A 144,179-nucleotide genomic window follows, 5' to 3' on the forward strand; every position below is an offset into this window, starting at 1 on the left:
AGTGGGAGAGGAACACAAAGATATAGTCAATGATTGAATTAGCCACTGCTGTGTGGAATGTAGGCTGTGCAGGGACGTCGATCTCAGCCCCAGGTGCTCCAAGTTACCAGCAGAAGTCCGACCCCTATTGTACCTCCTATGTGGCCATGGTTGAAACAAAGGGATTTGCCAGATCTGATCTTGGATTTCCAAGATGTAGTCATGCACTGCAACCTGCAGCATGTTCATGTTAAAATTGCTTGTTATAGGAATAAGTGGTGTGGGATTTGAAGATATTTGGTCGGTAATGAATGTCGATAAGATATTGATTGTTTTCTTTCTCTTGGCAGATGTAGGGTGGATGTAAACATTTATGATCAACAGAGAGTGTTTACTGTCAATTAAGCATTCTGAAAGTGTCATGGCTTGTAGGTTAGGGTGGTCTACATGAATCTCTTTTATTTTAGTGCTGATTTCAAATTAGATGGCAAGGCCCACAGCAGGGCAACCTAGCATGTGAGATTTTATGGCCAGTGTTCTGATTCCAAGAAAGGCCAGGAGATCCAAAGAGGCTAGGGCCCAGGTTTCCTTAAATATTGCCAGGTGAAAGGACTTTGTGTAGTCTAGAAAGCATACATCTTTGATTTTACTTGACAGGCTGTTTGTTTTGTCAAAGTTTCCCGTGCCAGTTTGTGTTTGGCTGCTGCATGCACGGAAGCCATGCCAAGTCAATTGTTGCTTGGCTTAGTCCAGTGGTTCCCAAACTTTTGACTTCAGTGGACCCCCACTTTATCATTACTGAAACCCAGGGAGTCCCACTGAACATTATTGGACTCCAGGGACCACCTCCTGAGTCATTACTGAAAGCTGGGGAGCTAATTTGTTATTATTATTTAATTTTCTAAGCAGTCGTGGACCCCCTGAGCAGGTTTCGCGGACCCCCAGGGGTTCCCGGACCACAGTATGGGAACCACTGACTTAGTCTGGTGAGCTCTCCAAAGGGATTAGTATCAGCACTGAGTGGCTCCTTGCCCGTCTAAGAACTGATATAGATGAGAGTGAATCATGCAAAAGAGCTGATGTTTCTTGTTTGCTCCCTACTCTCAATGAAATTGAAGGAGGAGGCCTTTGGTAAGAGCTGTTAGGTGTTAAGAATTGTGCGTATGCTTCGTCCTCATGGCGTGAGACCTTGATGGTCCACTTTGCAAAGGACAATTTCTCCATCCACACCCTCTCAACAAGCAAAGGGCTTTCCCAGGTCATTATGTTAAATCTTCCTTGGTGGAATTCAGGGGTCTGTATGTCTGTTCATTTATTATGCTGTACAGCTGGTATTTCCTGAGCCATACGGAGCATAACGCTTCTGTTAGTTATGTCACATTGCCCACGACATTTGAATTTTGGAGTGACGGTTAGTTTACGTAGCCTCTCAGGGATGTCGCTAGCCGTCAGATCAATTTGCTTACCAAAGGGCATGCTGGGCTGCAAACTGGGTTGAAACTTTATAGTTACCAAGGGGTCCTATCTTATGGAGGCAGGACGCTCTATCAAATCCATTGAACAGGGGAGGGGTCCCTTTAGCAGCAAGTTAGACGGGTGGCCTTCTCTTTCTTTTGATTGGGGCAGATAGATGGACCCATTTGCATGATTTGATGAGACCCTACGGCTACTTGCAGAAGTCCGACCCCTATTGTACCTCCTATGTGGCCATGGTTGAAACAAAGAGATTTACCAGATCTGATCTTGGATTTCCAAGATGTAATAATGCACTGCAACCTGCAGCATGTTCATGTTAAAAATGCTTGTAATAGGAATAAGTGGTGTGTGATTTGAAGATATGTGGTCGATAATGAATGTAGATAGTGATTGTTTTCTTTTTCTTGGCAGATGTAGGGTGGGTGTAAACGTTTGTGATCAACAGAGAGTGTTCACTGTCAATGAAGCATTTTGAAAATGTCATTGCTTATAGGTTAGAGTCGTCTACATGAATCTCTTTTATTTTAGCACTGATTTTGAATGCTAAATAGGTGGCAAGGTGTTCTGCTTTCCTTCTCTTATCTCAGGAAGGCAAGCCTTTGCAGACTGGCCAGATCTCCTAGACCCCTCCTCTTCCCAAGGCTGAGCAGAAAGGAAAACACCAAATGTACTCTCTCTTATCAGCTAGACTCTGGTGTGAAAAACACAGCTTGGTCTATCATGTGGAAAAACACAGCTCATCTGCAATGTCTCAACTGCAATGTCTAACTCCATGTTAAAGCCAATAGGCAGCTAACCTAAATGCCAAATGTAATGTCTAATGCCATGTCAAAGCCAATAGGCAGCTAAACCCAAATACAGGATGTAATGGCTAATGCCATGTTAAAGCCAATAGGCAGCTAACCTAAATACCAAATGTAATGTCTAATGCCATGTTAAAGCCAATAGGCAGCTGACCTGAATACAGAATGTAATGGCTAACTCCATGTTAAAGCCAATAGGCAGCTAAACTGAACACAACATGTAATGTGCTACTGGTGAACATTGAGCAACTAATATGCGCAGTGGTGAAACACAAATCATTGGTCAAACACAATTAATAGCATCACACAAGGCCCCTAGCAGGGCAACCTAGCATGTGAGATTTTACGGCCAGTGTTCTGATTTCCTGAGCCATACGGAGCATAAAGCCTCTGTTAGTTATGTCAAATTGCCCATGAGATTTGAATTTTGGAGTGAAGGTTACATTATGTAGCCTCTCAGGGATGTTGCTAGCTGTCAGATCAATTTGCTTATCAAAGGGCATGCAGGGCTTCAAACTGGGTTGAAACTTTATAGTTACCAAGGGGTCAAATCTTATGGAGACAGGCCGCTCTATCAAATCCATTGGACAGGTGAGGGGTCCCTTTAGCAGCAAGTTAGTGAGCTGACCTTCTCTTTATTTTGATTGGGGCAGATAGATAGACCCATTTGCATCAATTTGATGTGACTCTAAGGCTACTTGCAGAAGTCCGACCCCTATTGTACCTCCTATGTGGCCATGGTTAAAACAAAGGGATTTGCCAGATCTGATCTTGGATTTCCAAGATGTAATCAGGCACTGCAACCTGCAGCATGTTCATGTTAAAATTGCTTGTTATAGGAATAAGTGGTGTGGTATTTGAAGGTATTTGGTCGATAATGAATGTAGATAAGATATTGATTGTTTTCTTTCTCTTGGCAGATGTAGGGTGGATGTAAACGTTTATGATCAACAGAGAGTGTTCACTGTCAATGAAGCATTCCTAAAGTGTCATGGCTTGTAGGTTCGGGTGGTCTACATGAATCTCTTTTATTTTAGAGCTGATTTCACATGCTACATAGATGGCAAGGCCACCTGCAGGGCAACCTAGCGTGTGAGATTTTACAGCCAGTGTTCTGATTCCAAGAAAGGCCAGGAGATCCAAAGAGGCTAGGGCCCAGGTTTCCTGAAATATTGCCAGGTGAAAGGACTTTGTGTAGTGTAGAAAGCACACATCTTTGATTTTACTTGCCAGGCTGTTTTGTCAAAGTTTCCTGTGCCAGTTTGTGTTTGGCTGCTGCTTGCCCGGAAGTCATGCCAAGTCAATTGATGCTTGGCTTAGTCCAGTGGTTCCCAAACATTTGACTTCTGTGTACCCCAACTTGATCATTACTGGAACCCGAGGCCCGCTTCTGAACATTATTGGTCTCCAGGGACCCCAAGCTAAGTCATTACTGAAAGCTGGGGAGCGAATTTGTTGTTATTATTTAATTTTCTAAGCAGTCGTGGACCCCCTGAGAAGATTTCACAGACCCCCAGGGGTTACCAGACCACAGTATGGGAACCACTGGCTTAGTCTATATAGCTGTCCAGAGGGCTTAGTATCAGCACTGAGTGGCTCCTTGCCCCTCTAATAACTGATGTAGACTAGAGTTGATCATGCAATAGAGCTGATGTTTCTTATTTGCTCCTTACTCTCGATGAAATTGAAGGAGGAAGCCTTTGGTAAGAGCTGTTAGGTGTTAAGAATTGTGGGTATGATTTGTCCTTATGGCGTGAGATCTTGATGGCCCACTTTGCAAAGGACAATTTCTCCATCCACACCCTCTCAGCAAGAAAAGGGCTTTCCCAGGTCATTATGTTAAATCTTCCTTGGTGGATTTCAGGGGTCGGAGAAAGGTGACTGTGTGTATGTCTGTTCATTTATTATGCTGTACGGCTGGTATTTCCTGAGCCATCCGGAGCATAATGCCTCTGTTAGTTATGTCAAATTGCCCACGAGATTTGAATTCTGGAGTGAAGGTTTGATTACGTAGCCTTTCATGGATATTGCTAGCCGTCAGATCAATTTGCTTACCAAAGGGCATGCTGGGCTCCAAACTGAGTTGATACTTTATAGTTACCAAGGGGTCATATCTTATGGAGACAGGCCGCTCTATCAAATCCATTGGGCAGGTGAGGGGTCCCTTTAGTAGCAAGTAAGATGGCTGGCCTTCTCTTTATTTTGTTTGGGACAGGGAGGTGGACCCATTTGCATCAATGTGATGTGACCCTACGGCTACTTGTACCACTTGAGTACCAGGAGGTTTATCGTCATGTACAAAGGGGCAAGAACCCTAGTCTGTGCTCAGTACTCTGGTTTAGTTGGGGGCCTCCTGGAGTACCTGCGTTACATGTTGGTTGTTACATGTTATTTAAAGTTTTTTTTGCACTTAAGGTTCTTTGATAGTCTTCATGGTGCAATTATAAGCATGTGCATCATTTATTCCGCTAGGCAGGATACCCTTGAGCCTATATGCAGCCTCCTCCACTGGCAGATCGTTGTCTAAAACTGCAAGCTTAAGGCTGGTCTGAAAATGGAGTATATTTGCTCATGTTGTGAAGTTGTAGCTCCTTTAGTGTGCTGCAAGCCTCTTCCACTGTTTTATGTTGGTAACATTTTTCCAGAGGGGTAATCGGTGACTAGCCCAGGACTGTGAACATCAGTCCTGAAGGGATGCTGTATATTTGTGTTGCCGGCGTTGTTTGGTACCTCTATTTCTTGCGCCCTATGAGGTGAGCTTTCGTTAACTCTTGGTGCAGTTGAGTTGCAGACTGCCAAAGGGCCTGGATTTAGTTCAAGCTTGAGGCTAAGGTGACAGGGAGGCATACAAGTTTGTAAAACACCGAGCCACGAGACCAGGTTGGAGCAAATTGGGCTGCTTCAGACTATGCATGTTGTACTAGTGAGTTCAATGCACCTATTTTTAAGTCAATTGTTGTGACATAAATTGCCATGATGTTCATAAGATTCTCCTGTAGTTCCAGCTTATTTGACTTGTATGTTAGAGCATTGACAACTGATTGGAACAAGTGTAACAGGGCGTCCCAAGTTTTACTTGACCTCTCTTTTTGTTGTGTTGCTGAGCTTCAAGGGTCATCCAAATTAATTCTGAGCTGGTCAAAGTGAAAACGAGAAGAACAATGAAGGCCCACTGAGTTCCCATTTAGATCACATGCTGTCCGATTTTTAGCCTGCACTAGTGGAGAAGCCTCTGTTGACAGGAGTGTTTACCCTTGAGAGAAGGGAAGTCTACTCCTTTGCTGGGTGTAGGCTGTGTTTCTTTTGTAGGGTACTGAGCTGTGAGCCAGGTCATTTTTGCAGGGGAACATCCTTCTTTACTCTCGTTATATGGTGGAAACTTTGAGGGCTTTCCAGATAGTACATTTTGATTTGAAGCAAGGTGCATCCCAACAATGACTTGAAGCCTCTTTCCTTTGTCAGAGCACTTGGCTTGGACAGATATGGCATTGTGCGTTTTTGTGGCAGTGCTGCCAAGAGCGAGTACCTCCATAGGATTTGTCACTAATGCCTGCATGGAATGGGAGCCCAGGCATTCCACTGCTACTTCTTTGTCACCCACATTGAGGTTGTCTGTGGCCAGGGTTAGCCTCTTCCGTTATTTCCATGATTTTTTTGTCCCAATCCTCCCACTTGAAAGGAGCATTTTTCTTTAACTCTGTTGATTTTTGTGACCGTTGGGCAACTTGGGTGCTATGAGTTGTAGGGCAGTTGTAGTAGAGGAGTGCAGCAAAATGGGAGCTTGTAGGTCTCTTGAGTCATTGTTGTGTGAAAATAATGCATCCATTGAGTTTAAAAAAAAAATAATTGTTCAGAATGTTTGTCTGTAGTTCTTGCTGCTCGGTGGCCATCCTTGAGGGTAGGAGGGGATAGTCCTGCTGGGTATGGCAAATCGTTTCCAAGGTGAACTAAATTATTCCATTGTTTTTATGCACATTTGTATGCCTCAGTTTATGCCTCAGACTTGTCGCGCCACCCTAATCTTTCCTGAATGCATAACCTGTTCTAGTTCCCCCACCAGAAGCCTACTCGCTGCTGGAGAAAATGTTTGGTAGTTAGTTGTATAATGGAGTATGGCAGCTCTTGGATCAGTTTTCTTTGGACTTATTTGGATTTGTTATGCCATACCTCCTAAACTTTATGTTAGCTGTTGGTATATCTTTTTATTGGAGACCAGCCTTGAAAGCCTCCACCATGTTGGCTATGCAGGGAGAAATAATCCATCTTGTGCTTCCGAGGGCCATCGCAGGGAAGCACGGAGTGTAGAGTATGCTGTGCCACAGGCCCAGCCAGGCTGCTTCTGCTTGCCAGTGGCTTATCCCTCAGGAGGTGCACTACACACCAACCCCAGTTCGGACTTAGGTTTGCACTGGAGTGAGTTTTATTTGCACCACTCTCCCTTCTTGGGTGATCCCAGCAGAGCAGTCCCTGACCCCCAGCCCACCTATTCTCTCCTTTCACCTCTCACGTGATCTCACTTGTGGGCTTGAATCGGCGGAGCAAGCAGGGGACCTCAGCTACTCCCTCTGCACCTGGCTATTGCCACTGGTTGTCAGAGGCTTTGGAGGCCTTGGAGGCCTTGGAAGCCTTGGGGGCTGAGGTTCAGTTTCACCGGGGTGCTGATGCCCTGCCACACTCACTGAGCCGTCGAACCGACAAGCTAGGCCAGGTCAAGCTGACCCACCCACTTAGAAGGCCCATGGGCAGACAGAATGTGGCTTTTGGTGGCTGCTGATATTATGATGCTGTGTCAGTGTTTGCAGTCTTGCAGTGGCGGGGGCCTGGAGCTGATGGGAATATCCGCATCTGCAACCTTGCAGACAGTGTTTTGTGTGGCTGGAGGCAACTCGGCTGATGGTGGCAGCGGAGAAGTGAACAGAGGGTGGACTAATGCAGCAGCACATACAATGCATACAGGATTCAGGTGTTTGTCATCTCAACGTCTTTGAAGCCAGCTAATATTCTCTGAAAGAAGTCATTTGATGGATCTTCATGGAGGCAAATACCGAGGAATTATAGAATGCCACCAGGAACATCCACAAGACCAGTTTCTTATATAGAAATGTCTCAAGGCTGGCTGAATGTAACAGTAGCGAAAGAGACTGATGATTAGCCTACCTTTCCAAATTTTAATATACTAAATATTTTAATGCACCCTAACAGGAGATATATGGTGCATTATTATAGCAAAGGTGGGCATAGATGATGTGATCTTCTGCCTGAGGCGGAAATATATGTTGCAGTTCTTGACAGTTTCGGTAATGACAGTAGCTTTCTTGTCAACCTGAACTTAAAACTTACTTCAGATTTGTAGGGGATGCTGAAGCCTTCAAATTAAAAGCCTGAATAAAGGGCAGTTGAGATGTAGCAGAGTAACCCACAGAAATTCATTTTGTCTACAATTAAGGCCAACTAGCTGAGTTTAGTCCATGTTTGAATGATCTTAATGCATTTATGAATGAAGGTCCAGGATGAAGATACAATCTAACAAATAATGGTCTAAAAATTCTAGTTTCAATTTTGCTTGTGAGAAATTTACACGTAATTACACAAAATGCAAGACAGGAATTTAATACTATATTTTAATGCAAAATGCATCCTTGCGTTCATTGTGGACGTGAGGACACATTTAGGGCCTCAATACAAGTTTTGTGGGTGATGGAGGCTCAGAAGATTGCCAGTTCGATTATCTGCCCACTGGCCCTATTAAGATTTTCCTGCTGGGCCAGTGGACGGAAACAGAGATTCCACCCGCTGGCCCAGTGGGAAACTAACCACAGCATTGATGCTGGCTTGTAATCGGTGCGTCGGCTGCGATAACAACCATCACGCTTTTCACTGTCTGTAATTCAGGCAGTGAAAAGTGCCATGGGGTTTCCCATGGTGGCCCCTGCACTGCTCATGCCCAAGGCATGGGCAGGCCAGGTGGCCACATGGTGCCCCCAGCACCCGTCTCCGCCAGCCTTTGCATAGTGGTGGAACTGCCATGCAAAAGTTGGTGGACACAGGAGTCATAATCCCAAGGGAAGCTGGCGGATTAAGACCGCTGGCACCGCCAGGCTGTCGGCCAGCGAGAAAGTGGCAGTGCCGGCGATCGGACAGTGGCCCTTTCGCCACAGTCATAATGTGGCTGTCGGACTGCCGCATTGACGGTGTTCTGACCGCCAATGCGAGTCTGGCAGTCCTAGGACCACCAGAATTGTAATGAGGGCCTTGGTGCTTAAAAAATAGCACAAAATCCAAAAGTGCCACAAACTGCAGCTGTTCATGTTCTGGTCATTGGTGTGGTTTCCACATGCTCTGCTTTTTTTTGTCACAGTCGGTGCATGATTATGCAATGTGGCATAATAGTATAACTTTATTTTATAAGCATGACACAAAATTATGCAAGATTACATAATGGAAATTGAAACAGGCCTGACGCAATTGGTGGCCATTATTTTTGTGAACAGTAAATATTACAATGAACCTATGTACCAGTAGGTTGGGTTTTCAAATTTTGAACTGGAGTGGGCCGCAATCCGATCTACCTCAGGAGTCACAAATTGCGGAGGACTGCATGGATTATATATTGTGGCACTTCTGGTAATGATGACTTCATTGTTTGGCAGGAGACTGAGAGTATTTGTGATCTCTGTCAAACAAGCAATCCGAGAGGAGGTAGAGCTATCAGTATTCATGATGATGAATGGGAATGGGCCCACTAGTGTTCATTATATTGCAAAATATTTGTCCCTTATTCTTTTGAACCCTCTGCCCAAGATAGGCTTATCCTTGACTTTGGTACAAAAGAATGGGCAGTAAATGCCGTTTTAGAGGTGGAGAGTGATTAACAAATTGTCCAACTAAATCTGTGGCTAGTCATGAATATTGAATGTTCTTGTGGTATGTGGAAATCAAGGTGGAGTATGTGAACTGCTGTGTGCAATGGGGCACCAATCCTATCCCAATGCCTTCATATTTCTAATGAAATCAACTGCACTACTTTTATCAATGGTTCGAATTTCCAAGATTTCTGTCATTAAAGTTTGTAAGAATTAGGAGCCTGGTTTGCAACATCATTTTGCTATTGCAAAGTCTGCAATTCACAAAATCACAAGCTCTGCAACCAGGAAAGGCTTTGACAAAGATAAAAAGATACTTTCTGAATCTGAAATGTATTTTTTGACTCACAACTCACTATTTGTGACTCATTCCTAATAAAAAAAAAGGAGGGACATGAAAAGGATAGTCCCTCAGGGGTCGCAAAGGAAATGTATCAATGGTTTGAAACTGCAGTTGCGGTCACAAATTATCGATCATTTACTGACACCCAACTAGGGTTGATAACAAAAAAGGGGAAGCTTTCCCTTTGAGACAGTTTTCACTTTGACATGTAGGTTGAGGGGATATACAGCGGCCTTGGAGACCAGGACTTGCTCAGCATTGTGCCCTTCTTTCAAGCAAATAGTATTTTTTTAGTTAATCAGCACACGTCCTATTAACAGACACAAGCTGATTTTAATCAAAATATTATCTTGGAAGGAATTCAAATGTCGAGCTAGAGGAATATTGTCCCTATCAGGCCTAAATGCCTTTGTTAGAAAGCATTCACAGGAGGTCACAATATTCCTCATGTCTCATTAATATTTATGAGGCACCTGTGAATGATTAGTTCCTAATGAATCCACGGTCGCAGATCAGTAGGTGTGCAATTACAAGATACTGGTTTGTGAGCAGGGCTTCGAACATTGGGCACATCCGGTCATGGTATGTCGGTGCATGTATTTTTTCATTCATTTTGAACAAAGGGAGCTCCTTGAGGGACGAACCTCACTTGCACCCTCTCATGGACATTTATTTTAGGATTATTTCATATTTTCTTTGTCTTCAATGAAGCATGCATGTGTTGATAAAATTGTTGTAACCCACAGCATTCACCCTCAAACAATTCCTACTGTTCCAGAGCAAGGTTATCCACTCTTCAAAAGACTCCCCTCATAGGACGGTAAGCGGTACTATTTTGAGTCCCCTCAAAGGTCCAGAAATAGACCCAGGTACGTTCAGCTGCATCTCTCTGTAGTACCTGACTGAAATGAGGCTAGCCACGCGTATGAAAAACAATCTGCGGAAGTCAGATACACATATCTGCACATTACTTCCAGTCCTCTAACTACAAATACCAAAAGCCACCGAACCATTAGTAACACAGCTCAACTCTTTTAACAAGCAATTATAACACGGAGGTGCGCAAACACCCACCCCTTTCTAGGAGCCATTCTCCCGATCTCTGATTGGCTGACCGAGAAGAGTGCATCCAAGTGCAATAATGACACCCAGATGCTTTCGCGGAATATTGAACATACTTTAGCTGCTGCCAAAAGATTGCCGCGGCTGTATTGTATAAAAAACAACTTTTAGTTGCATAAACACTGTCAGTACTCATTCAGTGGGATGGAAAGTGGCCTCTGTCGCTTCGTTAATTACCTAATACATATATTGAACATTATAACTCATTCTTTTGCCTAGAAGCACGTAATTTTACCAGTTCAGTGAGTCCCGCAGCCTGCACAGTATAGTAGGGTGACCACCCGTCCGTAAATTTCACGGACTGCCCGTAATATTGCCATGCTGTCGGTTGTCCCTGATGAAAGTATTCACGGACAGCATTTGTCCGTAATTTCAGCCTTTCACCTAAAGGACAACGGAGGCAGGGCAAAATTACCTGCAGATCAGTTTCCCCAGCTGGAACGAAGGGCAGGGAGTCTCCTGTGCTCTGAGGGAGGGGCAGACAGATAAGAAAAGGCCTTCTTGCCAGGGTGTCTCCTTCCCTAAAGAAATGCAAATGTGGCTAACTGGTAAATCTGCAAATGTAAAGGGGCTTGAAAACCTGCATTGACTTTAATCAAAGGAGTCACTTGAAGCTTTCTAATGGCAAAGATATTTTCTTTTAGAGAGGTACTGTAATGGTGAGCTGTAGAGTGTGTGGTTTTAATGGACTGTTATACATTTTATACCTAATACTAAAAATTGTTATACTATTCAAATCTGTATTTGAGAAGCACTTTTTTTATTTAACGGAACTGTATTTGCGCATTTTGTAGCAGCCTATATTATGATGTAATTGTATTTACATAGCGCTTACTACCCCGGATGAGGCATCAAATACATATTTAAAAGAAGGACTTACACATTCACAGTCCTTTCAGGAACCTCAGTACCTCATAGTACTAACAAACATTGGCAAAGCCAATAGGTCTTGTTTACGTAAGAGTTTTTGGCTTTGCCAATGTGTTTTATCCATGTTATGCACCAGAGTGGCTGCTGTTCAACATGGCTAAAAGTTAGTGGCATAGTGGTGTGGAGTAGAGTGGCATAGGAGCAGTGGCGTAGAGCCCAGTGGTGCAGAGTACAATACAGTGGGGTACAGTGCAGTTGTTTAGAGTGCATTGGCATACAGTGCAGTGGTTTAGAGTGCAGTAGCATGGAGTGGCGTGGGACACAGAGTGGCATAGAGTGCAGTGGAGTAGAGTGGCAGAGAGTGCAGTAGTGCAGAGTGGTGCAGAGGCATAGAGTGCAGAGTAGACTCGCGTGGCAGAGAGTGCAGTAGCATAGTGTAGAGTGGTGCAGTGCAGAGTACAGTGTTGTAGAGTGCAGTTGCGTAGAGTGGAGTGATGCAGAGTGTAGTGGCATAGAGTGTAGTGGCATAGATTGCAGTGGCGTAGAATGCAGTAGTACAGAGTAGATTGGTGTACAGTACAGTGTCGGAGAGTGCAATATTGCAGAGTAGAGTGTCAGTGCAGTGATGTAAAGTGGCACAGAGAGCAGTGACAGAGTACAGTGGTGCAGAGTGGAGGGCAGTGACATACAGTGCAGCTGTTTAGGGTGCACTGACAGAGTGCAGTGGCATAGAGTGGCATGGGGCAGAGTAGAGTAGCATAGAGTGCAGTGGAATAGAGTGTATTGGTGCAGAATGTAGTAGTACAGATTAGAGTGGTGTATGGTCAGTGCAGTGTTGCAGAGTAAAGTGTCAGTGTGCAGTGGTGTAGAGTGCATTGAACTAGAGTGCACTGGTCAGAGTGGCGTAGAGTGCAGTGGTGTAGAATAGATTGTTTCAGAGTAGAGTGCAGTTGCATAGAGTGGAGAGGTTCAGGGAAGAGTGCAGTGGCATAAAATGCAGTGGCACAGTGCAGTGTGGCATGAAGTAGATTGTTTCACAGTAGAGTGAAGTTGTTTGGAGTGGAGAGGTGCAAGGTAGAATGGAGTTGCACAGAGTGGCATAGAGTGTGATGGCATAGAGTAAAGTGGTGTAGAGTGCCGTGGCATAGAGTGCAGATATGCAGAGTAGATTAAAGTGACGTACAGTGTATTGATGTAGAGTGCAGGGGCATAGAGTTGAGTGTTACTGAGTAAAGTGCACTGGCATAGCGTGTATTAGCTTAGAGTGCAGTGGCATATAGTGCAGTGTTGCAGAGTGACAGAGTGGAGTTGTGCGAACTAGATTGGTGTTTCCTAGACTGGAGTGGTATAGCGTACAGAGGAGCAGAGCGCAGTGGTGTAGAGAGGCGGAAAGTGCATTGGCATAGAGTAGAGTGCTACAGAATAGAGTAGAGAAGCATAGTGTGAAGTAGCAGAGTGCAGTGGCAAAATGTGGAGTGGTTCAAAATGGAGATGAGTGCAGTGCAGTGGCATGGAGTGGTGTAAAGTGGAGTCATACAGAATAGTGTGGTGTGGAGAGGTGCAGAGCAGCAATCTATTCCTCCCCACACCAATCCAATTCACCCACTCCAGTCCACCCACTTCACTCCAAATCAAGTCCTTTCCACTCACATCCACCCAGTCCAATTCCATCCCAATCAAATCCACCCCACTCCAATCCATCCCACTCCAATCCATCCCACTCCAAAACATCTACCCCAAGAAAACCATTCCACTCCAAAAAAAAACACCCTACTCCAATCCACTCCACTCACATCACTCTAATACACCTCAGTCCAATGCACCTCACCCCAGTCCAGTCCACCCCACACCGATCAAATTAATCCAATCCACCCCGCTCCAGTCCACCCCACTGCAATCCAGTCCACCCCACGGAAATCCAGTCCACCCCACTGCAGTCCACTCCACTCCAGTCCAATCCACTCCACTCCAGTCCACAAAATCCATCCCACCCAAATCCAGTCCACACCACTCAAACCAATTCAGCTCACTCCAATTCACCCCACTGCAATCCAGGCTACTACACTCCTGTCTACCCCACTGCAGTCCAGTCCAGTCCACCCCACTTCACCTCACCCACTCCCCCACTTCACTTCACCTCACCCACTCCACCCTACTCCAGTCCACACTAACCCAATCCACCGCACTGCAGTCCAATCCACCACCACCGTGGACAGTGGACCGTGATGCTCTGCCGAGATTTCCATCCTGCAAATCAGTGGGAGAATGGTAGATATTAATCACTAGGTATCAAAAGGTAACTGGTTCCCAGTTCAATCTGTGATCTAATTGTATATAAAGGGGAAAACAGTGCCATACGTTAAAGAAACACTAATTATATTTTAAATTTTTTACAGTTTGTTTGTGCAATTTACGTCCCAAATATTTTCAAGATTCTATGTGTACTTGACACTTAGGGATAACCCAGATCACTAGTTTGGCTTTTGCTCAATTTCAAAACCATTTAAAGACATGGACAAAGCGGGCAATTGCCTTGCACAACCTTGCAAGGGGTCTGGACCCTGCTCACACTTCACAACACGAACAGCACAGCGGACCATTGCACCAGAAGAGTTTGCCAAGGTGGATGGGTGTTGCTTCTTCAACCACTTGACAGTGCCTCTTCTGTTTCTCACCTGTGTGCAGAGACAACTCCCTAGGTACCCAATACCTTCCGATAGTCTTGGTGAACCCATCTTGTCTGATTGCAGGAATTGTCCCACCTTGCTCTTCTCTTCCTTATTTATCCAGTTCTGAGCAACAACCCTTTGAATCATTTGCCGTGGATCTCCCATTTGATCCCAATTTCATCCTCCTCTTTGATTATCTTTGATTGGTAGTCCGAGCTCTCATTTCTGAGATAAATGTAGTCCCAGATATACAGTCTAGTGCTGTGAGATTACAGACAAGTTGTGGGTACCTCACATCCTGACATTAGGTGTGAGACTGTCGCACACACCATCTGCCCTGACTCTTTGAAAACAAATTAGGTTGAAAGTCCATGGGCAGTTGGGGTTAGATGTTTTTGTTAAATTTGTTTAAACTAGCATAAGGTTTATTACCTTAATGTTTCCCAAACTGTTTACCAGGGGTTTTAAAATGTTCAGAAACATAATCAAAATGTTGCTGTTACTTTCTCTTCAAGAACGAATCAGTAGATTTGGGTAGGGGTGATGGCCTTGGTGATTGGCCTACGCTACTGATCAAGGACATAATGTGACACCTGAATGTAGCACACCAGGAGGCAATCACAAAAGGTCCACAGTGAATAAATAGTGCTTTGTTAAAAAACAGTAAATAAATGCACTGACAACATAGTGAGGCATGGCCTCTCTTGTGTGTGTCTGTAAAACTAACGGTTGTTCTTGAATTTCTGTCCTGAATTTTGACCCTTTGTCCTGAATTTTTGTCCTGAATTTTGACCCTTTGTCCTGGATTTTTTACAGTCCTGTCCAGAATTTGCTTCAATGCCAGGTGGTCACCCTAATACCGTGCCGGGGAAGAGATCAGCGTAACGGCCAGCGATGTCACCTTTCAAGAAACCAGGGGCCTTATTTATCACTATTTCATGCAACGCAATGCACAAAGACACCTTGCTGTGCTGCGTGATAGGGACAGGGAAGGAATGTGCATGCTATGTCTGTCAAGATATAACACAATCCTGCCCTCTGCCTGTGCTGGCGCATAAACTGCTGCCTAGCCACCTGGTGCATGGGTGTCTGCATTACAGGCAGGATTGTTTTTGTGCATGAAGGGACACTTTCCTGCACCTAAACAATCCTCTGAGGCTTTTTTCCTCTTTCTAAGTGTGTTGCATAATGCAGCAGGCGGGGAAAGAGGAAAATCAAGGAAAAATAAAGATATTTCTCATTGTTACGACTCCTCTGAGAATGCATAGCATTCTGACTCATTCCCAGGTCTACCAGTATTGGTAAATCTGAGAATGCTTCGGAATCCGTGGGTGGATGCATGGAACACCTCCCTGGTGCAGAATAACGCAAGGCAGCGACTTGCACTGCCTTGCATTACTCCAGATTTACCAAGGCACACAGGGCCATGCAATGTGACCTTGCGTGGCTTCGGTAATCTCATTATTCATTTTATGTCATCCTACACTATCTTACGTGGCCTAGGGCAACACAAAACCCTTGACAAATATGCCCTCAGGTTCTAGTAATGGCATCTGTTCTACATTCTGAAGAAATCACTTACCCTCCAGTGCCTGAAAAAAATATCCTTTTGTAATGTAATCGGTTTCATAATAAAACTGCAAAAAAGTTTCAAGCGGAATCTGGTATGCAAGAACTGAGGCCCATATTTATACTTTTTTATCACCGCATTTGTGTCACTTTTTGATTAAAAGTGGCGCAAACTCACAAAATACATTAGTATTTTGTAAATTTGTGCCGCTTTTGCTTCAAAAAGTGACGTAAATGTGGCGTTAAAAAAAGTATAAATGTGGGCCTGAATGTCTAACTGTCAGGCACTGTGTGAAGCACGGAAAGGAAAAACTATCAGCATTCAGACACAGACTTTTGTTGCAGGGTAGCCCCACAATAATAACTGGCATGTTCCTTGCATGAAATTTTTTATAGATACTGACGATCATGTAAGCACAAAACACATTTAAACCTTGTGCAAGGGGTGCTGTTATGATGCACATAACAGAATGCCGACACCCAGCATGGAAACAGGGTGATGGGTGACGTAGTAGCTGCAGTGGGACAATTTGGCAACTGGGTACGGCTGTAACTATCAACAGTGCAGCAGGCACATTTGCAACAGGGCCCTTGGCTCTGAGGGACTCACTATTATCCAATTTATATGTGTATTTTACTATCAAAGCAGGGGTGGGGGCACAATTTACATTCATGTATTAAACCACTTGGTACTCTTGCTATGCCTCCTAGCTAGGCAGGCAATGTATTTGGGAGCTAAACTCCTTGGAGAAAAGCAGCCAGATATTACCTACTGAATTGACTACTCAAGATACACTTTCCAAAGTTCTCTGGAGACCACCATGCCACAGCCCAGTATTTGTGTACGGGCGAAAGCGCAGCAAAATTCTGAAGTGAGGCAATTCTTTTGCTGAAAGAACTGAAAAAAGATCCTTGATTGGCTTGATTGGCATTCACGAAATGACTCGCTACTTCTCCAGTTAGCAATTAAGATACAATGGTTATGCCATGCAGATTTGCATAGCACGCTTGACCTGGGTGGGCATCAAGGTACTGAGCAAGTGTGAGTTCCACCTTGTCTAGAGTACTAGGGGACTAAGATCCGGGTCTTCTGCTCAAGAGGTGAAGAAAGGGCTCGGATGCCTAAAAGCAGGTCGTTCCACTCTTTAGGAGCAATGTTGGAAAATTATCAGTCGCCAGCACTATATTTCCATATGCATGGGATATGTGAAAGTAGGAGTCTTGCTGCCCAGACATATAAGTGTTCAACTTTCATGTGAATTGTTAATGAAAATATGGACCAAGACCTTTGTTACATTGATATTATATGTTTTGTATATAAGCATTATTTAAACAATAAAGAATTGACCTCGTCAGTACTAGAACTTATGAAATTCCTTCTGAGTAGCTTTAACGAATAGAGATAACCTTTAGGTAATAAGATATGGTCAGTCACAGTTTGGACTAGCTCATTTAAAAATAATATTGTATTGTTCCCCTATTAAGAATGCATAAGTTTAAAAAGATGTGCCCCCAATCTCATGGATTTATTGGGACCTCCTTATGTATATTAAATACTCCACAGAAAGGCAGTGCTGAGAGAGGATGAAAGTAAGGGCCCCTATCGGTTGTGTGTTGTGGTATAACCGTTGCAAAAGGGCGCAAGGCCTGCTGATCCTTTTCTGTAAGCCTTAATATTGATTTTGGGTATTTATGGACACATGGCAGCTATAGGGGTGTCAGATGTTCTTTTAACGCCTTTCAAGGCAGGTCCTTCTTGTTACAAGAATCCACATTTGTGATTCAGCCCAAGCACATATGTCTAGCTCATCTATGCAGAGGGCAGTGGATAAGAGCAATAGTAACAACTTTATTTTCATGACTCAACTTATTTTTCAGAAGTCTTCCACCAGCACTGTGGAATGTCGGAGTTTCCAAATATCAGCGCGGTGTACTCTTGCTTCCACCTCTTCCCTATTTCATACACCATCAATTCTGCCTTTTACAACATTTAAGTGTTTTTTCAGTCCTTGCTTTCTTACTTTGGGCCTGATTTACAGTTAGACAGATGGGGTTACTTCATCACAAACGTTAGGGATCTACTGTCCCCCGTATTGGGATCCCACTATATCCTATAGGAATATTAATCAAATGTTATGGATATCCCATCCGCCATATTAGAATCCCACTATATCTTATAAGACTTGTACGGCAGACAGGATATCCGTTGTGTTTGTGACAGAGTAACCCTTCCGCCAAACTCTAAATCAGGCCCTTTTTCATTGTTTTCTGCCTCTATCTTCCTCCTTCTTTTTCCCTTTTCTGTCTCTCTCTCGCTCTGGGTCATTGTCTGATGGTGAAAAATAAGTAAGGGTCCCGAAAAATTAGTGTCGTCCACACCATTAACCACAAACTTAGCACTCGACATGGGGGAGAAAGGAGACCGCCTAAAAAGATTAGGCACTATGGACTGACAGAAAGTGCACTGCCTCATCTATATTGTACTTCATGAACAAGAAGGCGAGCATCAAAATATTCTTGTTCCACTTGCAACACCCACCCCGTGCCAATGTAGTGCTGCGGCAGATCTCCGCCCTCCTGCACACAGACCACGGAGCTGTCTAAATTCGGGGTCTCTGGATGAATTTACCTTCGAATTTCTTCAGTTCTAATTAATTCCGTATATGTTCCTTTGATATTTTGCTCTGTTGTTTAATTAATTTAATTCCTCCTAGTATCATAATTTGTCAGCTTTTAAACATTCCCTGTTGTCTCTTAACCTTTCCCGTCGTCGCTTGCTGAATGGATCACCACTTGCGGCTTTTCGTCCCTCCCTCCGGTCTGCAGGCAAGGAAAGGCAGTGATAGAAGGCAGATTAGTATCGCCCTATACAGCACACAACATAATTGAGATATCACCCTGGAAGCATTTAATAAAACAGTCAGCTTCAGGAAGAGCAGGCAATCTCGGCTATCCAACAAAGGGTAATCCCTGACTGATAGGAAAATATTGGTATAACTGATTACAGGACAAATTAAATTCCACCCAAACTTCATTAAGCTTTTCTTTCTGCTGCTATTTTCATCCAATGAATTCCGCGCAACGCTTTACAGAACGGCTAATACGTGGAGAAAGTTGATATGTATGTCTTATGCTGCAGTGCCACCGTGTGGTGTCCTTTTTTAATGTTATTTGTTGAAAATGTCTATTTCTCAACCGAAAGGTTTAGGTATGATAGTTAAGGATGACAGGGTACGTGTTTTTAATTTTTGTGTGAATTTAACCAGTATGCTTGCTTTGAGAGCTGATCAATTCGTAAATCCGGGGTTGTGTAAATCCCTGTAGTGGACAGGAAACGATTCACTTCAACAATATTTCCTTCAAGTAATCTGAAAACTTGAAACTCTCTTGTGACTGTCTGCTTTAGACCTTACTAGTTCAGAAGAAAGCACTTTGCACTCCTGCCCAGAAGGTGTCTACACTAACTTAATCCACAACACCCAGCCTTTACTTAGCTGCCAAGTTTTCATTGGCCTTAAGTTTGAAAATTCCATGCAATCCTTCTGTTTATGTATGAGATTTCAATGCCTCATGTATGTTATTGTCAGTGACACTTTGGGACTCATTTACAGTCAAAAGAGAGCGTTTTTCACTTTTGGGGAGTGGGACTAATTCTTCTTCACCAGACTGTGAGCCAGAGCAAGAGAAAGAAAGGCAGAAAATTGGGGAAGAATGAGAAAGGGGAAAATAGGGAAAACATGACAAAAGGGGAAAGGAGAGGTGAAACAGAACTTGTGAGAGTCAGGTAAAGAGACAGACAGTGGAGCTGGAGGAATGAAACACACAAGATGGAATCAAGGCTAGGCAACCTTGGCATTTAGCAGTGCTGATAGTGGGCTCCTAAGAACATCTTTGCACCACTCCTCATATTTTTTTAGGTCGAGCGTAAGAGTTTGACCTCGTGTATACTTTTAATATATTTCTTATGGCTTAGAGTGATTTCATTTGTTGGTTGCAATGCAATTTAAAAATTCTTGCGTGCTAGTGGTCAGTTCTGCCTTTTTCTCGCTGTTTGCTTGCAAGACTTTTCATTCTGGTAAAATAAAAATAAAATACTTTTCCAGCCTTATTTTTCAATTTCTGTTCAGATGTTTCCATAACACGAGGTAGTGCAGTCATCTCGTTTCTCCTCAAGGGCTTGTGATTTCTGATGCTGAATCGGCCTTTTACAGCACCGCTTGTTGCAAATTTAGCAAAATGTTACATACATTTAATATGATTGATTCTGCATCAGTATGTTCCAAATTATTATTATGGTTTCTTGCGGCTAGCTGGCACTCTGTGTAGATGTCATGCTCTGTTCTTTATTCCTAAACCCAGATTGATTTTACTATTGAACACACACTTGCACCTATAGCATTGTTTTTACATGGGATTTACATGATTTATGTGCTGTAAAATGTATGTGCCTTACTGGCCATTCAGTAATAGCAGATTCTTATGAATAACTGGCAGAAGTACTATTCCTGCTTACATTTCACTCATTTTGACTTGATTTACTGGCCCTTGTCAAACACAACACCACACAATTCCACACCACTTAACATAATTCCAGTCCACACAATCCCACTCCTCACCATACATTTCCACACCAAACCACATAATTTCACTCAACGACCCACAATTCCACTACACATCACATACATCCAACACAAACCACATTTTCCACATCATGCTATATAATTCAATGCCACGCCACATAAATCCCCTTCACGCCACTCCACAACACATACCAGTCCACATAATTCCACACCATGACACACAATACCACACAACATAATTCCACTACACACAATACCACATAATTCCTATCCACATAATTCCAATACACACAGCTCCACTCAATGTCACACAATTCCATGCTACACAATTCTACTCAAACCCTCATAATTCCACTGCACATCACATAATTGCAATCCACACAATATAATGCAACATCATTACATATAGTTCCAATCCAAGCCAATCCACATAAATCCATACCATACAACATAATTACACTCCGGCACTATTAAATGTCAATGTTCAGAATAGAAAGGATGAATCCACCCCTGGTGTCTTTAATCCACTGCCAGACACCCTGTGCCCCTTTAGCTCTCTTTTTCAGGTTCCTGCATTCTTCCTTTGTGAGGTTTCCATCTTTCACTTCTTTCATCTTTCCCCTTTCTGTGTTTTTCCCTCTCTCGATTGCAGAAATTGTCTGACCACTGGCAACCACCAGATCAAATTAAGCATTGGATGCTGCCCCTCGTTCACCAGGTCTGTGCATCTCCAGTGTCTTAAGGTCTCATTCTGATGAGTTGCTTAATGTGTGTGTGTGTGTGTGTGTGTGTGTGTTTTTTTTTTTTAAGCTCTCTCATGGCTGGGTATTTTGTATTACTGCTGAGAATAGTTTGTGTGTTAAGGACCTTGTTTCTATTTGTATTGCAGTAGGCCTGCCAGGCCTGAACATGTGTGAAGCACTATGCCCTCCTTGGGCTGCATAAATGGTTAGGCATTACTTTCTGCCATTCTGTTTTCATGTTGTTATGCCCTCTAGGGGCTGACTATATGTCACATGACCATGTTTCTTACAAATGCTATTTTCATTATGGTGTCCTCCAGAGCATGTTCTGAGCATTACAATCAAGATACTACAATCTATGCTGCACTCGGAAACTTGCCATAATGTATTGTGGGGAATTCCTTTTACAAAACATTTTTGCTCATAACTCACCGCGTGGTGGTCCTAGGACAATGTCCCGACCATACACATTTTTAGCATGACACACTCTGTCAAGGGCATCTCAGAGTCCCCCAACTAGGTTGGGGGACTGCAAAATAATAGCCCCCCCAACAGTCGGTGTCTTTTTAAGTTGTCTCATGGCTGGAACTTTTGTTTCAGAGCTGGGCATAGTTTGTGTTTTAAGGGTCTTGTTTGTAATATTATTTCAGTAGGCCTGCTAGGCCTGAAAATGTGTAATGCACTTTGCCCTCGAGGAACTAAATATATAGTTACACTGCATTATGTTCTGCCATTCTGTTTTCATATGGTTACATGACCATGCTTACTTACAAATGGTGTTTTTATAGTGGTGCCCTCAAGTGGCTGTTCTGAGCATTACAGTCAAGATACTACAATAGTCACTGCACTTGGAAACTCACCCATAATGCTTTGTGCGGCATTCCTTTTACAAAACATTATTGCCCATAACTCACCGCACAATGTGCTCTTTCTGTATGGGTCATCTCTGGGTCCCCACGCTAGATTGGGGGAACCCAAATAATAATATAAAAATGTAATAAATAATGGCAATATTTTTGTTTTTTGCTGAAGATAGAGGAGGACGGTAATTAGAAGTGCTCTAGTTATATGCAGGGCCACTGGTATTATGCGGCAGAGAGGACCAATTTATGCAACAGGGTTATTTTTCATTTCTTATTTCTGATCTTCCATAAGTTAACCCACCACTTTTCTTTTTCAATAAGTAGAATTATGATTCAGGATGAAAGGCTCAGTGAAAGTGCCTGATTTTGTTTTGATAAGCAATAATTTTTTTGACAATAACTTTGGTGCCACTTCACAAACCTTCACAACATGTTCAAAACTTATACTGTGGCCAGTTTAGTTGCTTTCTTGGAAGTTTTGCGTTGGTCCTTTAAGTGGAGGCCGAGAAAAGGGGGATCCCCAAATGCATTTTCCCTATTCATTTTTCCATAAGGTCGTTAGACATGCCTACAGCCCAAAATGCTGAACATAATTACACCAAATTTACCACAGGGCTAGATCCTGTTCACCAGATTATGCTTTTTGTGGTTTGGTGCAAATATGTCCAGTTGTTTTGGAGTAATTTATGGGCCAAAACATATAGATATATAGGGACGCAGATCCTCTGCGGATCCATGCATAACAAGGTAGAATCTGATTGGCTTGCCGAAACCTGACAGAAATGTTGTATCCGTCAGTTTATTTTGTCAGGAAACAGTCCCCAGGGCTGAAAAGTGGGGAGAATTGGAGCTGATGGCATCAGGGTAGAAGTTCCATGACCCAATGGGGGGGGGGGGTGATAAAGTTGTAATGAAGCAGCAAGTAATGGTCTTGAAATGCCCCAAAACATTTTATGGACGTTTTGCAAGATCTGCAGATTCACCCACAGGGCTGAGCATGGCCCCCAGTGTTAATCCATGGGTGGATCCGCAGATCTCATGAGACATAAAAAAAAATCTAAATTCATACACCTATTCACACACCCACAGAAACACCCTCACACTCACTGTCACACCCGGAGAGACACTGTCACATTCACTCTCACAACCACACAGACACTCTCATGCTCACACTCACACTCAAAGAGACTCTCACACCCACACTCAAATCCAGGCAGACATTGTCACACTCCTTCTCACACTCAGAGAGATGCTCTCACACATAGTCTCACACCCAGAAACACACTCACTCTCACACACAGACACTCTAAGACCCACTCTCACAGCAAGATAGACACTGTCACACCCACTCTCCCACTCTCACACCTAGAGGTGCTGTCACATCCACTCTCACACCCACACAGACACTCTCATGCTCATTCTTACATTCAGAGAGACACTCTCACACCCACTCTCATATCCAGACAGACTCTGTCACACTCCTTCTCACACCCAGACAGAGAATCTCACACTCATTCTCACCCCCAGAGAGACAATCTCACATGTAGTCTCACACCCAGAGACACACTCTGACACACACTCTCACGCCAAGACAGGTCAGTGAGCAATCTCATTGATCTGGTCAGCGAACTGCTCTGCCTCCACATAGCTCCACCAGTAAGTGGAAGCCCGTTCTGACTTGAACTCTGACCTCAGTCAGAAGTTCGAGGCCCTCCTTCACCCGCAGGCTCCTGCATGCACCTCATCCCTGGTGTCTAGTGGGAGAGTTCTGCTCTTCTGCTGGGCTGCTCTCTAACTCTTTTCTCTTTTCTCATCGCTTTTTTCTTTTGTGTGCTATTTTTGTGCCTTTCCCTTTCTGTGCTTTCTTCTATCTTTTCCCTGATTTTCTCCTCACTCCTCTCATTCTTGCATCTCTCTCCTCTCTCTCATTCTCCCAGCCGCTGCTGCACCAGCGTCCCTGCCCCCCTTTTTTGTGCTGTACCGCTACCACCTCCCAGCTGTCCTCTCCTCCCCTCTCCCTACTTAAAGGTGGCTGCCGCGCTGTAGGAAGAGCAACCTCACTGACCTGGTCAGTGAACTGCTCTGCCTCCGCATAGCTCCACCAGTAAGTGGAAGCCCGTTCTGACTTGAACTCTGAACTTGGTCAGAAGTTTGAGGCCCTCCTGCACCCGCAGCCTCATCCCTGGTGTCTAGTACGAGAGCTCTGCTCTTCTGCTGGGATGCCCTCTGCCTCTTTTCTCCTTTCTCCTCATTTTTTTCTTTTGTGCGCTGTTTTTGTGCCTTTCATTTCTGTGCTTACCTCTATCTTTTCCTTGTTTTTCTCCACACTCCTCTCATTCTCGCATCTCTCTCTCTCTCCTCTCTCTCACCTTACCTGCCACTGCTGCCCCTGTGGCCCGCCCCATCCTCTCTCTCATTCTCCCCACCGCTGATGCCCCTGCGGCCCAACCCCCTTTTTTCGTGCTGTTCCCGTCCCGCCTCCCAGCTGTCCTCTCCTTCCCCTTCCCTACTTAATGTTGGCCGCTGCACAGTAGGAAGAGTAACCTCACTGACCTGGTCAGTGAACTGCTTTGCCTCTGCTTAGCTCCACCAGTAAGTAGAAGCCAGTTCTGACTTGAACTCTGACTTCGGTCAGAGGTTCGAGGCCCTTCTCCACCCACAGGCTCCTGCCAGCGCCTCATCCCTGGTGTCTAGTGCAAGAGCTCTGCTCTTCTGCTTGGCTGCCCTCTGCCTCTTTTCTTCTAGTTTTTTTCTTTGGTATGCTGCTTTTGTGCCTTTTTCTTTCTGCACTTTCCTCTCATTCTCGCATCTCTCTCTCCTCTTTCACTCTCCCCACTGCTGCTGCCTCTGCGGCCTCACCCCCTCCTCTCTCTCATTCTTCCTGCCGCTGCTGCTCCCGCGGCCCTGCCCCATTTTTCACGCTGTTCCCACTCCCGCCTCCCAGATGTCCTCTCCTTCCTCCCTCCATACTTAATGGCAGCTGCACCTAAAGCAAGCCCATCTTCGCCCGTCCTCGACCAGCGCTAGGACCCATGGACCTCTCGCCCACCACCGCTACACGCCAGAGGCACTCATCGCTCTCAACCCGGGACACAACAACTATAAGTAGTCATCACCTAGCAACACCAAGGGACCATTCCCTTGTCGCCAATGCAAATTCACCAGCCTCCGTCTCTCAAGCCCACTCCCGAGGACCCACAAAGCAGAAGACAACAAAAGATGTATTCTGATCAACACTCGCTCCATCCACAGGCACGCCATCGAACTCTGGAACCTCATCAACATCACATCCCCAGACGTCACCTTCCTCACAGAGACCTGGCTTTACCTCTCCTCCTCTCCAGACATCGCCATCCCAGAAGATCATCCACAAAGACTGCACAAACCGCCCCAGGGGAGGCATCGCAATCGTCCACAATGAGTCCCTACGCCTCTTCACCAGCACCGACGACTCCATAACCAACATGGAACTCCTCCACTTCCAGATTGGAACCAACCCTAACCCCACTCTGTGGGGCACCCTCATCTACTGGCTGCTGGGCCCCCACCCCCATTCTGCGACACCATCGCTGACCTCGCCACCACCCACGCACTCACTTCCAAAGACTACATCCTCCTTCCGGCCCTCAACTTCTACCTGGAGAACTACAATCACAACAACTCCATGATGCTGCTCAAAAACCTCACCAACCTTGGACTCAAGCAACTCATCGCCTTGCCCACACAGTCCACCAGACACACCTCGACCCCATCTTCACCGCCAGCAACCACATCTCCATTAGCCACATCACCGAACTGCAATGGACTGACCACTACTGTATCTACTTTACCTTCAGCAAAACCCCAGACTGACACCTCACTCAACTACCCCCCTGCAGGAGCTGGAACAAGTTCACCAAGGACCATCTACTCACCAGCCTCAACAACTCACCCCCCAGATGTCCCTCACACTAACACAGCTGCCTAGGACCTCATCAACTTGATCACAGACTGCGCCAACACCTTAGCCCCATCAACAAACCCTCCAACAGGTGCACATCAACAAAACCCAATTGGTTTACCCCTGCCCTCAAGGAGTCCAAACAAAACTGCAGATGCCTCGAAAGAAAATGGCACACCGACAAGACCCCCACCAACCACGAAGCCTTCAAAAAGGCCATAAGCACACACCACCAACTCATCAGGACCACCAAGAGAAATGCCTTCCAGAAACACATCGATAACAACGCACACAACAGCAAGGAACTCTTCGCAATCATCAGCGAACTGGCCAACCCTAGAGCAAACTCCACGGATATCCTCTCCTCACAAGAACTCTACAATAACCTCTCGACCTACTTCCACCACAAGATAGCAAACATCCACAACAGCTTCCTGACTCAGGACCTTCCCATGCCAACCACCGGCATATCCACCACCGAAGCTCCTCCAAACCCCCACCACCTACTCTGTTGAGCCAACATCTCCAACAAAGAAACCTTCAACCTCATGAACTCCATCCACTCCAACTCTCCCTCCGATCCCTGCCCCCACCACATCTTCAACAAAGCAAGCACCACCATCAGTCAAGAGACAACAAGAGACAACTCACCAGACACATCAAACTCAACAACATCCTGGACCCCTCACAGTCAGGCTTCCAGAGCAACCACAGCACCTAGACCGCCCTCCTCACCGCCACAGACAACATCTGCATCCTCCTAGACAGGGGTGAGACCGTAGCTCTCATCCTCCTTGACCTGTCCGCCGCCTTCAACACCATCTCCCACCGCACGCTACAGAATCTTCGACACGACGCCGGTAACCAAGACAAAGCAATAGAATGGATCACCTCCTTCCTCTCTGACAAGACCCAAATAGTCTGAATCCCCCCTTCTACTCAGATGCCACCAAGATCATCTTTGGTGTCCCGCAAGGCTCCTTTCTGAGCCCCACTCTCTTCAACCTCTACATGGCCCCCCCTGGCCACCATCACCAGACACCACGCACTCAACATCATCTCATAAGCCGACAACATTGACGACCCGCACACAGCCAATACCAACTTCCACAACCGAATCAGCTGCCTGGATGAAGGAGAGCTGCCCCAAGCTTAATACCGATGTTAGACCTGACATCATTGGCACAGTCTCCCCTAACCTTTTGACTCTACTTCCCAGGTTGATTCTGTTTGCTGGACTCTGTTTTTGCTGTTTTGTTTGCTCTAGACAATTTACCACTGCTGACCAGTGCTAAAGTGTAAGTGTTCCCTGTATAAATTATATGTGTACATTGGCTTATCTATGATTGGTATATTTGATTTACTTTTAAGTCCCTAGTAAAGTGCACTAGAAGTGCCCAGGGCCTGTAAATTAAATGCTACTAATGGGCCTGCAGCACTGATTGTGCCACCCACACAAGTAACCCCTTAACCATGTCTCAGGCCTGGCATTGCAAGGCCTGTGTGTGCAGTTTCACTGCCACTTCGACTTGCCATTTAAAAATACTTGTCAAGCCTTAAACTCCCCTTTTTTTACATATAATTCACCCGTAAGGTAGGCCCTAGGTAACCCATAGGGTAGGGTGCTGTGTAAGTAAAAGCAGGACATGTACCTATGTGGTTTGCATGTCCTGATAGTGAAAAACTCACAAATGTGTTTTCCAGTACTGTGAGGCCTGCTCCTCTCATAGACTAGCGTTAGAACTGCCCTCATATACTTTTAAGTGGTAGATTCTGATCTTGAAGGAGTAGCCCTGCCATGTTTAGTATTGCCAGAATGGTAATAGAAAATCCTTCTTACTGGTAAAGTTGGATTTCATATTACTATTTTAGAAATGCCACTTTGAGAAAGTGGGCATTTCTCCTCACTTACTGTTATCTGTGCCTTACAGCCCTGTCTTCCACCCACAGCTGGTCTGTGCTGGTTGACAGCTCCCCTTATGCATTCCAGCCAGAGAGCCATCAGCACAGGACACTCAGGGCCTCATTATGACCCTGGCGGGCGGCGGAGGCCGCCCGCCAGGATCCCGCCCTCCAAATTACCGCGCCGCGGTCAAAAGACCGCGGCGGGTATTACGAGTTTTCCCCTGGGCTGGCGGGCGGTTCCAGTAAAACCGCCCGCCAGCCCAGGTGAAAACGACCTTCCCACGAGGATGCCGGCTCGTAATCGAGCCGGCGGAGTGGGAAGGTGCGACGGGTGCAGTGGCACCCGTCGCGTATTTCAGTGTCTGCAAGGCAGACACTGAAATACTTTTCGGGGCCCTCTTACGGGGGCCCCTGCCGTGCCCATGCCATTGGCATGGGCACGGCAGGGGCCCCCAGGGGCCCCGCGACCCCCGCTACCGCCATCCTGTTCATGGCGGCTTTCCCGCCATGAACTGGATGGCGGTAGGGGGAGTCAGAATCCTCATGGCTGCGGAGCGCGCTCCGCAGCCATGGAGGATTCCAAAGAGCAGCAGAAAGTCAGCGGGAGACCGCTGACTTTCCGCTTCTGACCGCGGCTGAACCGCCGCGGTCAGAATGCTCATTGGAGCACCGCCAGCCTGTTGGCGGTGCTCCCGTGGTCGGTGGCCCTGGCGGCCGGTCACATCTGCATTAATCTGCATACTGAATGGGTCTCCCTGGACAAGAAGGGTGGAGGGGCTCTGTGTTACATTTCAAAAGCTAGTGGCCTGCCCTCACACAAAGGCACTATGACCGATGCAGGGATCCTGGCAGTCAGGACTGGGCTGAAAGGGGAAATTGTGCACTTCAAAACAGTTTTTTGAAGTTTCCCCCACTTCAAAGGCATTTTTGGGTATATAAACTGGGGCCCATATTTATACTTTTTTAGCGCCGCATTTGCGCAGCTTTTTGACGCAAAAGCAGCGCAAACTTACAAAACACAATTGTATTTTGTAAGTTTGCCCCGCTTTTGCGTCAAAAAGTGGCGCAAATGCGGCGCTAAAAAAGTATAAATATGGGCCTGGGTCTCTGAACCCACCAAATCAGACACTTCTGGATCTACACCTGAACGCTATCAGAGGAACTGCCTGGCTGCCCAAAGGACTAATCTGAAGTCCTTTGCTGAGAAGGACTGCTGCCCTGATTGTTGCCCTGCTGCCTGCTGGTTTTTTACTTTGCTGGAAGGATTCTGACTTCTCCAAGGGCTTGGATGGAGCTTGCCCCCTGATCTGAAGACCAGGGCCAACAAAGACTTCACCTACTAGCTTCTAGCTAGTCTTCTGACTTCAGCGTCTCCTGGACTAACTTCAGCGACTCCAGCACATATGCCTCTTCCTAACACCACACCGCTCCCAGGTCCAGCTGCATGGTCCTCGCTACAACATTGCTTGATTGAGACACTGTGAAATCAAAACATTGCGTCTTGACCGATTGGATCTTTTGACCCTGCTGGGTCACAAGGAACTGACGCCTCGCCACTGATGCCACACCAGCTCTCCCTGCAACTTGACAGAACCAATGCCTCACCTCCCACTGCCTTGCAGTGCGGAACTGATGCCTCACCTTCACAGACACCGTAAAGGACTGACACTGCACCAGCTCTCATGACGCATCACCTCCATGACTCCGAGCAACATCTTTGTTTCTTTGTTTTCCAAAGGTACTGTGCCTCGGAGTCTGTGAGTCTCATTATTGGGAACGACTCCTTTTACAATGCTATGATAGCCCCAGTTGGAGCTATTATGTTTGTAAGCGCTTTAGTTAGATTTAATCTTTAAAAATTCATAACTTTGCCTGTGTACATTAAAATTGCATCATTTGGACCTTATTTTATTCAGATAAATATTATCTATTGTTCTAAACCTGTGTGTTGTATTGGTGTGGTGTTTTCACTGTGTTACTGGATGAGTTATTGCACAAATACTTTCCACATTGCCTTCTAAGTTAAACATGTCTGCTCTATGCCAAGCTGCCAGAGAGTGAGCACAGGATAATTTGGGTTGTGTTGTGACTTACCCTGACTAGGATTGTGGTCCCTACTTATACCTCTGACAACTAGAGACTCAGGTGGTCATTATGAACATGGCGAGAAAGACCGCCGACCGCCCTGTCGGCGGTGAACAGAATCCCGCCATTGGCGGTGAATGGAAACCTGCCATATAATGATTGAAAAATCCAACCCCGCCAAAAATTCCCAGACCACCACTCCCCACCAGGATCCTGACGGCGAGAATCCCGGCCCACTACACCCTGCCACCACCAAGCACACCCACATCCCGCCCTTCAAATAATGATGCACAAATCACCTCGGCAGACAGTGGAGGCCGGACGACCATTGGTGGGTGCGACCGCCACGGGCGGCAAGTGGACACAACAGCAACAAGTGCACAAATTGGTTAGGCGTATCACCCACACACCTGACACACATCCAGAACCCCACAATCCCTTGCAATGAAACCAGGACCATAAGATGGACAGCACCAGAGCCAGACAGCGAACACCAGCATACAGGACACGCATATCGACCCACACAGGAGCACCCATACCCCGTCCCCAGTTCCGATGCCATCTACCACACTTACCATGTCCCCCTCCAAAAATCCACGGTTCACCGAAAGGGAGCAAAGGACCATGGTGGACGAGATCCTGAAAGTGGAACCACAAATATTCGGGTCCGAGGTGCAGCACACACCCATCGCGTGGAAATTGGAGCTGTGGCAGACCATTGTGAACAGGGTGAATGCAGTGGGACACCATCCATGCACCAGGGACAACATCCGGAAGAGATGGAACGAGCTGTGGGAGAATGTCAGGGCCATGGCATCTAGGCACCACAACACAGTGCAGAAGACTGGGGGAGGACCGCCACTAACACCACCCGACCACACCGACTGGGAGGAGAAGGTACTCGCCATCCTGCACCCAGAGGGACTCACTGGACTCACTGGAGGAATGGACTCGGGTAAGTCATCTACAATTACCCCATATACAACACATCTGCAATGCATGCACCACCCCACCCACCCACACCCACCTTGACCTACACCTCAACCAGCCATTACCCACCACATCCACCACCCGCCATCACCTACAACCCACTAACAGTCCCACATCACTCCTGCTGTGCACAGCACCCCACCCCTGTACGTACCCACAATGGAATAATACCCCCCCCACCACAATGCAACCCCACCACTGCCACTAGATGCAATGTCCACCTCACAAAAGCACCCTGGAAGGTCACTGAAGGTAACAACAGCCCAGGATAGCCCAGTTCTGTACACCTCAAACCTTCAGAAATATGTAACAGACATGTCTATGTCCCCCAAAAGGCACCACCACCCATGCAACCCTAACGGAGGGGACAAGGAGTGCCACAGCACTCCAGGGAGACAGAGGTACATCACAAGACCTTGCCAAAGGATCCCTGGACACTGATGAGCAGGCAGGCCCCTCACACTGTCCTGGATTCCCACCATGCAGCAGCCCCACCCAGGAAACCACTGTCACCCCTAACACCCAGTCAAGACCAGCAGGCCAGGTGAGGCATACCCACACCAATGTACCCAGGGCACAGACTGGTGGAACACAGCCACAGAGGCCACAGTCTCCCACTCCCAACATGCAGGAAGGTGAGGGCCCCAGTAAAAGTGGCACGTCAAGACCTGCGCAGGGGACACAGGCACAGGGGGCTAGGGCACGTTCAAGTGTCCCAGTGGGTCAGGGGGTAGGGCACCGGATGGATACAGCAGCCCAGAATGTTATTGCAGAGTTATTGGGGGCCTACCAACATGCCCAAGACAGGTTGGCACAGATTATGTCCACCCTGGAGCAAAGTCAGAGGATGCAGTTGGAACAGCACCAACAGGCAATGGAGCAGTGGAAAGAGCACAATGCCACAATGGCCACCATTGATGGAGCACCTCTGCAGTTGGTAAACAAACAGTCTGACACCCACACTGGACAAGAGGCCCCCACAACAGCCCTGGACAACCAGCAACAGATGACCCAAGCAGCAGAAACAGCACAGGAAATACCCTCCCAGGAATCACAAGTGCCAACCATGCCACCTCAAGAAGCTCCACAGCAGGTGCCTAAACGTAATCTTAGGCCAACATATGGCACTGGAAACCCAGCTAAGAACAAGCCCCCCTCCAACAATTGACACTGCTACTAATGCAAAGCAACCAACCCACCCATTCACCAACAACACTTAGCTAAGGGCAAATTGAAGTACTATTCTACAAAATGGACCCATCTAAGACATCCAACAGGGCTGCCACCAAGTAGGGGACACCCAACCCTTAGGACTCCCATCACTGTATATAGCAGAATTCACTCTATTCTACCAATAAAACACATTTCACACCTGTGGCACTGTCCCCTGTCTTAAATGTTGAACAAAGTGGAGTATGGATGCAACTGGCAGAGAACAACTTTATTGTCAATTTGTGCTTGATGGTGGTACTGTGTGTTTTTAATTAGGCAAGGAGGGAATGCATATATTGTCTGTCAGTACCATGTAGAAGTAGTTCATGTATCGCCTATCATGACCAATCCCCCCTATATGACATAGCACACTGACAGTATCAGTCACTAACCCCAATGACAGGCTTAAGTCCCACACAGTTATTGGAAGTAGAGTTGTATCAGTTGATTCCTGGAACTGACATCTTCCCCTTCCTCATCCTCACCATTACTCTTCTCACCTCTCTGAGGTCGCTGATCAGGACCTATAGCACCATCCACTTCCAAAAGTGGGATAGAATGTCTCACTGCCACGTTGTGCAGCATGCAGCAGGCCACCACTATTCTATACACCTTATCAGGCCCATAGTCCAGGGAACCCCAAAGATATGTAGACACCAGAATCTAGCCTTCAGGAGACCTATAGTACGCTTTATCACCCTCCTAGTACGTCCATGAGCCTCATTGTATTTCCTCTCTGCATCCGTCCTGGGATTCCTCACTGGTGTCAGGAACCAAAGCGAGTTTGGATATCCAGAATCACCTAGAAAATGGTTCAATACAGAGTCGTCATTGTAATGTCCCTTAGTCAGACAGGTTGGTTTTCTGCAATGTGTCAGTTAGTGACAGGCAAACTTACCTATGATCCACCCTCTGTCCTCTTGTAGTTGTTCCATCTTCTGTGGCACACTACTGTTCCTCAACACAAATGAATCATGGACTGAACCTGGAAACATGGCATTCACATGGGAAATGTATTGGTCTGCATTACACACCAATTGGATGTTCATGGAGTGAAAGTTCTTCCTGTTTCTGTACACCTGTTCACTCACTCTTGGGGGGATGATGGGTATGTGTGTGCCATCGATGGCACCTATGACATGGGGAATGTTTGCAAAGGCATAGAAGTCAGACTTGATGTCAGGGAGCTCAGCACTTTGGGGGAATCGCACATAGGATTGCAGATGTTTTACAAATGCATTCAGAAATCTTGTCAGTACCTGGCTGATCATTGGCTGTGAGAAACCAGCACCCATGCCCACTGTCACTTGAAAAGAGCCTGTGGCCAGGAAATGGAGTGCGGAGAACACCTGCACCTCAATTGGAATGGCATGCTGATTACGATTTCCGGGAGTTAGCGCACGATCCAGTAATGCGCATAGGTCCTGAATAGTTACACGTATGAGTCTGTAAGTGATAATGATCTGACACACCACCATGGTCCCCATATCCACAAGTGGTCTGTACACCGATAGTGCCCTTCCTCACCACAAGGCTCGGTACCTACAAGGGGTTACAAAAAGGAGTGATGTGCACACATACATAGGCAAAATTTGCTAAATACATGCACTGCATTGTTCATAGTAGTGTCTGTACAATAACTGCTACCTGACAGATGTACATGTACATTACTAGTAGGGAACAGAGTAATTCATGTGTGCTACTATACGGAATGGGTAGAGGCCTGGGTGCTTCATGTGGCTAGTAGGCCCTGCATTGTGAGTAGTAGGAATTTCAAGATGCGTAGGTGATGGCAAAATATCTACTCACTGTAGTTCTGCCCCTTCGTTGTGGAAGTGACCTAATACCGCTAGCGGTTGACGTCACGGTGTACGGCGGTGTTGACCACTGTTCGCACCCTCAATGGCTATCATGGATGCCAATGGGGAATCCTGACGTATCATGATCGCCGCCGGCGGTGACGGTGCATACTGCCGCAGAACGTACGCGAGTTCGTCATCGTTTGATCACTTGACTCCCTGATCTCGTGCGGACAGGTACTCCACTCTGTGTACTGCTCTGGCCTGCCCTGGCTATGGATGTTCCACATGGTCCAGGGGAAAGGGCCCCGGCCTTCACCTAGGAAGAACTGGAGAAGCTGGTGGAAGGGGTCTGGGCCCTGTACAGCAGACTCTATGGACGGCCAGAGGTACAGGTGAGTCTGGGTTGGGGGGGCACTGTGTGAGTAATGTATGGTGTGGATTGCACCTATATGTGCTCCTCTGAGCCTGGATGGGCCATGGTGCATGGAATGCTGCGTGCCACTGTCCTGTATGTCTGAGAGTACTGTCTGTCCTGTGTTGGACAATCTGCCAGCTGTTCCTATCGTGCAAGTGCCTGACCTCTGTGTTCCATTTCTGTGTCACCCTTCTAGGTCAGCACCCACCAGAAGAGGGCACACTGGTATGGCATCATCAAGGAGGTACGGACCCTGGGGGTCTACAACCGGCAGAGCACCCACTGTCGAAAGAGGTGGGAGGACCTGCGGCGCTGGGTGTGAAAGATCACTGAGGCCCAGCTGGGTTAGTCCTCCCAACATGGAAGGGGCGCCCGTCGGGCACTGACCCCCCTCATGCGACAGATCCTGGTGGTGGTGTACCCAGATCTGGATGGGTGCTTGAAGGCTGCACAGCAGTCACAAGGGGTGAGTACTCACTGACCATACTTCAGTCTGGAAGGATGACTGTGTGTGTGATAGGGCTCATGCTGCTTAGAGCAGGGAATTTGACTGGTGTCCATCTAATGTTGTTCCCCAAAGGGTGTAGGGGTGTCCCTGTCAGGTTTCGCCTACCTCAGCTCCAAAAGTATTTCAGGGGATGGTCGCAGATCAGTATTCTGGTCAGTAGTCAGGGGCATGGCCATGGGCATAGTTCACGGTGCTGCCTGTTGGGTGTCTTTGCTGGGTGGGTGTATGTCTGGCAGTTGTGTATCAGCATTCAGCTATTTACAAGTGTCTCTCCTGTTTTGTCTCCCCATCCCTGTTCTCTTGTGTTGGTTTGATACAGCATCAACATCAGGGAAGGGAGCTGAAGCATCGGCAAATGGGGAGGCAGCAGCCCACGGATCCTCCGAGGTTGACAACGGACGCCCAGGGGACCAGTGGGTGGGAGGGTGAGGGGACTTCCACAGTGGAGGTTACTACCACAGGAGGTAGTGACTCTGAGACCTCCTCCGATGGGGGTCCTCCGGCGGTGGTGGACCCTAGTGCACACAGCACTACCGTGAGATCTTCCGCCACCACCCATACCATCACCGCCCTCCCTTCTGCTCCCCACCGAGTGCCCGTGCCCGCCCACCCAGAAAGGTGGGCTTCTCCTTCGCCCCAGGCACCTCCTCCCCTGCCCCAGTCAGCACTCACAGAGGAGGCTATTGACCTCCTGAGAACCATCTCTGTAGGGCAGACAACCATTGTCAATGCCATCCAGGGTCTGGCATCAGAGATGCAGCAGACCAATGCCTATATGGATGGCATTCATGGTGCTGTGTCTGCCCTACATAGATCTTTTCAGGCTCTGGCCTCCTTTTGGAACGGCAGCCAGTTTCCCTGGCCATTCCGTCCCCCCCTCCAACCTCCTCTACCGCTTCCTGCACCCCACTCCCCTCACCTGTCCAAAGCACACAATCAGACCTGCTTAAAGGCACATCAGCACACAAGAAGCACACTTCAAAACACAAGCACCACACCTCCCACCACAAGCATTCACACAGCCAACAGACACCTGCACACACAACAATGTCCACTTCCCCCAGTGTGCCCACCTCTTCCGCCTCCCTGTCTGTCCCCTCTACATCCACACACTCATGCACTGCACCTTAACTCACTGTTACTGCTCCTCTTCCTGCACTCACCACAATAGCAGACAGCCATACATGCACCCCATACACCACACCTGCACTCACCAGTTCTACTGTAGTTGACACATGCAGCACACTCACCAGACTTGCAGACACCCACCCAACATACATCCACACTAGCTGTCTGTCTTCTCCCACTGTGCCCACCCCCCACCTCCCAAAACACACAAACAAACCAAGACACCCACCCATCAGACATCCACCACACCACAGCATACTGAGCAGTCACCTGCACCCACCAAACGCACACCAACACCCCATACATCAACTCCCTCTGCCTCCACTCCCACTCCCACGCCCTCATCCACATCCACCCCAATTGCTCCCAAGAAACTTTTCCTCTCCTGTGCTGACCTCTTCCAACCCACTTGCCCACCCCGTCTTGTCCCCAAACGTGCCCACCTCCTTGCCCTTTCCGCTCCTTCCACATCACAGCCCACCCCGGTCCAGCCTTCCCATTCCTGTGCACCTTCTTCAGTGAAGAAGTAGGCCCGGTCAGAGCCTATGCCATCCAGCTCCACCCGAGCCAAACAGCCCCCACCCCCTTCAAAAAAGAAGCCCACTCCCCCAACCTCCACAAACAAGGCAAAGTCACACCCCTGTCGAAAATCCCCACCCCTGCCCCCCAACCCCCCTTCCGTGAGGTGCCTGGATCCCCATATGGTGCCCTGTTCTGTGGAGTACCCAGCACTTGTGGGAGTCAGGTGTGGCCATTTGTGGCCCAGGACAATGTACATTTTATGGACTGGCCATTGGCCCTGTTAGCACTGTTTGGCTCAGTGAGCTAATAGTTAAAGTTTCTGTGTGGCCTGTGTTTGGGCTGCACGCAGTTACACCCTGGTTTTTGTTTTACTTCCTTTTTATGCATGTGGGGCTATTGTATGCACTATGGTCAAGTTGTAGTGGCCTTCGGTCTGGTACGTACCTCTTGGTGTGGGGTGTCTGACTTGTGCTGCTGGGAAGGGCTGGGGGGTGTTGCAGTGTGGGTGAGGTGGGTGGGTATGTAACTGAGCCCTTTCCTCCCTTGTGTCGTAGGTTGCGGTACTTACTGTTGTCGTCATCGTCAGCGGTCTCGGTTGTGTAGGTATATGGCAAGGAGCAGGGCTGGCATGATCAGCAGCTCTCTTTTTCCATGGCTGCAGCTGCACGTTCTGTGGAACTCCGGTGAGTGTTTCCTTATATTTGGTTAATTTCCACCTGGCATTGTGTGGCGGTGGTTCTCGCCCCGGAACTGGAGGCGGAATGGTGGTTCATAATTTGATGGGCAGGTTGGGCCTTTCTGACGGCCTGTTGGCGGACTCTGCTGTCGTCGGTGGGACTCCTTTCCTGGCGGTGGGTGGTTCGCGGGAAGCGTGTGTTTCGTTTGGATCATTATTTGGCGGTCCGGACCACTCCTGCCACCGCTGGCGTAGTGGAACGGACCGCCATGTTTATAATGAGGGCCTCAATTTCTAACAGTACCTGTGATATGTTTACTGTGAAAGGTTCAACCACACCTGCCAAAGATGGTTTAAAAGTAAGCATGAACTTGTGACCTGCTGCAGCAGAATGAAGCAGAGTGTGCTACCATGGTTACACAGCTACAGGAGCATGAGTGAGAAGGGAATACAAAAGGACTAGACTGCAAATGTAGAGGCAATAATAATTTAAAATGATTATTTGGTGTTGAGAGTTGCTTTTGTATGAAAAAAGGCATACATATGGATGTGTGTTTTTCAATATGTTAAAAAAATCATTTTTGAAATTCTCCATAAATCCAGGCACACACTGATGCATACACAAACACACCCTGACACACACTTATGCATACACTGGCACAACGATACACATATTAATGAATACACTGACACACCCAGTCAGACACTAATGCACATGCTGATACACCTAGGAACACACTGATGCATTCACTGACACACACAAGCACTTACTAATCCACACACTAAGACATCCAGGCAGACACTGATGCATACACTGACACACCCAGGCACACACTGACAAAAACACTGACACACACAGGCACACACTAAAGTATGCACTAGCACACTCAGGCATGCTGTCATAATACATTAAAACACAGGTACACACTGGTATATACACTAACACACCCAGACATGTGCTGATACACACAATGATACACCCAGGCACACACTAATGCATACACTGACACGCCCACACACACTCTCATAAATACACTAATATACCTTGGCACACACTGTCACATACACTGAGACACCCAAACACACTCATGCATATACTAACATACCCAGCTATACACCTATACATATACTGACACACACCCAGGCACACACTGATACATACACTAACACCCAAGCACAAACTGACACGCACACTGACACACCCTAGCACTAACACATGCATACACTGACACACCCAGGCACACACTGATACATACACTAACACACCCAGGCACACACTGACACATAAACTGACACACCTTGGCATACATTCATGCATACCCCGACACATGCAGGCACACACTGAGACATACACTGACATACCCCGTCACACACTCTTGCATACACTGAGACACCCAGGCACACACTGATACATATACTGACACACCTAGGTATGCTCTGATGCATTCACTGACACTCATTCACACATTGATGAATACACTGACACATCTAGGCACACACTGATGCATACACTGACACACCCAGGAACATAATAATGAATGCACCCAGGTACACACCAATCCACATGGTCAGACATCCAAGGACACACTAATGCATATGTTTACATACTTATCATTTAAAAGAAAACACAGACACAGATCTTCTTTGACTAAAGGGAGTGGTTCTAACAAGAACCTTTTGTTTTTTTTAAAGCTTTTGTAAACACTTTTTTTCAAACTAGCTCTAAAACAAGCAAGCTATAGAGCTAACAAATAAGGGACATGTTTCAGTGCTGAAACGCTAACATGCTCTGAAACATATAAATAAACACAAAAATAGAAATGATGGTTGTGAATGGCTGCAAAAAGTTGTGCAAAGTTGAACTTTTTACAGAGATGAGCGCATGACATTTTGCACAGTAAGTGACTGTGCCTCCCAGTCCTTGACTCACTGATGGAATTGTAATGGTTCCTCTAGTCTGCCTCCACACCAGTGGATGTTGAAGCACCTTCTTCAGTTTTCCCCTCCCTCATCGTCCTGGTGTGGACTTGCTCCCGGATTGTTCTAAGGTGCTTCAACATTGAGCTAGTACAATGAGAGTGTTTTTTTATGTTCCATGAGAAAGCTACTTATTACAAATGTTGCAGGTAACAAACTTTGCTGTTACTTTCTTCTCACTGGGAGCTATAGGAAAATACTTCCAGATGTCACTCTGCTTTGTTGAACGAGATGTCCCTGGTTCCTCTTCCATTGCAGGACCTTGCTGCTCTGGCTCTTGTGAACCACTTGCCATTTTTTTTAAGAAACAAAAAAGCCAACCAAACAAGCAATAGACCACAAACAGTAGACATGACTGCTGTCTCCACAGTGTTCTATGTAGAAATGAGTAGTCTAGGGTGTGGCTGCAATGCCTATAGGATGTGGTCCAAATGCAGCCAATGAAATGGAAAGGTTTACTTTTTACATCTGGTGGATCTGCAGATCCCCTTGTGGATCCGTGAAATTAGTTACATTGCAAAATCACTTCTTAAAAGTAATACAACCATAGAATAACATATATATACCCACATATAGGTACACCATAATATCAATATTAAAAACAGAGGTTCATATACAGTGAAAACAATCTCATGAAAAAAATATTGGGATTTACATCTCTGGTTTGGATCCACGGATCCCTCCCATTCATGTGATCATAGCAAAAACTGTACTGACTTTCCTATTTTTTGGCTCCACAGTGGATCCGTGGATCCCCTAAAAAATGTTTTTTTAAATATTGCAGCAAATATATGTATGCTCAAATTATTATTACTTTTTAACTGTTTTAACTACCTTATTCTATTTTTCATTTTCTTAATCTTACCCTGATTCTCTCTAGTACTTTCATCCTTTTGGTGTACACCACTGAAGCACTCAATCAATCAGTGATACACTAATGAAGCAATCATACACTCACTCACACACCTATACACTCAGTCACTGCTTAGATTAACATAATTAAAATAACTTTACCTTGAAAAACATAGAAATCCACTGAAAAATCAAAGGTTACAGGAATGCTACAGCTAGGAAATAGAATTAAAAAAATCTTTGAAATTGACTGAAAGAAAAAAAGGGTACATGGACATTATAGTTAGGTTCTGAATTTAGTTGTAGAAATCATAGAAATTCAGCAGTTATAGTTACCTGAGCTAACTATAACCTGCGCCCTGTAATACACTGCTTATGACATCACATATTACATCACTCATTGTGGAAAAACTGGGCTGATTGCAGAAGCCCCCTCACTTTTTGTCCCCATTTTTCACTTATACTTGTGTTTTCCTGACTCTGATGGTTCTCTGGGCACTGCTAAACAGACCCAGGGACTGCGCTCTGATTAAACACATATATGAAAATTGGTCTAATTATAATTGGCTGTGCCAACCTACATATAAGTCCCTAGTGTATATGAGTTGGAAAGTGGATTACTGGAAAGGGCAGGTAAGTACCTACACTTAGCAATAGGCCACAAACCCCCTCAGGCCCAGTCAGGTCTCAATAAATGAATCCCCGCTCAACCTTGGGTAGCTTGGCAATGTGAGATAAGGCTCGACAGGTAAGTAAAGCATTTAAAAACCACAAAACAGTAAATAAGTAAAACATGCCCTACCATAGACTAGGGACTTATAGGTAGGTTGACATAGCCAATTATAATTATCCTAATTTGCATACTCATTTCACTCAGTGCTCATGCCCTGGGACTTGTTAGCAGTACCCAGGACACCATCAGAGTCAGGAAAACACCAGCAAAAAGTGAAGAAATGGGGCAAAAAGATAGGGGGCTTCTGCCAGCAGCCCAGTTTTCTAACAAAAGTCCCCCGCAGCCCACATACCCAGGAGACTAAGGGCAACCTTGGGAGAGTCTTCCTGGCTTGTGAGGCAAGGAAGACAACGAGGAAAACTGACTGTCCCTTTGCAGGGCCTACTCTGCCTTGAATCCTCCTGTCATGGTCACTCCTTCTGAGTAGTGAACCCATCCTAACAGTAAGAGGAACCATTTTAACTGTAACTTCCCTCTAGGGGGGTCTTCTTCCTCTCTCTCTGCCAACTCAGGTAGTGAGGTGCCCACCTCCTCTATCCCTAACTTTGCTAGAGCAACACATAGTTTATCCAAAGAGGTCACCAAACACTTGAGCAACCCCACTACGATGAACAGGGCCCTACTTTGCTTTTGGCCTTGGGGTCTGACTCTCAGGCCAAGTATTGTGCTGCCATGAAGGCCAGCATACAGCAGAGGCTACTGACAGCTGTCATTGCCCAGGATGCAATCAAAGGGGAGGTCAGCACTGACCACCATCCTAAAGCAGTCAAGGATACCCTCCCTCTTTAGGGGCACTATGGCTACAGGTTTGGTGGTGACTTCACCTGTGGCTAGCCTTACTCTCCTGGTCTCCCCTGGGGCATACATGTCTGGGGTCACCAACCGGTCACTCACTATAGTGTGACTAGCACAGATGTCTCTCAGGGCAGTGATAGGGATTCTATTCACCTGCATGGGGTGAAAGTGCCTACTCACACACTCAGGGATCACTAGTTTACCATCTGGACCTGTCTAACAGCACAATGCTATGAGGACCTCATTATCTGAGGATTCCTTCTCTGTGGCTACACTGGACAGCCCAGTGATAACCAACCTCTTGGGACAGACTGCATCCCCTCTGAAATGACCTATGTGCTGACAGTCAAAGCAGGCCTTATTGCCAAAGAGCTTCTTTAACACTGGTCTCCCTGACTCTGCTTGTCAGAGTGGGAGTGGGATTTACTCCCCTCCTTTGTATGGTTCTGGGGTACAGAGGGGGTCTCTCTGGTGGGCAACTACATCCCTCTTTAGGTTTTTGAGGACCTCACCCCCCCTTCTTGGAGTCTCCCCCTGGGACCTGACAGCCCCCTTGATTCTCAGCCACTCATCAGCTGCCTTCCCCAGCTCTCTGGGGTTGGTTAGTTTAAAGTCCACTTGATGCTGGGGTAACCTCTCTTGGATACAATTGGTCAAGATGTGCTCCCTCATGATCAAATTGTGTAACCCCTCATAAGTATTCACTTTCTTACCATGCACCAAGCCCCATAGTGCCTTAAGTGATGTGTCTACAAAGTCAACCCAAGACTGGGTATTAACCTTCTGGTTGTCCCTGAACTTCATTCTGTACTGCTCTGTTGCCAGACCAAATTTCTTGGTTAAACACCAATTCAAACTGGGATAGGAATCTGCTTCCTCCCTCCCACAGGGTCAGGAGCCTATCCTTCCCAGATATTGGGCCCAACTCCCATTGGAGTAAACCCCAATATTGGGGCTCAACCCTTCTCATTTGGAGAGTGCTCTCAAAGGCCTCCAACCACTTGTCTATATCATCTCCCTCTACATATGCAGGAACAACTGACTTGAGTAACCTGGGGCAGAACCCACCACCCATGGACACCTCAACTTCTCTGTCACTGCCACCATCTCCCAGTTCAATCTTTGCCCCTTATTCATATTTAGGGCCAACTCCTCTGCCTCGAAAGCTATGAGGGCTACCTGGGACTCAAGTTTCCTTTTGCTGAGGTCCGGGTCCCTTCTTCTTGGGCTGATGCCACAGACCCTCCCCTCCCACTAGCTCTGGATAGAGCCCTAACTACTGATGTCACCAACAGGTGATCATCCTCCTCTTTTTGGAGGTTGGAGAGGACATCTTTCCTCTCCCTTCCTAACTTTGAAGCTTTCACTGCCTCTATCTGCACTACCCAGGCTTCAAAGGACCTGATCATCACAGCCTTCCTAAGGTTGTTAGCAGCAGGTAATCCCCTCATTCTGCACTACACCCTAAGCTCAGCTGCAGTGTCTGTGGGTAGGCTAGCCAGATCAAGCTCCATGGTCTCCCTTAAGTTTTGTCTCATTTACAAAAAACGTTAGCACCAATTGATCAGAACAATTTAGAAAAATCTAAAATGAAGTAATGAAAGAAAATTAGTAGAAATTTGAAAAATCAAAAATACTTTTGCTCTAGGTCAATTTAGAGGATTTTAAACTTATTTCACATAAAACTGTAGTGTGATATTAAACCTAAGTACTGGATTGGTAAGGGCAGGTAAGTAGCTACACCTAGCAATAGGCCACTAACCCCAACTTAAGTCCAGTTAGTTTTCAATAAATTAAACCTAGCTCAACCCTTTGTAGGCTGGCAATGAGTGACAAGCCTTAACTTAGGAGACAAGTGTGTAAAGCATTAACAATTCACAAAACAGTAAATAAGTAAAACACAAAACACAATAATAATCCAACACCAATTTACAAAAATTATGTATATTTTTATCTTTAAAATCACCCCAAAATAACTATAATCAGAGAAGGTGATCCAGAGATATGGATTTTTAAAGAATTTATGTTTTCTGGTGCATAGAAGCTAAAAGCGTCAATCTGGTCATCTGGTCACGCTAGACCGGGGCAAAGTCAAAGTTTGAGGCTGACCGTGATGGAGCCCTGCTTGGCTACAACAAGTGTGAGGCCTCGGTCAAAACTATTTCTAGAAGATTTTCTTCAGTGGGACGAAGTCACCAATCCGATCCAACCTCCCTGGAGCCATCTTCGGATAGGTGTCACAGGACACATGGGTGAAGAATTCTACCTTCAGACTTAGATGATTTTTCAGGATGGAAGTCTTCATTTTGGCCAAAGCTGAAACTTGATCTGACGTCCCTTGAGCCCTCCTCGTATACACTGCACAGGAAGTCCCCGTCAACTTTTTACATTCTGACTTGTCACTTTTTATTTAGCTTTTTCCTTCCGACCGGGGTCAACCCTCCACAGTAAGCCGATTTTGATGCAAGATCGTGGGATCACCTTTACAGCAGCCCCGATGAAATCCTGAAAGTATGGGGCTCGAAGCTTTTCCGCAGGATGAATCTGCAAGTCAGGCCAGGTCGCTGTTGAGGTAAGCCAGCTTGACTTACCACGGCGGGTCGCCCCTTTATGGAGTATGGCTGCTCTCCTCTGTCCTCTTTCACCATCAGCTGAGGCAGATCTCCTCCCCCAAGCACTTCCTTTGTGTTCAGCCCAGGCCACTTCACAGCTCATCAAGACAGCCTGGCCAGACTGCCAGAGGCTGGCCAATCAGAAAAGGGCATTACAGAGCTGAACCTACTAACTTTTAGGAAGGGTTCTAAAATTCCTTCTCTAAACTAGTTATATTAAATCTAATGATGGCAAGTTGTTTTTATTTATTATTACACTCAGTTTGAGACCAAACTTGCCATATCTACCTCCTTTGGAGACTTTATTAATTTTTATTAATTAAAACAAAGTCTCACCATTTTAGCCTATGGAGCCCATTCACTAAAATTATGGGACAACACATTTGGCTGTTTTAACTCACCAAAACATATTTTATAAGGTCCCTGCTTAAAGTTATCCCACACCCAAACTTTGGGGCACTTAGAGCACACCTTAGGGGTGACATGTATACAAATGAGGTAGTTTAAGACTTTGGAAGTACTTTTAATTTTAAAGTTAAATTTGCATATAACTTTAGTTTAAAAGCAGCCAGCAAGACGGGCCTGCCTTTAAAATGACACTAGGCACGTCGGCACCTATGGGGGCACTACCTATGCAGGCGTCCCCAAACCTACATGCCCTACCATTTAATAGGGACTTATAGGTAGGTTGATACTGCAATTATAATTAGACTCATTTGCATACAGAAATAGCTTAGCTGACCAGCGGTCGTTTAAGATTTTGGACCAGGTATATTCTGGGAGTTGACGTCTTAACCGCCCAGGAGCAACTCAGAGCTTTTGCAACTTTGGGGTGTGCTGTGGACACTTGAAGGACATTAAAAGTACTTCTGGAAGAAGAAGAAGTTTGGAGATATTTGGAGCAGCTTTGGAAAAAAGCTCCATAAGTGGACCGACCCGACGTCGATAGTCAAGTGGGCCAACGTTGACCGCAACCCAGCCTGACTTGTAGGTTTATTCTGCTGAAAAGCTCTGGAGTCCCAGACTTCCAGGATTTAACCGGGGGCTCACGGAAAAGTAAGCAGACGACATTGTATCGAAATCGGCTTGCTGAGGAGGACCGCCCAATGTAATTGAAGAAAAGTTTCCAAGTCCGAAGATAAAAGTTTGACTGAGGCCTCCCGCTCAGTGTATCCAAAGAGGGGTCCAGCGAGGCCAGCCTTAACTTTTGACTTTGTCCTGGTCGGAGAGTTCCCAACCCCTCTATAATAAATGCTAAACCTGGAATCCACATTCCCAAGCCACAATCAGGAAGGTGATCATAAATCTTATAAATTAGGTAAACTCATTACCCATCTCAGGAGAGCATATGAAAATAAAATGTCATTTGCTATATAAAGTACCCTTCTTGAGAGAGTGAAAGTGCTTATTTGTAGCAATGGCTAGGAAGTGTTTTATATCCACTCTTATTCAATGGCATGTGCTTTTGAGGTACATCTTAAACTTCCCCATAGAGGTCTCAGTTGTCAAGAATTGGTAGTTCAGAGAGTTTAATTGTGAAGGGGTCTTTTAACCAATGTGAAATAATTGCTAAATTAAGAATCCACATTCTCAGGACAATAAACAAAGTGCAATACGTGCTCAACTAAAAGTCCACGTTTAATAAAAAAAAACACTGATCATAAATGGCAGTAGACGGGGCGGGGGGTCGAAAACTTGTAAACATGATAACCATGTGTTCCATCTCACCCATTTTCCTTAACATCACATATGTATATCAAAAATCAGATCCTCAGAGCAATATTCACTCGGTTTTTAGCGCAATCCATAACAAACAGAGGCCCATATTAATACTTTTTTAGCGCCGCATTTGCGTCATTTTCTGATGCAAAAGCGGTGCAAACTTACAAAATACAATTGTATTTTGTAAGTTTGCGACATTTTTGCATCAAAAAGCAGCTTAAATGTGGCGCTAAAAAAAGTATAAATATGAGCCAGAGTGAGGGGGCAAAGTAAGTTCTTTAGTGATCCCCTATTGACCATAATGATTTTACAAGTGAACATGGAGTTCAGCATCATAAATACGTCACCATGGCGTTTGCGTACCCAATATGATGGATTAACATATGGTCATTAAATATATAATTTATGTTAAAAAAACCTTAGTAATTCACTAAAAAACAAACATTACAGAGACATTATAATTAGGAAATAGAATTCAAAACACCTTTGAAATTCACTAAAATGCCAAAGGTTACAGGGATGCTATAGTTAGCTTCAGATTTTACACACACAAAACCATTGAAATTCAGCACTTATAGTGTTAGACTTGGCATCCTTGGCATGGTCTCCCCTAACTTCTTGCCTCTGTTTCCTAGGTTGTTGATGTGTTCTGGACTCAGTTCTTGCTGTTTTTGATACTCTGTGCACTTGACCACTTGTAACCAGGGCAAACATGCAGGTGCGCCTGTGTAAAATGTATGTGTAATTGGTTTTCCATGATTGACATATTTATTTACTAGTAAGTCCCTACTAAAGTGCACTAGAGGTGCCCAGGGCCTGTAAATCAAATGCTACTAGTGGGCCTGCAGCACTGGTTGTGCCACCCACATAAGTAGCCCTGTAAACATGTCTCAGACCTGCCACTGTAGTGTCTGTGTGTGCAGTTTGAACATGCCAATTCAACTTTGCAAGTGTACCCACTTGCCAAGTCTGAACCTTCCATTTTTATACATGTAAGGTACCCCTAAGGTAGGGCCTTGGTAGCCCCCTGGGCAGAGTACAGTGTATGTTAAAGGTGGGACATGTACTGATGTGTTTTACATGTCCTAACAGTGAAATACTGCTAAATTGTGTTTTCACTGTTGCAAGGCCTATCTCTCTCATAGGTTAACATGGGGGCTGCCTTTAAATATTATTTTAAGTGCAAATTCCCTTTGGGCACGGATAGAAATATGGAGTTTGGGGTCTCTGCACTCACAATTTAAAATACATCTTTTAGTGAAGTTTGTTTTTAGATTGTTAGTTTGAAAATGCCACTTTTAGAAAGTAGGCATTTTCTTGCTTAAACCATTCTGTTACTCTGCCTGTTTGTGGCTTCTCTGTCTGGGTTTGCCCTCTAGACAGTGAGACAAAAGGAGCTGGGGTGTAGCATGCATATCCTGATGAGCCATCTGTGCTAGAGTGTAGGTAGGAGTGGTCACTTACACCTGAATGGGCTGTGTCAGCCCTCTCCAACCCCCGGGTATGTGTCTCTTGTTTGCAATGACCATGCAAACAATAGAGACTCCCCTTTGAAGTTTGCCAGCTTCAAAGGCAGAAAGGGGAGTAAATATTGGACCCATAATCCCTGAAGAGTAGATTACTTCTGGATTCATGAAGAACCTCTGTCAAGGAGAAGAGCTGAAGAGCTGAGGAGAAGTGCTGCCCCTGCCCGTGACTGTGCTTTGTTGGGCTATCCTGCAGTTGCTGCTTCTGCCTGTGAAAGGGTGACAAAGACAGGACTTTGTGAAATATTCCTGCCTGTGAACAATCTCCAAGGGCTTGGACTGAGCTTGTCTCCTGTTTTGAAGTCTCAGGGCCATCAAAGACTTCCTCTGCCAGCACCAGGACTCTTGGCTGAGACTTCTGCCTTGCCAAGTGGTGCCTTGAGAGGGAGAAAACTGACGCATTGCCGACCTGACCGGAGAAGAAATGACACACGGACTCCTTTGCGAGGAAGGATTCGATGTAATGCTGACTTTTCCGATGCACTATCGCCTGTGTGGCTTTATTTTCAACAAAAAACAGGTACTGTGTGCAAAATCATAATTTCCATTGTAAATCTACATTCGGGTAACATTTTGGCAAGCCAGATAGGAGAGATTGGTCATCCGAGCTTAAACTACAGCTGAAGGAAGTGGACCACACCCACGTGGATTCACATCAGCACAACAACGGGAGGTGAGCAGATGCTGTGAAAGTTCTGCTGAGTCCGCGGGGCGCAAGTCCACCCTGAAGCTACCATCAGTGGGTAAGAGACTGTATATGATCCTTAGTCTCAGCATTTGGCATATGGCAAACTAAGGGTGAGACATAGATTGTACACCTGACTCTAGGTGTTATATAGGGTTCTGCTTGGACCACTGGGCATGACACACTCGGTATGTTTGATCCCTGAGTGTGACATAGGGATGAGGCCTCAACGCTTGGACTGGTGGGCATGACACAGATGGTATGCATAGGCTCTGGGTGTGATATAGAGCCACCACCTCAAACCTATTTTTTAGTCTAAAGGGGTTTCTCAGCACTACCATTCTCTCAAACAATGGTGGTGTCTGAAAGAAGTGAGAAGTGTTATTTGATTGGACTGCTGGGAATGACATAGACGGTACACTAAGCCCCTGGGTGTGAAACAGGGTGCAGTTCAGACAATAGGGAAATTTGGACCTTGGAGATTGGGTATAGCTTGTGTTTGTCCAAGGACAGCCTGTAGTTGTTGAGTTGTTCTTTCTTCTCCATGTAATTTGCTTCTATTTTTGCCCATGTCGATATTGATGACTATCGGCTCACTTGGTTCCAGTACCATGCAGAGCCTCCGCACAACATTGGGCAGCATGTGTTAGGAATAGGATAAGGTTTCATTTACAAAATCATAAATTTTTATCTGTCATTTTTCATCTCTTTTCTCTTCATTTCCACTGTGGTTTTCAACTAATGCATTTTTTTGGTGCTGATAAACTGTTGCAACTATATTTAATATTGAAATGCTATGTCTCGTTAAGTGTTCTTATGTGCATATAAGGAAGTTACTATCTTGCTCTCACAAAGATTTATTCCATGCCAGGCAATCCGCTGCTAAAATGGCACTATCTTACAGGTTGTGATTATTCATAAGTGTTGTTTTCTTTATTGTGAAAAGTCTGTGTGAGGCATTTCTGTTGGACGTTGAGCTCATAGTTAGTAGTTATTGCTGATATAACCCTGTGTACATATCGCCCCACAATTAGAATAGGATTGAGGACCCTTTAAAACTCAAATAAGTTAGAACTGTACCAGTCCATTAAAAAAGTTCCCAGAGAATCATGGAGTTGCCTTTAAGTCACATGCAAACTAGGTACTCCACACAGGCTAAAAAGCTTGATAAATACTGCTGTGAATGACACACACACACTAAGGCACATGCATTCCCCTGGTTAGAGGGGGGAACCTTCGACACCAACACAATGGAACACACAAGGACACACATTCAGACAAAATTTGTAGAGCGTAAAAAGGCTGAAAGACTAGCACTGTTAGAACTATGGCCATATTTGAGGTGGCCCTAACCTGCAACCACCCACAAGCAAGGTTTCTGCACCTCCCACACCACACATAGGTGTGGAGATTCTCTCTCTGATGCCTGCCATCCCAGCCGTTCCTGCCCTAGGTTACACCAATCCACCGGTTATGTGGCTTGGGGGGCCCCCCACCAGGTGGCCAATCTAGGACTTGAGGGATGCCAGCTCCAGTCCAGGTTGGGGCTGGGGTTTCTCCAGGCTTGACCCCTCATCTGCCAAACTCCCATCATTCAAACACCAGCAATGCATTCCAACTAGTCCAGTAGTGTACTCTCAGGAGACTGGAAGGTTCATAGCAGTCCTGGATAGTGACACTACCAATTTTGGGGAGGAAAAGGTTACCAGCCTTCCAGGGTCCAACATTGGAGAGTAAGCCACAGGATACACTCCCCCAAAGTATAACCAGGCGGCAGAAGAGATGACAGAGAGTGAGCTTGAGGGTATTTATCCCACCAAGGAGAAGCCCACAGCACAGATAAAAGGGGGCAGTCCAGGTAGGAGTTAAAAGAAAGGTGCGGCTTGAGAGACAGAACTCTCACCTGGGAAGCAAAAAGGGGGAATAGAGCAGCGCACCTTCCTCTGGAGGAAAGCAGAGCTAGGCCCTGGGCTCAACACGAAGAGGAATCTGAAGTAGAACCAGAAGGGAGAACCCTATCAGAATATCAAACCCCACCAGACCATCAGATTAGGAGAGCCCATCTAAGGCACTGGAGAAGCAAAATGTCACCTTTCCACACACACAAAGAAAGCAGTGACAAAGACATCCACCGCTCCCTCCGAATGTGCTGATCAGACGGCTGACCCCTAAAAATATATTTTGTATAGAAGAAGGCGAGGTCTTTGTGCTACCATTTTGCTACCTGCCTGCCTGCTGGACCAAAAGCGAGGGAAAGTATCTTAATCACTGGTCAGTGGAAGGATCCTTCAAACTTAGGGACATGGTCATTGCAGAAGACTGCATCCGGCAATGGAGGAGGAGATTCCAAATGGAACTTCCCCTACATGCAGGAATGCCTGATAAGATGGGAGCGCTACATTGAGGAAAAACTCATAAAGCTTTCCGAGCCAAATTAGACCCGTTGTTACAGAAGGGCATGTGAGGGATCATCTATGTGCCATTGGTACAGATGGACAAAGAAGGACTCAGGAACTAACTACCCCCATTGATTGACAGGGTAGGAAAATGGATATCATGTTTTGAGAAAAACACTTCGGGAATAAACCTTGCAATACATGATGGCAAGAATCTGCTCATCAACATCATCAGAGAGCAGACCAATATGATGTTTTCCCAAGCCCACATCCCAACTGTCACGCTGACTAGCATTGAGCATGATGGGGTCACATTAATTTCATTTAGACACCAGATATGGATGGCCTGAGGTAAATGTACCCTGGCTGCCACGATATAGGAGGATTGATAGCAGGGAGTATGAAGCCTGGGGAATCTATGACTGACTTTCTAGACAGAATGAGGGAACAATGGCGACCAGAGACAGGACAGCTGTAGGAAAGTATCCTCTTTCTTGGCATGTTTACCCCCATTTTCTTCCTGATGTCAGTGTGCTTGACTGTGTCTACTGGGGTACTGCTAATCAGACTCCAGTAGTGATGCTCTCTCCTTTTAAAGTTGGTTGTTGGTTACTGTTAATACAGTATTTCACCCACAATTGGCATACTAGTGCCCCCTTATAAGCCCCTAGTATAGGATACCGAGGTACCGAGGGCATTGGGGTTCCAGGTGATCCCTATAGGCTGCAGCATATATTTTGCCACCAATAGGGAACCCATGCAAAGGCTTCTGCAGGACTACTATTGCTGCCTGTGTGGAAAGGTGCAAACACTCTTTCACTGCCGTTTACACTGCACCAGGTAACATACAATATAGCAAGCCCCTCCAGCCCTGAGGGCAGGGTGCAAAGTACCTGTGTGTGAGGTCACCCCTTCGCTAGCAGAGGTGCCCCCATGACCTCCAGGATCATTTTCACAGACTTCATGAGTACGGGGATGCACCTCGCCGCCAAGACGTGGAACACTCTTCCCGCCCACCTGCGTCACATCAAGGACCCCCTTACCCTCAGGAGACATCTCAAGACATGGCTGTTCGAGCAGTAGCAGCCCCCAATCAGCACCTTGAGACCCTCACCGTTGAGTAGTTTTCTCTACAAATTCCCTGATTGGTTAATTGATTTTACGCGTGTACTGGACATAGGACACCACCTATGCCCAGCTACATAATGGTAACTCCAAATATAGGCATGTTTGGTATCAAACATGTAGAAATCATATCCCCATGCTTTTGAAAGCATACAGTGTGGGGGCTCCTTAGAGGTCCTCCAGTACTGCCATTACAGCCTTCTGAGGTTTTCCAGGCAGCCCCAGCTACTGTCACCTCACAGACAGGTTTGTGCCCTCCTGTTGGTTGAAAGGTTCAAGCCCAGGAAGGCAGAACAAAGGATTTCCTTTGGGAGAGGGGTGTTATACCCCCTCCCTTTGGAAATAGGTGTTACAGGTTTGGGAGGGTAGCATCCCCAAGGCACTGGAAATGATTTGAAGGGCACATTTGGGGCCAGATGTAGTAACTTTGCAAATTGCGAGTTGCAATTTGCGAGTCCGAGCCACTCGCAAATTGCAACTCGCAATTTGCAATGCAGAACGGTGTCTCAGACAGCGTCTGCGAGTCGCTGTGAGGTCGCAAAGACCCACCTCATTAATATTAATGAGGTGGGTCGCAAATTGCGGCCCCATGGCGACTATGGGCACTCACGGGTATGGAGGCCTGCTGGGACCAGCAGACCTCCATGTCCGTGACTGCTTTGAAATAAAGCAGTTTTTTTTTCCTTAAAGGAAAACGAGGTGCACTTTAAAAAAAAAAACGAAACCTTTAGTTTCGGATTTTTTCAGGGCAGGTAGTGGTCCCTTGGACCACTGCCTATTCTGAAAAAATATTGGTGGGTCCACTCACAAAGGAGAAGGGGTCCCATGGGGACCCCTTCCAATTTGCGAGTGGGTTACCATCCACTTCAAGTGGATGGTAACTGCGACTCGGGTCGCAAATGGAATTGCATACCACTGCGAGTCGCAAATAGGAAGGGAACACCCCTTCCTATTTGCGACTCTGAAATGCATTTTGCGAGTCGGTCCCGACTCGCAAAATGCATTTCTGCATAGCAAACTCCGGTTTGCGACTCACAAACGGCGATTTTTGCCATTTGAGTCGCAAACTGGTTGCTACATCTGGCCCTAGGTGCCCTCCTTGCATAATCCAGTCTACAGCGGTTCAGGGACCCCCAGTCCCTGCTCTGACGTGGAACCAGACAAAGGAAAGGGGAGTGAACACTCCCCTGTCCATCTTGCATCATGGGTGGTGGACTGAAGTGGTCCTGACAGTCCTCACATCCAACTGTCCAACTTTGGTAGAGGTAAGAGCCTGCCTTCCCATGCAAGACAGTACCCCTGTGCACCGTATGTTTTGCAGCTGCCAAGGCTTGTGGGCACATTTCCAACAAAGTTCTTCATGCATCTTGTAGCTCCAGCCCCCAGCACACTTTCCTGCAAAGCAGAGCTTCCTGAGTGGTTCTCCGGTGGCGTGGGAGCATTTGTCGTCGTGCTGCATGGGCCTCTTTTGCACCTTCCTTGTCCCCATGCTGTAGGACTCCTGTGCGTGCTGCCTGGTTTTCTTTAGGCTCTCTGAGTTGCTGTTAGCCTCCTTTGACTCCCCCTTCTGGGTAGAGTCTACCTGGTCTTTCCTGGTCCCGGGCAGCGCCATTTTCTGCTAACCTCGACCTTTGTGTGTGCCAAGACTTGTTGGCGGACTCCAGCGACACAAACCAAACTGCAATCCTCCATCTGGCCTGGGACGTAACTTGCACCAACCAGGAGCGCAACTCCCTCTTCTTGGGTGCAATACTGACCGTTCTTCTTCACCGGTGGTTTATTTTTTGCACCTTCATCCGGGTTAGCTGGGGCTCTTGTTCTCCCTGGACTCTTCTGTGCTTCTTGGACTTGGTCCCCTTCTTCCTCAGGTCCAGGAATCCACTGTTGGTGCCTTGTAGTCTCTTCTGGTTCTTGCATAATTCTTCTCGTTTATGTGTGTGTTCAGGGAAAGTTAATGTGTTTTACTCCAGCTTTCCTGGGCACTGGGGTGGGTTCTAGTACTTACCTTTGGGGTTTTCTAGTACTCCCAGCTCCCCTCTACATACTACACTTGCCTGGGTAGGAGACCGACTTTCACATTCCATTTCTTAGAATATGGTTTGTGCACCCCATGCCCATTTCAAAATTTTTTGATTTTCATTAATTGCACTGTTTTTAATCCTATTTCTGCTTACTAGTGCAATGTATATAATGTGTGCATTACTTACCTCCTAAGGTAGTATAGTCTCTATGGTATTTTTGGTGTTTGTGTCACCAAAATTAAGTACCTTTATTTTTGTCACACTGACTATTTTCTTTTGTGTGTGTGAGTACTGTGTGACTACAGTAGTATTGTATGAGCTTTGCATGCCTCCCAGATAAGCCTTGGCTGCTCATCCACAGCTACCTCTAGAGAGCCTGGTTGTTAGACACTGGCTACCCTACACTAATAAGAGATAACTGGACCTGGTATAAGGTGTAAGTACCATAGGTACCCACTACAAACCAGTCTAGCATTCTACAACAGACATGAACCGACACAGACCTCCAGGTTGCATTCTTTTATAACATCCTCAGAAAGGGCTGCCCACCAAAATACAGAGTGGACTGGAACAGCGTAGTAGGCTTAGACACCAAACCTTGGTGGGAAATTCAGGCCCCCATATGACATTTCTTTCAAAAGAAACAAGAAAAGGACAGGAAAAAGTAGGAGCAAACCCAGAGAGGTTCAGCGAAGCTGGTCCAACATAAATTGAAAAAAATGCCCTTGAGGGGGCTGCGTTTGCTGCAAGCAGGCAAATGGCACCAGTCTTGAAGGGAGCTCCACCTCAGAACTCTAAAGGGTTTCCACTCAGTCCTGACGGTAGAGGTCAGGGAGACTGACAATTGCCAGACCGGATAGAGTGCTACTATTGCCACATAATGGGCCACAGGGCTGACCAATGCAGTTTAAAGCTGCATCATGAACAGAGAGGGATAAGCCTAGGTCAGCCCCAGCAAAATCCCCATCTGCAAAACCAAGCCCAGGTCAACACAACTGCATCTTGCAGACAGGGAACCCATGCCAGCAAGGACCGGGCCCACATCCACGGCAGGGAGGGGAGACTGTCTGGGAAGGCAGTACATTTGCCCAATCACAAAACACAAATATGCAGTCAAACTCCCAGTGAGTTTACATTCATCTCATACCCACTCCAAAACGAATTTCAACAATAAAATTCAGTGACACAACATAAAAAAAGAAAACAAGCTTTCATTTGCAATCGGGAACAACTCGGGACTGTATGCTTTGTCAATTGGGATGATAATGTCCACACAATTCCAAAGTCCATGCAAATCAGTGTTCCAGATCATTACCCATATTGGTCAAATCATGATGAATCCTGGTGAAGGTACCTGAATCCCATCATAGCAAACGCTCTGCCTCACCCTCTCCCCAAAAGGCTTCCAAAAGTTCAAATGTCTGCTCCTCCGATCATGCCCCTCCTAAACAGCGATAGTAGCATGCCACTGGTCACAGCCCTGGAGTGGCAGGCCTAAAACATCTTTGATCTGAGGAGAGGGGTATGGACTCTGTAAGTGACCATCACAGCCACATGCAAGGCACACAGATATGCTCACCGATGCATCTGGCCTGTCGGGCAGATTACATGGGACATCCCACACACACCGCCAGGGGAGGCAATAGGCCTGATCACACTTGCAGCTACAGCCAAATCATTCGGGGGTCATGGAGCACCTCTCCGACCTCCTCCGGCACTCCAATAAAACACCACTTCATGGAGATCTAGGGAAGCACCACAAAAAGAAGCCAACAATGAAGTTTCAAAAAAAGGGGCAGAGACAAAAACCCCTAACTTCATTAGAGAGAACCTCATTGCACGCCACATGCAAGGACTAGAGGGGCGCACATGTGTCCTCAGAGCACATTGCAAACATCTGTAACCCCCAAATTGTGACACACACCCTTCCTTTTACTTTGTTTCACAAGTGTGGGTCAACAATTTCCAAAAGAATAACCCCACAAAAATCTCCCCATAGAGGCACTCTCTCGTGCCATGGTGAGGGGAGAGAACCAGATGGCCCACAAAATAAAACTCAGATGATCCATGACTAAAAAACTCACCACTCCAGAAAAGAGTTGCCCTAACAAGAGCCACCTTTGAAATAAATGCATAAGACATAAGTAAAGAAGAAAGGTGCTGGAACGTTCGAGAAGACAATGTATGCTTTTCTAAGCTAACCTACAACCCACAGCTCTTATCAATCAGGTCTCCAAAAAAACCACAAGTGCATGACCTTTTCAGCGGCCTGCCACCTCCTCAGCAACAACGTCCAGAACTCTGACAAGGCCCAAGCTGGCAAAGACAGTGACCACAGGTAATTTTTTGGGACTGTTTTCACAGACATTCTACTACAAACTCTCTTACACAAGCAAGACACACCCAGTACCACAACACTTTACCAGAGCAAAAGGATCCCCAATCACCAGAAGACTGCAGATGTCTCCCCAGAAAACCATCCCAAGACCTGCAAAATTAAAAAAATCATGTACTATTATACCGTTGTACACACTTTGGATGTTGTGGGCATGGCCACATCCATCCATATCCAGAAATCCTCCCAGTCACACAAAGCCTACCTCAACATTGTTGACCTTCTTTTTCAAACCACTTACAATTACACTGGACCTAATGTTGGTATTCCACATGCAGTACACAGCGTACTTTTGCTCAACACATGGTATCATCAATGACTGCTGTGGACTCTCAGGCATAGGCCAGACAGTGCTACATCTGTTTGCTGATATGACACACCGTAGGTGCTAATAGGCTTTATCTATCGCAGGAGGTAGCTACTGAGAAAGCAAAATGTCTCATCCACCTGTATCTTTGTAGAATCAGGGCCAAAATACAACCCAGTAGGATTGGAAAATGCTAAAAATGATCAACAGAACTGAGCTCAGCCTGAACGCTATCAAGGAGGGAATAAGAGCCATCAGCCTCATGGAGATGCAACTTTGGTATGTGTTGGACTTGATGACCGCGATGGAGGGTGGGGTATACACCAAGATCTGTGTGTTCTGTTGTACATTTACACCTGGTAAATGGGACACTGACTTTCGCCATCCAAGAACTGCATTGTTTACAAGCTGACAGGAAGAAGGTGGGAGGTGCCCCTAAGCAGGACTGGTTGTTTGAATTGTTTTCTGCCGATGACACCCAGCTGATACTCTCCCTCACCAAGGACTCCGGCAAGACCTACCTCCATGTAGGAATGAAGGCCATCGCCGAATGGAGGAAGAGCAGCTGCCTCAAACTTAATTCTGACAAGACGGAAGTCCTCATGTTTGGCTACACCCCCTCCACATGGGATGATGCCTGGTGGTCTGCCACTCTCGGAACCGCTCTGACTTCCACCGACCACGCATGCAACCTAAGATTCATCTTGGACCCCTCACTATCCATGACCCAGCAAGTCAACGCCATCTCCTCTTCCTGCTTCAACACCCTCCGCATGCTCCGAAATATCTACAAATGGATACCCACCGAAACCAAGCCCTCGTAAGCAGCAAACTGGACTACGGCAATGCCCTCTACGCAGGAACCACGGCCAAACTCCAGAAGAGGCTGCAATGCATCCAGAACGCCTCCGTACACCTCATCCTGGACATCCCCCGCCACTGCCACATCACAGACTACCTGAAAAACCTGCACTGGCTCAAAGTCAACAAGAGAATCACCTCCAAACTCCCCACGCATGCTCACAAAGCTCTGCACAACTCCGGACCAGAATAGCTCAACAAATGACTCTCCTGCTACACCTCGACCCAGCATCTCCGCCAACCTCGCCCTCGCAACCTTCCCATGCATCTGCAGAACTACAACCGGCGGTAGATCATTCTCACACCTCGCCTCCAAAACATGGAACACTCTTCCCACCCACCTGCCCCAGACCAAAGGCCTCCTTACCTTCAGCAAACTTCTCAAGACCTAGCTGTTCGAGCAGTAGCAGCGCATCCCCCCTTACCTTCTCCCACCTCCCCTTCTTGAGACCCTCACAGGTGAATTTTGCACTTTACAAATCCCTGACTGATTGATTGATTTTCCTGGCTCTCCCAGTGGGTGGTCAGACTGTGCATTTCATTGCTACCAATTCTCAATTTTGTGCATGTTTGGGTCATTCCTGCTATTAATATGCATAAAAACAAGGTCAATGTACGCCATGATATGTGCCAGCATAACAACAAAATCTCTTTGCTGGTGTTGAATCCTCCCCACATGACTTCCCTGTCAACCTTGAGCCAGAAGCACATGGTCAAGTAGGCCTTGCAACCCATGTCTGAAGCAACTGATTGACAGATAACAGGTGGGGAGACACGTAAAGCATTTCTGTCTTTTCACTCAGTAAATATTGTAACAAATTATACAGTTCAGAACACAACCTCTTATGTGTTTTTGTTTAATTCTATTTACAAAATATGTTAAATGAAAGAGTACATTGAGAACAACTTTTGCATAGCAGTAGTTGACACCTGAACTATTTTCCAACTGGTAACCTACAATATTTCTTTGATTTTCCAATTTCCTCTTCCTAAGACTTTTCAGATCATCCTTTTTTTCTTACTGTCTTTAACATCTGTTGACTCTTTTGTAAGTTTCCACTTTGGATGGATCATGTGTTTTTCATAAATAAAGTATAGACCTAAATGAGGAGCATATAGATTTCTGAAATGATTGTACTCTCTTACACAGCTTACATCAGCGCTAACTTTCTTATCATTAAAATCACCTAAAAACTGGAAAACGTTCTAACACTCCATAATGCAACATATACCATGCCTTCTTTGAATAATGTCCTTCGAATTTTAATAAATGTTGTATCTACATTTAAACCCTGTGATTTATGGATAGTGACAGCATATGCTAGAAAGAAAGGAAACTGTTGTTGACGGACATATAAATCCTCTGCAAGCAAAATCTGTACAATACATTGGTCAATTGGCTTCACACCATTAATCTGATCAAATTTAAAGCCAAATGTTCAACCTCATCTCTATTTGGAAAATTAATGAAATCAATAACTTTACCTATTGCACTGTTTACTAGCCCTTCCGCAACACCTAAATTACCTCGCAAAATTATTCAACAGTTTTTGCACATCCATAAAGACTTTTCTAATTCTGCAGTCTTTGATACAGGCTTCTCCAAAGAATCCACTTTTACTTGTAGATTTTCTGTTAGTAGTATAGTGACTCCTTGACGTTCCATTTTATCAATACCTGTGATTTCCAAAATTACTTCTTTCTCCAGTTTTAATAATTGTTCATTGAAGTTGGAACACCCATTAAATGGAGTACAGTTTCTTCTTCTTCTTGAATGAATGTGTACATTAGTTGTGCTGCTGAACTGTTTGTTGAAAATAATTTGCAGATAAAACAACTTTGTAAAGCATGTATAACATCCTTTGTCAAAACTCAAAATCGGATGTCCTTATGAATATTTCCATATTTTATATCAGATGCTGGATGCATATTCTTCGCTAGTTCCTTGTATTGAAAATGTAACCAAATATTTACATTGCCAATACTTACTAAATAATTTTTTGTTTTATTGTGAAGAAGTATTTTAAAACAGGTTGTCCTTTCACAGGAGTTAGTTGGAGTTGGTCAATGAAGACAAATAAATGCTTCCATCTAAAGAGTACGTCATACTCTGTTCGTAGCATTTGCTGCATTATTAAGTGTATAAAGGCAAGCATTAAGTATGACATCATATTTACCTCGTCGATTATTAAACATTTCAGTTTTTTCAAAACTCTGGACACCTTGTGACAAGCTTCATCAGATAATTTCTGGTATTCCCATGTATTCTCATGTTCAACATAAGTAGACAATGTAAATAAATTCCTTTAATGTTGTGTGCAGCTTATCTTGTTGGTGCTGTTACTACCCATGATAAATTTGAATCTGTAGTTTTCTGTAGCTAAGCAGTGAGGACTTTAATTAGAAAACATATTCTGGTACCAACTTGACTACTAATATATTGTAGTAGTGCTCTAAATGGTGAGCACGAATTTTTTTTCGTTTCATGTAAAAGTTTCTCCTCTGTTTTACCTTTTACTTTGTCATTAATTTCCTTCTGTTCATGGTATAGCTGTTGTGCTAACTGTTCCAAATCGAGAAGTTCCTCTTTTATTTGCTGCATTGCAGTCTTCGCTTCATTCATTGCTATAGCTGCTTTAATTTGAATAATTGGTTCTTCAAGAGAATCTTGACTCACTGGTCAAGAACTTTGGCTGTTTTGTGAACTGTACTTCGCCATCTCAGCAGCAATCATCTCTTCCAGTTCAATTTCATTGTTCAACATTTGCAAATAGTTAGGAATGACAGAACACTCATTGTTGTCTTTTACAGCATTGAAAGAGTCTTTGTAGAAGTTGATGGGCCTGATTCACAAAGGTAGGCTTAAACTTTTGGGCTAAGTTTAAAACCAAAGTCTATGTTCATGGGTTTTCAGTATTCACAAAGATTCCGCCTGAGTGCGACGTAAAGGTGCTACTCGTAACTTACCTTTGTAAATTCCGAAAAGTTGTGAACTTAGACTTTTGGTCCACCAACAGACAGGCGGAAGACAATGTACCGCCCACCCTATCACAACCGGGCAATCCGCCACCTTTTCCAGGGCGGAACCAAAACGAATAAAAACACGGCGGAAACAGTACACAGAAGGGAAAATCACTCACCTCTCCACACCCCACGAGGAACCAGGATGCCATGGAGCCAGAACTGCAGATCCTTCCAGCGATGGTCTTCCTGCTCCTCTATCAGGAGCTCCAACGACAGCGGCGACGACCACGGTGATTACTGCTCCTACAACACAGGGGAGGGGGGAGGGAAAAGAAAGTGACACACACACGCAACACGCAACACCCCCACCCTCACCCACAACACCATACACACAAATACATGCTGCAACATTACATTTACATCCCCCTACCCTCTCTTGAATAACGCAAGGACAAAAGGAAATGGTTTGAACAATTGTAACCAATAAAAATCCAGTAGTCAAAACTCTAAATCCAGTATATACAATTATGTACACCAACTACACAAGTCTGGATAGTGGACCAACCATTGTCCCTGGACCACTAGGCCCAAAATGCATGGGCGAGGCCCACACTAGATACCTGACTGGAAACGCAGAGAACACTGCAGGGGCATCAAATCAAAATGAAACGGGCACCTCAGGGGGAGGAGGAAAGGGGCACCTCAGCCTGATGAACGCACAACGCCACTTCTCCACGAGGGGGCTCCTTTCCCATTGCTGTATTCTGGGGAGTGCTAAGCCACAGTCTCACAAGTCTTTTCAGTGGGTGGGTTGCCCACTGCTTTATCCTGGGGAGTACAAAGCCACAGTCTCACAAGTCTTTTCAGTGGGTGGTTTGGCCACTGCTTTACCCTGGGGAGTGCATAGCCACAGTCTCTCAAGTGGATAACAGTCTCCACTGGTTCTGGAAGGGGCTTTGTGCCCAGAGTGCTTCATCCTGCCAAGGACTGAGGTAGTGGATGTGATACTCCTCTGGTTCTGGAGGGGGCTTTGTGCCCAGAGTGCTTCATCCTGCCAAGGACTGAGGTAGTGGATGCCTTTCTCCACTGGTTCTGGAGGGGGCTTTGTGCCAAGAGTGCTTCATCCTGCCAAGGACTGAGGTAGTGGATGCCTTTCTCCACTGGCTCTGGAGGGGGCTTTGTGCCCAGAGTGCTTCGTCCTGTCAGGGACTGAGGTAGTAGATGCCTTTCTCCACTGAAAGAGATGCTTCATGGAAGCTACCCAGGCTCCTGGAGCTCACCACCAGCCTCGGACGACTGACCACTGGGGATGGCAGCCATGGCAGGATGTCGCAGGGCCGCTGGCAGTGCTTGCGGTGGTGTCAGTCGCAGCGGTGCTTGCGGCGGGCTCTGTGGCGGCAGTGCTGGGGGCAGGCTCTGTGGCAGCAGTGCTGGTGGCAGGCTCTGTGGCATCGGTGCTGGTTGCGGGCTCTGTGGCGGCGGTGCTAGTTGCGGGCTCTGTGGCGCCATTGCTGGTTGCGGGCTCTGTGGCGGCGGGCTCTGTGGCAGAGGTGCTTGCGGCGGGCTCTGTGGCGGCGGTGCTGGCGGCGGTGCAGGTGGCAGTGCAGGTGGTGGTCATCTCCGCCGTACAGGTTGGCGTCGACGTGGAAAGAAGGTGTGACACTGGTACCTCAGTCGGTGCCACCATGCTATCTCCTGACCTGCCCTTCAGTTTCTGGCCCTTCCCCACCTTTGATGATGGCGCAGCTGACTTGCCACTATTCCCTTGGTGGCAGGTGTTTTCTCCTTCTCTCTCCGGGATGTGGGCAACCTTTTTAGCTTAGCAGGTGGCGGAATGTCGTTGCCCTCGCTCCATGGCACACTGGCAACCCTGATGGTTGGAGCACTCCAATAGCCCGAGGAAGCTGGCACCACTGTGCCTGGGGATGTGGTCGCTGACGTGCTGGGTTTGGACCTGGAAAGCCTGGCCCAAGGGGACGGACGGGGGGGAGGTGTAGGGAAGAGGTCAATATTAGCCAGGAAAAGTTTTTTAGACACACTGGGACAGGTAGATGGAGGGGGTTTGGGAGTGGAGGAAGAGGTAGTGGTTGTAGGAGGTGTACGTCTGCTGAATTTGGGTGAAGGTGCATGGCCTGGAGGCTGCTGTGAGGTGGATGGCTGTTGGGTGGGTGTGTGCCTGCGTTTATGTACTTTGGGAGGAGGGCTCACTGACACACTGGGAGAGGACACAGGGGATGTGTGAATGGTAGTGGGGGTGGTGAGTGCACGTGAGTGGTGTGTGGTGATGGGCGTGCTGTGATGGAGGTAGTGGCTGAAGTGAGTGGAGACGAGACAGGGAGGGAGGATGGAGATGTGGAGGAGGGGGTCACAGTGGAGGCAGTGGATGTTGTTATGTCTGCATGGGTATGATGCTTGTGAAAGTTCCTGTGGGATGTGTGGTGCTTATGTTTGCCTGGGCCACTTTTGTGTGTTGAGGTGTTTGCATGCTGGTCTGATGGTGTGCTTGGGATAGGCTGAGGTACAGGGGATTGGGTCTGGGTGGAGGAAGTTGGAGGGGGGAGGCTAGACACAGGGACAATGGCTGCCATCAGTGCTGAGGCCAGAGTCTGAAATGCTCTCTGTTGGGCCGCCGGGCCAGAATGAATGCCCTCCAGGTATGCATTTGTTTGTTGCAAATGCCTCCCAAAACCCTGGATGGCATTCAGAATGGTAGACTTCCCAACAGTGATTGATCTCAGGAGGTCAATAGCCTCCTCACTGAGGGCAGCAGGGCTGACTGGGGCAGGGCCTGAGGTGCCTGGGGTGAAGGAGATGCCCACCCTCCTGGGTGAGCGGGCACGTGACACATGCTGAGGGGCTGCTGGGAGGGTGGTGCTGGTAGGGAGGGTGTCGGTTGTACCTGTTGATGGAAGGGGCACAGAGGGGCCCACCACCGCAAGGGAGCTCCCATCGGAGGAGGAGTTGCTGTCATTGCTGTCACCTCGTGTCCCTGCCATGGAGCTCCACTCGCCCTCTGTCCCACTGGTGGCTTCTGACTCCATTGTTTCGCCCTCCAGGGCCAAGTGGGATGCAGCTCCCTCCTGCTCCGATGCCACTGCTCCTCCACCTGATGATGCTATTGCAGACAAGAACAGGGAGACCACAAAAAGAGTGGGGGGAAGACAGAAGAAAGACATGTTCAGTGCATGCAACACCACTACCGTTGGCGGACACTACAGACACAGCAGCCCTCTGCGCTACGCCATGCACTTATTGTTCCTAGATTATTCACATGCCCATGGGGTACAAGGCCTAAGCCCGATTGCTGCACACATGGAAATCACAGGAGCCTGACTAGGTGTAGATTGCTCTAACCACTAGTGGGGTTGGGGTTCCACTGAACCTTCCTCTCAAGGGACCATGGCTAGCAAGCTTGCCCTGGCCTAGGGGAACTCACTGCCCACCTCCCCCACCCAGACACCTCGTAATGCACGCAGAGTCATATGAATGTGACTGTACTCACCCCCTTGTAGCTGCTGTGATGCCCTCAAGTGCCCATCCAACTCCGGACACGCCACCACCAGGATCCGGATCATCAGGGGGGTCATGGTGTGACGGGCACCCCTCCCACGTTGGGAGGCCATCCCCAGTTGGTCCTACTCCGTCTTCTTGCTCCAACGGCAAATGTCCTCCCATCTTTTTTGGCAGTGGGTGCTGTGTCTATGGTGGACCCCAAGGGTCTGCACGTCCTTGGCGATGGCACGCCAAATATCCTTCTTATGGTGGGCGCTGACCAAGAGGAATAGTACAGGGGAAAAGGAAGATCTTTACCCGTCCGGACCTTCATATTCATTGGCCCACGTTCCCACCCTTGCCCTGAAGCACATACACTCACCATTCGCTCATGCAGGCTTAAGTCCCCCCCCCAATGTATCTTCAATCCACACCTTTCCAAACAGGCATTGCCCATGCAGCATGGTCACAGTGTACTCACCTGTTTGTCTGGAGGACCTTACAGTTGTGTGTTCTGGGGGAGGACCCATCAACTAATTTCTCCAACTCCTCCGAAGTGAAGGCAGGGGCCCTTTCCCCAGACACATGAGCCATCGTCGCTTCCAGACTGAGGTCACAGCGGCACTTGCAGTGTAGGTCCTCTCCTGTTGAAGGTCAGGTATCAAGTGAATGAACAGACAGAAAAAGGTTGTCACGTCCACTGCGGTGCGTACCGTCACCACCGGCGTACATCGTCATTGGCTCCTCGGACCCATAGGGTCCAATGTTAACCAATGCAGGATTGTGCCGCGGTCTTCGACCGCCTACCGCAACGGTATAGAATGCCAGCGCAGTTACTTCATATCCCCTTGTCCCACCTTACAGGTCAGGCAGCTGCCATTTCAGGGGGCCACATGGCATTAATAATAACTGCGGCACACCTATCTAGGCCTTGCATACACACAGTAACAGGCACATTGCGGATTAATAAATGTGTGAAAATGACATTTTGTGACACCTCAGTGTAGGCTGACTCTTTGCTCGCTGTTCTCCTCCATAGGGCACGTCTACTGGGGCAGGTGATGAGATGGCGGCATCCTCCACTGTAGAGACCGCTGGTGGACCTGTTGACAATGGAAGAGAGCCATGTACTAGTCACCTACAGACTTGATCGTGCAACAATCCATGAACTGTGTGCCTGTAGGAGGCTGGACTGGCTTGTAGTGAGTACCAAGGGGTACTTGCACCTTGCACCAGGCGCAGTTATCCCTTATTAGTGTATAGAGTGTCTAGCAGCTTAGGCTGATAGATAATGGTAGCTTAGCAGAGCAGCTTAGGCTGAACTAGGAGACGTGTGAAGCTACTACAGTACCACCTAGTGTCATATGCACAATATCATAAGAAAACACAATACACAGTTATACTAAAAATAAAGGTACTTTATTTTTATGACAATATGCCAAAGTATCTTAGAGTGTACCCTCAGTGAGAGGATAGGAAATATACACAAGATATATATACACAATAGCAAAAATATGCAGTATAGTCTTAGAAAACAGTGCAAACAATGTATAGTTACAATAGGATGCAATGGGGAAACATAGGGATAGGGGCAACCCAAACCATATACTCCAAAAGTGGAATGCGAACCACGAATGGACCCCAAACCTATGTGACCTTGTAGAGGGTCGCTGGGACTATTAGAAAATAGTGAGAGTTAGCAAAATAACCCTCCCCAAGACCCTGAAAAGTGAGTGCAAAGTGCACTAAAGTTCCCCTAAGGACAAAGAAGTCGTGTTAGAGGAATAATGCAGGAAAGACACAAACCAGCAATGCAACAACTGTGGATTTCCAATCTAGGGTACCTGTGGAACAAGGGGACCAAGTCCAAAAGTCACAAGCAAGTCGGAGATGGGCAGATGCCCAGGAAATGCCAGCTGCGGGTGCAAAGAAGCTTCGACTGGACAGAAGAAGCTGAGGTTTCTGCAGGAACGAAAAGGGCTAGAGACTTCCCCTTTGGTGGACGGATCCCACTCGCAGTGGAAAGTCGTGCAGAAGTGTTTTCCCGCCGAAAGAACGCCAACAAGCCTTGCTAGCTGCAAATCGTGCGTTTGGCGTTTTTGGACGCTGCTGGGGCCCAGGAGGGACCAGGAGGTCGCAAATTGGACCTGAAGAGAGAAGGGACGTCGAGCAAGACAAAGAGCCCTCACTAAAGCAGGTAGCACCCAGAGAAATGCCAGAAACAGGCACTACGAGGATGCGTGAAATGGTGCTCGCCGAAGTTGCACAAAGGAGTCCCACGTCGCCGGAGACCAACTTAGAAAGTCGTGCAATGCAGGTTAGAGTGCCGTGGACCCAGGCTTGAATGTGCACAAAGGATTTCCGCCGGAAGTGCACAGGGGCCGGAGTAGCTGCAAAGTCGCGGTTCCCAGCAATGCAGCCCAGCGAGGTGAGGCAAGGACTTACCTCCACCAAACTTGGGCTGAAGAGTCACTGGACTGTGGGGGTCACTTGGACAGAGTCGCTGGATTCGAGGGACCTCGCTCGTTGTGCTGAGAGGAGACCCAAGGGACTGGTAATGCAGCTTTTTGTTGCCTGCGGTTGCAGGGGGAAGATTCCGTCGACCCACGGGAGATTTCTTCGGAGCTTTTGGTGCAGAGAGGAGGCAGGCTACCCCCACAGCATGCACAAGCAGGAAAACAGTCGAGAAGGCGGCAGGATCAGCATTACAGAGTTGCAGTAGTCGTCTTTGCTACTATGTTGCAGGTTTGCAGGCTTCCAGCGCGGTCAGCAGTCGATTCCTTATCAGAAGGTGAAGAGGGAGATGCAGAGGAACTCGGATGAGCTCTTGCATTCGTTATCTGAAGTTTCCCCAGAGACAGAGACCCTAAATAGCCAGAAAAGAGGGTTTGGCTACTTAGGAGAGAGGATAGGCTACTAACACCTGAAGGAGCCTATCAGCAGGAGTCTCTGACGTCACCTGGTGGCACTGGCCACTCAGAGCAGTCCAGTGTGCCAGCAGCACCTCTGTTTCCAAGATGGCAGAGGTCTGGAGCACACTGGAGGAGCTCTGGACACCTCCCAGGGGAGGTGCAGGTCAGGGGAGTGGTCACTCCCCTTTCCTTTGTCCAGTTTCGCGCCAGAGCAGGGGCTAAGGGGTCCCTGAACCGGTGTAGACTGGCTTATGCAGAATTGGGCACATCTGTGCCCAAGAAAGCATTTCCAGAGGCTGGGGGAGGCTACTCCTCCCCTGCCTTCACACCATTTTCCAAAGGGAGAGGGTGTCACACCCTCTCTCAGAGGAAGTTCTTTGTTCTGCCATCCTGGGCCAGGCCTGGCTGGACCCCAGGAGGGCAGATGCCTGTCTGAGGGGTTGGCAGCAGCAGCAGCTGCAGTGAAACCCCAGGAAGGGCAGTTTGGCAGTACCAGGGTCTGTGCTACAGACCACTGGGACCATGGAATTGTACCAACAATGCCAGGATGGCATAGAGGGGGTAATTCTATGATCATAGACATGTTACATGGCCATATTCGGAGTTACCATTGTGAAGCTACATATAGGTAGTGACCTATATGTAGTGCACGCGTGTAATGGTGTCCCCGCACTCACAAAGTTCAGGGAATTGGCTCTGAACAATGTGGGGGCACCTTGGCTAGTGCCAGGGTGCCCTCACACTAAGTAACTTTGCACCTAACCTTTACCAGGTAAAGGTTAGACATATAGGTGACTTATAAGTTACTTAAGTGCAGTGAAAAATGGCTGTGAAATAACGTGGACGTTATTTCACTCAGGCTGCAGTGGCAGGCCTGTGTAAGAATTGTCAGAGCTCCCTATGGGTGGCAAAAGAAATGCTGCAGCCCATAGGGATCTCCTGGAACCCCAATACCCTGGGTACCTCAGTACCATATACTAGGGAATTATAAGGGTGTTCCAGTAAGCCAATGTAAATTGGTAAAATTGGTCACTAGCCTGTTAGTGACAATTTGAAAGTAATGAGAGAGCATAACCACTGAGGTTCTGGTTAGCAGAGCCTCAGTGAGACAGTTAGGCACCACACAGGGAACACATACATGCACACCTATGAGCACTGGGGCCCTGTGTGACAGGGTCCCAGTGACACATACATATAGGCCACAACCTTATGAGCACTGGGGTCCTGACCAGCAGGGTCCCAGTGACACATAACAAACATACTGAAAACATAGTGTTTTCACTATGAGCACTGGGGCCCAGCCATCAGGACCCCAGTGAGACAGTGAAAACAGTGACAAACATCCTGACATACACTCACAAACAGGGCAAAAGTGGGGGTAACAAGGCTAGAAAGAGGCTACTTTCTCACGCAACCCCCCCCCAAACGAAGGACAATAAGGCTAACCTTGGCCAGTTGAGACTTTATTGTCTAAGTGGTGATAAGTAGAGAGTAGCTCTGCAATAGACTGGTTACTCCCTTTATCACCCACTATATGGTTACTTCCCTGTGGGGATGTAAACCATTCTGTTTGAAGTTTTTTAGCTAAGCAACAATGTGAAGATGTATTTTCAGAGTTTCTATCAGTAAGTTTTAGTTTAGAGCAGTGGGAATTGTCCACTGAACCTATTTGTAGTGATGGAAATGCCAGACAGGGATGCTGTCTCAGAAAAGCCATAGCTGGGCAAAAACGTTGTCCATATGGCTGGAAGAGAGAACAGGGATGCTGTTTCTCTTGAGTTGGAGCAGGGCAGGGATGCTGTCCTATCAGCTCCACACTAGGGCAGGGATGCTGTCCTAAGTGTTGTAAGAGTTTCTGCACTAAAGTTTCTCTGGGAGGGTTGGAGGGATGCTCCATGTTAACTAAAATGGTGCTCTTTTTCTCACCAATGTTAGTTATCCCACAGAGAGGTACTTCCACCTCAGGGAGTACAGTTTTGCCAACTGATGATTCCCTTGGAACAGGTGCCACCCCAGGAGAGGTTTCTCCCACCACAGGAATGGTATCCTGAATGGTAGGGTGGTTAGGGGATACTGTGATACCCTTTTTACCTGTTGATGGAGAGGGTTCCTGAGTTTTCAGGCCTTCTCTCCTTTGCTTTTTCATTTCAGTAGAAATGAGAGGGAACAATTCCTCAGGGATGCCCAGCATGGCTGCATGGGCATAAAACTCTACATCAGCCCAACCTGAGGCCTCTAGGTCATTACCTAAGAGACAGTCTACAGGTAAGCTAGGTGATACCACCACCTGCTTAGGGCCAGTAACTCCACCCCAACTAAACTGAATTATAGCTAAGGGAAGAAACTTAGTGGAGTTATGGACATCAATAATCTTATACTGTTGTCCAATGATGTGTTGATCAGGGTGCACTAGGTTTTCAGTCACCAAAGTGAAACTGGCACCTGTGTCCCTGTAGGCCAAGGCCTCAACACCATTTATTGAAACTGTCTGCCTGTACTTATCCATTGTAAGGGGACAAGCAGCCAGTGTGGCAAGGCCAATGCCACTAGGTGTGACAGAAACTGTCTTGGGAGTGACTACCCCAGTTTCTACTATGGACCCAAAAGTGAACCCAACTACACCCTTAACTTGACTGTTGCCTGCAGTCCCACCACTAGTACCACTACTGCTAGGGGCACTAGAGCTTGATGTATTAGTGGTGGTAGGCTCAGGGGGTTTACCTGGACAGGACTTATCCCCTGGCCTATGGCCTCTGTTTTTACACACAAAGCACCAAGGCTTTTTAATGTGTGCAGGTTGGGAAGAAGAGGAAGAATTTGTTTTATCCCCACCCTCTGAAGAGTGTTTAAGATTTGAAGTGGGATCTTTGGTTTTACCCTTATCCCCATGCTTATCTTGAGATTTTTCACCATCTTTCTTCTTATTGCCATCTTTGTCACCCCCTGTATGAACTTTTCTGTTCACCCTTGTTCTGACCCATTTGTCTGCCTTCTTTCCCAATTCTTGGGGAGAGGTCAGATCAGAGTCTACCAGGTACTGGTGCAACAAATCAGACACACAATTAATAAGTATATGCTCTCTCAGGATTGTGTTATACAGGCTTTCATAATCAGTAACTTTACTGCCATGTAACCACCCCTCCAAGGCCTTCACTGAATGGTCAATGAAATCAACCCAGTCTTGTGAAGACTCCTTTTTGGTCTCTCTGAACTTTATCCTGTACTGTTCAGTGGTTAAGCCATAACCATCCAGGAGTGCATTCTTAAGAACTTGGAAATTATTAGCATCATTTTCTTTCACAGTAAGGAGCCTATCCCTACCTTTTCCACTAAATGATAGCCATAGGATAGCAGCCCACTGCCTTTGAGGGACATCCTGTACAACACAGGCCCTCTCAAGTGCAGCAAACCACTTGTTAATGTCATCCCCCTCCTTATAAGGGGGAACTATCTTGTGCAGATTCCTGGAATCATGCTCTTTTGCAGGATGACTATGGGGAATACTGCTGCTGCCACCATGGGTATCTAAACCCAACTTCTGTCTTTCCTTCTCTAATTCAAAAGACTGTCTATCCAAATCCAGCTGTTGCTTTTTGAGCTTCAGTCTGGTTTGTTCCACCCTCAACTTATTGAGTTCCCTCTCTAACATTCTGTCATCAGGGTTGGTGGGAGGGACATTTCTAGAAACAGAGCTATGATGGGAATGAACAGAAGGAGACCTGTCCCTTACAGAAGCCACCCTAACAGCTTGGTTTACAGAAACATTACTACCAGTATGGTGAGAATAAATGCTTTTGCTATGATGTGAGACAACACTATTTATATGGTGTGGCTCATCATCATTACCATCTCTGCTAGATTGTCTAGTAATGGGCAGGCTAGGAAGTTTCTTTCCTGAATCTTTTCCTGGGGGAGTCCCTGAATCAGATTGGGAACTATTAGGTACTTTTTCAACAGATGGGGCACCTATGGCCTTATCCTGTTCTCTAAGCATGTTAAGTAACAGTTCCAAGGAAGGATTTTTCCCTACACTCAAACCTCTCTCTATACAGAGACTCCTTGCTCTTTTCCAGCTAAGGTTGTCATATGCAAGTTTGGACAGATCACCATTTTGGCCTGTGCCAGACATTTTTTAGAGAGAGTTAAAGTGATAGAAAAAGAGAAAAAAGTTTTCAGAACTTTTTTTGGAAAGACAGAAAAAAACTTTTAAAACTTTTAATTACTTTTTGAAAGTTTAGAAGTACTTTTCAGCACTTAGAAAAGAGTGAAAAGAGGAAATGCAAAACTTTTTGGCTATGTGTATATACACTGACCTTGTTTTGTATATTTTTCTCTTATGAAAAGTACAATGACAAGAGTGGTAAGTAGTCTCAAGCACTTATCCCACCACTGCACAACCAATGTAGGAGGCTGGACTGGCTTGTAGTGAGTACCAAGGGGTACTTGCACCTTGCACCATGCCCAGTTATCCCTTATTAGTGTATAGGGTGTCTAGCAGCTTAGGCTGATAGATAATGGTAGCTTAGCAGAGCAGCTTAGGCTGAACTAGGAGACGTGTGAAGCTACTACAGTTCCACCTAGTGTCATATGCACAATATCATAAGAAAACACAATACACAGTTATACTAAAAATAAAGGTACTTTATTTTTATGACAATATGCCAAAGTATCTTAGAGTGTACCCTCAGTGAGAGGATAGGAAATATACACAAGATATATATACACAATAGCAAAAATATGCAGTATAGTCTTAGAAAACAGTGCAAACAATGTATAGTTACAATAGGATGCAATGGGGAAACATAGGGATAGGGGCAACACAAACCATATACTCCAAAAGTGGAATGCGAACCACGAATGGACCCCAAACCTATGTGACCTTGTAGAGGGTCGCTGGGACTATTAGAAAATAGTGAGAGTTAGCAAAATAACCCTCCCCAAGACCCTGAAAAGTGAGTGCAAAGTGCACTAAAGTTCCCCTAAGGACAAAGAAGTCGTGTTAGAGGAATAATGCAGGAAAGACACAAACCAGCAATGCAACAACTGTGGATTTCCAATCTAGGGTACCTGTGGAACAAGGGGACCAAGTCCAAAAGTCACAAGCAAGTCGGAGATGGGCAGATGCCCAGGAAATGCCAGCTGCGGGTGCAAAGAAGCTTCGACTGGACAGAAGAAGCTGAGGTTTCTGCAGGAACGAAAAAGGATAGAGACTTCCCCTTAGGTGGACGGATCCCTCTCGCCGTGGAGAGTCGTGCAGAAGTGTTTTCCCACCGAAAGAACGCCAACAAGCCTTGCTAACTGCAAATCGTGCGTTTGGCGTTTTTGGACGCTGCTGGGGCCCAGGAGGGACCAGGAGGTCGCAAATTGGACCTGAAGAGAGTCCAATTTGGGCTGAAGAGTCACTGGACTGTGGGGGTCACTTGGACAGAGTCGCTGGATTCGAGGGACCTCGCTCGTCGTGCTGAGAGGAGACCCAAGGGACTGGTAATGCAGCTTTTTGGTGCCTGCGGTTGCAGGGGGAAGATTCCGTCGACCCACGGGAGATTTCTTCGGAGCTTCTGGTGCAGAGAGGAGGCAGGCTACCCCCACAGCATGCACAAGCAGGAAAACAGTCGAGAAGGCGGCAGGATCAGCATTACAGAGTTGCAGTAGTCGTCTTTGCTACTATGTTGCAGGTTTGCAGGCTTCCAGCGCGGTCAGCAGTCGATTCCTTATCAGAAGGTGAAGAGGGAGATGCAGAGGAACTCGGATGAGCTCTTGCATTCGTTATCTGAAGTTTCCCCAGAGACAGAGACCCTAAATAGCCAGAAAAGAGGGTTTGGCTACTTAGGAGAGAGGATAGGCTACTAACACCTGAAGGAGCCTATCAGCAGGAGTCTCTGACGTCACCTGGTGGCACTGGCCACTCAGAGCAGTCCAGTGTGCCAGCAGCACCTCTGTTTCCAAGATGGCAGAGGTCTGGAGCACACTGGAGGAGCTCTGGACACCTCCCAGGGGAGGTGCAGGTCAGGGGAGTGGTCACTCCCCTTTCCTTTGTCCAGTTTCGCGCCAGAGCAGGGGCTAAGGGGTCCCTGAACCGGTGTAGACTGGCTTATGCAGAATTGGGCACATCTGTGCCCAAGAAAGCATTTCCAGAGGCTGGGGGAGGCTACTCCTCCCCTGCCTTCACACCATTTTCCAAAGGGAGAGGGTGTCACACCCTCTCTCAGAGGAAGTTCTTTGTTCTGCCATCCTGGGCCAGGCCTGGCTGGACCCCAGGAGGGCAGATGCCTGTCTGAGGGGTTGGCAGCAGCAGCAGCTGCAGTGAAACCCCAGGAAGGGCAGTTTGGCAGTACCAGGGTCTGTGCTACAGACCACTGGGACCATGGAATTGTACCAACAATGCCAGGATGGCATAGAGGGGGTAATTCTATGATCATAGACATGTTACATGGCCATATTCGGAGTTACCATTGTGAAGCTACATATAGGTAGTGACCTATATGTAGTGCACGCGTGTAATGGTGTCCCCGCACTCACAAAGTTCAGGGAATTGGCTCTGAACAATGTGGGGGCACCTTGGCTAGTGCCAGGGTGCCCTCACACTAAGTAACTTTGCACCTAACCTTTACCAGGTAAAGGTTAGACATATAGGTGACTTATAAGTTACTTAAGTGCAGTGAAAAATGGCTGTGAAATAACGTGGACGTTATTTCACTCAGGCTGCAGTGGCAGGCCTGTGTAAGAATTGTCAGAGCTCCCTATGGGTGGCAAAAGAAATGCTGCAGCCCATAGGGATCTCCTGGAACCCCAATACCCTGGGTACCTCAGTACCATATACTAGGGAATTATAAGGGTGTTCCAGTAAGCCAATGTAAATTGGTAAAATTGGTCACTAGCCTGTTAGTGACAATTTAAAAGTAATGAGAGAGCATAACCACTGAGGTTCTGGTTAGCAGAGCCTCAGTGAGACAGTTAGGCACCACACAGGGAACACATACATGCACACCTATGAGCACTGGGGCCCTGTGTGACAGGGTCCCAGTGACACATACATATAGGCCACAACCTTATGAGCACTGGGGTCCTGACCAGCAGGGTCCCAGTGACACATAACAAACATACTGAAAACATAGTGTTTTCACTATGAGCACTGGGGCCCAGCCATCAGGACCCCAGTGAGACAGTGAAAACAGTGACAAACATCCTGACATACACTCACAAACAGGCCAAAAGTGGGGGTAACAAGGCTAGAAAGAGGCTACTTTCTCACACAACCCCCCCCCAAACGAAGGACAATAAGGCTAACCTTGGCCAGTTGAGACTTTATTGTCTAAGTGGTGATAAGTAGAGAGTAGCTCTGCAATAGACTGGTTACTCCCTTTATCACCCACTATATGGTTACTTCCCTGTGGGGATGTAAACCATTCTGTTTGAAGTTTTTTAGCTAAGCAACAATGTGAAGATGTATTTTCAGAGTTTCTATCAGTAAGTTTTAGTTTAGAGCAGTGGGAATTGTCCACTGAACCTATTTGTAGTGATGGAAATGCCAGACAGGGATGCTGTCTCAGAAAAGCCATAGCTGGGCAAAAACTTTGTCCATATGGCTGAAAGAGAGAACAGGGATGCTGTTTCTCTTGAGTTGGAGCAGGGCAGGGATGCTGTCCTATCAGCTCCACACTGGGGCAGGGATGCTGTCCTAAGTGTTGTGAGGCAGTGCAGAGTTTCTGCACTAAAGTTTCTCTGGGAGGGTTGGAGGGATGCTCCATGTTAACTAAAATGGTGCTCTTTTTCTCACCAATGTTAGTTATCCCACAGAGAGGTACTTCCACCTCAGGGAGTACAGTTTTGCCAACTGATGATTCCCTTGGAACAGGTGCCACCCCAGGAGAGGTTTCTCCCACCACAGGAATGGTATCCTGAATGGTAGGGTGGTTAGGGGATACTGTGATACCCTTTTTACCTGTTGATGGAGAGGGTTCCTGAGTTTTCAGGCCTTCTCTCCTTTGCTTTTTCATTTCAGTAGAAATGAGAGGGAACAATTCCTCAGGGATGCCCAGCATGGCTGCATGGGCATAAAACTCTACATCAGCCCAACCTGAGGCCTCTAGGTCATTACCTAAGAGACAGTCTACAGGTAAGCTAGGTGATACCACCACCTGCTTAGGGCCAGTAACTCCTCCCCAACTAAACTGAATTATAGCTAAGGGAAGAAACTTAGTGGAGTTATGGACATCAATAATCTTATACTGTTGTCCAATGATGTGTTGATCAGGGTGCACTAGGTTTTCAGTCACCAAAGTGAAACTGGCACCTGTGTCCCTGTAGGCCAAGGCCTCAACACCATTTATTGAAACTGTCTGCCTGTACTTATCCATTGTAAGGGGACAAGCAGCCAGTGTGGCAAGGCCAATGCCACTAGGTGTGACAGAAACTGTCTTGGGAGTGACTACCCCAGTTTCTACTATGGACCCAAAAGTGAACCCAACTACACCCTTAACTTGACTGTTGCCAGCAGTCCCACCACTAGTACCACTACTGCTAGGGGCACTAGAGCTTGATGTATTAGTGGTGGTAGGCTCAGGGGGTTTACCTGGACAGGACTTATCCCCTGGCCTATGGCCTCTGTTTTTACACACAAAGCACCAAGGCTTTTTAATGTGTGCAGGTTGGGAAGAAGAGGAAGAATTTGTTTTATCCCCACCCTCTGAAGAGTGTTTAAGATTTGAAGTGGGATCTTTGGTTTTACCCTTATCCCCATGCTTATCTTGAGATTTTTCACCATCTTTCTTCTTATTGCCATCTTTGTCACCCCCTGTATGAACTTTTCTGTTCACCCTTGTTCTGACCCATTTGTCTGCCTTCTTTCCCAATTCTTGGGGAGAGGTCAGATCAGAGTCTACCAGGTACTGGTGCAACAAATCAGACACACAATTAATAAGTATATGCTCTCTCAGGATTGTGTTATACAGGCTTTCATAATCAGTAACTTTACTGCCATGTAACCACCCCTCCAAGGCCTTCACTGAATGGTCAATGAAATCAACCCAGTCTTGTGAAGACTCCTTTTTGGTCTCTCTGAACTTTATCCTGTACTGTTCAGTGGTTAAGCCATAACCATCCAGGAGTGCATTCTTAAGAACTTGGAAATTATTAGCATCATTTTCTTTCACAGTAAGGAGCCTATCCCTACCTTTTCCACTAAATGATAGCCATAGGATAGCAGCCCACTGCCTTTGAGGGACATCCTGTACAACACAGGCCCTCTCAAGTGCAGCAAACCACTTGTTAATGTCATCCCCCTCCTTATAAGGGGGAACTATCTTGTGCAGATTCCTGGAATCATGCTCTTTTGCAGGATGACTATGGGGAATACTGCTGCTGCCACCATGGGTATCTAAACCCAACTTCTGTCTTTCCTTCTCTAATTCAAAAGACTGTCTATCCAAATCCAGCTGTTGCTTTTTGAGCTTCAGTCTGGTTTGTTCCACCCTCAACTTATTGAGTTCCCTCTCTAACATTCTGTCATCAGGGTTGGTGGGAGGGACATTTCTAGAAACAGAGCTATGATGGGAACGAACAGAAGGAGACCTGTCCCTTACAGAAGCCACCCTAACAGCTTGGTTTACAGAAACATTACTACCAGTATGGTGAGAATAAATGCTTTTGCTATGATGTGAGACAACACTATTTATATGGTGTGGCTCATCATCATTACCATCTCTGCTGGATTGTCTAGTAATGGGCAGGCTAGGAAGTTTCTTTCCTGAATCTTTTCCTGGGGGAGTCCCTGAATCAGATTGGGAACTATTAGGTACTTTTTCAACAGATGGGGCACCTATGGCCTTATCCTGTTCTCTAAGCATGTTAAGTAACAGTTCCAAGGAAGGATTTTTCCCTACACTCAAACCTCTCTCTATACAGAGACTCCTTGCTCTTTTCCAGCTAAGGTTGTCATATGCAAGTTTGGACAGATCACCATTTTGGCCTGTGCCAGACATTTTTTAGAGAGAGTTAAAGTGATAGAAAAAGAGAACAAAGTTTTCAGAACTTTTTTTGGAAAGACAGAAAAAAACTTTTAAAACTTTTAATTACTTTTTGAAAGTTTAGAAGTACTTTTCAGCACTTAGAAAAGAGTGAAAAGAGGAAATGCAAAACTTTTTGGCTATGTGTATATACACTGACCTTGTTTTGTATATTTTTCTCTTATGAAAAGTACAATGACAAGAGTGGTAAGTAGTCTCAAGCACTTATCCCACCACTGCACAACCAATGTAGGAGGCTGGACTGGCTTGTAGTGAGTACCAAGGGGTACTTGCACCTTGCACCATGCCCAGTTATCCCTTATTAGTGTATAGGGTGTCTAGCAGCTTAGGCTGATAGATAATGGTAGCTTAGCAGAGCAGCTTAGGCTGAACTAGGAGACGTGTGAAGCTACTACAGTACCACCTAGTGTCATATGCACAATATCATAAGAAAACACAATACACAGTTATACTAAAAATAAAGGTACTTTATTTTTATGACAATATGCCAAAGTATCTTAGAGTGTACCCTCAGTGAGAGGATAGGAAATATACACAAGATATATATACACAATAGCAAAAATATGCAGTATAGTCTTAGAAAATAGTGCAAACAATGTATAGTTACAATAGGATGCAATGGGGAAACATAGGGATAGGGGCAACACAAACCATATACTCCAAAAGTGGAATGCGAACCACGAATGGACCCCAAACCTATGTGACCTTGTAGAGGGTCGCTGGGACTATTAGAAAATAGTGAGAGTTAGCAAAATAACCCTCCCCAAGACCCTGAAAAGTGAGTGCAAAGTGCACTAAAGTTCCCCTAAGGACAAAGAAGTCGTGTTAGAGGAATAATGCAGGAAAGACACAAACCAGCAATGCAACAACTGTGGATTTCCAATCTAGGGTACCTGTGGAACAAGGGGACCAAGTCCAAAAGTCACAAGCAAGTCGGAGATGGGCAGATGCCCAGGAAATGCCAGCTGCGGGTGCAAAGAAGCTTCGACTGGACAGAAGAAGCTGAGGTTTCTGCAGGAACGAAAAAGGATAGAGACTTCCCCTTAGGTGGACGGATCCCTCTCGCCGTGGAGAGTCGTGCAGAAGTGTTTTCCCACCGAAAGAACGCCAACAAGCCTTGCTAACTGCAAATCGTGCGTTTGGCGTTTTTGGACGCTGCTGGGGCCCAGGAGGGACCAGGAGGTCGCAAATTGGACCTGAAGAGAGTCCAATTTGGGCTGAAGAGTCACTGGACTGTGGGGGTCACTTGGACAGAGTCGCTGGATTCGAGGGACCTCGCTCATCGTGCTGAGTGGAGACCCAAGGGACTGGTAATGCAGCTTTTTGGTGCCTGCGGTTGCAGGGGGAAGATTCCGTCGACCCACGGGAGATTTCTTCGGAGCTTCTGGTGCAGAGAGGAGGCAGGCTACCCCCACAGCATGCACAAGCAGGAAAACAGTCGAGAAGGCGGCAGGATCAGCATTACAGAGTTGCAGTAGTCGTCTTTGCTACTATGTTGCAGGTTTGCAGGCTTCCAGCGCGGTCAGCAGTCGATTCCTTATCAGAAGGTGAAGAGGGAGATGCAGAGGAACTCGGATGAGCTCTTGCATTCGTTATCTGAAGTTTCCCCAGAGACAGAGACCCTAAATAGCCAGAAAAGAGGGTTTGGCTACTTAGGAGAGAGGATAGGCTACTAACACCTGAAGGAGCCTATCAGCAGGAGTCTCTGACGTCACCTGGTGGCACTGGCCACTCAGAGCAGTCCAGTGTGCCAGCAGCACCTCTGTTTCCAAGATGGCAGAGGTCTGGAGCACACTGGAGGAGCTCTGGACACCTCCCAGGGGAGGTGCAGGTCAGGGGAGTGGTCACTCCCCTTTCCTTTGTCCAGTTTCGCGCCAGAGCAGGGGCTAAGGGGTCCCTGAACCGGTGTAGACTGGCTTATGCAGAATTGGGCACATCTGTGCCCAAGAAAGCATTTCCAGAGGCTGGGGGAGGCTACTCCTCCCCTGCCTTCACACCATTTTCCAAAGGGAGAGGGTGTCACACCCTCTCTCAGAGGAAGTTCTTTGTTCTGCCATCCTGGGCCAGGCCTGGCTGGACCCCAGGAGGGCAGATGCCTGTCTGAGGGGTTGGCAGCAGCAGCAGCTGCAGTGAAACCCCAGGAAGGGCAGTTTGGCAGTACCAGGGTCTGTGCTACAGACCACTGGGACCATGGAATTGTACCAACAATGCCAGGATGGCATAGAGGGGGTAATTCTATGATCATAGACATGTTACATGGCCATATTCGGAGTTACCATTGTGAAGCTACATATAGGTAGTGACCTATATGTAGTGCACGCGTGTAATGGTGTCCCCGCACTCACAAAGTTCAGGGAATTGGCTCTGAACAATGTGGGGGCACCTTGGCTAGTGCCAGGGTGCCCTCACACTAAGTAACTTTGCACCTAACCTTTACCAGGTAAAGGTTAGACATATAGGTGACTTATAAGTTACTTAAGTGCAGTGAAAAATGGCTGTGAAATAACGTGGACGTTATTTCACTCAGGCTGCAGTGGCAGGCCTGTGTAAGAATTGTCAGAGCTCCCTATGGGTGGCAAAAGAAATGCTGCAGCCCATAGGGATCTCCTGGAACCCCAATACCCTGGGTACCTCAGTACCATATACTAGGGAATTATAAGGGTGTTCCAGTAAGCCAATGTAAATTGGTAAAATTGGTCACTAGCCTGTTAGTGACAATTTAAAAGTAATGAGAGAGCATAACCACTGAGGTTCTGGTTAGCAGAGCCTCAGTGAGACAGTTAGGCACCACACAGGGAACACATACATGCACACCTATGAGCACTGGGGCCCTGTGTGACAGGGTCCCAGTGACACATACATATAGGCCACAACCTTATGAGCACTGGGGTCCTGACCAGCAGGGTCCCAGTGACACATAACAAACATACTGAAAACATAGGGCCTGATTCTAACTTTGGAGGACGGTGTTAAACTGTCCCAAAAGTGGCAGATATACCACCTACCGTATTACGAGTTCCATAGGATATAATGGACTCGTAATACGGTAGGTGGTATATCCGCCACTTTTGGGACGGTTTAACACCGTCCTCCAAAGTTAGAATCAGGCCCATAGTGTTTTCACTATGAGCACTGGGGCCCAGCCATCAGGACCCCAGTGAGACAGTGAAAACAGTGACAAACATCCTGACATACACTCACAAACAGGCCAAAAGTGGGGGTAACAAGGCTAGAAAGAGGCTACTTTCTCACACAACCCCCCCCCCAAACGAAGGACAATAAGGCTAACCTTGGCCAGTTGAGACTTTATTGTCTAAGTGGTGATAAGTAGAGAGTAGCTCTGCAATAGACTGGTTACTCCCTTTATCACCCACTATATGGTTACTTCCCTGTGGGGATGTAAACCATTCTGTTTGAAGTTTTTTAGCTAAGCAACAATGTGAAGATGTATTTTCAGAGTTTCTATCAGTAAGTTTTAGTTTAGAGCAGTGGGAATTGTCCACTGAACCTATTTGTAGTGATGGAAATGCCAGACAGGGATGCTGTCTCAGAAAAGCCATAGCTGGGCAAAAACTTTGTCCATATGGCTGGAAGAGAGAACAGGGATGCTGTTTCTCTTGAGTTGGAGCAGGGCAGGGATGCTGTCCTATCAGCTCCACACTAGGGCAGGGATGCTGTCCTAAGTGTTGTGAGGCAGTGCAGAGTTTCTGCACTAAAGTTTCTCTGGGAGGGTTGGAGGGATGCTCCATGTTAACTAAAATGGTGCTCTTTTTCTCACCAATGTTAGTTATCCCACAGAGAGGTACTTCCACCTCAGGGAGTACAGTTTTGCCAACTGATGATTCCCTTGGAACAGGTGCCACCCCAGGAGAGGTTTCTCCCACCACAGGAATGGTATCCTGAATGGTAGGGTGGTTAGGGGATACTGTGATACCCTTTTTACCTGTTGATGGAGAGGGTTCCTGAGTTTTCAGGCCTTCTCTCCTTTGCTTTTTCATTTCAGTAGAAATGAGAGGGAACAATTCCTCAGGGATGCCCAGCATGGCTGCATGGGCATAAAACTCTACATCAGCCCAACCTGAGGCCTCTAGGTCATGACCTAAGAGACAGTCTACAGGTAAGCTAGGTGATACCACCACCTGCTTAGGGCCAGTAACTCCACCCCAACTAAACTGAATTATAGCTAAGGGAAGAAACTTAGTGGAGTTATGGACATCAATAATCTTATACTGTTGTCCAATGATGTGTTGATCAGGGTGCACTAGGTTTTCAGTCACCAAAGTGAAACTGGCACCTGTGTCCCTGTAGGCCAAGGCCTCAACACCATTTATTGAAACTGTCTGCCTGTACTTATCCATTGTAAGGGGACAAGCAGCCAGTGTGGCAAGGCCAATGCCACTAGGTGTGACAGAAACTGTCTTGGGAGTGACTACCCCAGTTTCTACTATGGACCCAAAAGTGAACCCAACTACACCCTTAACTTGACTGTTGCCAGCAGTCCCACCACTAGTACCACTACTGCTAGGGGCACTAGAGCTTGATGTATTAGTGGTGGTAGGCTCAGGGGATTTACCTGGACAGGACTTATCCCCTGGCCTATGGCCTCTGTTTTTACACACAAAGCACCAAGGCTTTTTAATGTGTGCAGGTTGGGAAGAAGAGGAAGAATTTGTTTTATCCCCACCCTCTGAAGAGTGTTTAAGATTTGAAGTGGGATCTTTGGTTTTACCCTTATCCCCATGCTTATCTTGAGATTTTTCACCATCTTTCTTCTTATTGCCATCTTTGTCACCCCCTGTATGAACTTTTCTGTTCACCCTTGTTCTGACCCATTTGTCTGCCTTCTTTCCCAATTCTTGGGGAGAGGTCAGATCAGAGTCTACCAGGTACTGGTGCAACAAATCAGACACACAATTAATAAGTATATGCTCTCTCAGGATTGTGTTATACAGGCTTTCATAATCAGTAACTTTACTGCCATGTAACCACCCCTCCAAGGCCTTCACTGAATGGTCAATGAAATCAACCCAGTCTTGTGAACACTCCTTTTTGGTCTCTCTGAACTTTATCCTGTACTGTTCAGTGGTTAAGCCATAACCATCCAGGAGTGCATTCTTAAGAACTTGGAAATTATTAGCATCATTTGCTTTCACAGTAAGGAGCCTATCCCTACCTTTTCCACTAAATGATAGCCATAGGATAGCAGCCCACTGCCTTTGAGGGACATCCTGTACAACACAGGCCCTCTCAAGTGCAGCAAACTACTTGTTAATGTCATCCCCCTCCTTATAAGGGGGAACTATCTTGTGCAGATTCCTGGAATCATGCTCTTTTGCAGGATGACTATGGGGAATACTGCTGCTGCCACCATGGGTATCTAAACCCAACTTCTGTCTTTCCTTCTCTAATTCAAAAGACTGTCTATCCAAATCCAGCTGTTGCTTTTTGAGCTTCAGTCTGGTTTGTTCCACCCTCAACTTATTGAGTTCCCTCTCTAACATTCTGTCATCAGGGTTGGTGGGAGGGACATTTCTAGAAACAGAGCTATGATGGGAATGAACAGAAGGAGACCTGTCCCTTACAGAAGCCACCCTAACAGCTTGGTTTACAGAAACATTACTACCAGTATGGTGAGAATAAATGCTTTTGCTATGATGTGAGACAACACTATTTATATGGTGTGGCTCATCATCATTACCATCTCTGCTAGATTGTCTAGTAATGGGAAGGCTAGGAAGTTTCTTTCCTGAATCTTTTCCTGGGGGAGTCCCTGAATCAGATTGGGAACTATTAGGTACTTTTTCAACAGATGGGGCACCTATGGCCTTATCCTGTTCTCTAAGTATATTAAGTAACAGTTCCAAGGAAGGATTTTTCCCTACACTCAAACCTATCTCTATACAGAGACTCCTTGCTCTTTTCCAGCTAAGGTTGTCATATGCAAGTTTGGACAGATCACCATTTTGGCCTGTGCCAGACATTTTTTAGAGAGAGTTAAAGTGATAGAAAAAGAGAAAAAAGTTTTCAGAACTTTTTTTGGAAAGACAGAAAAAAACTTTTTAAACTTTTAATTACTTTTTGAAAGTTTAGAAGTACTTTTCAGCACTTAGAAAAGAGTGAAAAGAGGAAATGCAAAACTTTTTGGCTATGTGTATATCCACTGACCTTGTTTTGTATATTTTTCTCTTATGAAAAGTACAATGACAAGAGTGGTAAGTAGTCTCAAGCACTTATCCCACCACTGCACAACCAATGTAGGAGGCTGGACTGGCTTGTAGTGAGTACCAAGGGGTACTTGCACCTTGCACCATGCCCAGTTATCCCTTATTAGTGTATAGGGTGTCTAGCAGCTTAGGCTGATAGATAATGGTAGCTTAGCAGAGCAGCTTAGGCTGAACTAGGAGACGTGTGAAGCTACTACAGTACCACCTAGTGTCATATGCACAATATCATAAGAAAACACAATACACAGTTATACTAAAAATAAAGGTACTTTATTTTTATGACAATATGCCAAAGTATCTTAGAGTGTACCCTCAGTGAGAGGATAGGAAATATACACAAGATATATATACACAATAGCAAAAATATGCAGTATAGTCTTAGAAAACAGTGCAAACAATGTATAGTTACAATAGGATGCAATGGGGAAACATAGGGATAGGGGCAACACAAACCATATACTCCAAAAGTGGAATGCGAACCACGAATGGACCCCAAACCTATGTGACCTTGTAGAGGGTCGCTGGGACTATTAGAAAATAGTGAGAGTTAGCAAAATAACCCTCCCCAAGACCCTGAAAAGTGAGTGCAAAGTGCACTAAAGTTCCCCTAAGGACAAAGAAGTCGTGTTAGAGGAATAATGCAGGAAAGACACAAACCAGCAATGCAACAACTGTGGATTTCCAATCTAGGGTACCTGTGGAACAAGGGGACCAAGTCCAAAAGTCACAAGCAAGTCGGAGATGGGCAGATGCCCAGGAAATGCCAGCTGCGGGTGCAAAGAAGCTTCGACTGGACAGAAGAAGCTGAGGTTTCTGCAGGAACGAAAAAGGATAGAGACTTCCCCTTTGGTGGAAGGATCCCTCTCGCCATGGAGAGTCGTGCAGAAGTGTTTTCCCGCCGAAAGAACGCCAACAAGCCTTGCTAGCTGCAAATCGTGCATTTGGCGTTTTTGGACGCTGCTGGGGCCCAGGAGGGACCAGGAGGTCGCAAATTGGACCTGAAGAGAGAAGGGACGTCGAACAAGACAAAGAGCCCTCACTGAAGCAGGTAGCACCCAGAGAAGTGCCAGAAACAGGCACTACGAGGATGCGTGAAACGGTGCTTGCCGAAGTTGCACAAAGGAGTCCCACGTCGCCGGAGACCAACTTAGAAAGTCGTGCAATGCAGGTTAGAGTGCCGTGGACCCAGGCTTGGATGTGCACAAAGGATTTCCGCCGGAAGTGCACAGGGGCCGGAGTAGCTGCAAAGTCGCGGTTCCCAGCAATGCAGCCCAGCGAGGTGAGGCAAGGACTTACCTCCACCAAACTTGGGCTGAAGAGTCACTGGACTGTGGGGGTCACTTGGACAGAGTCGCTGGATTCGAGGGACCTCGCTCGTCGTGCTGAGAGGAGACCCAAGGGACCGGTATTGCAGCTTTTTGGTGCCTGCGGTTGCAGGGGGAAGATTCCGTCGACCCACGGGAGATTTCTTCGGAGCTTCTGGTGCAGAGAGGAGGCAGGCTACCCCCACAGCATGCACAAGCAGGAAAACAGTCGAGAAGGCGGCAGGATCAGCTTTACAGAGTTGCAGTAGTCGTCTTTGCTACTATGTTGCAGGTTTGCAGGCTGCCAGCACGGTCAGCAGTCGATTCCTTATCAGAAGGTGAAGAGGGAGATGCAGAGGAACTCGGATGAGCTCTTGCATTCGTTATCTGAAGTTTCCCCAGAGACAGAGACCCTAAATAGCCAGAAAAGAGGGTTTGGCTACTTAGGAGAGAGGATAGGCTACTAACACCTGAAGGAGCCTATCAGCAGGAGTCTCTGACGTCACCTGGTGGCACTGGCCACTCAGAGCAGTCCAGTGTGCCAGCAGCACCTCTGTTTCCAAGATGGCAAAGGTCTGGAGCACACTGGAGGAGCTCTGGACACCTCCCAGGGGAGGTGCAGGTCAGGGGAGTTTTCACAACCCTTTCCTTTGTCCAGTTTCGCGCCAGAGCAGGGGCTAAGGGGTCCCTGAACCGGTGTAGACTGGCTTATGCAGAATTGGGCACATCTGTGCCCAAGAAAGCATTTCCAGAGGCTGGGGGAGGCTACTCCTCCCCTGCCTTCACACCATTTTCCAAAGGGAGAGGGTGTCACACCCTCTCTCAGAGGAAGTTCTTTGTTCTGCCATCCTGGGCCAGGCCTGGCTGGACCCCAGGAGGGCAGATGCCTGTCTGAGGGGTTGGCAGCAGCAGCAGCTGCAGTGAAACCCCAGGAAGGGCAGTTTGGCAGTACCAGGGTCTGTGCTACAGACCACTGGGACCATGGAATTGTACCAACAATGCCAGGATGGCATAGAGGGGGTAATTCCATGATCATAGACATGTTACATGGCCATATTCGGAGTTACCATTGTGAAGCTACATATAGGTAGTGACCTATATGTAGTGCACGCGTGTAATGGTGTCCCCGCACTCACAAAGTTCAGGGAATTGGCTCTGAACAATGTCGGGGCACCTTGGCTAGTGCCAGGGTGCCCTCACACTAAGTAACTTTGCACCTAACCTTTACCAGGTAAAGGTTAGACATATAGGTGACTTATAAGTTACTTAAGTGCAGTGAAAAATGGCTGTGAAATAACGTGGACGTTATTTCACTCAGGCTGCAGTGGCAGGCCTGTGTAAGAATTGTCAGAGCTCCCTATGGGTGGCAAAAGAAATGCTGCAGCCCATAGGGATCTCCTGGAACCCCAATACCCTGGGTACCTCAGTACCATATACTAGGGAATTATAAGGGTGTTCCAGTAAGCCAATGTAAATTGGTAAAATTGGTCACTAGCCTGTTAGTGACAATTTAAAAGTAATGAGAGAGCATAACCACTGAGGTTCTGGTTAGCAGAGCCTCAGTGAGACAGTTAGGCACCACACAGGGGACACATACATGCACACCTATGAGCACTGGGGCCCTGTGTGACAGGGTCCCAGTGACACATACATATAGGCCACAACGTTATGAGCACTGGGGTCCTGACCAGCAGGGTCCCAGTGACACATAACAAACATACTGAAAACATAGTGTTTTCACTATGAGCACTGGGGCCCAGCCATCAGGACCCCAGTGAGACAGTGAAAACAGTGACAAACATCCTGACATACACTCACAAACAGGCCAAAAGTGGGGGTAACAAGGCTAGAAAGAGGCTACTTTCTCACAGTGCCCAGTTGGAGCCAGACCTGATGCCAGCTATCCGCCATCCCACAGGGATACCCCCTCTAGTGCAGGTCCTGTCAGTACTCCATTTCCTGGCAAGTGGGACTTTTCAAACAACAGTGGCCATTGCATCAGGGATGTCCCAGCCAATGTTCTCTAACGTGCTGTCCACAGTGTTGTCTGCCCTGCTGAAACACATGCGCAGCTACATCATTTTCCCTCAGGTGGAGGATTTGCCTACAGTGAAAGGTGACTTCTATGCCCTGGGACATATCCCCAACATCATAGGTGCCTTAGATGGGACACATGTGGCATTGGTACCCCCACGCAGGAGTGAACAGGTGTACAGAAACCGGAAAAGCTATCATTCGATGAATGTGCAGATGGTGTGTTTGGCCGACCAGTACATCTCCCATGTGAATGCCAAATTTCCTGGCTCAGTGCATGACGCTTACATTCTGAGGAATAGCACCATCCCTTATGTGATGAGGCAACTCCAGAGGCACCGTGTGTGGCTAATAGGTGAGGACAAGGACCCTATACATTGTAAATAGGCGTCTGGGTGTGGGGTTGTCCCTACGGGTTAGTGTGTGTCTAAAAGTTGTCCTTCTAAATTTGCAGGTGACACTGGGTACCCCATCCTGTCATGGCTACTGACCCCAGTGAGAAATCCCAAGACAAGGGCCGAGGAACGCTACAATAAGGCACATGGGCGAACTAGGAGAGTGATCAAACGGACCTTTGGCCTCCTGAAGGTCAGGTTCCAGTGCCTCCATATGACAGGTGGTTCTCTCTATTACTCACCAAAGAAGGTGTGCCAGATCATCGTGGCCTGCTGTATGCTGCACAACCTGGTTTTGTGATGACAAGTGCCTTTTCTGCAGGAGGTTGGTCCAGCTGGAAGTCTTGTGGCAGCTGTGGAGCCTGGGGACAGTGAAGAAGAGGAGGCAGAAGAAGAGGATATTGACAACAGAAATAAAGTTATCCAGCAATGCTTCCAGTGAGACACAGGTAAGAAGATGTCACTGCCTCACACATCTCATACTATTGTTTGAGCTATCATAAGTCTGTCATTTTCACCCAGTGTATGGACCCTCACTTGCCACTTTGCCTTTCCATTTAACAGATGTGGGTCACACTTTGTGCCCTCTGATATGTTTCCTCAAGACCTACAGCTGTGTTTCATCGGTATGTGGACAATTAAATTGGCATTGCTATATTCCATAGTTATTGCAATTACACATTAGTGAAAGCACAGACTGACTCCAGATTGTTTTGTGATTGATGTGTGTTTAATTCTGTGCAAATAAGTGGAGGGGGTGTAAAATAGGCTGGGGTGATGGTGGAGGAATGTCCATGGCAGAGTCCAGTCTATTTGTTTCACAGGTGCATTGTCCAAAGGGGCATAGGAAGTGGAGCTAGGGCAGTTGATGGATGGACAGGGTGACAAAGTGGGACAGAAGGGTGACATTCAGGGGGGTCTTATTTCCTGGCGGGGGTCTTGGCAATATTCTCTGTCTTGTTCCTGGGACCGTTTGTGGGGTGGCTCTCCATCTGCAGGGGGTGGGGTGCTGGTGTTGTGGTCCTTTGGCGGTGCCTGCTGTCCACTAGCGCCGGCAGAGGTGGAGGGCTGTTCATCATCCAGGCTAGTGTCAGGGACCCCTTGTTGTGCCACAGTGTCCCTCCTGGTGTTGACAAGGTCCTTCAGCACCCCTACAATGGTGACCAGGGTGGTGTTAATGGACTTCAGTTCCTCCCTGATCCCCAGATAGTGTTCCTCCTGCAGCCGCTGGGTCTCCTGCACGTTGCCATTGTCTCCTGGGGATTATGGTATGCTCCCACCCGCTTGGTGGGTGCTGTGCTGGTGTTTCCTGAGGGGGGGCTCTGTGGTGGCTTGTGCCAGTGTCAGGGGAACCGACTGTCATGAAGTCCCAGATGGGCCGGGCTGGTCATCTTGATCCAGTTGTGCAGAGCTGCTGTCATCACAGGGGGCCTCTTCTGTGGGGGGACTGGATATGTCTGGAACCTCCTGCCCGTTGACATTGGGTAGGGGTCCTGCAGGGGTTTAAAGGCATGCTTATTGCATCTGTGTGTGCCATGGTGTGCAATGAGCAAGTGACTCTGTACTCCAGTGCTTGCATTCTTGTCAAGGTCCTTGTGTGATATTTGGTTTGGGGTCTGTGTGGGTATCTGTAGTGGACATTCTTTGGTGCTGGGTGTCCCTGCTTTGGTGTTGTATGCAGGTCTTGGTGTTGGGATGGGTAGGTTGTGATAGTGGGACATATGTGAGGTGTTGGAGTGATAGGGTGAGGGTGGGGGTATGTGATGGCATTCAGGTAGGGTGGGGGATATAATAGTTAAGAGTTGATTTACCAGAGTCCGTTCCTCCTGCTACTCCTGCGAGGCCCTCAGGATGCAGAATTGCCAAGACTTGCTCCTTCCATGTTGTTAGTTGTGAGGGAGGAGTTGAGGGTCCACCGCCAGTCCTCTGTCCTGCAATCTGGTGTCTTGAGACCGCGGAACGCACCTTCCCCCGTAGGTCATTCCACCTCTTCCTGATGTCATCCGTAGTTCCCACTGCGTTGACCCTGTCGACGATTCTGCGCCATAGTTCCATCTTCTTAGCAATGGAGGTGTGCTGCACATGTGATCCGAATAGCTGTGGCTCTACCTGGATGATTTCCTCCACCATAACCCTGAGATCCTCCTCAGAGAACCTGGGGTGTTGTTGTGGTGCCATGATGTGGTGTGGGTGATGTGTGAGGTGGTGTGTGTTGTGATGTGTGAGGGGATGTGTTGTGTGTTGTTTGAGGTGCGTGGATGTTGTGTGAGTGATGATGTTGTGTGTCTGTGGATGCTCGTGTTGTTTCTGGAGGTGTCTCTCTCTGGCCTTCTTTCAGAATTTTTGGTAAAAATGGTTTGTGGGTGATGTGGGTGTGTGTTTTATATTGGATCGGGTGTGTGGGAGTGGTGTGTGTATGTGTATCAGGTGTGTGTATTTTGAATTGTTCAATGTGGTTGTGTTTTGTAAATGTGTGTGTATTTTGTGCGTGGCGATGTGTACCGCCAATGGAATACCGCGGTTGAAAGACCGCCACGTGGATTCGTGTGTCGTGATAGTGTGGGCATATTCCTGTTGGTGTGACGGTGGAGGTTTTGATATCGCCAGTTTATCACTGACCTTTGGTGTGGTGGACTTGTGTGGGTGTCTGTATTATGGCGGATTCCGAGCTGTGGGTCGTGATAATTGTAGCGGAATTCCACCGCCACAGCGGTGTGTTGGCGGCCTTCTGCATGGCGGTAAGCGGCACTTACCACCAATGTTGTAATGAGAGCCATAGTTTGAAAAGGATGTACACATTGTATAAGAATTGTTTCATAAACATTTAAATCTTGAAGTTCTTGCAGAATTGGAACTATTTCTAACCCATTCTGTACTGTTCTAGCTGGAATTGTATTATCCTCTAACATAGCATAGCAGTATTGACATACTATTTGCTTTGTTGCCAAATGAAATCATTCCTCTATGAACAGAGAAGCAGCAACATCAGAACAACATTACGAGTTTGACTTTTGTAGTCAGTGTGTCAACAACATATACAAACACAGTTTGGTTTCTCCAAAGAAACTGTGTTAAACTTTCTAATTTCTTCTCTACAACTATCAACACTAATACCTCAATGTTGTTCTTGTACACCTGCATCTATCATCTCTTCATTTTCTCTACACACTTGTTTGTACCAAATAAATAAAACTAAACATCCCCACAAACTTTTTTTTTTTTTTACACATGCTACAGTACCATGCAAAATAACTCTATTCATTCTTCTAAAGATAGGACAGGAGGTTTGACATACTAAGGCCTCCTAACAAACGTTTGCATTCTTGAGTGATGCACAGCTAAAATTCTAAAATGATGAAATGTGCTTTGGCACACTTTCTATGATAGGCATGCTAGTGAATGCCCTTGTATATTTGGGCACTTTCTAACTTTGTATGTATCTAACCCTTGCAGTACATCAATAGCGGCAACATTTCTGATGCCATTGACCCCTACACTGCACCATGATGCGCCGCATTTTAAATATGGTGCACACATAGTATCAGTAGTGGGGCTCTAAGGGGTGCAAGGAAAGTGGTGCTGCACTGGGTGCAGTGCCACTTTTAGTAAATCTGCCCGTCTGAGTGGGTCTGAGAACATCTACAGGACTTCTTCTGTGTTTGTGTGAGTAGGTGCATGAGCCTCTGAGTGGCTCTGTGAGTGTGTGCATGAGTCTCTGAGTGGGTCTGTGGGTGAGTACATGAGTAAATCTCTGGGAGTATGAGTGAGTGCATGAGTATCTGTGAGTGAGTGAATGTTTTTTTCTGTTTTTTCGTGATAGTCACAAATTTGTTGCAATGTTACACAGAGGCCGCGGTTGACATTCTGACGAATTTGTGAATATCATGTGTACGACGTTTTTGATGTTTTATATTATGTTGAAGAAACACCTCTATATCCCAACCATGGGGTCAGGTTATATCCAACTTGACCCCTTACACCAGTGTTGCTCATTTGTTTTTTTCCCTGGGGATCATGCGCATAATTTAAAATGACGGCCACAAATTTCTACTCAGGTTGCAGCCAGCCAAGCACGTTTATGTTGCGCATATTCACGACTAGTTACAAAGTCATTGTGAATTTGACGCGACCCTAGATATACAAATTTGTTTTTTATTTATTATCTAAAAAACTATTAAATGGATTAACATCAAATATCAAAAAGACTCTTCTGCATAGCAAACCTTTTTACCATATTTGGTGTAATTCCGTCCAGCGTTTCGGGCCGCAGGAGTGTCTCAAATGTCTATGGGAATTAACATGGGAAATACACTTTTTTTTACTTCCCCTTTTTCTCTGCCCCTGCTTGATGGATCACCCATAAACTTTCCATATACAACATCATTCTAGGAAGAACTTTTGTTACAAAATTTCATGAAGATTTGTCAAGCGTGCTAAAGATATAGGCAAGTCATAAAACACTTTTTTAATGAAAACTAGGTCCTAATTATAACTACCTACTGGCGACAGACAGGAGATTATTGGTATATGTATATATATATATATATATATATATATATATATATATATATATATATATATATATATAGAGAGAGAGAGAGAGAGAGAGATATGTGTGTGTGTGTGTATCCACAACTCCCTTTTCTCCTAAGTGCTGACGCCGAGTAAACAGTCATGACCACCAACTTGTCATTTCAGTAGCAGTTTATTTTCATAAGTGTGACAGCTATTCTAATGCCCAAAGCATTACGGAGACTTAGGCCCTCATTATGACCCATGCGGTCGGCAGTAATTTGGGGAAAGTTACTGCCAACAGGCTGGCGGTACCTTTTCCCAAATTATGACATTGGCTGTTTGGCCCAAGCCAAACTGCCAATGTACCACTCTCCGACCGCCAGGGTGGTAACGGCTGCTGGGCTGGAGACTTCAGTCTCCAGCCAGGTGGTCGTCACAATCCCACCCTCAGGATTATGACCCTGCCTCCTGCCATGGTTTTCGTGGCAAGCGTACCGCCACAAAACCATGGTGGTAGGCACTATCAGTGCCAGGGAATTACTTCCCTGGCAGTGATAGGGGTCTCACCCGCCCTCCCACTCCCCAGAGTCTTCCCCCCTCCCTCTCCTGCCCCCGCACATTTACACACCCACATGCACACACACATATACATACATACACACACGCATACACACATCGACCCACGCATGCACACATACATACCCACACACCATAACACACACTAACATACTTTGTCGCACACACACATTCACAACACACTACATACACGTACACTCGCATTCAGGCATAAACGCTCTCATTCAATGCGACTCACAACTGCATGCACGCATACCAAAACAGACACACACACCCCTCCACACCAACCTACCTGCTTGCAGGGGGTCCTCCGGCTGGAGACGGGACACAGCGCTGCTGTCAGCTGCATCGCCCATCAGCAAAACACCGTCAGGCCGTATCATTGCTCATGATACGGTAGGTGGTGTTTTGCTGGCATGGCACTGCTTGGAACAGCAACGCCACCTTACCGCCGTCCGCCGCCATAACCGTCGACAGAATTCTGCCAGACTTCTGGCGGAATTCCATCGACGGTCATAATGCGGGTGGGCGGCTGGTAGCCACGGAGACAGTATGTTGGCGGCCGTCGCAGTGGTGGTAGGCGGCAGTTACCACCAAAGTTGAAATGAGGGCCTTATTCTCCTTGATCACGGGTAACAATTACAAATTAAAAACACAATTTTTAAACAAACCACCCTTGTGTTAATAGCAGAAAGAACAGATTATGGGTCTCTGCTTTGCTCTTTGATTCATGCAAACTGGCAGCCACCTTTACATGTCCTCCAACTCCCTAACACATCTAAATATTCTCCTTTCACATTCACATTTTCTTAATAACAATTTCTATTACTGTGATTTCTCAACAAATTCATTATAATCAACATTAAGCCCAAGTGGGCTATATTTAAAAAAAGGATACAATAGCTATTTTGAGACAAGGGTAAATCTCCTCAGTCTACATCCACCAATAGGCATCATCCTTCTACAACATTCATAAAATATCTAAAAATAAAAATAAGTGAAAACGTTAAATTTAAGAGAAAAATCCAACAATATACAATTATACATCCATCATAACTATAATTGCAATTTTCCACACCATCAAGAGGCAATTATACATCCATCATAATTATAATTGCAATGTTCTACTCATCAAGAGGCCCCGCATTTACTTTTGTTTTTACTTCACTTACAGTCCTTCCCATTGTTGTTTCATAGTACTACGCTCTGCCTACTTCAACTACCAATTCTTCGTCAAGATTTAAACCTATTGGGTGCAGGGTCTGATATCCTACAATTATTCTTGACTTCAATCTTCTCAATTCAAGCGTCCTATCACCCCCTCTTTCTTTCAGAGGAATCCTGTCTAATACTATAAATTGCAGCTTTCTCATGGTATTCTTTAAAATATCTTGCTATTGGGTATGCCGTGTCTTTATGTGCTATCGCTCTCTTAAGTTCTAATACTCTCTTTTTTACCTTGTGTGTGGTATTTTCCACATAATACTTATTACATGGTCATCTGAGTGCATAGATGATGTAGTCCAAATTGCATTTTAGATGTTTCTTAATAACAAATGGTTTTGGTGTCGTTGAAAAAACAACCTTCTTTCAGTTTTTGCTGTGCTTACATGCCTTACATTTCCCACAGGTATATAATCTTTCTACCACTACTCCTTTCTCTTGCTGTGGTATCACACTTTGACTTAAAGAGTCTTTCAAGGAGGCACCTTTCTGAAAGGTTATCTGTGGGTAACCTTCTAAGATTCTTTCAAATGTCTCATCAGTTTTTAAGATTGGGCAGGATTTGCATAGGATTTTCCTCATTGTACCCGACTGACTATGATATTTGGTGGCAAACCTCACTGTTTCAGCCTCACCACTTTGTCTATTCTTCAGAAACGAATAGATGCTCTCATTTTAACTGTTTCACCCTCTCCATGGCATTTTTAATGACCTTCTCAGAATACCGTCTTTCCTTAAATATCATAGACATTATCTGCACTTCCAATATGAAAGCTTCCTCACAACTGTAATTCTGCCTTGCACTCAAAAATACTCCATAGGGGATACTGTTAATAAAGCTCACTGGATGACAACTCTTTGCATGCACCAAACAGTTTCCTGCGGTTTCCTTCCTATACAACCTCATCTCAAGTCTACTGTTTTCAACCCATACCTCAACATCCAAAAACTCTATTCTCTTAGCATCAATTTAGCTTGTCAGCTTCAAACTGAAATCATTATCGTTCAGTATTTCCACAAAACGTAATGCTCAGTTCATATCTCCTTTCCAAATACAAAAATTCATCAATGAAATGTCCCCAGAGGATTACATGCCTGTCCACAAGATCGATGTTCCAACCACCTGCTCCTCCCACCAGCACAGGAACAAACCTTCATAGCTGGGGGCGAAGCAGGTGCCCGTTGCAGCCCCCTGGGTTTGGTGATAAATTTCCTTATTAAAAATGAAGAAATTCTTTCTTAGGCACATCCTTATCATTTCCAAAATAATTTCTGTATGGAATAAATATGGTAGAGACCTAGCTCTTAAAAAGTGTCTCATTGCTCTTATTCCCAATTCATGAGATTCACTAGTGTATAAAGTGTTGACATTCAAACACATTACAGAAAATCCTCTTCCCATATAATGGCTCTCATTATGACATTGGTGGTAAATCCCACTTACTGCCACCCTGACGGCTGCCAACTTACCACTGCGCTGGCAAATAGTCACCATATTATGACACACACACCAATCCGCCAGAATACAGCCACAAACACAAATCCACCAGCCCAAAGGTCAGTGATAAACTGGCGGTCCCAAAACCCACACCGTTACGCCAACAGAACAATGCCCATGACAGTATTACCCACTAATCACCACGGCGGACATTCAACAGTGGTAAACCATTGGCGCTATATACCGCCGCGCTCACAATGGACACCCACATACAAAACAACACTACATTGGCCAATATTAAAAACACATACCTGACACTCATACACAAACCACACCCACACACCCACAACACTATAAAACACATACCCACATTACCCACACCCTTTACCAACAACTATTGCCACCAGGAAACACAGAAGAAGAGCACAGAGACAACTAGACACACACACCACTCACACGCATACATCCTCACGTAATCCACATCACACACTCCACCACATTACCCAACACACCCTCACCAACACACATCACACAACACCCATGGCACCACAAAGGCACCCCTGTCTCACTGAGGAGGAGTTAAGTGTCATGGTGGAGGAAGTTGTCAGGGTAGAGCCACAGCTCTTTTGAGCACAGGTGCAGCAGATAGCAATAGCAAAAAAGATGGCGCTATGGCGGAGAATCGTGGACAGGGTGAATGCCGTGGGACAGTACCCAAGAACAAAGGACAACATCAGGAAGAGGTGGAACAACCTACGGGGGAAGGTACATTTGATAGTAGCAAGACACCAGCTCGCAATACATAGGACTGGCGGTAGACCACCACCTCCTCCCCCACAACTCACAGCATAGGAGGAGCAGGAACTGCCAATACTGCATCCCGAGGGACTAGCCAGAGTTAGCAGAGGACTGTACGCTGGTAAGTCAACTTTTAATAATGATCACTCCCATACTTGCATGCCATCACCCACCCTCACTCCCATCAATCCACCACATCCCACACACTCCACCAATACATCTCATTAATCCCAATGCCAGGCTCTGCATGCTGTACGAAAACATGGACACCCCTCCCAGCACTGCATGGACACCCATCACTAAAGCATGCACTGCATAGGGAAACTAACATAACCACAATACACCAAAATTCACAAGCAAAAGCTGGCAGGGGAACAACAACCATAGAGGGGAAGCTACAGAAGTACAAATGTCATACACTTGAAGCACAATATATCATTTACATCCCAACAGGTACCCCAGCCAATGTCAGTGGAGAGGAGGTGCCACCACTATCCAGTCCCCCAACAGAAGAGGCCCACAGTGATGACAGTAACTCTGGACTTCCGGATCTGGACGATCTACCTAGCCTATCAGGGAACACTGGACAGCCAGTCACCAAAGCCCACTCACAGACCACCACAGAGCCTCCCCCATCAGGAACCAACACCACAGCACCCATCCAGTGTACCCACACCCCTGTCCCCAGGACACGTCAATCAGCATTGTGCCTTCCTGTACAGGGACCCCAGGCCATACCTCGCCCACAAGACAATCAGGGACCTGGGGTCAGTGGCAGTGGGCACACTGTTCAAGGGACAGAGGCACAGGCGAACAGGGATACTTGGAGGACTCCTGTGCACCAGGGAAGGACAGGAGCAGGGCACCAACTCTCCATGAGGCACTCTCCGAGATCCCAGGAGCCTACCAACATTCCCAGGACACAATGGGCCAGATCCTAGACTACTTGCAGGAGAACAGGTGGCTGCACGAGGGACAGTATCAGGGGATCAGGGAGGACTTGCAGGCCATTAACAACACCCTGATCTCCTACAGGCCATTAACAACACCCTGATCTCCGTAGAAGGGGTGCTGGCAGACATGGCCAACATCATGAGGAAGGTAACAGCACACCAGTGGGCCCCTACCACTAGCCGGTCATCTGAACAGCCCTCCACTTCCGCTGATGCTAGTGGCCAGGAGGCCCCACCATAGGACCAACAGGCCACCAGCACCCCTACCCCTGCAGAAGGTGAACCTCCCATCAAACATTCCCTGCAAACCAGACAGAAGCCAGAGACACTTGCCAAGACCACCACCAGGAAATGAGACTCTCCTGATTGTCCACCTTGTGTCCCGCTCAGTCACCATGTCCACCGTGAACTGCCATTACTCCCCTTCCTATGTCCCCATGGACAATGCACCTGTGCTACAAACAAACTGGAACAATACCCTGGACTTTCCTCCATCATCACCCCATTCCATTGCACTTTCCCCTCTATATTTTAGCATAACAATAAACACCCTTGGATAAAACTCGACTACTAGTATTTTATGTATTGCACATTTGTATTGATTGAAACAGCTACCAACCATTGCAAATTAACTGTAAATAGTATTAGCATAGAATTAATGACCTGAAGCTGCCTGTTGTGATCACATCAGGAGAATGTTGTCATATCACCAACATCTGTAAAATGAATATCCATAGGTAACAGTAAGTAGGGGAAAGAAGTGGGTCATGCCAGGATGCCAATGCCACACAAAATACACCAATAGTCATAGAAATGTGAAGTAGCACTATCTCACCTGTGTGTTATTGAAAGTACTGACGTATCACAAATGTTCTGTTGTCCACATCCTCATCCTCTGCCTCCTCATCCTCACTGTCCTCAGGGTCCACAGGGGCATCTCCAGTCTCCTCCTCCTGCAAAAAAGGTACATGCCGTCTGAGGGACAGGTTGTGCAACATGCAGCATGCCACTACTGTCTGGCATATCTTCTTAGGTGAGTAACACAGGGATCCTCCTGTCAGATGGAGGCACCTGAACCTGGCCACAGGTCCTTTCAATTATCCTTCTGGTTCACCCATGTGCATCATTATTACATTCTTCTGCCCTTGTCCTGGCATTCCTCACAGGGGTCAGCAGCCATGATAGGTTTGGCTGACCAGAGTCACCTGCAAATATTGAGGGACAACATTTAGCCACACACTATCCAATATGGCCAACAGCATAGGCATACACCAACATATTCTGGGTGGGAACCAGGGCTCATCTATTAGCCATGTCCTGTGCCTCTGTAGATGGGAATTCACATTTGGGATGCTGCTATTCCTTAGGACAAAGGCATCATGCACCAACCCAGGATACTTAGCACTGATGTGGGAGATGTACCGGTCCGCCAGGCACAACATTTGCATATTCATAGAGTGGAAACTCTTACGATTCCTGTACACCTGATCATTTTACCGGTGGGGGGACAAATGCAATGTGTTCTGTCAGTCACCCCAATTATATTGGGGATAAGTCCCATTGCATAAACCCCAGCTTTCACAGTGGCCAAATCCTCCACCTGGCGGAAAGCAATGTAGCCTCACTTGTGTTTGATCAGGGCAGACAAAACTCTTGCTAGCACGATTGAGAACATTGGCTGTGACGTTCCTGCTGAAAAGCCCACTGTCACTTGGAAAGAACCAGTTGCCAGGAAATGGAGCACTGATAGAACCTGCACAAGAGGGGGGATCCTAGTGGGATGACGGATAGCTGATGTCAGGTCCGGTTCCAACCGGGCACACAGCTCTGTGATAGTGGCCCTGTCCAGTCTATAGGTAAGTATAATGTGCCTGTCGTCCAGTGTAGCCAAGTCCACCAGGGTCTGTACACGGGGTATGTCTCCATCTCCTATTCATCCGCAGCGGTACCTAAGGGACACATGAGTGAGTAGGCTGTCACAATTTGAAGAACTATACCGGAACAGCAGTCCACATCATGCAAACATGTTTTGGGACAGTGTAGTTTAAACAGTATGCACGTTTCTATCCTTTGATGCAGCAATTATCGACAGGCCTGTCCTGTTTGGAGGGACAGGTGGAATTGAGGTAATTCCGTCGACGTTGTGCGCTGTGGCGGTATGCTGCCGTGAACCACTGTGCAATTCCTCATTGGTTCATATTGGGCCCTATGGGGTACAGTGGCCAATGGGGATCTACGCCAGTGGTGACGGTATGCACCACCGCGGACGTGACCGCCATTTAAATTCACATTCCTCACTTGTTTCCTGACCTTCCATAGGAGAGGACCTACACTGCATGTGCTGCTGTGACCTGTGTCCGGAGCCTACCATGGCCCGTGTGACCAGGGAACGGGCCCAGCCTTCACTTCAGAGGAGTTGGAGTGACTGGTGTTTGGGGTTCTACCCCAATATGGACTGCCATATGGGCCTCCAGACCAACAGGTGAGTACACTGTGGGCATGATGCATGTGGTATAAATGCATTGAGTTGTGTGTGAAGGCATCGTGTAAAGGGGGTGGGTGGATGTCCTCTTGGCGGTGTACATGTTGTGCCAATGGTGATGCAAACGGGTACAGTGGGCCATTTGTGTGACAGGCTTGACTGTTTGTCTAATGGTGTTCTCCTGTCTGTATTGCTTCTGCAGGTCAGCGCCCATCAAAAGAAGGGAATATGGCATGCCATCGCCAAAGAGGTGCGGACCCTGGGGGTCTATGGCAGGCGGAGCACCCACTCTCGCAAAAGGTGGGAGGACCTGAGAGGCTGGGCACGAAAGACCACTGAGGCCCAGCTAGGGATGGCCTCCCAACGAGGAAGGGGTGCCCGTCGGACTCTGATGGCCCGCGTACTGGTGGAGGCCTACCCTGAGCTGGATGGGCGCTTGAGGACATCACAGCAGCACAAGGGGCTGAGTACAGTGGCTATCATTAAAACTTACGGCTGGCGGGGTGGTATCCTGGTGGTGGCTGTGTTTCAGTGGGTGCCCCTAGGCCAGGCTAGACATAGCAGCGTAGGTCCTCTGGAGGCTAAGGGTTGAATGGAAAATACTGCTTACTTAGCTTGTTAGTATTCACTTCTGGGCTGGGCTGTGTGGGTCCCAGGTTTGATGCAGTTGGCGGTGTGTGCCCCTCCTCATGCCTTGGTGACTAGCCATTTCACTAGTAGCGCAATGCATACTACGTAGGCCTGTTCCCTGTGTGTGCAGGTGCTGTGTACGCCAATGGTGAAGTTGTTGCAGTCACTGACCCTGTATATCCTTTGTCTTTCTCCCACCTTTCTTGTTTTGTCATCCTGTCCTTATGTACATTAGCATCATCTAGCGGGGGAGCAGAAGCACTGGTGACAGAGGGAACTGCATTCCACAGGACCCTGGAGGCAGAGTCCACCGACGCTGAGGGAACCAGTGGGACGGAATACGAGGGGAAAACCACGGTGGAGACTGGATGGCACAACACAGACTCTGATACCTCCTCCGATGGAAGTTCCCTGGTGGTGGTAGACACCTCTGTGACCACCCCAGCTGCAGGTACAGCCGCCACCCTGAGCAGCATCGCCCTCCCAGTAGCCCCTCAGCGAGTTGCCCACTAACTCAGGAGGGTGGGCATCCAATTCGCCCCAGGCACCTCAGACCCTGCCCCAGTGAGCCCTGTTGCACTGAGTGAGGAGGCTATTGCCCTCCTGAGGTCCATCTCTGTAGGGCAATCAACCACTCTGAATGCCATCCAGGGGCTGGCAGCCCAGATGCAGAAATGCAATGCATTCCCGGAGGGCATTCACGGTGGACTGGTGGCCCAACAGAGATCAATTCAGGCTCTGGCCTCCTCTCTGATGGTAGCCATTGTCCCTGTTTCAACTGTCCCCCCACCAACTTCCAATTCCCAGTTCCATACTCCTCAACCCCATCCCACCCCAAGCACACAGACAGACAAGCATGCACACAAGACAACACCCAAGAGTGGCACAGGCAAACACAAGCACCACACTTCATCCCACAGGCACTCACACAAACACCATTCAGTTGCAGACACGACAACATCCACTGTCTCCACTGTCTCCCCATCCTCCTCCTCCTCCAACCCAGTTACGTCCACACACACACACCTGCCTGCACTACATCAATATCCACTACCGGCATCATCACCACACCAAGCAGAATACACCTCACAGGCAGACACCTCCACAACATCCATGCACGCGTCCCCTGTGTCCTCTCCCAACATGTCTGTCCACCCCCCTCCTAAAGGACACAAACGCAAGCACTCAGACATCCAACAGCCATCCACCTCACAACCGAATACAGCCCATGCACCTGCACCCAAATCCAGCAGACATACACCTCCGACGACCCCTCCCTCATCCTCCAATACCATTACTCCTCCCACCCCAACGTCCCTAAAAAGCTTTTCCTTTCCCAGATTAACCTCTTCCCTACCCCTCCCCCCATCCTGCACGTATGGGCAGGGTAGCAAGGTGGGCCTACTCCGTCTTCTTGCTCCAACGGCAAATGTCCTCCCATCTTTTTCGGCAGTGGGTGCTGCGTCTGTGGTGGACCCCAAGGGTCCGCATGTCCTTGACGATGGCACGCCAAATATCCTTCTTATGGTGGGTGCTGACCAAGAGGAATAGTACAGGGGAAAAGGAAGATCTTTACCCGTCCGGACCTTCATATTCATTGGCCCACGTTCCCACCCTTGCCCTGAAGCACATACACTCACCATTCGCTCATGCAGGCTTAAGTCCCCCCCCAATGTATCTTCCATCCACACCACTCCAAACAGGCATTGCCTATGCAGCATGGTCACAGTGTACTCACCTGTTTGTCTGGAGGACCTTACAGTTGTGTGTTCTGGGGGAGGACCCATCCACTAATTTCTCCAACTCCTCCGAAGTGAAGGCAGGGGCCCTTTCCCCAGACACATGAGCCATCGTCGCTTCCAGACTGAGGTCACAGCGGCACTTGCAGTGTAGGTCCTCTCCTGTTGAAGGTCAGGTATCAAGTGAATGAACAGACAGAAAAAGGTTGTCACGTCCACTGCGGTGCGTACCGTCACCACCGGCGTACATCGTCATTGGCTCCTCGGACCCATAGGGTCCAATGTTAACCAATGCAGGATTGTGCCTCGGTCTTCGACCGCCTACCGCAACGGTGTAGAATGCCAGCGCAGTTACTTCATATCCCCTTGTCCCACCTTACAGGTCAGGCAGCTGCCATTTCAGGGGGCCACATGGCATTAATAATAACTGCGGCACACCTATCTAGGCCTTGCATACACACAGTAACAGGCACATTGCGGATTAATAAATGTGTGAAAATGACATTTTGTGACACCTCAGTGTAGGCTGACTCTTTGCTCGCTGTTCTCCTCCATAGGGCACGTCTACTGGGGCAGTTGATGAGATGGCGGCATCCTCCAGTGTAGAGACCGCTGGTGGACCTGTTGACAATGGAAGAGAGCCATGTACTAGTCACCTACAGACTTGATCGTGCAACAATCCATGAACTGTGTGCCCAGTTGGAGCCAGACCTGATGCCAGCTATCCGCCATCCCAATGGGATACCCCCTCTAGTGCAGGTCCTGTCAGTACTCCATTTCCTGGCAAGTGGGACTTTTCAAACAACAGTGGCCATTGCATCAGGGATGTCCCAGCCAATGTTCTCTAACGTGCTGTCCAGAGTGTTGTCTGCCCTGCTGAAACACATGCGCAGCTACATCATTTTCCCTCAGGTGGAGGATTTGCCTACAGTGAAAGGTGACTTCTATGCCCTGGGACATATCCCCAACATCATAGGTGCCTTAGATGGGACACATGTGGCATTGGTACCCCCACGCAGGAGTGAACAGGTGTACAGAAACCGGAAAAGCTATCATTCGATGAATGTGCAGATGGTGTGTTTGGCCGACCAGTACATCTCCCATGTGAATGCCAAATTTCCTGGCTCAGTGCATGACGCTTACATTCTGAGGAATAGCAGCATCCCTTATGTGATGAGGCAACTCCAGAGGCACCGTGTGTGGCTAATAGGTGAGGACAAGGACCCTATACATTGTAAATAGGCGTCTGGGTGTGGGGTTGTCCCTATGGGTTAGTGTGTGTCTAAAAGTTGTCCTTCTAAATTTGCAGGTGACACTGGGTACCCCATCCTGTCATGGCTACTGACCCCAGTGAGAAATCCCAAGACAAGGGCAGAGGAACGCTACAATGAGGCACATGGGTGAACTAGGAGAGTGATCAAACGGACCTTTGGCCTCCTGAAGGTCAGGTTCCAGTGCCTCCATATGACAGGTGGTTCTCTCTATTACTCACCAAAGAAGGTGTTCCAGATCATCGTGGCCTGCTGTATGCTGCACAACCTGGTTTTGTGATGACAAGTGCCTTTTCTGCAGGAGGTTGGTCCAGCTGGAAGTCTTGTGGCAGCTGTGGAGCCTGGGGACAATGAAGAAGAGGAGGCAGAAGAAGAGGATATTGACAACAGAAACAAAGTTATCCAGCAATGCTTCCAGTGAGACACAGGTAAGAAGATGTCACTGCCTCACACATCTCATACTATTGTTTGAGCTATCATAAGTCTGTCATTTTCACCCAGTGTATGGACCCTCACTTGCCACTTTGCCTTTCCATTTAACAGATGTGGGTCACACTTTGTGCCCTCTGCTATGTTTCCTCAAGACCTACAGCTGTGTTTCCTCGGTATGTGGACAATTAAATTGGCATTGCTATATTCCATAGTTATTGCAATTACACATTAGTGAAAGCACAGACTGACTCCAGATTGTTTTGTGATTGATGTGTGTTTAATTCTGTGCAAATAAGTGGAGGGGGTATAAAATAGGCAGGGGTGATGGTGGAGGAATGTCCATGGCAGAGTCCAGTCTATTTGTTTCACAGGTGCATTGTCCAAAGGGGCATAGGAAGTGGAGCTAGGGCAGTTGATGGATGGACAGGGTGACAAAGTGGGACAGAAGGGTGACATTCAGGGGGGTCTTATTTCCTGGCGGGGGTCTTGGCAATATTCTCTGTCTTGTTCCTCGATGTCAGGGACCGTTTGTGGGGTGGCTCTCCATCTGCAGGGGGTGGGGTGCTGGTGTTGTGGTCCTTTGGCGGTGTCTCCTATCCACTAGCGCCGGCAGAGGTGGAGGGCTGTTCATCATCCAGGCTAGTGTCAGGGACCCCTTGTTGTGCCACGGTGTCCCTCCTGGTGTTGACAAGGTCCTTCAGCACCCCTACAATGGTGACCAGGGTGGTGTTAATGGACTTCAGTTCCTCCCTGATCCCCAGATAGTGTTCCTCCTGCAGCCGCTGGGTCTCCTGCACGTTGCCATTGTCTCCTGGGAATGATGGTATGCTCCCACCCGCTTGGTGGGTGCTGTGCTGGTGTTTCCTGAGGGGGGGGGGCTCTGTGGTGGCTTGTGCCAGTGTCAGGGGAACCGACTGTCCTGAAGTCCCAGATGGGCCGGGCTGGTCATCTTGATCCAGTTGTGCAGAGCTGCTGTCATCACAGTGGGCCTCTTCTGTGGGGGGACTGGATATGTCTGGAACCTCCTGCCCGTTGACATTGGGTAGGGGTCCTGCAGGGGTGTAAAGGCATGCTTATTGCATCTGTGTGTGCCATGGTGTGCAATGAGTGAGTGACCCTGTACTCCAGTGCTTGCATTCTTGTCAAGGTCCTTGTGTGATATTTGGTTTGGGGTCTGTGTGGGTATCTGTAGTGGACATTCTTTGGTGCTGGGTGTTCCTGCTTTGGTGTTGCATGCAGGTCTTGGTGTTGGGATGGGTAGGTTGTGATAGTGGGACATATGTGAGGTGTTGGAGTGATAGGATGAGGGTGGGGGTATGTGATGGCATGCAGGTAGGGTGGGGGATATAATAGTTAAGAGTTGACTTACCAGAGTCCATTCCTCCTGCTACTCCTGCGAGGCCCTCAGGATGCAGTATTGCCAAGACTTGCTCCTCCTATGTTGTTAGTTGTGGGGGAGGAGTTGAGGGTCCACCGCCAGTCCTCTGTCCTGCAATCTGGTGTCTTGAGACCGCAGAACGCACCTTCCCCCGTAGGTCATTCCACCTCTTCCTGATGTCATCCGTAGTTCCCACTGCGTTGACCCTGTCGACGATTCTGCACCATAGTTCCATCTTCTTAGCAATGGAGGTGTGCTGCACATGTGATCCGAATAGCTGTGGCTCTACTTGGATGATTTCCTCCACCATGACCCTGAGATCCTCCTCAGAGAACCTGGGGTGTTGTTGTGGTGCCATGATGTGGTGTGGGTGATGTGTGAGGTGGTGTGTGTTGTGATGTGTGAGGGGATGTGTTGTGTGTTGTTTGAGGTGCGTGGATGTTGTGTGAGTGATGATGTTGGGTGTCTGTGGATGCTCGTGTTGTTTCTGGAGGTGTCTCTCTCTGGCCTTCTTTCAGAATTTTTGGTAAAAAGGGTTTGTGGGTGATGTGGGTGTGTGTTTTATATTGGATCGGGTGTGTGGGAGTGGTGTGTGTATGTGTATCAGGTGTGTGTATTTTGAATTGTTCAATGTGGTTGTGTTTTGTAAATGTGTGTGTATTTTGTGCGTGGCGATGTGTACCGCCAATGGAATACCGCGGTTGAAAGACAGCCACGTGGATTCGTGTGTCGTGATAGTGTGGGCATATTCCTGTTGGTGTGACGGTGGAGGTTTTGATATCGCCAGTTTATCACTGACCTTTGGTGTGGTGGACTTGTGTGGGTGTCTGTATTATGGCGGATTCCGAGCTGTGGGTCGTGATAGTTGTAGCGGAATTCCACCGCCACAGCGGTGTGTTGGCGGCCTTCTGCACGGCGGTAAGCGACATTTACCACCAATGTTGTAATGAGAGCCATAGTTTGAAAAGGATGTACACATTGTATAAGAATTGTTTCATAAACATTTAAATCTTGAAGTTCTTGCAGTATTGGAACTATTTCTAACCCATTTTGTACTGTTCTAGCTGGAATTTTATTATCCTCTAACATAGCATAGCAGTATTGACATACTATTTGCTTTGTTGCCAAATAAAATCATTCCTCTATGAACAGAGAAGCAGCAAAATCAGAACAACATTACGAGTTTGACTTTTGTAGTCAGTGTGTCAATAACATATACAAACACAGTTTGGTTTCTCCAAAGAAACTGTGTTAAACTTCCTAATTTCTTCTCTACAACTATCAACACTAATACCTCAATGTAGTTCTTGTACACCTGCATCTATCATCTCTTCATTTTCTCTACACACTTGTTTGTACCAAATAAATAAAACTAAACATCCCCACAATTTTTTTTTTTTTTACACCTGCTACAGTACCATGCAAAATAACTCTATTCATTCTTCTAAAGAAAGGACAGGAGGTTTGACATACTAAGGCCTCCTAACAAACGTTTGCATTCTTGAGTGATGCACAGCTAAAATTCTAAAATGATGAAATGTGCTTTGGCACACTTTCTATGATAGGCATGCTAGTGAATGCCCTTGTATATTTGGGCACTTTCTAACTTTGTATGTATCTAACCCTTGCAGTACATCAATAGCGGCAACATTTCTGATGCCATTGACCCCTACACTGCACCATGATGCGCCACATTTTAAATATGGTGCACACATAGTGTCAGTAGTGGGGCTCTAAGGGGTGCAAGGAAAGTGGTGCTGCACTGGGTGCAGTGCCACTTTTAGTAAATCTGCCCCTCTGAGTGGGTCTGAGAACATCTACAGGACTTCTTCTGTGTTTGTGTGAGTAGGTGCATGAGCCTCTGAGTGGCTCTGTGAGTGTGTGCATGAGTCTCTGAGTGGGTCTGTGGGTGAGTACATGAGTAAATCTCTGGGAGTATGAGTGAGTGCATGAGTATCTGTGAGTGAGTGAATGTTTTTTTCTGTTTTTTCGTGATAGTCACAAATTTGTTGCAATGTTACACAGAGTGGACATTCTGACGAATTTGTGAATATCATGTGTAGGACGTTTTTGATGTTTTATATTATGTTGAAGAAACACCTCTATAACCCAACCATGGGGTCAGGTTATATCCAACTTGACCCCTTACACCAGTGTTGCTCATTTGTTTTTTTCCCTGGGGATCATGCTCATAATTTAAAATGACGGCCACAAATTTCTACTCAGGTTGCAGCCAGCCAAGCACGTTTATGTTGTGCATATTCACGACTAGTTACAAAGTCATTGTGAATTTGACGCGACCCTAGATATACAAATTTGTTTTTTATTTATTATCTAAAAAACTATTAAATGGATTAACATCAAATATCAAAAAGACTCTTCTGCATAACAAACCTTTTTACCATATTTGGTGTAATTCTGTCCAGCGTTTCGGGCCGCAGGAGTGTCTCAAATGTCTATAGGAATTAACATGGGAAATACACTTTTTTTTACTTCCCCTTTTTCTCTGCCCCTGCTTGATGGATCACCCATAAACTTTCCATATACAACATCATTCTAGGAAGAACTTTTGTTACAAAATTTCATGAAGATTTGTCAAACGTGCTAAAGATATAGGCAAGTCATAAAACACTTTTTTAATGAAAACTAGGTCCTAATTATAACTACCTACTGGCGACAGACCGTAGATTATTGGTATATGTATATATATATATATATATATATATATATATATATATATATAAATGTATATATATATATATAGAGAGAGAGAGAGAGAGAGAGAGAGAGATATGTGTGTGTGTGTGTATCCACAACTACCTGACGCCGAGTAAACAGTCATGACCACCAACTTGTCATTTCAGTAGCAGTTTATTTTCATAAGTGTGACAGCTATTCTAATGCCCAAAGCATTACGGAGACTTAGGCCCTCATTACGACCCATGCGGTCGGCAGTAATTTGGGGAAAGTTACTGCCAACAGGCTGGCGGTACCTTTTCCCAAATTATGACATTGGCTGTTTGGCCCAAGCCAAACTGCCAATGTACCACTCTCCGACTGCCAGGGTGGTAACGGCTGCTGGGCTGGAGACTTCAGTCTCCAGCCAGGTGGTCGTCACAATCCCACCCTGAGGATTATGACCCTGCCTCCTGCCATGGTTTTCGTGGCAAGCGTACCGCCACGAAAACCATGGTGGTAGGCACTATCAGTGCCAGGGAATTCCTTCCCTGGCAGTGATAGGGGTCTCACCCGCCCTCCCCCTCCCCAGAGTCTTCCCCCCTCCCTCTCCTGCCCCCACACATTTACACACCCACATGCACACACACATATACATACATACACACACGCATACACACATCGACCCACGCATGCACACATACATACCCACACACCATAACACACACCAACATACTTTGTCGCACACACACATTCACAACACACTACACACACGTACACTCTCATTCAGGCATTCAGGCTCTCATTCAATGCGACTCACAACTGCATGCACGCATACCAAAACAGACACACACACCCCTCCACACCAACCTACCTGCTTGCAGGGGGTCCTCCGGCTGGAGACGGGACACAGCGCTGCTGTCAGCTGCATCGCCCATCAGCAAAACACCGTCAGGCCATTTTATTGCTCATGATACGGTAGGTGGTGTTTTGCTGGCATGGCACTGCTTGTAACAGCAACGCCACCTTACCGCCGTCCGCCGCCATAACTGTCGACAGAATTCTGCCAGACTTGTGGCGGAATTCCATCGACGGTCATAATGCGGGTGGGCGGCTGGTAGCCACGGAGACAGTATGTTGGCGTCCGTCGCAGTGGTGGTAGGTGGCAGTTACCACCAAAGTTGAAATGAGGGCCTTAATCTCCTTGATCACGGGTAACAATTACAAATTAAAAACACAATTTTTAAACAAACCACCCTTGTGTTAATAGCAGAAAGAACAGATTATGGGTCTCTGCTTTGCTCTTTGATTCATGCAAACTGGCAGCCACCTTTAAATGTCCTCCAACTCCCTAACACATCTAAATATTCTCCTTTCACATTCACATTTTCTTAATAACAATTTCTATTACTGTGATTTCTCAACAAATTCATTATAATCAACATTAAGCCCAAGTGGGCTATATTTAAAAAAAGGATACAATAGCTATTTTGAGACAAGGGTAAATCTCCTCAGACTACATCCACCAATAGGCATCATCCTTCTACAACATTCATAAAATATCTAAAAATAAAAATAAGTGAAAACATTAAATTTAAGAGAAAAATCCAACAATATACAATTATACATCCATCATAACTATAATTGCAATTTTCCACACCATCAAGAGGCAATTATACATCCATCATAATTATAATTGCAATGTTCTACTCATCAAGAGGCCCCGCATTTACTTTTGTTTTTACTTCACTTACAGTCCTTCCCATTGTTGTTTCATAGTACTACGCTCTGCCTACTTCAACTACCAATTCTTCGTCAAGATTTAAACCTATTGGGTGCAGGTTCTGATATCCTACAATTATTCTTGACTTCAATCTTCTCAATTCAAGCGTCCTATCACCCCCTCTTTCTTTCAGAGGAATCCTGTCTAATACTATAAATTGCAGTTTCTCATGGTATTCTTTAAAATATCTTGCTATTGGGTATGCCGTGTCTTTATGTGCTATCGCTCTCTTAAGTTCTAATACTCTCTTTTTTACTTTGTGTGTGGTACTTCCCACATAATACTTATTACATGGGCATCTGAGTGCATAGATGATGTAGTCCAAATTACATTTTAGATGTTTCTTAATAACAAATGGTTTTGGTGTCATTGGAAAAACAACCTTCTTTCAGTTTTTGCTGTGCTTACATGCCTTACATTTCCCACAGGTATATAATCTTTCTACCACTACTCATTTCTCTTGCTGTGGTATCACACTTTGACTTAAAGAGTCTTTCAAGGAGGCACCTTTCTGAAAGGTTATCTGTGGGTAACCTTCCAAGATTCTTTCAAATGTCTCATCAGTTTTTAAGATTGGGCAGGATTTGCATAGGATTTTCCTCATTGTACCCGACTGACTATGATATTTGGTGGCAAACCTCACTGTTTCAGCCTCACCACTTTGTCTATTCTTCAGAAACGAATAGATGCTCTCATTTTAACTGTTTCACCCTCTCCATGGCATTTTTAATGACCTTCTCAGAATACCCTCTTTCCTTAAATCTCCTAGACATTATCTGCACTTCCAATATGAAAGCTTCCTCACAACTGTAATTCTGCCTTGCGCTCAAAAATACTCCATAGGGGATACTGTTAATAAGGCTCACTGGATGACAAATCTTTGCATGCACCAAACAGTTTCCTGCTGTTTCCTTCCTATACAACCTCATCTCAAGTCTACTGTTTTCAACCCATACCTCAACATCCAAAAACACTATTCTCTTAGCATCAATTTTGCTTGTCAGCTTCAAACTGAAATCATTATCGTTCAGTATTTCCACAAAACGTAATGCTCAGTTCATATCTCCTTTCCAAATACAAAAATTCATCAATGAAATGTCCCCAGAGGATTACATGCCTGTCCACAAGATCGATGTTCCAACCACCTGCTCCTCCCACCAGCACAGGAACAAACCCTCATAGCTGGGGGCGAAGCAGGTGCCCGTTGCAGCCCCCTGGGTTTGGTGATAAATTTCCTTATTAAAAATGAAGAAATTCTTTCTTAGGCACATCCTTATCATTTCCAAAATAATTTCTGTATGGAATAAATATGGTAGAGACCTAGCTCTTAAAAAGTGTCTCATTGCTCTTATTCCCAATTCATGAGATATACTAGTGTATAAAGTTTTGACATTCAAACACATTACAGAAAATCCTCTTCCCATATAATGGCTCTCATTATGACATTGGTGGTAAATCCCACTTACTGCCACCCTGACGGCTGCCAACTTACCACTGCGCTGGCAAATAGTCACCATATTATGACACACACACCAATCCGACAGAATACAGCCACAAACACAAATCCACCAGCCCAAAGGTCAGGGATAAACTGGCGGTCCCAAAACCCACACCGTTACACCAACAGAACAATGCCCATGACAGTATGACCCACTAATCACCACGGCGGACATTCAACAGTGGTAAACCATTGGTGCTATATACCGCCGCGCTCACAATGGACACCCACATACAAAACAACACTACATTGGCCAATAATAAAAACACATACCTGACACTCATACACAAACCACACCCACACACCCACACCACTATAAAACACATACCCACATTACACACACCCTTTACCAACAACTATTGCCACCAGGAAACACAGAAGAAGAGCACAGAGACAACTAGACACACACACCACTCACACGCATACATCCCCACGTAATCGACATCACACACTCCACCACATTACCCAACACACCCTCACCAACACACATCACACAACACCCATGGCACCACAAAGGCACCCCTGTCTCACTGAGGAGGAGTTAAGTGTCATGGTGGAGGAAGTTGTCAGGGTAGAGCCACAGCTCTTTTGAGCACAGGTGCAGCAGATAGCAATAGCAAAAAAGATGGCACTATGGCGGAGAATCGTGGACAGGGTGAATGCCGTGGGACAGTACCCAAGAACAAAGGACAACATCAGGAAGAGGTGGAACAACCTACGGGGGAAGGTACATTTGATAGTAGCAAGACACCAGCTCGCAATACATAGGACTGGCGGTAGACCACCACCTCCTCCCCCACAACTCACAGCATAGGAGGAGCAGGAACTGCCAATACTGCATCCCGAGGGACTAGCCAGAGTTAGCAGAGGACTGAACATTGGTAAGTCAACTTTTAATAATGATCACTCCCATACTTGCATGCCATCACCCACCCTCACTCCCATCAATCCACCACATCCCACACACTCCACCAATACATCTCATTAATCCCAATGCCAGGCTCTGCATGCTGTACGAAAACATGGACACCCCTCCCAGCACTGCATGGACACTCATCACTAAAGCATGCACTGCATAGGGAAACTAACATAACCACAATACACCAAAATTCACAAGCAAAAGCTGGCAGGGGAACAACAACCATAGAGGGGAAGCTACAGAAGTACAAATGTCATACACTTGAAGCACAATATATCATTTACATCCCAACAGGTACCCCAGCCAATGTCAGTGGAGAGGAGGTGCCACCACTATCCAGTCCCCCAACAGAAGAGACCCACAGTGATGACAGTAACTCTGGACTTCTGGATCTGGACGATCTACCTAGCCTATCAGGGACCACTGGACAGCCAGTCACCAAAGCCCACTCACAGACCACCACAGAGCCTCCCCCATCAGGAACCAACACCACAGCACCCATCCAGTCTACCCACACCCCTGTCCCCAGGACACGTCAATCAGCATTGTGCCTTCCTGTAGAGGGGCCCCAGGCCATACCTCGCCCACAAGACAATCAGGGACCTGGGGTCAGTGGCAGTGGGCACACTGTTCAAGGGACAGAGGCACAGGCGAACAGGGATACTTGGAGGACTGCTGTGCACCAGGGGAGGACAGGAGCAGGGCACCAACTCTCCATGAGGCACTCTCCGAGATCCCGGGAGCCTACCAACATTCCCAGGACACAATGGGCCAGATCCTAGACTACTTGCAGGAGAACAGGTGGCTGCACGAGGGACAGTATCAGGGGATCAGGGAGGACTTGCAGGCCATTAACAACACCCTGATCTCTTACAGGCCATTAACAACACCCTAATCTCCGTAGAAGGGGTGCTGGCAGACATGGCCAACATCATGAGGAAGGTAACAGCACACCAGTGGGCCCCTACCACTAGCCGGTCATCTGAACAGCCCTCCACTTCCGCTGATGCTAGTGGCCAGGAGGCCCCTCCATAGGACCAACAGGCCACCAGCACCCCTACCCCTGCAGAAGGTGAACCTCCCCTCAAACATTCCCTGCAAACCAGACAGAAGCCAGAGACACTTGCCAAGACCACCACCAGGAAATGAGACTCTCCTGATTGTCCACCTTGTGTCCCGCTCAGTCACCATGTCCACCGTGAACTGCCATTACTCCCCTTCCTATGTCCCCATGGACAATGCACCTGTGCTACAAACAGACTGGAACAATACCCTGGACTTTCCTCCATCATCACCCCATTCCATTGCACTTTCCCCTCTATATTTTAGCACAACAATAAACACCCTTGGATAAAACTCGACTACTAGTATTTTATGTATTGCACATTTGTATTGATTGAAACAGCTACAAACCATTGCAAATTAACTGTAAATAGAATTAGCATAGAATTAATGACCTGTAGCTGCCTGTTGTGATCACATCAGGAGAATGTTGTCATATCACCAACATCTGTAAAATGAATATCCATAGGTAACAGTAAGTAGGGGAAAGAAGTGGGTCATGCCAGGATGCCAATGCCACACAAAATACACCAATAGTCATAGAAATGTGAAGTAGCACTATCTCACCTGTGTGTTATTGAAAGTACTGACGTATCACAAATGTTCTGTTGTCCACATCCTCATCCTCTGCCTCCTCATCCTCACTGTCCTCAGGGTCCACTGCTGCCACAGGGGCATCTCCAGTCTCCTCCTCCTGCAAAAAAGGTACATGCCGTCTGAGGGACAGGTTGTGCAACATGCAGCATGCCACTACTATCTGGCATATCTTCTTGGGTGAGTAACACAGGGATCCTCCTGTCAGATGGAGGCACCTGAACCTGGCCACAGGTCCTTTCAATTATCCTTCTGGTTCACCCATGTGGGGGTCAGCAGCCATGATAGGTTTGGGTGACCAGAGTCACCTGCAAATATTGAGGGACAACATTTAGCCACACACTATCCAATATGGCCAACAGCATAGGCATACACCAACATATTCTGGGTGGGAACCAGGGCTCACCTATTAGCCATGCCCTGTGCCTCTGTAGATGGGACTTCACATTTGGGATGCTGCTATTCCTTAGGTCAAAGGCATCATGCACCAACCCAGGATACTTAGCACTGACGTGGGAGATGTACCGGTCCGCCAGGCACACCATTTGCATATTCATAGAGTGGAAACTCTTACGATTCCTGTACACCTGATCATTTTACCGGTGGGGGGACAAATGCAATGTGTTCTGTCAATCACCCCAATTATATTGGGGATAAGTCCCATTGCATAAACCCCAGCTTTCACAGTGGCCAAATCCTCCACCTGGCGGAAAGCAATGTAGCCTCACTTGTGTTTGATCAGGGCAGACAAAACTCTTGCTAGCACGATTGAGAACATTGGCTGTGACGTTCCTGCTGAAAAGCCCACTGTCACTTGGAAAGAACCAGTTGCCAGGAAATGGAGCACTGATAGAACCTGCACAAGAGGGGGGATCCTAGTGGGATGACGGATAGCTGATGTCAGTTCCGGTTCCAACCGGGCACACAGCTCTGTGATAGTGGCCCTGTCCAGTCTATAGGTAAGTATAATGTGCCTGTCGTCCAGTGTAGCCAAGTCCACCAGGGTCTGTACACGGGGTATGTCTCCATCTCCTATTCATCCGCAGCGGTACCTAAGGGACACATGAGTGAGTAGGCTGTCACGATTTGAAGAACTATACCGGAACAGCAGTCCACATCATGCAAACATGTTTTGGGACAGTGTAGTTTAAAAAGTATGCACCTTTCTATCCTGTGATGCAGCAATTATCGACAGGACTGTCCTGTTTGGAGGGACAGGTGGAATTGAGGTAATTCCATCGACGTTGTGCGCTGTGGCGGTATGCTGCCGTGAACCACTGTGCAATTCCTCATTGGTTCATATTGGGCCCTATGGGGTACAGTGGCCAATGGGGATCTACGTCAGTGGTGACGGTATGCACCACCGCGGACGTGACCGCCATTTAAATTCACATTCCTCACTTGTTTCCTGACCTTCCATGGGAGAGGACCTACACTGCATGTGCTGCTGTGACCTGTGTCCGGAGCCTACCATGGCCCGTGTGACCAGGGAACGGGCCCAGCCTTCACTTCAGAGGAGTTGGAATGACTGGTGTCTGGGGTTCTACCCCAATACGGACTGCTATATGGGCCTCCAGACCAACAGGTGAGTACACTGTGGGAATGATGCATGTGGTATAAATGCATTGAGTTGTGTGTGAAGGCATCGTGTAAAGGGGGTGGGTGGATGTCCTCTTGGCGGTGTACATGTTGTGCCAATGGTGATGCAAACGGGTACGGTGGGCCATTTGTGTGACAGGCTTGACTGTTTGTCTAATGGTGTTCTCCTGTCTGTATTGCTTCTGCAGGTCAGCGCCCATCAAAAGAAGGGAATATGGCATGCCATCGCCAAAGAGGTGCGGACCCTGGGGGTCTATGGCAGGCGGAGCACCCACTCTCGCAAAAGGTGGGAGGACCTGAGAGGCTGGGCACGAAAGACCACTGAGGCCCAGCTAGGGATGGCCTCCCAACGAGGAAGGGGTGCCCGTCGGACTCTGATGGCCCGCGTACTGGTGGAGGCCTACCCTGAGCTGGATGGGCGCTTGAGGACATCACAGCAGCACAAGGGGCTGAGTACAGTGGCTATCATTAAAACTTACGGCTGGCGGGGTGGTATCCTGGTGGTGGTTGTGTTTCAGTCGGTGCCCCTAGGCCAGGCTAGACATAGCAGCGTAGGTCCTCTGGAGGCTAAGGGTTGAATGGAAAATACTGCTTACTTAGCTCGTTAGTATTCACTTCTGGGCAGGGCTGTGTGGGTCCCAGGTTTGATGCAGTTGGCGGTGTGTGCCCCTCCTCATGCCTTGGTGACTAGCCATTTCACTAGTAGCGCAATGCATACTACGTAGGCCTGTTCCCTGTGTGTGCAGGTGCTGTGTACGCCAATGGTGGAGTTGTTGCAGTCACTGACCCTGTATATCCTTTGTCTTTCTCCCACCTTTCTTGTTTTGTCATCCTGTCCTTATGTATATTAGCATCATCTAGCGGGGAGCAGAAGCACTGGTGACAGAGGGAGCTGCATTCCACAGGACCCTGGAGGCAGAGTCCACCGACGCTGAGGGAACCAGTGGGACAGAGTACGAGGGGAGCACCACGGTGGAGACTGGATGGCACAACACAGACTCTGATACCTCCTCCGATGGAAGTTCCCTGGTGGTGGTAGACACCTCTGTGACCACCCCAGCTGCAGGTACAGCCGCCACCCCGAGCAGCATCGCCCTCCCAGTAGCCCCTCAGCGAGTTGCCCGCTCACTCAGGAGGGTGGGCATCTCCTTCGCCCCAGGCACCTCAGACCCTGCCCCAGTGAGCCCTGTTGCACTGAGTGAGGAGGTTATTGCCCTCCTGAGGTCCATCTCTGTAGGGCAATCAACCACTGTGAATGCCATCCAGGGGCTGGCAGCCCAGATGCAGAAATGCAATGCATTCCCGGAGGGCATTCACAGTGGATTGGTGGCCCAACAGAGATCAATTCAGGCTCTGGCCTCCTCTCTGATGGTAGCCATTGTCCCTGTTTCAACCGTCCCCCCACCAACTTCCAATTCCCAGTTCCATACTCCTCAACCCCATCCCACCCCAAGCACACAGACAGACAAGCATGCACACAAGACAACACCCAAGAGTGGCACAGGCAAACACAAGCACCACACTTCATCCCACAGGCACTCACACAAACACCATTCAGTTGCAGACACAACAACATCCACTGTCTCCACTGTCTCCCCATCCTCCTCCTCCTCCAACCCAGTTACGTCCACACACACACACCTGCATGCACTACATCAATATCCACTACCAGCATCATCACCACACCTAGCAGAACACACCTCACTGGCAGACACCTCCACAACATCCATGCACGCGTCCCCTGTGTCCTCTCCCAACATGTCTGTCCACCCCCCTCCTAAAGGACACAAACGCAAGCACTCAGACACCCAACAGCCATCCACCTCACAACCGAATACAGCCCATGCACCTGCACCCAAATCCAGCAGACATACACCTCCGACGACCCCTCCCTCATCCTCCAATACCATTACTCCTCCCACCCCAACGTCCCTAAAAAGCTTTTCCTTTCCCAGATTAACCTCTTCCCTACCCCTCCCCCCATCCTGCACGTATTGGCAGGGTAGCAAGGACACAGCCCAGCACCTCAGCCAAACAGTCCACGGGGCCATGGTAGCACCATCTACTTGTGGTGGTAGGGATGCCAGAACAACAACACTGAAGGGGAAGGAGGTAGCACAACCTAGAATGAAAGGGAAGAGTCCGGCCCCAGCTGTGAGGAAGGAGAAGGAGCCTGCACCAGCTGGGAAGAAGGGGAAGGAGCCTGCATCAGCAGTCAGAGGGGGAAAGAGCCCATCCACACCTGCCAGGAAGGGTAAGGAATTCCAAACCCATGAACAGGAGGAGAAGAGGCACTCTATGCCAGCAGAAGCTGTCAGGAAAAACACCGCCACCACCAGCAGCTGTCACATGGCCCCCACCACCAGCCATGGATGTGCTGCCATCACAGAGTGCAGGGGCTGACCAGGAGCCTCCCCCAACCACCACCAGCATGCAGCCACACAGAGTGAGGTGCTGACCAGGAGCCTCCCCCAACCACCATCAGCATGCAGCCATCACAGAGTACAGGGGCTACCCAGGAACCTCCCACAATTACCACCAGCATGCAGCCATCACAGAGTGCAGGGGCTTACCAGGAGCCTCCCACAACCACCACCACAGAGTAGCCATCACTGCCGGTGGACACCATGTAGTCCTCCCTCTACAGGCTACTGTGCGAGCTGCCCCCTCCAGAACGAGTGGGGTATTCACCCACTTGAGAGACTGTGGCCTTGCACTCTTCAGGACAAAGCACAGGGCATGTTGCCCCCTCCAGAACCAGTGGGGTATTCACCCACTCGAGAGACTGCGGCCTTGCACTCCCCAGGAAAAAGCACAATGCATGTTACCCACTCCAGAACCTGTGAAGAAGTACATATCTGTTTCATGGCCAATTCGGATTATTAATTTTGATGTTGAACTCATTACAATCGCTTTCGTCAATTCCTGTTGTCCTTGCATTATTCTGCAGATATTTGGGTCAAATTGTTTATGGAGTGCAGCTGGTTGTGTGTTTGGTGTGTGTGTGAATGGTGTGTGTTGTGCGTGTGTGTGTTACTCTCTTTTTCCTCCCAGCCTCCCTTGTGTGCTAGGCGGCTGTATTCACCGTCGTCGTCGTTGGTGTTCCAGGTGGAGCATAACAAAGAAGATCATTGGGAAGACTTGCAGTTCGGGTTCCATGGCGGTGTGGTTCTACCCTGTGTCTCCAATGGTGAGTCCTTTGACTTTTGTGCCCTGTTTCTGCCAGGCTTTTGATGGCGTTGGTACCGCCCCGGAAAAGGTGGCAGTTTGCAGGGTCTTAATATGGGGGGCAGAACTTTGACTTCCGCCTGGCTGTAGGCAGCTACCGCCGCAGTGGTTGTTGTTTCCACCCTGGCGGTTGGTGTGGTACATTGGCTGTTTATTGGAGATATCACCGCCATGGTCATAATTTGGCGGTACTTACCACCAGCCTGTTGGCGGTATTACCACCACTTTATCACCCAACGCCAGGGTCGTAATGAGGACCTATATCATTTATACGACTGAAGAAATCCCCAATGTCATGAATGTAGAAAAGTAAGATTTCAACAAATGGACGAATAAAAAAGTCCACCTACTTAGAGATATTATCTAATAAACTTTCTTGTGATAACACAATTGCTCTACCTTGAGATATCTCTGGATTTTTATGTAGCTTAGGTAAAATATATAACGCTGGTGTCTTTGGGAACCCTCATTTCAAATACTGATATTCATCTGACTCTATTAAATCTTGATCTTTACAAAACAGTAAGTGATCACCATATTCATGATTGGCTTTCATGACCCAATTTTTACTCCCTTTCTCATATTTTGTGCAATCTGATAGCTGTTTATATACTTCCTTTAAATTCATTTCTTTTGGCCAAATTACCACATTGCCACTTTTATCCATTTTTTTTTTATTATTATGTCCTTATTCGCTTTTCAGGAGGCTATAGTTTCCATATGTCTCTGTTCTAAATTACTCCATGTTTTTCATTACTCCACATCAATTTCTTGAAACCGTTTATGACTTCCTCCTCAAAAATATTTACAATCGCTTTCGTCAATTCCTGTTGTCCTTGCATTATTCTGCAGATATTTGGGTCAAATTGTTCACAATTGTCGGCATAAAGGTTGACTTTGGTGTAAACTGATTGGAGCAACTGAACCCTAATTCAATATCAACATCCATCAAATTTAAATATGGCTCAGTGATCGATTCAACATTCTCATCCAATTCCGACATTGTATGCTGTATTTTGATGTCACTAATCCTTAAACTTGAGGGTTGCTCACATTTTTTACCTGATGACTGATATTACATGTTGCATACAATATTTTTAACTTCAGCTTCCTAACAAACAGATATAAATCAATTCTACTTTGTGTGCAGTCAAATCTAGCTGAGGGGCAAAATGACAATCCTAAGGTGAGTACTTCCATTTCATCATTTTGCTATACTCTGGCCCCTTGTTTGCATTCCCACTGAGCTGTTTACATAACTTCCTTCTTCTCCTTTTCTCTACGTGCCTCTTCTTCCTCGACCGTGATGAATTGTTTCTCTTCCCCGTTCTGTTGTTATTCTTCCCTGTGCCAACAGATTGAACTACTTTAAAATTTGGGTTTTTACTCCTGTACCTTCAGATTGTACTGATACATCACTTTCACTATTCTCACTATCATCTCTCCTTATGGCTTCATCATTCATAATAACTGATGGATTCCACTAGATCCTTTTCAGGACCCTGCATTGCCTATCCCTGTCCATTTCCATCAATTTGTTCCTTCCTCATTTGGTCATACCTTTTCCCAAAAGTCAAAATCTGGTTCTTCTCATAATCATATTGATCTCTGAGAAACTTGTGCTGTTTTTTTGCTTTAATTTCCTCTTCTGCGTTTTCCAATCTGTTATCCATTTTTTCCATTTATTTATCAAATCTTAGTAGATCTTTCCTTTAAAGAAACCATGATTGTCTCCATTTCCATTAATAACTTTTCACGCTCTTTCTATGCAAACTTAATTAATATTTTTAACATACTTGTAGAGCATTTATGGTTATTCATTGCCCATTCCTCAATCATTTCAGGGTCCGGGTTATTCAAAGTTGGAATTATAAAAATTCTAATCCCTCTTGGTACTCTTGCACAGTCAACATATTTTTGTAGGGTTGTTGCTTCCCAGCATTTAGATTGCTCCCTCTTAGACTATTTCCACAAATCATCCCAGAACTGATTTTTTGTCACATTCTGTTCAGTAATTTGACTTCCTTTATTTCCTGTGAGCGTTTCATTATTGCTATTCATATTCACAAATAACTTGTCTGCTGCCTCATGTCTCGCGGTCGCCATACTCAGAATACCTTTACTCAGGGTTATCAGCTAACCTCAGTTTTTCCTACACCACTGAATGACATAGGGCCTGATTACAACCTTGGTGGACGGGATACTCTGTCACTAATGTGACGGTTACCCAGCCTGACGTTTTTACAAGTTCCATAGGGTATACTAAGACTTGTAATTTGGCCGATGGGCTATCTGTCACATTTGTGATGGAGTATCCTGTCTGCCAAGGTCATAATCAGGCTCTTAGTCCATACCAACTTTTTATTGCTGGCATTTTTCCACTACCCCTGGCAAATTCAAACTCTCCATTTCACATTTATGTGAGTGCACACTCACCCATTTTCCGCTGCTTCCCATCATTCCACCTCCTTTTTTCGCTTCCCAGTTCCCAATCGCAGCAGGTCATAACTTGGGCTTAGTGGTGATAATAATTAATTTGTTGAGAAATCACAGTAATATAAATTGTAATTAAGAAAATCTGAATGTGAAAGGAGAATATTTAGATGTGTTAGGGAGTTGGAGGACATTTAATGATGGCCACCAGTTTGCATGCATCAAAGAGCAAAGCGGAGACCCATAGTCTGTTCTTTCTGTTATTAACACAAGAGAGGTTTGTTAAAAAACTGTGTTTTGAATTTGTAATGGTTACCAGTGATCAAGGAGATTAACGCCCTCGTTATGAGGCTGATGGGCTTCAGACCACCAGCTTCATGGTTGGACGCCGTCAAAGCTGTGGTCTGACCGTGACATTACGACTGTGGTGTTACCGTCACGGTCGGATAGCCGGCACCACCACTTTTCAGGCGCCTGAAGGACTGGCAGTGCTAGTGGTTTTAATCCACCAGGGCAGTGCTGCCCTAGGGTTACAACCCTTCCCTCTATTGGTGTTTACATGGTGATTTTACTGCAGTGATAGGTTGCGGGGGCCCAAAGGGAGCCCCCACACTGCCCAGGCACCTGGCAGTGCGGGGGCCCCCTGGCCAGTCCTGTCACACAAATCACTGTCTTTGCAGACAATGATTTGCGTGACTGGTGAACCCAACGACAACAGCATTAACGCCGGGTCTATTATGAGCTGCATCAATGTTGTTGTGCATTTCCTGCTGGGCCAATGGGCAGCAACTGTGTTTCCGCCCACTGACCCAGCGGGAAACTCATAATAGGGGATGCTGCGTAGGCAGTAATCCGACCACGGGAATTTGGCGGGCAGCCTTTTCCGCCAGCCAAACTCATACTTAGGGCCTGAGTCTCCGAAACGCATTGGGCATTAGAATAGCTGCCACGTTTATGAAAATAAACTGCTACTGAAATGGCGAGTTGATGGTCGTGACTGTTTTTTCAGAGTCAGCACTGAGAAGCGGAAGTTGTAGATGTAAGGGGAATCACTACCCCATTACGACCTGCAGCAATTATGAACCGGGAAGTGAAAAATGGAGGTGGAATATATATATATATATATATATATATTCTCATTTAAAAAAACAAAGGGTACAGGGACGTTAGTGTTAGGTTATGAATTTACTCGCACAAAACAATAGAAATCCAGAAGTTATAGTTATGGTTATCTTAAGTAACTACAACTCACACCTAAGGGGACTCTAGTCCCCGCAATGCACACTTTTCTCAAAAAGTAAAAAAAGTAAAAAAGTAAAAAAAAAATGTGTTTCCCATTATAATCCTCACACAGATTTTCAACACAACTGTAGCCTGAACTGGTGGACGGAATTGCACCAAATTTGGCAGAAAGGTGGATTTTGGTCCAGAAAGAAGCCTTTTTGCTGTTTGGTGTAAATCAGTTCAGAAGTTTCTGAGGTATTAAAAGAAAAAGAAATATAGATATCTAGAGGCATTAAGGCTTACAAATACTCATGAGCTCGTGCTGAGATCTGGTTGGGTGCCAACACCTCAGCTAGGAAGTGTTGGCAGCCATCTAGGGACTTGGCTTCAGCTGAGTCCAAGAAGAAAGGTTACAGAAAAAAAGAAAAAGCTGCAGGGTAGGGACACCCTGACCCCTTAGCTTTGGTGTTGGGGTCCCAGAGGGCAAAAAAGCATTATTTTTTTATCTTGCTGAAAATTATGGTGGATCCACGAATTTGGCAACAGTTTTTAAAAAAAGCCAGGCTCCCACACTTGTTTTGAATAGAGCACCCGGGTGGGCCAGGTCCCTGGGGCTTTTTGTAAAAAAAGGTGAGGAGTGTACAAGGCCTCCCTCCAAAGGCTCTTTGAGCCCTGAGGACCACCACCTTCCTGGGGCATTAGTAAATAAGTATGCAGGGGGCTGCATGCCCCCCCCCACATTCGAGAGACCACCACCTCCCCGGTGCAAAGCACTTCTTTAAGGGGGGAGGCCCATATGGCCTCCCCCACAACCCAAGGGACAAGACCCTCCTGAGGGCTGGCACCTCCCTGGAGCAATTCACTGCAAATAAGAGGGGTTGTATGGCTCCCCACAGCCCCAGGAACCACTACCTCCGTGGGGGTGAAATAAAATGATATAGGGGTCTATTGTGGGCCACCAGCCACAGAGGCCACCACCTCTACAGGACAAGTCAGTGCAATTAATGGGGGGGCATGACCACCATGCAGCCCCAGGGACCACCACCTCCTCAGGGCTTGAATACGATAATGAAGGGGGACCACCACCTCCCTGGGGCAATGTTAAACATTGGAGGCGTATAACAAAAATAAAAGATGAAACAATCTCTGTGATTTGCTGAGTACAAGAGTATGAAGGAGAGTACAGTAGGAAGCATAGCTTACAGTGTTACTTTTGTACTGAGAGTAGAAGAGAACTGAGAGATTTCTGACTTGAGATTTGCAGTGGAAATCAAATTTTAATAGATATTAAAATAACAGTTGGAGAACACCAAAGAGATATTACATGTCTGCTATTTAGGTCATACTATAAAAAAGTATATTTCTCAAAAAAAACTATGAGTGTATATACGTTGAAAGACAATGTTTACCTTCCAGACACTTCAGTAAAAGGTAAAAAAGAAGAGGGATTAAATTAGAACATTAGCTAAAAATATAGTGAGCAGCAATGCAGGGAGAGTAATTGCTATGCTGAAAATATAGTTATTTTATTAAACCACTATGAATGAATGTGTTTGACATTGAATGTGGGTGTTTGGTTGTAGTATGTACTTTAACAAGTATGTAATTTGTACCCACTCACACAGTCAGTGTGAGTCACATACCCAGTCACACTCCCACAAAAGCACTTATGTACCCATCATTCACATTACCATACGGTCAGTAATACACCCATTCACACACCCATAAAACCTTCCACATGCACATTTACTAACACATACATTAATTTACATAGTCATTCACTCACCCGTACAGGCACCTTCACACCCACTCACACACCTATCCAAGCAATCATTTACTTAGCACTCAGACAGTCAGTTACACATGCACTTACACACCCATACAGCTACTCACACACCTATTTACAAAACCACACAGACGCTCACACACTCAGTTGGACAGCAAGAGAGGTACTTGAACATCTATCCACACATCCACACAGTCACCTATGTATCCACCAGTAACAGAGCCTCCTAGAAAAGCAGTTACACACCCAAAAAACAGTAACACAGCCAGTTACCAATCCATAAAACCCCTTACATACGCATTTAGAGCCCCATACAGACACTAACACATCAATAACACATCTAAACAGCTACTTATACATTCAATGACACACACACATGCAGAGGTACTGGTATACATACTCACATATACACTCAACCACTCACACAGGCAGTCACTCACCCATACAGTCATACACATACCCATTTATACACCCAAACTTGGACACTTATATAACCTCTTACACACTGACATAGCTACTTACATAGCTACTCACTTGCTTATATTATAAAATCTAGTAGTATGTAATGTGGAGTTAAATGTAACCTATATTTTCTTTTCATATATTTACTTGTGTTTAAAAAGGAAGATTTACAATGCCGAGAAAGACACAAAGGAGAAAAACACAGATGAAAGTGTGCTATGAGCTTAAAAGTGACAATAAAAAAGGACATGATGGGGAGACCAGGATAGAAAAAAAGAGCTGCTGGTAAGAGAACTAAGGATTTTGTTAAAGCAGTGTATGGAAAAATGCAAAATGTGGAAAAAGTTTCAAATAAAAAGTGAGGTTTACAATCAACTCACAAAGGAAAAGGAGTAAGTAAGATTGAAAGTGGAGAATGTTATAGAAACACCTAATTCAATTTAGTGGCAGAAAGAATTTAAAATAAATACGACGATTTAGAATGTTAAGAAGTAGGGTGAAACAGAATATGGTACGTAACCTGAAGCAGTATAAGAGAAGAAGGGCAGTACTGAAACAAAAACAATATATTGAGAGTACGGTTGATAAAGCATTTGCCCTGAAGGTCAAACTATTTAATTCAATGCTAAACAGAAAAAAGAACACTGGATAAAAAAGTGTTATCTATGAAGAAAAGAAGCTAAAAAAGGCTTATTATTAAAAGTAGTTTTTGAATTTTTTCCCAAGGAGAAGGGAGCTAATACTGAGGCTTTGTGAGAAAGGGCCCCTTTTGACATGGTAGAGTCCCACTTTTTTGCCTAGAAAATGATGTGGTTTTGAACTGTAAGTACCCTGGGCCCATGCTAAACAGTTCCCAGGCTCAGGTCTCTTTCCCAAAAATAATACTATGTTTGACACTTCAGCTCCCCTTGTAAGTCCCTGGTAAATGGTACGTACCCCTGGTACCTAGGGCATGGGAACTGAAGAGGTCCCCCCAGAGCTACAGTACCAATCGTGCCACTCTGAGAAGCCCCACACTAGCCTCATGCAGACTGTCATTGCAAGCGCATGACAAGGTGTATTTAAAAGATGCAAACTTGACATGGCACTCACTAAGAGTGCCTTCTCCACTAACACTGCATGCAATATAGGTAAGTCACCCGTCTGAGAGGCCTCACAGCCTTAAGGCAGGGTAGACTATATTGCATGTGAGGGTATATGTGTGAATGGGAAAATATGCTCCTACGGTGACTTTGTAAAATCTTAAACATAGCAAGTTTATAGGGAAGCCACAGCAAATACATGTGCTGGACAATGGTCAGTATGAATTCCCCAGCTACATGATGACCTCTCTGAATACTGGGATGTTTGATATCCAACAACTCAGAATAATAAACCCACACTGATGTCAGTGTTTGATTTACTATGAATTGCATCAGAGGGCTCCTTAGAGGTGCCCCTGCAAAACCTAACAGTACTGGCATGGTTTCTGACTAGTCTTAACCAGCCTGTCACCACCAAACATGGGGAAAATGTAGACGGAGTAGGAGGCGTGCCCTCCTCAGCCTGCACCACCCCTCAGGTGTTGCAGGATAAGTGACCACTCCATTTAATTTTCCTCCATCTTGGATGGTAGAAAAATAGCCAATCAAGATTAGGGTTGTGACCCCTTCTCACAGGAAGTGGTCATTTAATGGGTGTAGCCACCATTAGGTAGGAGGTCCTTTGTCCACTACCAGGTACTCCCCTAATGCCCCATAAATGCAGTATTTAGTGGGCATCCCTAGACTAACTGATCAGATTTCATGGACACAAGAAGACCAGGAACAAAGAAGACATGAGGCCCAAGAACAGATGTCCTGCTGCACAAAGAAAAATGCACCAAACTCTCTCTGCTGCTCCTAGGACTTGACAATCGCTGCTGAGGTGTCACCTGGAACCCTGAAGGACTTTACAAAAATCCATAGCACCTCCAGCCTTATAAAAATGATGAAGAACCTCCCTCAGAGTGAAGGTATCACTCTCCTGCAACTTGCAGGGAAAGAACATGTGAGGTTCATTTCACTGACCGGCTACTGACCAGCAAACCAGACCAAACAGCCTTATCAAAATCCACACAACAGACTTGAAGGACAAAATGTACCAGTGTGCCAGGTTTGGTGGCACTGTGGCTTTTAAGTCCTAAGATGTACCGTTGCCCGAGGTACTGGACCCTCAATGTCGGACACCAAGAAGGAAAGTCCACTCCAGACTTATCCCAGAAGCAAGCACCATTTGAGGGTCTTTAATGCACCCAAAAACCATCCCCCAGAATAGCACTTCTGACCTTCACCCTACCCTCCAAGTGACCTGCTACTGGCTCCAAAGACTACCTGATGCACAACTCCTGGCTGACCTATCTGCACTGCACCCAACCTCCCTGGCCCCTGCATTGCCAAATCAGCTGTGCTTTAGGGGTCCCTAACCCCTTGCAACCTCTACTCTCAAAGGGGACCCATTGGACCTACCTTTAAGTCCACCTGTGCAGAGTGTTTTGAAGTGGTCCTCTTCTCAGTTGTGCACCAGCTCCAAACATTTCAGCTGCTGCTCCCACTTGAACTGGGAACCACCCAAACTTTGCCAGCTAGCCCACAGGACATGTTGATGTCCTCAAACTATAAATAGAAAGTGACGCTTGTGAAACATTGCCTGATTTTATATGCTTTTTTAAAGATTTTGCCATTCATTCCTATAGTGCCTAGTAACACACAAAAAGCATATATTTTCTAAACTTGGAAAAATCATAGCAAAAAAATGTACTTACCATATATTAATGATCTTGGCCTTAAAAAATGTATAAAAAAACTGAAGCATTTTTGTAAATTTGTCTTGAGTTATTTTCTTGAATGTGTGTCCACATTTATTGATACTGTGAGTCCACAAATGCTTTGCACATTGCCAAGGTAAGCCTATCTGCTCAGCCACACTACCACAAAAACAACTCTGAATACAAAAGTGGTGTTGCTTGGACTCTTCGCACAGTGTATGTCATTTTCGTACACTATAGAAAGATTCAGGGTCCTACATACTTTATTTAATGAAGAAAATTATTTACAACAGAATACTTTAGTGAATGCAGTTGAAACAACTGGTCGATGATAAGAGGTAAAACAAGGTTCTCCTGTTGCAAATAAGATAATTCGTAGAAATGTAGTGAAACAGAGAAGAGACGAGGTACAAGGAAGGAGAAGACATGCTCTTGAGTATAAATGGGAAAGCTGTAGCATTTGTAATTTTTGTCGGGAATCAATTGACACATTGAGAAGTCTTCTACATTATTTTGCACATAGAAGTATAAAGCAGAAATATTGATTGTTACTAGCATTTGATACATGCAAAGTGAGGAAATATACTAATTTACAAGGGCTCTCATCGTCATGTCTATCAAACAAAGTGTGCACAAACATCTTTCAACATTTTCGAATGTTGGCTGTTCATTATTCAAAAATTTGAAATTTAGTTAGAAGACTTTACTTTGTAAAAATCCTGCATCGTGTTTAGCAAAAATGATTAAAGCACATCTGTATGGTACAGTATCACAGGTTGAAAATATTTGTGTTGATATTCATTTACTTTTGTTTGGTCCTGAAGTGCAGTCTGGGAAAATGATGAGCTGGTATGTTCAGATGTAGAGTAAGAAAACACAGCTATTAATACTGATAACTTCAGATGAAAAGTAGCAAAGTTTAATGCGGTTTCTACAGACAAACCAAACTATGGCCCTCATTACGACCCTGGTGGTCGGTGATAAAGCCGCGGTAATACCACTAACAGGCCGGCTGTCAAAAGAAATGGAATTACGACCATGGCAGAAACCGCCAACACAGACAGCCACTTTAACACTCCGACCGCCATGGCGGTAGCAACAAACACCGCAGTGGTAACTGCCAACAGACAGGTGGAAGACAATGTACCACCCACACTATTACAAGGCACCAATCTGCCAGCTTTTCCGGGGCGGTTCCAATGCCATCAAAAGCACAGTGGAAACAGTCTTTGGAAGGGAAACCACTCACCTCTCGACACTCAACGAAGAACCAGGACGCCACGGAGCCCGAACTACAGGTGTTACCAATGTTGGTTTATCTTCTCATCTACCAGGAGTACGAACGGCGGTGGTGACGACCACAGTGAGTACTGCACCTAGCACACAGGGGAGGGGAGGAAGGAAAATAGAGTGACACACACACGCAAAACGCAACACCCCCACCTCCCACCTCCCACCTCCCATCCACAACAACACACACACACATATCCAATCACATCACAGATACACCCTGTTACTCCCTGCAAGAACGCAAGGACCAAACGAAAGGAGTTTAACTGGTGTAATATTCGAACAATCAGATAGCACAAGAGAACAGTAAATAATCAGTATACACAAATATTTACAGCAAGTACACAAGTCTGTACACTGTCCCATGAAATGTCCTTGGACCAGTGGTCTCAAAAAGCACCTGCCTCAAAACGGAGAGAACACTGCAGAGGCATCAGGTTGGAAAAAAAAACAGGCACCTCAGGGGGGAGTGGGGGCACCTCAACTGGATGATGGGACTACGCCACTGCTCCTCGAGGGGGCTCCATGCCCACTGCCTGGTCCTGGGGAGTGCAAAGCCACAGTCTCTCAAGTCTCTCAAGTGGGACCACTGCCCACTGCTTGGTCCTGGGGAGTGCAAAGCCACAGTCTCTCAAGTCTCTCAAGTGGGTGGTTTGCCCACTGCTTGGTCCTGGGGAGTGCAAAGCCACAGTATCTCAAGTCGGTGACATGTTCCACTGGTTCTGGAGGGGGCTTTGTGCCCAGAGTGCTACATCCTGCCAAGGACTAGGTTAGTGGATGCTTTTCTCCACTGATTCTGGAGGGGGCTTTGTGCCCAGATTGCTTCATCCTGCCAAGGGCTGGGTTAGTGGATGCTTTTCTCCACTGGTTCTGGAGGGGGCTTTGTGCCCATAGTGCTTCATCCTGCCAAGGACTGGGTAAGTGGATGTTTTTCTCCACTGGTTCTGGAGGGGGCTTTCTGCCCAGCGTGCTTCATCCTGCCAAGGACTGTGTTAATGGATGCTTGTCTCCACTGGTTCTGGAGGGGTTTTTGTGCCCAGTGATGCTGCTCCTGAAGTGTGGCATGTTGACTTTGTCTCACCTGTGTGTCACAGCCATGTGATGTACCCGGAACACGTAGCATGGTACTCCATTGAGGCAGACCCACACTCCATCCTGCGGTGACTTAGGCTGCCAATTGCTGGTTCGTGTCAGTGCTGGAGGTTGTTGTGTCAAGTGGCGTGTCCATGGTCCAGGACGTCACCTGCAGACTCTGATGGCTGCACACTGGGGATAGGGCTGACGTCCGACAGAGTGGCTGTGCACGTGACGGTGCTGATGGTGGTGCAGGAGGCGGTGGCTGCGGCGGAAATGCTGCCAATGCTGGCCGTGTTGCAAGTGACTGTTGTGGTGGATGGAGACACCATACCGTCTCCGGCAGCCTCGGATGGCTGATCCTTGGGAGGATGCTGGAGACTGACGTTGTGGCAGCGTCAGTGCAGGTGGCGGTGCAGGTGGCGGTCCGAGCGACGGTGGTGACTGGAGTGCATGTGGCTGCCATCCCTGATGAGTTGGTGGTCACCAGCCCCTCACCAGGTGACATCGTGCCCAGAGGAGATGTGCCCTTTGGCTTGTGGCCCTTCCCCATCTTGACAGTCGCTGCAGGGACCTTGGAACTGTCCACTCTGTGTTTGTGCGAGGCCTTGCTGGGTGGGTGGTGTGACTGTCCCCTGCTTGAAGCCGGTCCCTTTTTGAACTTTGCAAATGGTGGAATAGGGTGGTCCTTCTTTTCCGTTGGTGGCACACTGGCAGCTCTGACGGGTGCCCCCTTTGACCATACTGGAGTAGCAGGGACCAGAGCGGATGCAGATTTGGTGGCTGAGGTGCTGGGCTGGGATCTAGACATCCTGGCCCTAGGAGAAGGACGGGGGAGGAGGTGTAGGGAAGAGCTCCAGGTTAGCTAGGTAAATATTTTTTGACACACTGGGACAGGAAGATGGAGGGGGTTTGGGAGTGGAGGAAGAGGTAGTGGTTGTAGGAGGTGTACGTCTGCTGAGTTTGGGTGAAGGTGCATGTGTTGGAGGCTGTTGTGAGGTGGATGGCTGCTGAGTGGGTGTGTGCCGGCGTTTGTGTACTTTGAGAGGAGGGCTCACAGACGCACTGGGAGAGGACAGAGGGGATGTGTGAATGGTAGTGGAGGTAGTTATTGCACATGAGCTGTGTGTAGTGATGGGTGTGCTGGTGATGGAGGTAGTGGCTGAGGATGTAGGTGTGAGTAGAAATGTGACAGGGAGGGAGGTGGAGGACGTGGAGGAGGGGGACACAGTGGAGGAAGTGGATGTTGGTGCGCCTGCATGGGTATGGTGCTTGTGTGAGTGCCTGCAGGATGTGTGGTGCTTCTGTTTGCCTGAGCCACGTTTGTGTGTTGATGTGTGTGCATGCTGGTCTGATGGTGTGCTTGGGATAGGCTGAGGTAGAGGGGATTGGGTCTGGGAAGAGGAAGTTGGAGGGAGGACGCTGGACACAGGGACAATGGCTGCCATAAGTACTGAGGCCAGAGCCTGAAATGCTCTCTGTTGGGCTGCCACGCCAGAATGAATGCCCTCCAGGTAAGTATTTGTTTGTTGTAAATGCCTCTCGACACCCTGGATGGCATTCAGATTGGTTGATTGCCCAACAGTGAGGGATCTCAGGAGGTCAATAACCTCCTCACTGAGGGCAGCGGGCTGACTGGGGCAGGGCCTGAGGTGCCTGAGGCGAAGGAGATACCCACACTCCAGGGTGAGCGAGCACGGGAAACTCGATGAGGGGCTGCTGGGAGGGCAGTGCTGGTAGGGGGGTGGCAGCTGTACCTGTTGTTGTGGTGGCCACAGAGGTGCCTGCCACCGCAAGGGAGCTCCCATCAGGGGAGGAGTCGCTGGTGTCTCCTCCTGTACCCGTCGTGGATCTCCCCTTGCCCTCCGTTCCACTGGTGCCTTCAGACTCCATACATTCATCATCCAGGGCCATGTGGGTTACAGCTCCCTCCTGCTCCAGTGCCACTGCTCCTCCGCCAGATGATGCTAATGCACACAAGTACATGGTGACAAAAAAAAGAGAGGGAAAGACACAGGAGAGACATTGTCAATGCCTGCAACAACACTACTGTTGGTGGACACAACACACAGGGAGCAGCCCTATGCACTAGGCCATGCACTAACAGTTCTGGGGAAAGTCACATGCCCATGGTGGACTGTGCCCATACCCATTTTATGCACACCTGGAACCCACAGGAGCCTGACTAGGTGTAGAGGGCCACTACGAATTATGGGGTTGGACTGGCACTGAGCCTGCCTAACAATCGATCTACCCTGGCACGCTTGCCCTGCCCTAGGGAAACCCACAGTCCTCTTCCCACACCCAGAAACCTCAAAAAGTGCACAGAGTCAGATGGATGAGACTCACCCCCTTGTGGCTGCTGTGATGCCCTCAAGCGCCCATCCAACTACGGATATGCCATCGCCAGGATCCGGTACATCAGGGGGGTCATGGTGCGATGGGCACCCCTTCCACGTTGGGAGGCCATGCCCAGCTGGGCCTCCGCCATCTTTTGCGGCAGTGGGTGCTCCGTCTATGGTGGACCCCCAGGGTCTGCACTTCCTTGGCGATGGCACGCCAAATACCTTTCTTCTGGTGGGTGCTGACCTAGAGGAAATGAAAAGTAGAAATGGATTTTACTCCCCCGTCTGGTTATTCTTACTCATTGGCCACAACCACCCACCCTGGCCCACAAACACATACACTCACCATCCTCACATGCTGGCCTCTGCCCACCCCCCACCTGTACCTTTCATCTACGCCACTCCATACATTCATGTCCCATCCGTCATACTCACAGTGTACTCACCTGTTTGTCTGGTGGACCATAGAGTTGCGTGTACAGGGGAAGGACCCCATCCTCCAGTTTGTCCAACTCCTCCGCAGTGAATGCAGGGGCCCTTTCCCCAGACACTGTAGCCATTGTCGCTTCCAGACTCGGGTCACAGCAGCACTTGCAGTTTAGGTCCTCTCCTGTTGAAGGTCAGGTATCAAGTGAGTGAACAAATACAAAATGGCAGTCACGTCCACGGCAGTGCGTACAATCACCGCCGGCATACATAGTCATTGGCTCCTGGAACCCATAGGGCCCAATGATAACCAATGCTGAATTGCGCTGTGGTCTTCGTCTGCCTACCATGACGGTGTACAACGCCAGCGCAGTTACCTCATTTCCCCTTGTCCCTCCTTAAAGGTCATGCAGACGCCATTTCAGGTAGCCACATGGCAGGCCAACTAACTGCATCACTGCAGTTTTGTGCAGGAATACGGACATACAGCGCTAAACACAGATTAAATCACAGTTGTTCTAAACAGCCTTGTGCAAGCTATGTGGTGTATGACCCTCTGCTCACCCTTCTCCTCCATAGGCCACGTCCGCTGGGGCAGATGATGAGATGGCGTCATCTTCCGGTATACAGACCCCTGGTGGACCTATCGACAATGGAAGTCAGACACATTATCATCACCTACAGACTTGATTGTGCCACAATCCATGAACTGTGTGCCCAGTTGAAGCCAGACCTGATGTCAGCTATCCACCATCCCACAGGAATCCCCCCTCTAGTGCAGGTCCTGTCAGTACTCCATTTCCTGTCCTGTGGGTCCTTTCAAACAACAGTGGCCATGGCATCAGGGATGTCACAGCCAATGTTCTCTAACGTGTTGCCCAGAGTGTTGTCTGCCCTGCTAAAACACATGCGCAGCTACATCATATTCCCCCAGGTGGAGGATTTACCCACAGTGAAAGTTGAATTCTATGCCCTGGGACATATCCCCAACATCATTGGTGCCATTGATGGTACACATGTGGCATTTGTCCCCCGCGGAATGAACAGGTGTTCAGAAACCGCAAAAGCTACTATTCTACGAATGTGCAGATGGTGTGTTTGACAGACCAGTACATCTCCCATGTGAATGCTAAGTATCCTGGCTCAGTGCATGGCGCTTACATTTTGAGGAATAGCAGCATCCCTTATGTGATGGGGCAACTCCAGAGGCACCAGGTGTGGCTAATAGGTGAGCCCAAGGTCCCAACACAGATTACATAGGTGTCTGGCTATGGGAATGGTTGCTGTATGTCTCACAGTTGTCCCTCTGTATTTGCAGGTGACTCTGGTTACCCCAACCTGTCATGGCTACTTACCCCAGTTAGGAATCCCAGGACAAGGGCAGAGGAACGCTACAATGAGGCACATGGGTGGACTAGGAGGATAATTAAGCGTACTTTGGGCCTCCTGAAAGCCAGATTCAGGTGCCTCCATCTGACAGGTGGCTCCCTATACTACTCACCGAAGAAGGTGTGCCAGATAATCGTGGCATGCTGTATGTTGCACAACCTGGCTTTGCGACACCAGTTGCCTTTGCTGCAGGAGGATGGGCCTAATATTGGCCTTGTGGCAGCTGTGGAGCCTGTGGACAGTGAAGAAGAGGAGGCAGAAGAAGAAGATATAGTCAACCGAAACAGCATCATCATAGAATACTTCCAGTGAGACACAGGTAAGTGACTGGCACTGCTCCTCTCATATCAGACTACTGAAGGACATTGCATGATTATGCCTTTTTGTCTCTGTGTATGGACCCTGACAGTTCACTTTGGCTTTCCATTTTACCGATCTGTGTACCACTTTCTGCCTTCTGCTATGTTTACTGCTGCCCAACAACTGTCTAACATTGATATTTGGAAATGAACATTGACATTGCTATTCTTCTGAAAGTTTGCAAGAACACATTTGTGAAAGTACAGACTGACTCCAGATTGATTTGTGATTTAAGGGTGTTTATTTCTGTGCTGGGGCTGTACAATGGGCTGGGGTGATGGTGGAGGAATGTCCATGGTAGAGTCCAGTCTATTGGCATCACAGGTGCATTGTCCAAGGGGGCATAGGAAGTGGAGTAATGGCATTTGAAAGTGGACATGGTAACTGAGTGGGACAGAAGGATGACTATCGGGAGAGTCTTATTTCCTGGAGGGGTCTTGGCAATGTTCTCTGTCTTGTGCCTGGATCGCAGGGACCGTTTGCGGGGTGGTTCTCCATCTGCAGGGGGTGGGGTGCTGGTGGCCTGTCAGTCCTGTGGCGGGACCTCCTGTCTACTAGCGCCGGCGGAGTTAGAGGGCTGTTCATCATTCAGGCTAGTGTCAGGGGCCCGTTGGTGTGCCACTGTGTCCCTCTTGGTGTTGGCCATGTCTGCCAGCACCCCTGCAATGGTGACCAGGGTGTTGTTAATGGACTTCAAGTCCTCCCTGATCCCCAGGTAGTGTTTCTCCTGCAGCCGCTGGGTCTCCTGAAACTTGGCCAGTACTGTGCCCATGGTTTCCTGGGAATGATGGTATGTCCCCATGATGTTGAGGAGTGCCTCGTGGAGAGTGGGTTCCCTGGGCCTGTCCTCCCTATGTCACACAACAGTCCTCCCAGCTTCCCTGTTATCCTGTGCCTCTGTCCCCTGAACCGTGTGTCCACTGCCACTGACCCAGGTCCCTGAATGTCTTGGGTTAGTGGGGTTGCCTGGGGTCCCTGTAGTGGTGGACACTTGCTGATTGACGTGTCCTAGGAACAGTGGCATGGGCCCGCTGGGTAGGTGCTGTGGCGGGGGGAGGTTCTGTGGTTGTTTGTGACAGTGTCAGTGGAACTGCCTGTTGCGAGGTCCCAGATGGGCCAGGGTGGTCATCTTGATCCAGGCATGCAGAGCTGCTGTCATCACTGTGGGCCTCTTCTGTGGGGAGACTGGATATGTCTGGCACCTCCTGTCTGGTGACGTTGGGTAGGGGTCCTGTTGGGTTGTAAATGCATAGTTATTATATCTGTTTGGGCCCTGTTGTCCAAAATGTGAGTTACCCTCTGCTCCTGTGCTTGGCTTTTTGGCTTTGGCCTTGTGTGATTGTTAATTTTGGGGCCTGGGTGAGTATCTGTACTAGACATGCTTTGGTGATGGGGGTCCATGCATTGGTGTGACATGCAGGCCTTGGAATTGGGATATGTGGGTTGTGATAGTGGGGTATCTGTGTGGTGTTGGGGTGATGGGTGTGAGGGTAGGGGTAGGAGTTTGTGATGGCATGATTGATGCAAAGCCAAGCAGGAACGACGCAGCCTGACTTCCTGAGAGGAATCGACGCAGAGCCTGCCATGCGGTAGAAATTTTCACGCAACGCCCACCGGATTGACGCAGCCCCCGTGACTTCATCCTGCAAGCGCCGGATTTCAACGCATCTTCATTGGGGTGTCCGAATACCCCACAACCCGAAGAGGATCCGAGTCTGCGTGCTGGAAATCGATGCAAAGTCTTCTCTGAGAGGAAAATAAACGCTGCATCGCTGTGTGCGGCCTGAGAAATTGATGCACACCTCCCTGTTTTCCATGCATCTCCTCCTCTGCACTTCCTTGCGGAGATTTTGAACACAAAACCAGGTACTTTGTGCTTGCAAGAGACATTTGTTGATTTTAAGGACTAAAGACACTTTGGTGGTCATTACAACCCTGGCGGATGGTGATAAAGCGGCGGTAAGACCGCCAACAGGCCAGCGGAAAAGAATTTGCAATTACGACCATGGCGGAAAACGGCAACAAAGACAGCCACTTTAACACTCCGACCGCCACAGCGGTACAAACAAGCAGCTTGGCGGTCACCGCCAACAGACAGGCGGAGGACAATGTACCGCCCACAGTATCACAACAGGCCAATCCGCCACCTTTTCCAGGGCGGATTCACCACGGATAAAAACACGGCAGAAACAGGAATACCGAAGGAAAAACGCTCACCTCTACACACCCCACGAGGACGCCATGGATACAGAACTCCAAATTCTACCTGCAATAGTTTTCCTGCTCCTCTACCAGGAGCACGAACGCCGGCGGCAAAGACCACAGTGAGTACTGCACCTACGACACAGGGGAGAGGGAGGGAAAAAACAGGGACACACACACGCAACACGCAACACTCCCACACCCACCCTCACCCACTACAACACACACACTAATGCATATCAGTACATCACAGTTACACCCCCCAAACCACCTGGAAGAATGCAAAGACAATAGAAAATAAGTGTAACCATTCTAATATATTAAAAGCAAGTAGGCAGAAATATATATACACCATGTACAAAATATATACCAAGCATAGTAGTCCAGGTAGTGCTCTAATAAAGTCAGTGGAACACTGGGACCACACGGTATGGGTGAGGCCCACACAAGATCCCCGACCATGAGGGAGAGAACACTGCAGGGGCATCAGAGAGCAACTAAACAGGCACCTGAGGGGGAGAGAAAGGGGGGGCACCTGAGCCGGTTGAATCCACGTGGGGGCCACATGCCCACTGTTCCATCCTGGGGAGTGCAAAGCCACAGTCTCTCAAGTCTCTACAGTGGGTGGGTTGCCCACTTTTCAATCCTGGGGAGTGCAAAGCCACAGTCTCTCAAGTCTCTACATTGGGTGGGTTGCCCACTGTTCAATCCTGGGGAGTGCAAAGCCACAGTCTCTCAAGTCTCTACAGTGGGTGGGTTGCTCACTGTTCAATCCTGGGGAATGCAAAACCACAGTCTCTCAAGTCTCTACAGTGGGTGGTTTGCCCATTGCTATATCCTGGGGAGTGCAAAGCCACAGTCTCTCAAGTGGATGACCGTCTCCACTGCTTCTGGAGGGGGTTTTGTGCCCAGAGTGCTTCATCCTGCTAAGGACAGAGGTAGTGGATGACAGTCTCCACTGTTTCTGGAGGGGGCTTTGTGCCCAGAGTGCATCATACACCCCGTGACGGACTCAGTTGCGTCAGTGCCCTTGCCACTCATGGGCCAGCGGTGCTTGAGACGGCAGTGCCCTGTTCAGCGGTGCTTGAGACAGCGGTGCCCTATGCAGCGGTGCAATAGACAGCGGTGCCCTGTTCAGCGGTGCTTGAGACGGCGGTGCCCTGTGCAGCGGTGCTTGAGATGGCGGTGCCCTGTGCAGAGGTGCTTGAGACGGCGGTGCCCTGTTCAGCGGTGCTTGAGACGGTGGTGCCCTGTTCAGCGGTGCTTGAGTTGGCGGTGCCCTGTGCAGCAGTGCTTGAGACAGCGGTGCCCTGTGCAGCGGTGCTTGAGACAGCGGTGCCCTGTTCAGCGGTGCTTGAGATGGCGGTGCCCTGTGCAGAGGTGCTTGAGACAGCAGTGCCCTGTTCAGCGGTGCTTGAGACGGTGGTGCCCTGTGCAGCGGTGCTTTAGGCGGCAGTCTCCATTGCAGTGACTCAGCTGCTGCCGGTCCTTCATGGCCTGTGCTGGCAGTGGCCTCCTAGGCAGGTGGGCTTGTGCTGGCGGTGGCCTCCTGGGCAGCTGGGCCTGTGCTGGCGGTGGCATCCTGCGCAGGTGGGCTGATGCTGGCGGTCCTGCCCTGGGCAGGTGGGCTGGTGCTGGTGGTCCTGTCCTGGGCATGTGGGCTGGTGCTGGTGGTCCTGTCCTGGGATGGTGGGCTGGTGCTGGCGGTCCTGTCCTGGGCAGGTGGGCTGGTGCTGTTGGTCCTGTCCTGGCAGGTGGGCTGGTGCTGGCGGGCCTGTCCTGGGCAGGTGGGCCTGTCCTGGGCAGGTGGGTTGGTGCTGGCGATCCTGTCCTGGGCAGCTGGGCTGGTGCTGAAGGTGGCCTCCTGGGCAGCGGGGATGATGGCGGTCTTATCCGCCGTGCTGCTCTTCCCAGACTTGCCGGGTTTCTTGTGGCCCTTCCCCACCTTGGAAGGTGTCACAGCTGACTCCACACTCTCACCGGGACCCCTGGGAGCGGGTTTGGTGGCCGGAGTCTGGCCTACTTCTGATGCTTCACAGGTGGGGGACTGTCTGTGCTGTGGCTCTGTGCCACACTGGCTGCCCTCGTGGCGGGTGCACTCCAGATTCCGGTGACTACAGGCACCACTGGTCCCGGAGATGTTGTGGCTGAGATGCTAGTTCGGGACCTATGAGATGGACGGGGTGGGGGAGGTGTGGGAAAGAGGTAAAGGTTGGACAGGAAAAGTTTTTTTGACACACTGGGACGGGTAGCTGGAGGGGGTTTGGGAGTGGAGGAAGAGGTTGTGGTTGTAGGATGTGTTCGTTTGCTGACTTTGGGTGAAGGTGCATGCGCTGGAGGCTGTCGTGAGGTGGATGGCTGTTGGGTGGGTGTGTGCCTGCGTTTGTGTATCTTGGGAGGGGGCGACACAGACACACTGGGAGAGGACACAGGGGACGTGTGAATGGTAGTGGGGCTGGTGACTGCACGTGAGTGGGGTGTGGTGGTGGGTGTGCTGGAGGTGGACGTAGTGGCTGTAGAGGTAGTGAATGCAGGTGTGAGTGTAGACGAGACAGGGAGGGAGGAGGGAGACGAGGAGGAGGGGGCCACAGTGGAGGCAGTGGATGTTGTTGTGTCTGTATGTGTGTGATGCTTGCGTGAGTGCCTGTGGGATGTGTGGTGCTTATGTTTGCCTGAGCTTCCCTTGTGTGATGACGTGTGTGCATGTTGGTCTGTAGGTGTGCTTGGGATAGGCTGAGGTACAGGGGATTGGGTCGGGGTGGAGGAAGTTGGAGGGGGGCGGCTAGGCACAGGGACAATGGCTGCCATCAGTGCTGAGGCCAGAGTCTGAAAAGCTCACTGAAGGGCCGCCTGACCAGAACGAATGCCCTCCAGGAATGCATTGGTTTGTAGCAACTGGCTTTCTACACCCTGGATGGCATTCAAAATGGTAGACTGCCCAACAGTGAGGGACCTGAGGAGGTCAATGGCCTCCTCACTGAGGGCAGCAGGGGTGACTGGGGCAGGGCCTGAGGTGCCTGGGGCTAAGGTGATGCCCACCCTCCCGGGTGAGCGGGCACGGGGGGAAGGCTGAGGGGCTGTTGGGAGGGCGGTGCTGGAAGGGGTGGTGGCGGCTGTACCTGTAGATGGGGGTGGCACAGATGTTGCCGCCACCACAAGGGAGCTCCCATCAGAGGATGAGTCTGTGTCACTGGTCTCAGCTGCTGTCCCCGCCGTGGAGCTCCCCTCGCACTCCGTCCCACTGGTGAACTCCGAGTCAGTAGTGTGGCCCTCCACGGCCATGTGGGATGCACGCCAAATATGTTTTTTCTGGTGGGCGCTGACCTACATGAAATGTATAGGGGAAGAGTAAGTTATTACCAACTGCACTGTCAAAGTGATTGGCCCCCATCCCTACTCTTGCCATGTGGCACATGCATTCACCGTTGTTTCATGCACGCCGCACTCTCCCCCCTTCATTCTTACATCCAGCCCTCTCCACACAGGCAAAGCCCATACATCATGCTCCCTGTGTACTTACCTGTTTGTCAGGAGGACCGTAGAGTAGTGTGTACTGGGGGAGGACCCATCCACGAGTTTCTCCAACTCCTCCGATGTGAAGGCAGGGGCCCTTTCCCCAGACACTCGAGCCATTGTCTCTTCCAGACTGAGGTCACAGCAGTACTTGCAGTGTAGGTTCTCTCCTGTCGAAGATCAGGTATCGAGTGATTGAACAGATAGAAAATGGCGGTCTTGTCCGCGGCGGTGCGTACCGTCACCGCCGGCGTACATCGTTATTGGCTCCTGGGACCCATAGGGTCCAATGTTAACCAATTCAGCATTGTGCCGCGGTCTTCGTCCGCCTACCGCGACGGTGTACAACGCCAGCGCAGTTATCTCACATCCCATTGTCCCACTTTAGAGGTCAGGCAGCCGCCATTTCAGTGGCCCACATGCCTTCATTTTCAACTGCGTCATACATACCTAGGCCTAGACTCAACACACATACAGGCCACTTTTTGTGTATGAATTGTGTTCTGTGTAAACTGTGGGTGCGTACTTCTGAGTAGTTTGATTCTGTGTTCGCCGTTGTCCTTCATAGGTATGTCCACTGGGACATGTGAGGAGATGGTGGCTTCCTCCGGTGTACCGACCGTTGGTGGACCTGTCGACAATGGAGGAAAGACATGTGATTATCACATACAGGCTTGACCGTGCCACAATCCAGGAACTGTGTACCCAGTTGGAGCCAGACCTGATGTCAGCAATCCGCCATCCCACAGGAATACCCCTTCAAGTGCGGGTGCTGTCAGTGCTCCATTTCCTTGCAAGTGGATCATTTCAAACAACAGTGGCCATTGCATCAGGGATGTCCCAGCCTATGTTTACCAACGTGTTGTCCAGAGTGTTGTCTGCCCTTCTGAAACACATGTGGAGCTACATCGTTTTCCCTAAGGTAGAGGATTTGCCTACGGTGAAAGGTGATTTCTATGCCCTGGGACATATCCGCAACATCAAAGGTGCCACTGATGGGACCCATGTGGCTTTGGTACCCCCCCACAGGAGTGAACAGGTGTACAGAAACCAGGAGAGTTATCATTCAATGAATGTACAGATGATATGTTTGGCAGACCAGTACATCTCCCATGTGAATGCCATGTTCCCTGGCTCAGTGCACGATGCCTACATCCTGCGGAATAGCAGCATCCCTTATGTGATGGGTCAACTCCAGAGGCACCGTGTGTGGCTATTAGGTGAGCACCTGGAAGCAAGACAGTGGGAATGGTTGTCTGGGTTTGGGGATATACCTCCAGGTTAGTGCGTGTCTAACAGTTGTCCCTCGCCATTTGCAGGTGACTCTGATTACCCCAACCTGTCATGGCTACTGACCCCAGTGAGGAATCCCAGGACAAGGGCAGAGGAAAGCTACAATGAGGCCCATGGGCGAACTAGGAGGGTGATTGAGCGGACCTTCGGCCTCCTGAATTCCAGGTTCCGGTGCCTCCATATGACAGGTGGATCCCTATTCTACTCACCAAAGAAGGTGTGCCAGATAATCGTGGCCTGCTGTATGCTTCACAACTTGGCATTGCGACAACAGGTGCCTTTTCTACAGGAGGATGGTCCAGATGGCGGTATTGTGGCAGCTGTGGAGCCTGTGGACAGTGAAGACGAGGAAGCAGAGGAAGAAGACATGAACAACAGGGACTCAGTGATCCAGCAATATTTCCAGTGAGACACAGGTAAGAGTACAGACCTGCCTACTACATGTACTTATACACTACTGCCTCTCTACTGTCTTTCGTTTTCACCCAGTGTATGGTCACTGATTTGTCACTTTCCCTTAGGATTTCAAAGATGTGGGTCCCACTGTGTGACATCTGCTTAGATTCCTCATGGACTAGAGCTGTGTGACATAGGTATTGTCAACACCAGAGCAGTACGCGCTCTATTGGCAACAAAAATGAATAAACCCAGCACTCTCAAAACAAAGTAATTCATGCATTGTGCTGATATGTTGTGGTTTAACCTTTTGCATTGCAGAGTCCAATCCTGAAAACATATTTTTAATATGCTTACAAATACTGTTCCTTTGCAATGTATTGCTGCAGGTTTTCAGAGTGTGTTAGGGTGTGGCCCTTTTCCAGGGCCTTCCAGAGACTTTCCCTGGAACATGCCTGGGTGTGGTTCTGGGCTGGGCCAAGACTCTATAAAAGAGAGCCAGCCCAACTCCCAGTGCTCACTATTCAGAGGTCCCGGTGCAGAGCAGCAGCTTCTTCCTGAGCTCCTGTCCCGGCGGCCTATTTGGATCTTCCAGTCTTCTGCCCTTCATCCTTCATTGGTGATCAATGTTCCAGGCAGTAAGACGGTGGTTGGACTGTCCCGACAACGCTATTGAGAATTTTCATATTCTTGATTTAATTCTTAAATGAGTAACAGATTACTTGCGCGCTACCATTTCTTGACATTTATATGGTAGTTTATAAATAGGCAAGACGCACGATTTGTTTCATAAATGTTTGACTTTGTTATTCATTGCGTGCTACCATTTCTTGACATTGGCATGGTGGCTTAAGAATCGGCAAGACGCACGATTTGTTTTATGGTGTTTAAACATTGTTGTCCATTGCGCGCTACTATTTCTTGACATTTACATGATGTTTTACGAATTGGCAAGACGCGCAACTCGTTTCATGAGGATTTAACTTTGTTGTTCATTGTGCGCTACCATTTCTTGACATTTACATGGTGGTTTAAGAATCGGCAAAAGAAGCGCGATTCGCTTCATTGTACTTTGATCTTGTTATTTATTGTGAGCTGTTATTTCTTCACATTTACATCGTGTTTTACGAATCGGCAAGACACTCGATTCGATTAATGATGATTTGACTTTGATTTTCATTGCGTGCTACCATTTCTTGGTATTTTACATGGTAACACTCGAATCGGCAAGACGCACGATTCTCTGCTCGAGTTTATTTCATGTTGTTTATTGTATGCCACTATTCTAAGATATTTATTATGTAATATTCGAATTGACAAGTTATGTGATTTGTTTCCTGAATCCATATTGTGTTATTCTTGGAGCACAATCCTTTTATGGTGTTTACTATATATATATATATATACTGTATATATATATATATATATATATATATATCTGCAATATGCGCAATTTGTGTTGAAACATTTTAAGAGTACACAGAACGCCAGAGTTTCTAGATGCAATATTGTATGGTCCTAGTATACATTATCAATACAGGATTTATATGACTGGTTTAAAATGTAGTCAGAATGTTTTTCTGATTCTCATGTAAAGGAAAGTAGTTGAATAAGAGAGTTTTCATTTAATGCATCTTTATTCCCCTACAGGTATCCGACCGTCTTAAAACTTAGTCATTTTAAGCTTAACTCTTAGATTGTTGATGTTTTCAGAGTGACTAGGCTTAGAATCATAGTCTAGTATTGATTTCAGGAGATATAATTTTCATATTGTGTGTTCTAACCTTTTTTCTTACTACAGGTCTTCTTCCCAGCTGTTCCCATCCTAATCCCCTCTTCCCCTCTTGAACTCTCTCAGTCTCTGTGATTTATCTATCAGGGTCTTGGAGCTGTTCAGTGGTGGACGTATTGGGAACGTGCACAGACCCCGAGGATCTGGTGACTCTGACAGGTATGTTGACATTAAAATTGAAGGGGCATTTTGTCACTGTAATTGCTAATACATTTTTTCAAAATCACAGACAGACTCCAGATTGTTTTGTGCTTTAAGTGTGTTTATTTAAGTGCTCAATATTGGAGGGGGTAGTAAAATGGTGAGGGTTGATGGCGGAGGAATGTCCATGGCAGAGTCCAGTCTATTAGTCTCACAGGTGCATTGCCCATATGGGCATAGGAAGTGGAGCTGGGGCAGTTTAAGTATGGACAGGGTGACAAAGTGGGACAGTAGGATGACAATCAGGGTGGTCTCATTTCTTGGCGGGGTCTTGGCATTGTGCTCTCTCTTGTTCCTGGATCTCAGAGACCGTTTGCGGGGTGGTTCTCCCTCTGCAATGGGTGGGGTGCTGGTGTGGTGGTCCTGTGGCCGGGCGGCCTGTCCACTAGCGCCGGCAGAGGTGGTGGGCAGTTCATCTTCAATGCTAGTGTCAGGGGCCCCTTGTTGTGCCACAGTGTCCCTCCTGGTGTTGAGTACTTCCTTCAGCTCCCCTACGATGGTGCCCAGGGTAGAGCTGATGATTCTGAGTTCCTCCCTGAAGCCCATATACTGTTCCTCCTGCAGGCGCTGGGTCTCCTGAAACTTGGCCAGTACCGTTGCCATCGTCTCCTGGGAGTGGTAGTAGGCTCCCATGATGGAGGAGAGGGCCTCGTGGAGAGTGGGTTCCCTTGGCCTGTCCGCCCCCTGTCGCACAGCAGCCCTCCCAGTTCCCCTGTGTGCCTGGGCCTCAGTCCCCTGGACTGTGTGCCCACTGCCACTGCCCCCAGGTGCCTGTTGTTGTTGGGGTGGTGAGTTAGCCTGGGTTCCCTGTAGTGATGGACACACAGCTGATTGACGTGTCCTGGGAACGGAGGTATGTGCCCGCTGGGTGGGTGCTGTGCTGGTGTTTCCAGAGGGGGGAGGCTCTGTAGTGGCCTGTGACTGTGTGATGGGAACCGACTGTCCTGAGGTCCCCGATGGGCCGGGCTGGTCATCTAGATCCAGTTGGACAGAGGTGCTGTCATCACTGTGGGCCTCTTCTGTTGGATACCTGCAGGGGTATAAATGGATGTTTATTACATCTGTGTGTGGCATGGTGTGCAATGGGTGGGTGACCGTGTACCCCAGTGCTAGCATTCCTGTGTGGGACCTTGTGTGATGATGGTTTAGGGAGGTGTATGGGTATGTGCATTGGGCATGCTTTAGTGATGGGTGTCCATGCTTTGTTGTTGCATGCAGTGCATGGTGTAGGGATGGCTGGTTTGTGCTGTTGGGACATATGTGAGGAGTTGGAGCGCTGGAGGTGAGAGTGAGGGTGGGGGTATGTGCTGGCATGCAGGTAGGGTGGGGGATGTAATAGTTAAGATTTGTCTTACCAGAGTCCATTCCTCCACCTACTCCTGCAAGGCCCTCTGGATGCAGAATCGCCAAGACCTGCTCCTCCCATGTTGTTGGTTGTGGGGGAGGAGGGGAGGGTCTGAAGCCAGTCCGCTGAACCGCCAGGTGGTGTCTTGAGACCACGGAAAGCCCCTTCCCCCGTAGGTCGTTCCACCTCTTCCTGGTGTCCTCCCGATTTCTTGGGTGCTGTCCCACTGCGTTGAGCCTGTCCACTATTCTTCGCCATAGCTCTATCTTCCTTGCAATGGAGGTGTGCTGCACCTTTGATCCGAATAGCTGTGGCTCTACCCGGACGATTTCCTCCACCATGACCCTGAGCTCCTCCTCCGAGAACCTGGGGTGTCTTTGCTGTGCCAGGGGGTGGTGTAGGTGATGTGTGGGGTGCGTGGAAGTTCTGTGGGTGATGGTGTTGTGTGCCTGTGGATGCTGTTGTTCTTGCTGGTGCTGTCTCTCTGGCTTTCGTTCGTGATTTGTTGTCGTAAGGGTTTGTGGGTGATGTGGGTGGGTGTTTTATATTGTATTGGGTGTGTGGGAGTGGTGTGTGTATGTGTATCAGGTGTGTGTATTTCCATTTGTCCAATGGGACTGTGTTTTGTAAATGTGTGTGTATTTTGAG

This window comes from Pleurodeles waltl, chromosome 11 (assembly GCF_031143425.1).
Source record: "Pleurodeles waltl isolate 20211129_DDA chromosome 11, aPleWal1.hap1.20221129, whole genome shotgun sequence".
Classification (NCBI taxonomy): Eukaryota; Metazoa; Chordata; class Amphibia; order Caudata; family Salamandridae; genus Pleurodeles; species Pleurodeles waltl.